Raw genomic sequence first — 110,344 nt, 5'->3', positions numbered from 1 at the left:
TACTCTCTTGAATCTCAGCATGGTTTGATCTTCTCAGCCCGGATGACTGTGGCACAGAGAGATCATCCATTTAAGGCACAATGGATTGAAAGAATCACATTTTCTGAGTACTTGTGTCCTGTTTAATACATGATTGATTTATTGTTGGTCTACAATAGTTTAGATCAGTGGTTCTTAAGTGTTGTTCTTTCAAGACCAAGATCAAGATCTATTACGTTGAACATCAAGTGGCAAATATTGACAAAAATTTGTTTTTTAGCAGCTTTACATTTGAAATGCACACTGGGGCAAATACCAGATGTACTATAGTACCAGATAAACATAAATCATATCAGCAAGTTAATTTTTTTCCCCAAAATTCTTGATAAACTTTTACAATTACAATAGCCTACACAACATAACCATAAATAATGTTACCAGTCATGTTCAATTGAGAACCACTGGTCTAGATGTTAATATCTCATGTTTTTTAAACTGTGTTTACTCTTTAACAAAAAGACTGTGATTGGTGGTTATACCTTAGACCAGGTCTCTTCTCTGCCGACATCTGTGAGGTCTACACAGCTTTCATACCTGGAAAAAATAGTCAACTTAAGACAAAGACTTCAAGAGTTCATTTATGATACTGCGGAGGAGTCGGCTTACTTTTGAACAAGCTGAGACACAGATGTCCTCTTGTCCCGCAACAGAATCTCTGATGTGGACCATGAACTATGACCTCCAGAAAGAGTCTTTAGAGACTGACTTCTTCTCAAGGCAAAGCTCATCCTAATGGTCATAATACATAAGCAATTCATTTAATGATTTAGCAGATTTTTTATAACATGCATAAATATTTTAAACGACTATGATAAAAATATATAGCCTATATGCAATATTTCTTGCTGCACTGACTCATAATTTTAAACACAAAAAAAAACAAGAAACTGTAAAATGGAGAAACAGTATATTCATAAAAAGCAAAGGCTAAAAGATCAAACCAAATCACATGATCAAAAGACACTCAAAAGTTAATCTTTACTAAATTCAAGTTCAATAAATCCCTCACTTGTAATCTTCTGATTACAACAGGATAATTCTTATCGACAATTAGTGCCAAACATGTTATTTTTAGTACATACAGCATTTTAGTAAATAAAAGGCCACAAACAAATAAAGAAGTCTTGTAATATACAAAAAAAATACTAAATGAAAATAATTGACAGTCCAGCTAACACTTCAGCACTTCAATGACTGTGGCCACATGATTCTTCTGCTTGTCAGCCCTTTTCTCATCTGACTCAGTTAATATGTATCATTCCTCTGCTCATTTACATTACACATTGAAAGCTTTGCTGTATCATGTAATTTTCACAAAATATGTGCAAATAGCAAAAAGTAGACATCTTTAAAAATAAAAATGAAAATAATAATTATGTGCACACTGGAAATTAAGATAAAAGGTCAAGGATGTCATAGCCAGTCCACATAAAAACCACACATGATTAATGAGTCATTACTAAATGTGAATATTTACCCTTAATATGCATGCTTGAATTAATGGCTCAAAATATTTTGTTGCAGAGTTACCTTAAGCGATCTGGCCAGTCTTCCTCATTTCCTTCTGTTACGCTGTGCAGTGTGAACTGGAGCATCACCTACAAGACACTTCTGGTCACACTGGCCAAAGTCCTGTTCTTTACAGCCAGACCGGAAGGTTTCCGGAAAAGACTTCTCACCTAGTCCTCCTAGGCAAGTGCTGAATTAAAGATCAAATATGTTCTTAAAAAACGGCATAATATGCCGAATTGATCATGGTGCTTGTAACCCAGTAAAGCATTTAAGGAAAATTTCTCAGAAGGTATAAAATTATAGTTTGTTAGATATCCGGACAAAACACTTGAGGAATGTACAGGCTAGCAAGCACTCAATATTGTCGTGCAGCAGCTCTGGGCATCATCTTAGACATTTTTTTCTGCCTGTTTCCTTGATGCATTGCAAAGTAATCTGCCCTAATGCGCATGGTTAGTCTTTTACTGGCTTTCATTCTATTGCTTGTTTTTTCCCACGAAACCTCAAGTCTCTGAGAACTTCAAAATAAAATAATCGGAATAGTATTACATAGTTTTATGTGTTTTATTTTATTCAACTCTTCTGTGCATCCTCTTTAATTCACCACAAGATGGCGCTTTTTTGACTATAAATGTGAAATCGTCTGCGTTCAAGCAAACGTGAACTATAACCTACTGGTGACATTGCACACGTTAATGGTTCGAAAAAAGCTTGATAAAACGTGTCAATATTTAAAGATGTTTCGCCCAAAAGATGAAAATTATATCATTTTTGCTCAACCCATTTGTCAACAACATAATACAGTAGCAACAACCACACTGCAACTAAATAAATAAATGAATGCTCAGTCTGTGTTTTTCATGAATCCACAGTTAAAAGCATTTTTTTAAAGTAAACTTTAATTATATCACTTTTTTCACTTTTCCTCTCAGGTCAGGGGGCCTGTCAGAGCCTCACTGACCCTTAAGCTTATTCCTCTGTGGGCCATTTTCTGTATTACCAATGTAATGATTAAGTGCATCTGTAATCAAACAGGCACTTGTGAAACATGACATTGGTAATGTGACTCATTCTTTTTATAAAAATGTAGATGTTTTTTGCATCTGGTGCTTAGTCATTTTTAAAATCGCATGCACATGCTGCTTTTTCATCCAGCCCTATTGGATGATGTGTTCTCAAGCTTCAGGTCACTGTTCCCATGGTGACGTCAAAGCAGCGTCATAGGAAGAGTGTGTTAATTTGTCATTCTGTGTAGTCAGTGATGTGGGGGTTTGGTTAATAGTGAATAATAGTGGTGTTTCAAAGTGCTGGATGTTTTACATTTTTTGTACTGCTTTTAGGACTCACTATTGCAATACAATAATTGCTGATTAAATTATAATAATTAAGAATTTGACTACTGTAAGCTACATTTGAATAAATAGGGTGATGTTTCTTTAATAATTGAATTATCTTTACATAGGGTATACATTTGGAATTAACCACAATGAATCAAGTGAGGGAGGTGATTAAACTATATTTAATCAATGTATAGGGCAGGATGGCTATACAGTACCTAAAACCAGGATGACCCCAGGAGAATCCTGCACGATGGGATTTTTCAAAGTAGAGGTGTGTGAGAAGGATCAAAACAAATCAAATAGTTTCTTTTAATGAAAATCAATAAAGTATCACTTCATTTTCTCCAGTGAAAGTTGGATCCAAAGAAAATGTTCTGCAGTAAAACTGACATAATACAACCGCCTAAATTATGTAAAAAGACATCATTATACCCCAGTGTTTCTACTGTTCACCTTCAGTTTAAGCAAAAGATTTCAGTCTGTCTTTTCATAAACAGGTGCACATTTATGGATCAACGGAAGAAGTTCATAGCTGTTGCTGTTAGAATGCCCCAGCACAAAGGCACTGCATTAGATTTGCATCTTGGATTTGCATTTTGCATTAGAATCTTCATCTAGATCCAACCTGTATTTATCAGTGATTTGATTAAAAGTCTACTCTTGCCTCGAGTCATAAACAAAAAATATCTATTACATCTTGATTTAGAGATGTTATGCCACATGCAGCTTACACGAAAAGATACACACAGAAACACAACAATACATTATAAAGAATGTCCACTCCCATCACTGCAGCAGAAGAACGGATGAGACTGAAATCAGTGAAGGTTGATAAATTAGGCCAGCCGTTTTTGTGCCTACAGCTTTGTGAAGTTTGTCAGAATCTCCTTGAATGTAGGCCATTTCTTGACAAAAAGTGGGCCACAAGTGCTAGTGGCAGCAACCTGAGAGCGAGGGGGGAAATGTAGGTTAACTTCATATTACACAACAGCCTGATTGCTTCAGCGAAGGGGGAGAGGTTCACTTGTGTGCTGAATATCAACATATGTTGACACAGTTTGAATAGAGAGAGAAAAAGAATTTGTGACAGATGGTTATGAAGTGAATCAGTATATAACGATGATGACCAATTCAGAGGGTTTGAAAGTGCCTTGCTACATCAGTCTTTCTAAGACCCTTAAAATGCCCCTCCATCCTTTTTACTCTGCATATGAGTTTATGGTTCATGCTTTCAGTGATTTTTCTTATGTTGTGCAATGTCTATTGTATGCACTAAAAATACGTTTTGCAGACACTTCAGTCCACTTGCATTCACTAAACATACAATACACTTGCGGACATTGTCTGAATATCTGAAGGGGCGATCATGGAGGTGCTTTAAGCTTATTCCCCAGTGTATTGTAGACATGTTTTAACGCTCTAGACCTCCGTGGTCTTATTGTATGTCTATCTTGCCACTAGCTAAAGGGATGGGGGTAATGGGGTGATATGTGCCCTGTGGTTTCATTACCAAACAGATGGGAAATCATTGAGGTGATACAGTCAGTGTGTGTGAGAGAGAGATGCACAATGATGTTACCATCTGGCTATGAAACAATGATGCCTGAGTAGTCTCCTGTGATGGATGTTTCACAGTGTCATTGCCATGGAGAGGCTCTTTGGTATCCAGGGAGCGTTTCTCTAGTGATTGGCTGAGTGGCTGGAACAGCAGTCTTGTGTTTTTTTAACCTTCTTGCCTTTTGCTGACCCCCTATCACTGCCTTGATTTTCTTCCTCAAAGTGGAACAGACTTCTTAATGAAAAAGAAAGCAATGCTGTATTAGTAATGCACTACATACTTGTGAATGGTGAACCATGTATATGAAGAAAACCATTCAGAATTAAATTGCAATGTAATGTATAAATAAACTGTTATTTGCCTTTTGCAGATTGTTGGTTCCCAAAATAAGCTCACATTGTCCATGACATTTCATTCAGAGCTTACCACAAAACATGACATCATTGTTTTTGTACTGTTCATGGTGAGCATACAAAAGACTTGACTCATGATATACAGTATATACATTTTAACGTTGCTGAATGAACAACAAGACTCTGTACTTTGAGCTCTATGGCTTTGTTTAGTACTACACCAACCAAAGTTAGAAGTTGGGTTGTTCATTTTTCACTAAAGAGCACACATTACGGGAACAGAGCGTTCAACTACAGTTTATCGTCACGTCCGTCGCTTGTTACCCTGATAAATATGACTCACTCGCTCTGTCTGTATGTGACTTTTTTGTCCTCATATTACTGTTTACGTCAGGAGCTGTGGGGGGAGTTTTCCACTGACGAACACGCAACTAAACAGCAGCTGATCGCAACGAAAGCTTCATGAGTAGCCTATCGAGGATCAAGAAGGAGGACGCGCGTGATATCGTGATAACTTTTCAAGCATCATATGGTTGTCTCGTCCGCTCATGACATACGGGTGAGTCTTTATTCAGGTCGCTTTATTAGCGTTTAACATCTCGGTAACGTTAGCCCTTTAACACATAATGTATTTTAGAAAACGACTACAGGGCACACTCAGTACATGTTGTTTACAATAAAACGAATATGTTATATGATTCAGTGATGAAATGATATTGTGGGTCTTACTGTACTGTATGTTCACGCGCATTGTTTGGCCATACTGATCCCGAAATAAAGCTCGCGTGAAACTCAGTTGCGGAAGTTCAGTACGATTAAAGCGTGAGAAACAAAACAACAACAAACAAACAAACAAACAAACAAACAAACAAAACAACAACAAACAAACAAACAAACAAACAAACAAACGTAACGATGTCTAAACAGCTTCTCTGCTATCATATACAAGCATAACGAAGCTAAATTTATAAAGTGTATTTTTAGAACTGACATAAATTGGAAATATTCATGTAATGTGTTTGTGTATCTGTGATGTTTGAAAATAAATAATACTAAGTGAAATTGACTTGAGTTATATTAACATTTGATAGTAACAGTACGGGTTTTATGACGGGCGGTGATTGGCTGACAGAAATTTAAATGCACCTGCACGTGTCCCACGTGTACAGTCAACAGTTCTAATGTAAAGATGCTTATACAAAACGCTACGAGAAAGTGAGGTGGGGCTACTATTTTAAAAGCAATTTTGCAGTTATAATAGTCCTCTAAGTTTGCTGTAAGAGAAAGGTGAAAAAAACATCAGTTTGTTTTTGTCTGCGTTAGGCCAGGGTAATAACCTACTTTTGCCACCTGGCAGCTGTCTGTTTCCCTGCCCACAATCCACAAACCCCTCCTTGTGTCTACAAGTAAAGAAAACGTTCATACATTCACATCATGTGCTGTTCGATAGTTGTCGTCTGGGCAGATGTCATTGTGTCACACAACGAGAAGTTCTCTTTTAATGGAAAGTTGTGTCTTTTGTTTGTTCTCTTGATTTGATTGTTATATAATCTTATAACCACATAAACAAATATTCGAATGCATATGATAACATGAATGTTCTTAAAGCTACTGTCTGTTGAGTCTAGCTTTTAGGAGATCTTTATCACCTTACCACAGTTAGAGGAAGCTGTAAAGCACATGTGTTGAATATGCATTTCTTTTGAGAATATGTTGTGCAATTATTTGCTATGCAACAGTTAAAGTGAAACAGATGCTCTATCTCTGATCTTGCTCGCATGTAAAAACAACACTGCTATTTAATTATGTGCACTGTTACTTTGAGTGGTATTTACCTCGCAGAGAGTTGTGATTGCTCTAACCTTTCACATAGTGAGAGTTTGCACAGTGTTTGTGGGATCTGGAATTACAGTGTGGCTGTTTACATAACACAATCCAAAGAAAGCCAGACCTGTGTGAAAAGAGGTGAGAGAGCGTTCACGTTGTCCAGGATACAGGCAGTCTGCACAGGGCACATAGCGTTCTTGGCACACCAGACCTTTGTGTGGGTTGGGCCTGACTAGATGCACTTGGAACAAGAACCAGGTGATCTGTGATGCAGATTGCGCCATCCTGTGGTGTGAGGTTGTGCTGTTCTGTCATTCGAGGTACAGAGAGTTCTCTGTATGTGTGAGCCTGCATTTTTTCCCACCGCTCACCCACTCAAGCAGAACGACATCAGTAGTAATGCAAAATGTGTGTTTTCACTTTTGTTCCTGTTTGCAAACTGAGTGCTTATTTGAGCTTTGAAATGAAGCTTAGTAAGTGCTGTGAAAAGTGATTCTGAAATAAAAACAAGAATCAAGTTATAGATTTCGTCATTTGGTTTAGCCCATTTGGGATGTTAGGCTGAGCCAAATGTCTTTCACATTTTGTTCTTGAAGAACTCGAACCATCTCTGGAATCTTAATTACTCAAAGGGGAGGTAGAAGAAACCATTGATTCGCTTCTGCCATACCATACCATGCTCACTTTTGTACACTGTATAATATGATTTATGTGAGGGGTTGTTTCACTGCAAAAGCAGATCTTCTAATGATTCAGTGGTTTATGTAAATTTTGTCTTGGTGGGAACTGGGAAGTTAGACCTGTTTAACAGGCTTTCACCGAGAGCAAAGATGTGAATTTTCAGTATTGGCCTCAACAGAAAATAGGTGTCCAGGACTTGTCTATTCCAGGCCAGATTTCCACCAGCAATGCTGCAATATCTCATTTCAAATAATTAATACCCAACTAATCTTAGTTTGTGTTTGGACAGATCACCATGGCTGAATTGCAGAGTGGGAGTTTAAAGAGAAAATACGAAGAGGATGCTGTTTACTCCTCCTCCTCACCTTCATCACACTCCGAGTGGGATTCTGATGAAGAAAGCCCCCAAAGTGATACCGTGGACTTTGAGCCCATTGTCCCTTTCTCTTCAAGCCATCACTTGCCAAGTAAGTTTGTTCTCTAATTCAGTGCTTTAGTTCACTACACTATTAGATATTATATTTATTTTAATTTATTTAAATATTATAAATAGATATATTAAGCCAATTGAAAATGACCAGCTGGTATAAGCACAACGTCAACTAATGCCAACAGGGGTTTCACACTGATCCGGCAAATACATTTGTTGGTTTTTGTTAGCATTGGTTAGATCAATGTGAATTAGTCATGTGTAGTTGGCTGTGCATCTTTTAAAATCATGCAGACCAGCTGTTGGCACCACCAGATAAGAGACATGCATTGTAAGGAGGGGCTCTTTATCTGATACAGCATTAAAGTGCAGTGCAACTGACAAGATGAGAAAACGGTCAACAGAAGGTTGTTACTCTTTTGTTTGACAGTTTTATAGTGTTTTATAGTTACATGTTATGTATATTAAAATAAGGAGTCAGTCCAATCATTGTTTGTAAAGAGAATGGTCCTCTAAATGTGCACAGTTGTCATTTTACACCCATAAATTTCAAACTCAATGTAAACACAAGTATCATCAAGCTATAATCAGGTTTATTTGTGTTGTTTTCTGTGTTGTTCTTTGCTCTTACTGTAGTACTATGACATCATGCTCTATATTTATGTTTCTGTGCTAAGACCTGCCATGAATCATCATGTGTTTTTACTTTGTGGATAGACCATGATGCCAAGAATCAATATTTTAGTTACATAACATGATTATTTTGGGCAAAAAGGTTGATTGACCACCTTTCAGAACAAATGAACCGTAACAGCTAATGCACACATAATTATTTCAATTTGACCAAAATGTACAACTCTATAAAGATGAGGATATACTTTTGAGAAATAAAAAAGTGAATGAAGAGCAATATTTCGCAGGTTTGAACACTGTTTATTAAAGGACTGCTTTGCCTCGAACATCTGATGTCCAGCTTTTCATCCAATTAATTTCTATTAATACATGGAAAGCAACTTCACCACTGCATATGTAAAATTGCCATTGAATCAATGATCAGTGTATTTGAAAATAACTAACATCTTCATTCTTTCCTTTCAGTTTTACCCATCCTGAAGAAGACAACAGATGCTCAGTTTAACGGCAGTGTTCAGTTTGGCCTGGTTACAGTGTTTCTCTTCCAGCGGTGTCAAGGGTTTAGCAGTGTGCCCAGTCATGGTGGCTGCACGCTGAGCATGGTCAGACGGCACACTGCCTGCCAGCAGTTCACCCTGGCAGAACATGCGGTGGAGCAGCAGCGCTTGCGAATGGAGAGAATCCGCGAGCAGCATCAAGAGAAGCAGCTGGAAGCCATAAGACAGAAAGTGAGTTATATAAACAATACTGTATGTAACTATATGCTTTTAATATAGGCATGGTGGGAATGATGTTCCTGCAACCCCTTCAGCCATGATAATAATCCACAGCTTTTAGCAATTAGTATCAAGGACACTGATCATTTTTGTTTACGCTGGATAAAGAGTCTTCACGTTTTTTTTCTGTAGCTGATCAGCAGTGGCACTCTCACTGTGGCAGAAGCAGCCAGCTTGACAGTAAGCGATGTCACGGATGAGGATGTTGATCTCACCATCACAAAGCCAAAAGACGGTGGACCGCTTCGTCCCTACTCCTCCAAACGCAGACGTGCACTGTTGAGATCTGCCGGTATGGTACGAATCGACCGGGAAGAAAAGAGGCAGCTGCAGGAACTACGGCAATGGCGGAAAGATTGCGGCTGTCACTGCAAGGGCTTCTGTGAGCCGGAGACATGCGCCTGCAGCCAGGCTGGCATCAAGTGCCAAGTAAAGATACTATTCATCTTTATGTAAAAATTGTCACGTTGATCTTGATAATCATCCTAAGTTTGATTGCTTATATGAAAATTATTGTTAGCTATAAAAACGTATGAGAAATGTTCATTTTTAAATCGCTCACTTTTACATTGAAAGCACATTCTGCGAATGAAAGCACATTTTGTGAAACTATAGGATCTCAGACTATAGGATCTTTTTTTCAAAAGGAATACAAATCAGAGCAGAAGACTGCAGCTGTAATTGTATAATTTATGAATGATGGCATTGCGTATTGGTTGTTTGTTGATACATATCACCTCTTAACATTAACAGATGGACCGTGGCAACTTTCCCTGCGGCTGTTCAAAGGAAGGCTGTGGGAATCCCATGGGTCGAGTTGAGTTCAACTCCAGTCATGTGAGGAGCCACTACATCCACACCCACATGAAACTAGAGCTGGAAAAAAGACTGCTGGATGAGAAGAGGATAATCGTCACTGAGCCCCCAACAAGAGAGAGGAACACACCCCTTACATTTCCTATGGAAAACAACCCCTCTTCTTTCACTTCCTTGTCGCCGGGTCCAGTTTTCCATCTGAGCTCTGAGGAGGAAAACAGCAGGGACATGATGGATACCTCCTGCTCTTCTTCTGTGAGTCTGGACTCTGAGGCCACTGGACGCCCTTCATCAGAGCGAGCCGCACTGGATGTGGGCGACAAAGGGCTGGCTCACATTCTCAGCTTTGATGATTCTGATGAGGATGGATGCCCATACATCAAAGAGTATGAGCGCATAAATATGCACCAGCCATTGAACCACGATCTGTCCACAGAAGCTGCTGACAGTCTGGTGGGCCTGTCCACAAAAGATAATATGGAAAGCAACACCAGTACATCTCAATCAGAGTATGTGGATGAAAATGCTAATCAGGCCATTTTGGAATGTGTGAATGATCCCTTTGATATTCCTAATACACCTTCCCCATCTTCTGATCATAACTGTTACATGGACCTCAGTCTGTCCTCGGACTCTGACCTGGTCTTTTTCGACAGTTTTCATGAGTGTTGTCCAAGTTTAAGTTACAATCATTTTAGAGTAAATACACATATGGACTACATCTCACATCTTCAGTTTCCCGGCTGTCCCAGATCTCCTCAAATAGAGGACTCAGGTGTAAGTCTTCTGGAATCTCTAGTAGGGATTTCTTAATGTCAGTCAGAGCTGTTCAATATTAATTTGTACTGGTATTTTGAAGACACCACAAATGTTTCATTTGCAGCCAGTTTATATGAAATGAATATGAACATATATTTTTTTCTGTGAAAAGGGATATATTTTATTACAATAATTTAAGGATATTCCTTAGATACGTATGTATAATTTAGGATGTAAATTCTTTTCAAAACCCTCAGTGTGAAGTATCATTTCAAGGATACATTTTGTTGGCCTTTTAGTGTTTGTTTATGAGTTCAGGTCCATATTTATATATTAAACTAAATGCTTTCAAGAATGACTTGTAATATATAGGCTACATTTGCTTTGGTAATATTTTATTTTATCAGTGGTATGCCCTCCTTATGTATGTATACTGCATGTCTATGAATGTTTTGGCATTTCAGATATTTTGACATTTCAGTGTCATTTTCCATCTCAATAAAATGTGTTTTGCAAACCTAATGAGAAATGCTGATATACATAAATAAGACTAGAAAAAATGTCAAGATTTTTCATCAAGATAAATAAATAAAATTATTTCAGTGGATAATTAAAAGTCCATTGTTAAGCTCTTACAAAAATTAAGAATGATTTTACAACCATAGTTTAATTTTGGTATTTGTAGTAAACATACTACAAATATATAAAAGCGGAGATTAATTTGACCCCAATCACTACCAATCATTTGTGTGAACAGTAATCTGGGGAAGACTTTCTGTAGTATCCTGAATACTCGAATTCAAGCATTCCTTACCAAACACAATGTCTTCAGTAAAAGTCAGATTGGATTTCTAACCATCGCACCACCGACCACATCTACACAAGTACAGACATTAGTCAATCAGCACGTCCATCATAAAAACAAAGGAATTTTTTTGCATGTTTTGTTGAATGAAAAAAAGCGGAGTGGAAACACTACAAGAAAATACACTTTACACTACGATTATCTCGGCCTAAAAATCAGAGTGTCAGGAGGTTTTGGTCTGGCAGTGAATGCACTGAAAGAGAAAGCTAGACAAGCGTTTTACTCCATCAAAGGCAGATTCACCCAAATAGATATTCCATTTCCAGTCTGGTGTCAAATCTTTGATAGCGATATTATGCCCATAGCTCTTTATGGCTGTGAGGTTTGGGGTCTACAGTGTCTGACAGATTACTCCAAATGGGATAAACACCCCATAGAATCCCTGCATGTTGAATTCTGTAGAAACATCTTAAGAGTTCAGAGAAGAACACCAACTAATGCATGCAGGGCTGAATTAGGCAGATACCCCTGATACTACACATCCAAAAACGTTCTCTCAAATTCTGGACACACCTTATTCAAGTCCTCCTAACACACTTCAATATGAAGCACTTAAAACCCAAGAGCTGAGACCTAAAACCAGTCCCATCTGCCAGCTAGCTTTGAAACTTCAGACCAGCACAACTGAACAAAACCAAATCAAATCAAATCAAATCAAATCTCTTTATTGTCACACATCATGTACACAAGTGTACTGATGGTGAAATTCCTAGGTACAAGACTCTTGGCCATGGCAGTACAAGCAACAAGATATGGAAAATGTACAATATACATAAACAACAATATACACACTTTACACAATATACATACATTTACACAATATACAATAAATAATAGACAATTGTACACAATATACAGTACACACATTTCCATAATATACACATAGTACACGGTATTGTCAAGAGAATTATGGATGTACTGTATGTATAGCTTTATATATAACTTCCAGTGATGTATACTGTTAGTGTTTGCTGTGTTGTTAGTGCAGAAGAGAAGATGGAGCTGCATGTGTTTGAAGCTATGCAGTGACATGCTACAGCGCTGTCAGAGTCAGTGTGCCGGTGTGTAGATGGAATCCAGCGTGAGGGGGTAGGTGGGTGAGCATCGTTTGCTGTCTGGAGTTCAGCAGTCTGATGGCCTGTGAGAAGAAGCTGTCTCGCGTTCTGCTGGTTCGGGTCCTGATGCTGCGATACCGTCTGCCTGATGGTAGCAGCGAGAAGAGTTCATGGCTCGGGTGGCAGGAGTCTCTGATGTGCTTTCCTCACACATCGCTGGGTGTACATGTCCTACCAAATTATCAAAGAAAGTAAAAAGTCATATTTAGTCCATTGGGAAAAGTAAAGTAAAAACCAAAGTAAACTAATGTTATCAGACCCTAAACAGAAAATACAATTCGGCAGATTATCTCTACACTGTTCGACAGAGACGGATCCTGACCAAATACAGACTCAGTGATCACAGTCTGGCCATAGAGAGAGGCAGACACAGACAAACATGGCTTCCAAAGGAAGAACGAGTCTGTGCACACTGTGACACTGGTGAGGTCAAGACAGAGACACACTTTCTCCTTCATTGTGATCAATTTAATGAGGTGAGAGAGAAACACTTTCACAAAATGTCAAAGCTCATGCCACAGTTTCATAGCTCTTCAGAAACAGAGCAAATGCAGATGTTACTGGGTGTTACGCCCCCATGGCTCGAAAAGGACGTAACAAAAACGGGGACACACAAGAAATGTATCAAGTTTATTTACATATATTTTATTTTATATTTCATTCTATATTTATGCCTTACTCAGCACCATTTTAATTTTACTCTAATGTTTGTACTTATTGTATGTCTTTTGTTATATGTTCAATGCTTTGGCAATATTGTAAGAACACGCAATCATGCCAATAAAGTACCTTGAAAATTTAATTGAAATTGAATTGAGATGGGAGGGAGACAGAGAGAGAGAGAGAGAGAGAGAGAGGGAAAGAAAGAAAGAGCGCGCGAGAGCGAGAGCGAGAGAGAGAGGGAAAGAAAGAAAGAGCGCGAGAGAGAGAGAGAGAGAGAGAGTGTGAGAGAGAGAGAGGGAAAGAAAGAAAGAGCGCGAGAGAGAGAGAGAGAGAGAGAGAGAGAGAGAGGGAAAGAAAGAAAGAGCGCGAGAGAGAGAGAGAGAGAGAGAGAGAGAGAGAGACTGATCAGTGGTATCGTGTTCGATTGCTCTCCCCTGTTAGCACGCGCAAAAAAAGACAACATGGCCACGATGTGATGAGTAATCTCTGTCAGTCTCGGTAGTTCATATAGCTAACCAAAATAACAAAACATCAAAGCATTTCAGAGCAATGGGTTTAACGCAAAGCAGTAGTGCACCCGAGGGTGGAGCGGAAGGTTATCATGTTCACGGGGTAAATAACTTTATTTTCCGTGGCTTTGGTTTTGACATCGAGCAGCTTTGCTCGCTAGCGATCCTTCCAGTGATAGCTTTATGTCCACTTCAGACAAATTTGCCTTAAGAAAATACAGAGGAGTAAAGAGGAGTGTGTGGATAAATGTTTTACTTTTTACATAGGTAAAAATGCCCTGCAATCAGCGGGTAACCAAAAGTAAACGTGCTAAAGGGATAGAAATAACGTTAGTGCTCGGAAAGGATCTGTCAGGAATTTTGCAGTTCGTTTTGTTATACGTTAAATCTGACCGCTCCGTATTGAGTATTTCTCGCTTAATGAACAAAATACATCATACGTTATAGAGTCTCTACTTGACTCTACTCTACTTTACTTTCTATTCTACTTAAAGTGTTTTTTTTTGCACTAGTTATTAGAGTGTGTTGTTGGTCAAATGTCACTTTTAGAGAAAATAAAGAAGCAGCGCCACGTCAGTCAAAAATGAGTCCGCAAAGACAGGAACATTGCGCAACTTTATACAATACTAGTAGATTCTAATTACTAAACACTGATCACACATTACTCCAAATGTCCAAAAACATTCCAGTGTGCACAAAACAAAGTATACATTTTACAACATTTGAAATAAATGTATCTTCGTGAATGAAAATAATTATTTTACAGATTCAAGAGAACTCACCTGCAGTGAAAGCTGGTTTGGAGCCCTTTTTTGATTTCATCATATCCATTGGCAACACTCGTCTTGTGAGTTTGTATTTATAAACATTTATTGCTAATTCCTTGTTATCTGTTTACTGTAATCCAGCTATTTAGCTTAATGTTTTAATAATAATCACAATGAAGTCAGTGTCATCATTGTTTCTTTGTGAAGGATTAATGACAGTGCTATAAATCAACAGAACCAAGAGAATGACATGCTCAAGGACCTTTTAAAGGCTAATGTGGAGAAACCAGTGAAGATGGAGGTGTATAGTACAAAGACCCTGAAGGTCCGAGAGCTTGAGGTGGTTCCCAGCAACATGTGGGGAGGTCAGGGACTTCTCGGAGCCAGCGTCCGCTTCTGCAGTTTTCAAGGAGCAAATGAAAATGTTTGGCATGTTCTAGTAAGTGATCTTTGCATTTGGAAGATGTAGTTTGTTTCAATGCTTTAGCTTTTATAAAAAGCAGACCGTCCTATTTATTGTATAGTTATTTGCCTTTTTTGTGTTTAGGATGTGGAGCCAAATTCACCAGCAGCAATGGCCCGACTCATCGAACATTCAGATTTCATCGTTGGAGCAGACCAAGTTCTGCAAGATGTAAGAAGTGAATTATATTTATGATATATGAGAAAAAAGAATGAGAAAAAACTCACGCTATGCAATGAATGTGCAGTACAATTTATGTTTCAATTTCTCAACAGTCAGAGGACTTCTTCTCCCTGATTGAATCTCATGAGGGCAAGCCGTTGAAGCTGCTCGTCTACAATGTGGAAACAGATGAATGCAGGGAGGTGGTTGTCACACCAAATGGTGCTTGGGGAGGAGAAGGCAGGTAATAACCCTGTTAATGATGTATCTCATAATACATTTCTGATCCGTCCACACTGTAATGTGACTTGAGTAATATTTCACATAACTACCTTCTCTGTAACACTACATAGATTTGTATAATGTTTTCTTCTCCACAGTCTTGGTTGTGGCATTGGTTACGGCTACTTGCACAGAATCCCGGCACGACATGACAGCCCAAAATCTGAAAAAGTATTTTCTCAGATTTCTCCCATGGCAGGGACTCCAGAGCCAGAATTGTCTCAAAGTGGATTCACAGAGGTAGTTTCGCTTTGTGTGTTTTTGTCTTCGTGTAATTGTCTTGCATCAGGGATAGTTAAACTAACTTGCCACATATAGAAACCTGTAACATAAATGGACTTGACTTAGACTGTTGACAAGACATTAAGAATTATGACTTGATTTGTGGGTAAATAACTGAAATTCATATCTAGGTGCCTCTGATGGCAGCATCTGGTCAGTCAGTGAGTGGTCTGGATCTTAACCCCCCACTGCCACCACCTATTCAGAGAGTCATGGATCCTGGTAAGGCATCAAATGCTCCATCTATTTATCTGAATGCTCTTTCTAATTTTATAGTGTTGGAGGTACATACAGGAATCTAAACTATGTGTTATATGTTAAACCCCTTCTGTTATACAATAAGCATAAAAAGAATTGTAATGTATCAGATCAATGTTGCTTTCAGGTTTCTCAGATCAGTCAGAAGTGGCTATGATGAATTCCGAGATGTCCGACATGGCAGACCGTCTGGACCTATCAGTTTCTTCTATTGACATGACAAACACATCTTTGGCTGTCCGAGAGGACATTGACATATCTGGTGTTGGTGAGACCGCTTGGCCAATTTTAGGTCTAGTTGATTGACAGGATTCTAAGTAGGGTTGGGCCCTGCGGCATTATAAAGTGAGGCACGTCTAGGCACGAGCTGCGCAGAAACACATATTTTTTATAAGCACAAGCTTCACAGAGTCTAATTCTTAGCTTGTCTTAACCCAACTGAGTGCATGAAATATGAAAAATGTCTCTGTGTTTGCAGAGGAGCTACAGCGCAGTGAGGTTCCTTGTGGAGACCCAGAAGAGCATATTACAGAAATATCTGCTGCAGATTTCATCTCTTCTGTTACAGCAGACCTTTCACTGCCACCTGCAGAAGTGTCTTCTCAGCCTTCTTTCTCACACCCTTACTTTTCAAATCTTCCACTTGATCATAACGTCCCAGACATGGCATCTTTGATGAGTTCTTCAATCCCATCTCTCGACTCCTCCGCACCTCCTATAGACATCTCTTCCCTGCTCATTGACCCAGCTGCCCTTCGTTTTGACCCATCTGCCCTGCCTGCAGAATACTCAGTACAACCCAGCGATCCATCATCTTTTCCCTCAGAAAATGGTGTCAGTCAGAGTTTTTCTGATGATCCACTGATTAGCTTTGGTGAGGGCAGAGTGGAGACTGTAACCTCTGACCTGTTGTCTTCTGAAAGTGCAGAAATCAAAGATGAAGCAGCTCTTCAGTAGCGTCATTATCAGGTTCTACCTTGTATCTTGTTTACGCAACTGCTCAACAATCATTGGGTGCGTGTTTTTAAATGGTATCGCTTTTGTTAGAATCAGGGGTTGCACTCTGCTGGAATATTGCGTCTTTTTTGGATATTTGTGTGCAATTTTATTTTACATTTAAAGTAGTTTGGATGATTGTGTAGGCTGTTGTAAAATGATTAGGTCATGGGTTTTGTAGATCTTAATGTAGAAGACCATATTTTATGGAACTAAGTTTAAAGTTGTTATATTTTTTAGGTTGATTAAAATGATTCTCTGTTGGTTTTATACAGCATAAGAGGTTGGAAGGTTAGAATTAAAATCAGCGGTTTGTAGTAAATATTTGTAGTTTTTATTAAGTTACTACATAATCACTGTTGTGTCAAAACACTAATGTACAACTTTGTACAACAATGATTTAATGTACAACAATGTTTGTGTTATATTGAGCTAAACCTTTACGTAGTCATTTAAAGAAAGGATTTATTGAACACTGTGATACAGAATAGATTCCCTATAGGCTAAATTTGTCTAGATGTTGTTTTTGCTTTGTTACATCAAACATTTTATCTTTTAGACGAACAGTTTCCTTTTTGGAAAACCAAAGTACAGATTTGTAATATTGGACAAGGGTTTTGTATTTGCTAGTGTGGCAAACCAAAATCTTTTTTGGCTGATTGAAATGATTTTAATGTGCTTTTTAGAATCTTTCCATCCCACATATTTAACTGAAATGTTGTTACATTGTCTGTTTGGAGGCGGTGTGCTTAATTTTGTAAAAGAGTATTCTTATATTTATGTGTAACATTTTGTTTGCCTCCTTAGGAAATCAGTATAAAATCATGAACAGTACACTAAATATAATATATTCTTTTGACACACTGACTTTTTTTGCTTTACATGTGGTTGGTCATTTATTGATCTATGCAAATATTGTAAAAATACCAATGGAATGTACAGTATGTGGTATAAAGATTGAGTGTATAATTTCATGCCACGTGAGAGTATACCGAAGGATTTATTATTAACATTTCTTTTGGTAAAAGGAAGAACTAAATGAAACAATACCTCATATATTTCTATTTTTTGTCAAAGAAATTCAGCTGCGAGATGACTTTACATCTTTATAAACACTACATCAATCCACAAAATACTGAAGTCAATTTGATCAAAATAATATTTGAATTGTACATCGGAAGTAAAAAACGGCCTATAGGATGCTTGGTCAAACCCCCCAAACTTTTTTTTACTTTTCTGAAAAATGATCATTGAAACAGCAATAAACCGTTTGAAATATGGGTCAATTTGTGTTTTATTAATTTATCTTTTAAATATATTTATTAATTAAATTATTTCATTGTTTAAAACATTTAATCAATAAACAATAATTAGACGGCAAATATTATGGGTTAGCCACACAAGTGCTTCTTTGTAAACTGAAGTCATGTGATTTCATCCTCCACACACAATGAAGTTTGGAGGATATCGTAAGCTGCATCGCAGTCCAAAGTGAATGACACATGCGCTACACAAGACTAACAATGCTCCAACCCAGAAAACGTGGATCAACAAACCAAATATGCGTTAACAAACAGCTTCAGTATCTTCCTCGTGTCTTGTGATCTGAAAGTTTTGATATCAGATTAAAAGGATCAGATCTGGAGCTGCACGTGAACTTGAAATACAGAATGCGCCAGTTACGATGCATCCTGCTTACAGTTTGTTTAATTGCTGAGGTGAGTAGAATTTCATTATGCAAAGTTTTATTATATTATTTATTTAAAAACCTGTTTACAGTTTTCAAAAATGTTACATGTGTGTTTGAATAAGTTTTTGGTGTAAATGTTTGAACCATAAATCTTTTGCCAATAGTTTTTTACCCTCAGTAGGACTGTCAGTATTACTCACAGACAAGTTTTCCATCTAGCACACAACACAACATTGTTTATTGTTCTTCACAGACAAGAAGGTCTTTGTAGTTTTTTTCATTAGCCATAATGTCAAATGCGGTGTTTTTAGCTCTGTTTTTGAATGACAACAGTAACACACTCGCAAATCCTCACTGACATTTTCTTTTACAATGTACAGGAGACAATATCAACAAGCAGCCTTTCATTTCCATTTAGCTTTAACCTATTTGCATGTTGTATTTGTAAAGAGCATTCACAATGTGTATCGTTACAGTGCAGTTTACAGAACTTTTTACAAGCTACAATAGCGTGAAACATGAAGGATGTTTATATACCTCTTGGTTTTTATTTCCGTGCTCATTTATTTTAAATTATACAAGAATTACAAATAAGCATAGTTGATGCTAAATTGATCTTGCTTCCTCTTTCAAAAAACATTTCAACTTGTGTTTTCAATTTGCACTTAAATGTCTTCTATTGCAGACAGTTGCCGAAAAAAAGTATTGTTGGTACTTTGAAGGAGGTTATCCTGTTTACTTTATGTAAGTATAACATCTAATACATTTAGTTGGTGAAATACTGAGGCAGACAGTTGTGAGTCAAGTAAACGAGAGGAATCGATGAAAACCACACTGCCTGGCAACACTTTCCACTGTATTCCCGAACAGTATAATCTACTCATCAAAAATAAGCAAACTGTACTCAGAACTGTGAAAAAGTTCATTTAACTTACAACTTTTAAGTGTGTTTAACTATTTTGATATTTTGAGTTCCAGGGACACAAAAATAATAAGTCACTTAACTAAATTATATCTTCCAATGACGTCAGAGCGATTCCCAGCATGCTTTGTGTGCACTGGATAATGGAAGTAAATCTCGAAATAAAGTGTTATTTTATGTATTTATATCAAAATTACAATTGGGAGAGGCTTATACATGTTTAGTATTCTGTTCTATTCTGTTATTTAAAGAGTTTTGTGACATTAGTGATTTTAATGAGGTAACCATTGTGCAGACGAATAGAGCATTTGCTTAGGAGGAAAACAGACTCATTTCAAATTATATCTAAAGGCATTACATTGATAATGCTACAGGCTGTTGTTTCTTCATGACAGCACTAATAAGTGAAAATGAAAAATGAATTTTATTCAAAATGAATTATTTTGAGTTTACTATACTTATGTGTTTAGTGTTCTTTACTCAAAATAATTGAGTTATCAACACAAGTTTTGTGGTAATAAATTACCACAAATGTTTTGAGTTATCTTAACTTATCGGGGTTTACAGTGTGATTCTTAAGTTGTATCGTTTTAACAGAGCTTGTAAAGGATTAATTCACATGCACACTGAGAACAATGAGATTTCATTAGAGAGAGAGGGAAACCTTCCTTCCTTTTACTTGTTTCAATAAGAGTCATTTATCACAAGTGCTCCTGTATTCCACCACTGACAAAAAGCCACAGGAGGTGAGGTACAAGCAGTTTAGTCTTCACACCACATGCACAGATTCATGTAGTTGCATCAGACAATACTCTTTGTGCATCTTCATTACATTTCGTTTAAGACATCAAGCATTTATCATCATATTTTGTGAAACAAATCGTGTGTTTCAAAGCTGTTAATGAATGTACATTTTTAGATCTGCCTGTTTCCAATATGTCACAGCATATTTTTTATTATGAATGTAGTGTAATGACTGAATCCATTTGTAAGAACCTCCAGCCATATTGAAGGGTTTGTGTTACAGATGCAAAACATATGAAGACTGTTGTGACACACAATGCTGTGTACGAGTCCTTTCCATCCAAAGGACATGGTATTTTGGGTAAGTCACTTGTTATTTTTGTTCATTCTTGGGAGATACTTTTTATTTAAATGCAATGCATGAATTACTATTCATACTAATGGCTGATAAATAAAGATTTTTAATGCCACCTTTCACACACTGTGCTATCAGATGTTAACATGGCAGCTATATGAAAGGTAAAGTTAAGTTTAAGGGCTGTTTTGTGTCCTGTAGGCTGTTGCTGGTGATTGCCATCGTGTGCTGTTGTGGTGCTGGGTATTTCATTCGCAGACGTGTTCACACTTACACTCTCCCTGATGGACCTGATTTCAATGTGACCTTCACCAGACACCCCATCCTATCACCAGGTGAACCAATATCCCATTATTCCACATTCCCTGCACGTACAACATTCAATGGTCACATGTCTCTTGATGCTCTCGGTGTATCCTTGATGGCTCCATGTGCCGACAGGACTGCGACAGGTCGGCTTTCAGAGTTACGGGGATGCCGAGACCACAGTCATTTCAACTGCCTACCCAGTGCGGACTCACCCCGCACAAGTGACAACTGTATACCCAGCCCTCCAACCCCATTACAGCCAACCTCCTCCTTCTTATGATCAAGCTATAAAGGACTCACAGAAGAAATAAAAAGAAAAAAGTATCACACAAAACTCAGGTGTGACTCAACAGATGAAAATAGAGTACGTGTTATAAAGTGTTGTAAAAGCATTCAAACTGGGATTGAGGCTTATAGTCTTGACGTAAAGTGCATGTGAAATGTTAAGACTGAAGTATGAGCTTGTTACAACATAACAAAAGTAACATGGTTGCCAACAAATGGCTTGTTATAATTTCAAAATATAGTGTTCAATATTTAAGATTTTATTTTCTGTAAAATATAGTGCTCTAAAATAGACTGATGATAACCGTTGCATTACATCCATTTTTAAATTGTATTTTTGTTCAAGTTTGTCATTCATTTTAAATGAATATATTAATTTTCATTAATATAAAAACAATACAAACTGTTCTAACATGGTTCAGATATTTAGTATTTTTTATTAAATATAAGGTAGCCAAATTTGTTTGATATATTTTAAAACCGTATTTTCTATAACATTTTTTAAATTTGCTAATGTCATCATATTGATAATAACACCTAAATATTTTGCTAAGTTTATCATTGTTAGCGGTTATTACCACCACAAGGTGGCGCTGCAGTGTCACAAGCTCACCCGCTAAGGTATGAAGCCGACCACACGTTCTCCAACATCAGTTTATAAAGAGGTTGCGTTATTATTCCCCTGAATGTAGCCTTCTGATTCTGTAGCCATTTTTAAGAACCGTCTGAAAACACATCTCTTCCGTCAACACCTGAATGATCAGTTCTGACTTCTATCTCTTTTCTACAAAAAAAAAACATTTCTTTATCTCTGTACACTGTGATAGGCTATATGAGACCAATTTTCTTTTTTTTGCACTTATGCTTTTTGTTGTCCTTATGTTGTTCCAATTGCTTCCATTGTTTCCCTCATCTGCAAGTCGCTTTGGATAAAAGCGTCTGCTAAATGACTAAATGTAAATGAATGACTATTTAATTAAAGTACCGACATTTATTAAGATGTGCATTTTCTTAAAAAAGGACTTTATTCAAAGTAATGAATTTTGTGAAAAGCTTCAAAGGTGAAACAGCAGATTGGCAATTGTGTTTGATTCAGGGCTATGTCACAATAGCACTACACTATTGGTGAAATTATGCTTAAAAATGAATTCCTGCGATCCGTCCCCAAATCCGTTAGAAGCAGTGAATGCATGGTTTCTGAGGGAAGGTCAGATCAAGCATGGCAGTCCATTCAGAAGACGTTCAAAATGAAAGCTATTCAAACAAGTATCATTCAATTTAATCCAGTAATGTGGAATGTTATTTTGAACACTGACTTTCAAAGGTTCAGATAGTTTTGCACTGGGGGGAGAGAGAAAATGCTAATGAAACCGAGATGGCAGGTGCCCCAAGTAACTTTTCCTGTGCGCCGTGTGACAGCCACAAGACAAGCTTTGCTTGACCTTCACCTCCTTTCACCCATTTATAATGCAGACTTTATTCAAGTTTGAGCACATCTGAGCACACGCACGACTGGACCAAAATGTGGATGAGCAAAATTTTTCTTTTTAAAACACGTACAGCTCAGAATATAAACAGAGCTCTGAGAACACCACATATTTTCTTCTAGATAAAAGGTGTTCAGTGCATTTTTTGTCAATCATTTATCATCATTAATTTAAAATAATAAACTGCTAAACAATACACCAGATCACAAACAGTACACTTGGAAATCTCCAAACCAGCTTCAGCGGGTGCAAACAAACGCTCTGAATCGTGAACATAAGGCAGTATCATAGACCGCATGACACTCACAGACTAAGCAGACTATGTTAACAGTAAATTGCCTATGTTCCTCTTACTGTTTGAAGGCATCACGTTTAAGAGGATCTTGAACGACTGACTCACTTGTGCCTGTGAGTCAACATTTTTTTCCACCTGTGAGTCAACAGTTCCACATGAAGCTTTTGACATTCTTGGGAATGTCTCGTATTGACAATAGAGGAATAGTCAATAGAGGAAGCTTGTGAAAGAGCAAATGAGCCTATGTAACCCAGAGACTTGTCGATATTCAAGACAAGAATGTGGAGATTAACGAGTAGTCATGTAAATACCAGGAAGATCGCATGAACAGGAAATTAAATGTGCAGCATCTGCTACAGTTCTACAGTGTACTTTTCAAGTCAATTAATCCTGTTTTTGTTAACATTTTACACAGCTTGAAATACATAAATTCATCAAACAGAATTCTCTATGATGTGCTATACTGCAACAGAAATGAGAACTATTGAACTGTAGACAACATGACAAACACCGAGACGATCAACAAAAGTGCAGACAAAACCAAAAGGGTAATTTAAGGTACATATTTATTAACACAGAATTAAATGTACAAGATTTGTAACCAACCAAAAACAAAAGCAAACAAAATATATCCTCAAACAATTCTTTAAGCTTTCCTATTTTTATACAGTAACACAATGTGATTCATGTCAGTGTGACTGCACTGATGTCACAGACAGACTTCTCATTCAGACCTGTGCTGAAGCTAACAACCAAAGACACAAAGGAAAGAATCCTCATTTACAAGGACAGACATGTGATTTAAACATTAAGAAGAATACAAGAACGTTATCCTTGAATACAGCTCCCCCCACAGAAACAGATAAAATAAAGATACAACCACGCAGCAAAAGTGCATTTTTGACGTGATTTCTTTGTACAAATAAAATGTCAAATCTAGGAAATAAAAACCTTTATATACACTGAGGTAAATGATCGAGCATTGGTCAATAGAGAGGTATTATGCTTGGACATGATTTTTTTTCAAATTGTTTTGTTGTTTAACAAACAAACCAAAAGATTTACATTTACTGTACACCAGCTGTCGAGTAGGCACTGAATATGAAAAGGCTTTATTTCAGCATATGGAATGACTTGCGCACACACACTAAAAAAACTAAACAACAGACCCTGTCACAAGACTGGAATAAACAGAACAATGTAACAAGAACTTCCTTTAAATATGAGGAAAACATTCCAGTACTTCATTTTGGGGTTTGAGAAAACCAATAGAACACATACATCTTTATAAAATAGAGGCACTTATATTGCATCATGCACTGAAGGGCACAGTGAGTTTGAAATCCAGCTCTCAAATCACAGCATAAGTATTCCTGGCTGTATCTTTGGGTTCACCAGTCCGGAGCTTCCCATGTTCACCTCACCAGAGCACTCATTCATTGAGTAAATGCTAATGTGGCTTTAGTGACAGCATTGAGCTGTGATGCTACAGCACTGTGACACCTGTCAATACTGTGTGTTCAAAATGATACCCGAGTGACAACATATGTATAAACCAAACGTCGATGAGGTTGTGGATATTTACATCTGATAGAAAAGACAAATGGACTGAAACCAACTGAAGGCTGCATGTGGAGACTGAATGGTGGCGGCTGTTCAAATCACAATATTTGGCTGTTCAAGTAAACAATAATTTCTCAAAATTATCCACAGAAATGATTATACAGCCACTCGTCTTCACGTAACTTTCCTTGTTAATTAAATTAAAGACTTAAAGTGCATTCATTCACTCTCAGATATGACAACAATATGAAGAGCGGTTATTGCAGTCACTTACACTTGACCTCAAGTGTGATGCCACATTATACGAACAAACAAAAAGCAACCTAGCCTATCTGAACACCGCATTTAAAAAAATGGATGTACAGCACTAATAGCCTACTTAAAAATCCATTCAGCAGTAACTACCTTGAAACGTCTACAGCATTCAACATACACCGCATAGTCCTCGTCTTAAGGTACTTAGAAGAAAAGTTCAGCATCTTTTCATTTACTCTGAATGGGGCTACATCAGTTTACCTATCAAATACGTAAACAATACAGTCCTTTCTGCTTCAACTTGAAAATGCACTATTGCCATTTTGAGCTGTATTCAAATTGCCATTTCTTTGCTTTCCTAGTCAACCCACATCTCTTTTTTGAGCCTATGCAGCATTCTATACTAAACTCGTCTTTGAATGCACCAGGCTTCACTTTACTTCGTGTTTAGTTGCTGTCTGGTATGATGAAGTTCAGTCAGCCACATTACAAAAGCATTCCCAAACAATCACCCCCAAGTCCCTGGAGTTTTCATATGCGAACGATAGCTTGTGACGAAAGTAATCCAAAAATGTAAATAGGCATAGTGACTTCAACTCAAAAGACAATTTTTACCAAATATGGCAAACATGACACGTTTAGAGCAATGGCACTTCCTGTGACAAACACTGAGACGGAAAACAAACGTGACACGTATATGTACACCTATATACAAATAAGTTCTTTCAGATATGTTCATCTATAAACAACATGCTATATACAGAATAATGACCATACACCCATCCAAATATCAATATTCCAATGTCCATCTCGGGTTAGTTGTGAGGTCAGCTACCATTCAGCAGTATGACAGACTGTCATCCTAGAGGATGTACAGCTTTGAGCACTGTTTTGTGAAATTGTGTGTTAAAAGTTCCTCGAGGTGGTCCTCAATGATGGGTAGAATTCTCAGTTCTCAGTATATACCAAATAATACCGATCCCTCAAAATCCCCTCATGATGTTACATGAATCTCCTGAAGTGACCCTCCATGCTGTGTTAAATCAGTGGAGGGGTAGAGAGGCAGTACACATGGACAATGAAAGCAGTTTCTTTATATCTTGATGCCCTCTTGTTGGCTGAGCTGTGACAGAGATTTCTTCACACGCAGTGCGGTGAGACGAGCCGCTCCATTGGCATACCAGCATTCCTTCATGATCTTCGCCATCACACGCAGGGCCTGCGGGCAGAGGAACGCGGATGCCATCACAGAAGTACTAAGTTATACACTATTTATCTGGCCGCATTTGGATGACTTGTACATTCGTGATTTCATCAGACATATATATATGCCTTTTGCCACTTTTGTCATTCTTACATTTGCAATCAATGAAAAAGCATTCAGTTGCTTATGCAAGCAACTTTTAGGTCGATTATTAAAGCTCATCGCTGTGAAAAGCGAGGTGTGCTATGATTGGCCAGTTAACCAGTGCGTAGTGATTGGGCAAATACTGCAAGCGTGTGACGTAAATGAAACGTAAATGTATAGAGAGCATAATGCCTGTGACCTTCTTTCCCTCTTTTCATTGGAGTTCACAGTCTAGACAGAGTCGTTCTATTAAACGCAACACAACGCTGACATAAACACCATCTTCCAACTTTATAACTCAGGTGAAGCCTTGTCTAGTATTTCAAACAAACTTTATGCGAAGTGAAAAGTATATGCAAATAAAAGAGAACGACGTGAAGGTTTTTGGGACATCAGAATATTATGGGTAAATGAAAAGTGTGTCAGAAATGGGCCACGGTTACAGTGTTGTGATTGGTCGATTTTTGGTGGCACCTTTCGGTCCAAATTTTACCACAGAAAATTTTGGCAAAACCATACAACACTCTGGACAGAATAAGATGGCAAAATCTTACTTTGTGGGAGGAGAGAAAAATGCTAAATAGAGTAAAACTACATAGAGCGCAAGGGTAAGGTTTTCAGCTTTAGCACTCGACAGATAACTTTGTCAAATAAACTGACCAAAATCCCCATGCTTAATATTTAATTCAACATTTCAGATCAGGCTTCATATAATACGATTGTTCTCATCTATTGTTTCCCCAAAGAATCATTTAAAATGGGTGAAAAAAATCAGAGAACAGCCATTTAATATTGAACAGCACTGCCATAAAACGTCTCTTTTACTTTGGCAGGCCGTGGATGTTCTGCACCCACATAGTTAGATTAGGGGCTTTTTATGAGCGCACATTTCGCGTAATCTAATTCTTTCCTTCCACGGCGGTGAAAGCAAATCAAGATGGATGGAGGACATAGTGACGCTTCAGCTTATGCTGATCGAGCTGAACGACTGAATAAAGAAATGAGAAAGAAAGCGAATAGAAGGAATAGAATGGCCATCAAGACGATGAAAAATGAACGGTTCTGAGGGATTTCATCATCTGCAAACAAAGACATCTAGGAGTGCATACTGTACCTCACAGCTCTGCCACCTGTTTGGAATGTTGGCACGGAGTTTTTGGTCACAAACTAGCCGCTTCATGTCCTCCACTGAAGGGTCAGATGGGACGAGGTCATAGTAAGGGAGCTGGTAGTCCTCATGGATGCCTGAGCACAGAATTTCATCACTTTATATTTTATACATACATTGCTTTTATATACAAGACTGTGTTTTTCCATATAAACATTTCATTCTGCACTATTTTTGGGTCAGCAGTATTATGAGCAATTATGAGATAACGACCATGTTATCAAATGTTTCCTTTCAAAACATCCTAACCCTTTAAATAGAGGAAAATCATAGATTGCAAATGTACAATCTGATTGGCTATCAGGAATGTTGTTCCAGGACTAGTCTCAGCCTCAGACGTCACGCCCACGGACCGTTGGCTAAACATCTGATGCATATGACACACTTTTCTGGAAACACTTCAGCATGTTCGAAGTCATCATCTGATTGGTTGAATTTCACAGGATTTCCGCGAGACGTGCGTGTCGCATTCTCTAACTGTCCGCCAGGAAACAACACGAAGCCGTCTGATCTAAGAAGTAAGCTGTCGTGTTTACAAAAGTTGCTATAAGAATTCATCACGATCGACTAAACGCTTAATTCTTTAAAGTATGCGAGGTTCACGGCGTAAACGTACAATTATTTTGTTGCTGTTAACTTTTGACACGTTCGTGAATGTCCACCGGTCTGCTACTGCGGGGACATTTCCACGCCTCTAAACATGACGCGGCACAACACGAAACGTGATCGGTTCCTTTACCTGTCAGTATGGTCTCTTGAGCGGGCCTCGTCTAAAGAAAGCACCGATAAGTTCGGCTACGCGACACTGTTCCAGGACCAACACGGATGTTTACACAGTAAGATATGAAACTAGATTTCCAACATTCACCTGTTGACGGCTAACCGCATCTTACCTCCGATCGAGCACCTGCGAGCAATCTCCCAGAACACCAGACCCAAAGCGTAGATGTCTGCCCTTTTAAAAGACTCGAAATGCCTCATGTTAATGGAGTCATCTAGGACTTCAGGGGCCATGTACCTGTCAACACAAGATACCTTTTGGTGACCTGCAGTGGTGGCTGATGTAGACAGCTGACTTGTGTATTGGGCTTCTGTAAACAGAGAAAGTGAAGCAAGCCAAACTCGCTCCAGAGAGCTGGAGGGGAAGCACTTTGACACTCAGAAGTCACATTTGGTTATCATCACAGCAGGGGTAGGCGGGTTCTCTACACTCCGGTGTATGAGTGTCAGTGTGTGGGTGTCACAGTCCGTCACCGTGCCAGCCAAGAGCAGTGAGGGAACAAGTATGTGTGTGTGGTGTCCAACGTACAGAGAGAAGTATGCGCACCACTGAGAATCTCTAACAGAGATTAGATGTGACACTCCACTACTGTGAGTGGCGACCCTGTTGTGCACACACTGCTGACAGGTCATATAACATACCACTTATTTCCTCAACCATAAAGCCCCCACTGACCTGTCTGGTCACTGTCAGATAAATGGGATAAATGTAGGCAAAATCCCTCCGTTAACTTTCTTAGTATCTTTTATGTTACATTTAATAGATTTAATCAACATTTAAAGTCCCCCTAATCCGGAAAATGCACTTTAACATGTGATTATAACCTAAATTTGAGTCGCCAGCGTGTGTGCAGAACCACCCTGTAATTATACAAATCCATCCATTCTGTTTTCCGTAATCTCATATACACCACAACAGCCACAATGAACAGGCTATTGGCGATCTCCTAGAAAAGTGATGTCACTCTGATAACGCCCGGCCCATGACCGCTCACAGACTCCGCCTTATGAGCATAGATTCCACCTTCCGCCCGAGACACTCTGTCTGCCATTTTCACGCAAGAGCAGTTGTAGCCAGTGACAAGAATGTCTCCGAAACAACTAAGGTATGCAGTTGTCGGATGTAAAAACGAACATCGAAGTCTTCATTTACTCCCGACATCTGAGCCTCTGAAGACACTGTGGATTAGTTTTATTTCTCAACGGAATGTGCAAAAGACATCAGGTGAAGTCACTTTACACCGGGATGCTTCACAAACGAATGTTAGTAAAATGCTGGATTCATAATGGGTCACGTTTTCGGTTTTCATAGATATGATGCGTTTATCATGTTAACTGTCGCTCATAAGAGCAATGTGCTGGATTTAAAGACGTAACGCGTTTATGCATTTACTTAGAAAACAGCGTGCTCAGTTTTTAAACAAATAACGCGTTTGTCTTATGTACTCTCACTTATACAAAACAATGTATTTGGTTTTTAAAGATGAGACAGTGTTTCTCATTCGTTTAATGGCCATTCTCTTCAGTTTTGCTGTTGGAAGCACCGTCTCGCAGAGCCATGCGCTTTCTGCTGGAAAGGGGGCGGAGACCAGAAGCTCATTTGCATTTAAAGAGACACACACCAAAACAGCCTGTTTTTCCTCACAGGCAAAAATAGACTTGTAGGGCACAGTATAATAAAAGATCTGTTGTATTTTGAGCTGAAACGTCAGAGACACATTCTGTGGACTCCGAAGATTTATATTACATGCTGTAAAAGGGCTACATTAGAGGGCCTTTAATATTTTGTTGGAGGTCCACAGTATCTAGGTTTAATGCATCTGCAGACACTGTATAGTGACCCAACTAGTAACTATCAGATTTCTGTATCTGCTATCTCAGAGGCTAACACAAGGACCTGCCAATTAAATAAAATATTTTCTAGCAATGCATCTACTGCTTTGATATCTTGCACATTAAGGCAGTCGCACACCAGCTGAGCAGCACAGCGCTGTGCCACATCTAATGGGGATCACACCAAACACAAATTAAGTGATTTGCGCGAGTAAATTACATACAAAGTCAATGCAAAGACGCGAATAGATGCGAAGCGAATGCTGCGAATCGGATGGCGCGATTGCTGCGAACGCATGTCAATCTAGTCTTCCACGCAAGTTGAAAATATTGCCAAATTAACTTTTCCCGCGAGTAATAAAGAGCAAGGAACGCGATTGTTCGCTTTCCTGTAGCTCAGTGGTTAGAGCATGGCGCTAGCAATCCCAATCGTCATGGGTTCAATCCCAGGGGATTGCACATACTCAGATACAATGTATAGTATAATGCAATGTATGTCGCTTTGGATAAAAGCGTCTGCCAAATGCATAAATGTTTGGTGTGAATACAGCATAAGACAACTCACAGGTATCGCGCATACAGAATATACAAATGTTTGAATTTTAATGGCGTGTTGTGGAAAATTATTATAGTTTACTAAAACTATTATTCCGTTTGCTGAAGTTCAAGCTGAGGCACTAAAATAATTAACTAAAAAGATAAATAAAATAAAAAATAAAAAAATCTACTTATATAGCAACATAAAAAAACTGATATTAAAATGACAAAAGCGCATAGCTAAATTGCTAATAATAATTAATAATACAAATATGAAAGTTAATTCAAAATATTAATAAAATACCATAAAACTGAAGAAAAAACTATAATAACTATGGCGACGTGATGCAACACAGCTCTGTACTTCTCGTCTGGTATGTGACCCCTTTACAGATTCTTTTATGTTGATTAAATCTTAATTGTTTATTCAGTATTTGTATTACTGTAATACATGTATGTATTCGTATTAGGTGAACTATCTCTTTTCACGTAAAAAAAACTTGAATACTATCTTTGCAAGCCCTGCTTTCTCAACAAAGCATGTTGAATTTCACATCATCAGTGTGGTCTACAGCAGCTTCCATCTGGCTCATATTTGTAACGGGTGAGTGATCAGAAAGCGCTTGTTATGTCACATGTAAATTACAACAATCACCCAGTAAGTGGCATCTCACAAAATGGCCCTCGTTCACGTCCGACTCCTGCAGCATCATTCTGATCACTCATCTCATCGAAAGCTTCAAATCGATGGGAGTGTCGCAACACTACTATTAACAGGCATGCGCTGCATTCAGTTCAGACAAATGCTCAATCTGGAAAATCCTTCATTGTAAATGGTGCAGAGGGATGAATTAAGAACCTTTTGGTGCCCACTCTGTGGTTGGGTGCGATATCGATGGTGTCTGTAGCAGAATCGTGGCGCACTGCCAGGCCAAGGTCAGCGATGCACGATGTTCCATTTTTCTTCACTAAAATGTTTTTGGATTTCAGATCACGATGGGCAATTGCAGGCTTACCTGACAGAAGATAACACATGAACACATATCATTCAGACATCTTATTTCTTTGAAGACACAGAGAAAACATCTTTCATTGCGTCTAAACGTGACAAAGCGATTAATTGTATCTTATTCTGTGTTTTGTCCTAACCAGAGATAAGCGGCAAAACAAAAAAATCTCACACTAACTTCACATGTATATTAAAAACTATAAACACCAAATATACAGCCACAGAGAAAATTAAGAGATCATTCCAAATGTTCATTTAAGCAACATTTCTAAATGAATTGTGGTCATTCCAGTCCAGTGTCTGTTACATGTCAACAAAATCAAACCTCAGTGACAAAGTCATCTAACAGCAAAATTGTGAAAGACTGACAGCATGGCAAGACACATAAAAACTGTGATAAATGTCAAGGTTATCACATAAAAAATGTTTTTTTTTTTCCTTTTCCTTTATTAATAAATATTACTGTTGTATTGCTTAAAGGTGAATATGAAATTGTTCTTTGCAGTATTTGAGGTCTAAAAAATACAGAGCATCTTTTCTGTTTTTGACCTGTTTTTATTTTCTGCAAATAAACGCAAATAGAAACAATATCTTAATTTGGAATTTGGGAGGAGTAGTTTACAGAATAAAACAAAAATGAACATTTTACCCAAACGCATACCTATACATAGTAAATTCAGAAAAACGGAAAATAATTTTGAAATTGTCTCTTAATTTTCCACATCTGTTTATTCAGATTTCCAGCTGGGATTTTATAGCATTGTGGATTTGCATTCAAATGCAGGGTGTTTCTAATATTTCTGCAAAAATGTTATACTGTGACTTACCCTGAGTACCCACAATCTCCATATGCAGATGAGCCAGACCACTGGCGATGGAAAGCGAGAGCTTGATCATACCCTCCACTGTGACCGTGTACCTGTTCAGGTAGTCAAAGAGCGAGCCGTGCTCATGGTAATCTGAAACCAGCCACAGCTGAGTCCATGTGCCGTTATCTGAGAAGCATAGAGAGAATCCACTGAATGCCGTGTGCTTTAATGAATAACAGCCATTGAATGCCAAGATTCTTTTCAATCAAGGATTCGCTTAAAAGTTTAAAATATAAACCACCCAGCTTTTCACCTTCTTCAATGCCAAAAAGTCATGCATTTTGCCAAATGATTTTTATTGAGATTAACACTGATACGTAGAGAAAACTGGGACAAATTTAAGACATACAAAATCAAATTTATTGACTTTGCTCTCAGACCTTTATTGTCTGCAGCGATAAAACCAAGGATGTTCTCATGACGAAGCATGACAGTCTGGTAGATCTCTGCTTCACGGAACCAAGAGCGCTCCTCTCTGGAGGAGAAGATCTTTACTGCCACCTCCTCTCCGCGCCAGCGGCCCCTCCACACCTCCCCGAAACGGCCCTTTCCTATGCTCTCCTGCAGAATGATGGTCCTGGCGATGGTCCTTTGAACTAGCAATGGTAAACCTACAGAGGACAAGTGTAGTTAGATTATGGACAGATCTGGAATAATGCTGTGTTAACAGCAAACGGTTAGCATAGCGTTCCTCGCTCTTTATTACTCGTGGGAGTAGTTCGTTATTTTCGCATGACGCAAAAAACACTGGCCGACGGGGAGTGTCTTCATGGGTCCAGACGTATCAAACAGTAGGTGTCAATGAGTTCTTTGTGCGAATTTCTCGTTCGAGTTGAAAAATATGCAAACGTTTTCAAAGGTGGTGTGGACATAGCCTAATGCTGCCTTCACATCAAATGCGATTTGCGAATAGATGCGAACTCACGTCGGGTGACACGAATGACGCCAATCGGGTGGCGCAATAGCCGGAGTTCGCGTCTATTCGCGATACATACTTTATATGTAAATTACTCAAGCAAATCACATTTGGTGTGAACGCAGCATTACGATATGGCCACACTAATGTGTTTTGCTTGAAAATGCATATTTTTCTCTCGCGTTTTTAAAAAGCTGTTTCCCTTGACAAAGTAGATCAATTTGAAAACGCCGTTTTCGTGTTGTAGTGTGGATGAGGAAAACGGAGACGTTCAAAGACGATGACGCATTTTTCATCATTTGACTTAGTCATGTGACAGAGTGCCGAAGCTTCTTACATTTCACGCATGCACTATACAGTGACATCAGCGTTTTTAGACTTTTCAGTGTGGGCGGCCATCGTTTGGAAAACACTAATGTGGACGAAGAGCGTTTTGAAAATGAAAACGCATTAGTGTGGACATAGCCTTAGAACAGGAACAAAAGAAACATATCCATGCCATCTGATGCATTTCTTGGCTTTGGCAAAACAATGCCATCATGACAGTGTTTCTAAAGCTCTTTAATGAAGACAAATGATTCTAGCTTAAAGCAAAGCTTGTTAGAAGTTGTAAACTTTTTCTTTACATCCCTAACTGTTGAATGTGTGAAGAGGGAAAACAATGTCATTTGGAGATTAAAGCAATTTTGCACGAGTGACAAAGTCTGCTGGAAAATTATAGTATAATACAAACTCTTTACAGCTGGTATTGACATCTGACACATGATAATCTAATCACAACTGGTCAGCATCAGGGTGAGTAAATTATGGCTTCAATTTTATTTTTGGGTGAACTATTCCTTACGTCACTACCAGATACAAACAGGACCAATGACTAAAGCAGTAACATAATCTGGAAAACATGTCATTCTTACCTGAGCCTGATCCAGATGTGGTCATGTCATAGATGAGGTCTTTGATGGTGGTGCCGTCAGCGAGGAAGGGGTGGTCCATAGTGGGGTCTTCCTCGCTTGGCACCCGATGGTGGATGATAGAGTGATTGCGGCACATGTACAAAAGCAGAACCAGCATGACAATCAACACAGAGATGGGCACAGCTATCAATACGGTCAGGGCCACCGGACTTAAAGAACGGGGTTCTGTTCGGTTCACTGGAACACACAAAGAAAACCAAAAGCTTTAAAGAAAATGACCTTCACATAAGAGAAAATGCATTCACCATCTGTGATAGAGACTTTGCAGTGCTAAGAATGATTTTCTAACGTGGGCTTTCACACAAACTTACTAAACAAAGAGAAAATGACCTTCTCGTGTCACTGAGTTTGTACTCTGAGTGAGTTTCAATTGAAGAGATTGATGGAGAAGAAACCAAGAAATTTTGAGAGATTGATCTGAGAGAAACTAAACTGCACACATTTTTTTTTACTTTCAGATTACTGCAGTACAAGCTGGATGGCATGGGACTTGTGTCCTGATACAGTATGTGTTTACTTTCCTCATGACTGTCTGTTCGCAATTATGCTAATGCTAAGTCATTATTTTAAAGGTCCAGTGTGTAATTTTTTGGAGGATCTACTGACAAAAGTACAATATAATATACATAACTATGTCTTAATGGTTTACAAAGACCTTACATAATGAAGTGTTATGTTTTTATTACATTATAATGAGCTATTTTTATCTACATAAACCGCGGGTCCCCTTTTTGTATTATTGCTCCTGTATGACATATCGCTTTATTGCTCCCTGAACTCTCTGTAAGTCGCTTTGGATAAAAGTGTCTGCTAAATGACTAAAAGTAAATGTAAATGTAGATGTTGTGTGTGCGTATATGTTGTGTGTGATGCATCTACGCGATCACGTTAACAGCCAAAACTTATTAAACTCTGTATCATCTGGTCATCATTAGGGATGCACCGATACCATTTTTTAAAGACCGAGTACGAGTACCGATATTTTTTTCTGGTACTCTCCGATACCGATACCTATAACCGATGCCTGTATAATGTACAATAATTCTAATAAACCATTATCTTACTGGTACATTTTCTATTTTTCTTTTGTTTTTAGGTCTACTTAAATTTAAGTACTATTTTTTATGATAAGTAGCACAATTTTACTAGCACATTTACTTCAGTTTACTAAAGTAAACAATATACTCTGTGGTCGAATTATAAAAATTTTAAGGGGTAAAATGTGAGTGTATTATAACTTGTTCAAGTTAACCGTACTTTTATTTTGACGGGTCGCCGCAAATGGTGTTTCTTTATGTGTTTGTGTCCTCGTGCAGTGAAACGCTGGCGCTGAAAGCTCCACAAGCACAATGCGTTCAGTACACGCAACCGCACCACACTTTCACACACGGTAACGCAAAACAAGCAGAATACATATTTAAACAGTATCTGAATATTTGTTAGCTGTTACGTTAGCTGTTCAGCGCTAATTTCTTGTTAGGAAATGCCTGGATTCCTCGATTCCGTCCGCGTTTTCCGCATTGCGGAAATCATAGGGCTCTATGTATGTCACGTGAGGTATCGGTCTTTGGTATCGGTGTGTCATTACGAGTACGAGTAGGAGTACATGAGCTTGGTATCGGGCCGATACTGATACTGGTATTGGTGCATCCCTAGTCATCATACAGTCACGTATGATATCATTCGATGCTGTAAAGGATTTACATTTATTTGCATAGATCCACGATAACCACAAAACATCGTGCTTTTTCAAAATAAAGAAAGCCAAAAGGATGCACTTTCTGCCGTCTGTGAACTGTTTCTCTCCGTTCGCAGAAGCGCTTCATATGACGTTCTGTGAGTCATGTTATGACGTTCTGTGAGTCATGTTGTGCCGTTTATGCTGCCATTTACGGTATTTTCAATGCATCAGACAATATAATCCCTGAACCTCCTAAAGAGCAACAATCTGTGGTGCTTTTAAGTGGTCAGAATGGACTTACAAAACGTATTTTGGATTTAACACCAGTTATAAACTCAGAGATGTGGATGTCACCGATCTGACAAATGACGAGTCAAAGAGTTGAATTTATAATGTTGGGAATGACATCTGACAATACCTAAGCCTTGTCGCGCCCCCCTTGTAATGACCTCGCGCCCCCTCTAGGGGTCCCACCCCCCAGTTTGGGAACCACTGTTCTAATGCAAGAGATATGGATAAATCAACAGCCTTTGCTGAAACTTTTCAACAAAACTTTACTACTCGTGTCATATAAAATTTTCCGTTTTAAGGTACATATGTACCCGAAGTGGCAACTAGAGAGGTTCTTCTCAGAAAAGAGCAAAAATGAGAAGCTGTTTACGTTTTTGAGGATTAAAAGTCTGGGAGAATTTTTTTTAAGCCAATAGCAATACGATAAAGGACACTGGCATCCGATTCAATTATTATTTACTAATACATTACTGCAAACCACATCAAAGAAAATTTCAATTCATTTCTTTTACCCAGAATATTTGGCTCAACCTAATGAAAAATTAAAGAACAAGTCTTCAAATCATCCTTCTATGTCCCTACGATCGTTGTGAGATGCAGATCATGAGAAATATATATATTTGTCATATCATTTTTTGTCATCTTTGAAGTTCAAGGCTTCACTCCAAGGCTTTGGGACTTCCGTAAGACACGGTTACCTTTAATATAAATTAAGAGACAAGGAAAATATGGACACAGACTTTTTTTGTGCCTGTGCTGAAGGTCGACAAGAAAATGACTCAATAAATATGAAGTACAGCCCAAGGGAATACATGATTTGAATGTCTGCCTCGCACAATACGTGATTGAACCAGTAATCAGAACTATGGAAAGATTTCAAAGCACTCATCACAGATGCCTAAGAATACCAAAAATACAAATCCATACCACATAAACATGCAGTATATTCATACTTTCCTAAGTATGCAGTGTGTCAAATGGGTAGAATGTATGAAAACAGTACTACACAACTGCAGTCCTGCATACACCCACTCAACAGTCACCATAATGAGAATGAGAATAATAATGAATGCAAATAGAAAACAAAACATAGTTTAAAATCTGATCCAAAAATGCTTCACCTGGGAAGTCGACTTTGGGGTTCTTGTTGCACATGTGGGTGTTGCAGCAATGCGGGTGCTCGCGGTTGTTGAAGGGGGCGCACTGGAAGGGTCTCTCCCTTGGATACAGATCGTCTTTCTCGAGGCACTGACCACCATGTGTCACAATCTGTCCAGCAGACTTGGTAACAAACACAAAGCACAGGCCAGTTGTGTTGCATGTCTGATTTGCACATCGCTCACAAAAGCACAGTAATCCTGAAACAGAAGAAAATAGAGAGGGAGATTCTGGGTAAGGATTCTCTCTGACAAGAGTCTAATAATCATTTTTAGGGGTGCAGTGAGAGAAACTCAGATGAATTGATTTTGGCCAATGATAAAGCGGCTTAATGTCAAACAGATGCAGAGCAAGCGTTCTCTGCTGATTCATTTATTACTAATGACTATGAGGTGCCATGAGCATCTGCAGTTGTTGGAACTTACAATGTCAAGGGTTTGCTTCTGTACGAAAAACACGGAAAACAAAACAAATAAAAATGCTAACAATGATTCCCACTTTGTGCAACTAGCCCATACTTAGTTCATGACTAGTTGCCAAACAATATTAAAGGAGTCATATTGCACGGCTAAAACGAATATTATCGTTTGTTTTAGATGTAACGCAATGTGTATACACCATTTAAAGTTTAAAAACGTTGTATTTTCCACATACCGTGCATGTTTGTATCTCCTCTTTGCCCCGCCTCTCTGAAACGCGCTGATTTTTTACAAAGCTCATCGCTCTGAAAAGAGAGGTGTGCTTTGATTGGCCAGTTCACCAGTGCGTAGTGATTGGTCAAATACTGCAAGCATTTCACGGAAATGTAACGCCTCTTACCATATTCGGAACATCAGGTTCCAAAGCAATTGTACTAACAGACGATACAATGAGATTTACAATTACGCCCACCTTAACTACGTGTAGATTTGGGCGGTCTTAGTCAAATCATGTTACGAAGTTACGTAGATTCGCCTGGGTGTGGTTACACGAGTCGTTTCAGGCATGTCTGGTTGAGCATTCGCTTTTAGATAGAATGCATCTTTTGTTCCCACACTTTCATTTGTGCAATTTTACGTGTCTAATACATGCATGGGCAACTTATAACACACCAGAAAAACACGTACTTCCGCCATATGACCCCTTTAAGTATTTAATTTAAACTATTTATTCCAGGACCTAAACTCAACAGTTCAAATTCCAATGCGTTTATGATAAGCAACGATATTACAAACACATACTGTACTATCTGGAAAAGATGATTTTTTTTAAATGAAGCACTCAGTGACACCTACAAAGACAATGTGCAGTATATGCACTGTGTCGACTAAGAAAAGTCTAAAGACTGAGATGCATGAACGGGCTAATGTGGGAATTCAAGATGTCTAGACAACTCTTAACCACAATAAAACCTTACAGATGCAGTAAACCTGTTCCTCAGGGGAAACAACTAACATTCTTTCAGGGTGTAGAAAATTATGGATTACACAGAGAGTGCGTGACAACCAAATCTTTCATAGCTCAATACAAAACATTAGGCGTTGCCTGCATCATGCGTTATTAAGATTTAAGTGTAATCGGCCCTATAAATGCATCTACTCTACATTTACAGAATGACTTTAAACAATCACATCTGCCCCTTCCCGTACACACTTAACTCAACAAAGTATTGGTCTTATCTAGTGGCTTTTCTCCCGCTGCAATTCTTTGGTGCAAGATTCCAATTTAACAGAGTAATAAAGATCATGCAGATAAAACTCAAGCTAGCATTGTATAAGAAAAAAATAACTAGAGACAAACACTGTAGAATAAATGGCCCATGAGTCTTTGCACAAGCTTTACATTTTCTTCTGAGTTACAGTAAATAAACAACTAGTGCAGTCTTGGACTTCAGCTGCTGTCCTAGATGAGAGAATGTAATAATTGTTCTTTGGTTTATTCCTCAGAGAGTTCGACGACAGTATGATAAACCTGTGTTTTTCCTTAATGAGATGCCTACAGAGTCAGTATTTTAAGGCTGCATTCCAAAATGCAGGTGCTTAATTTTCCTGCTCGAGATCTCAAATTTAACTACGTCCTGAGGCAGCATCACAGTCCCAGAACACACTGCAAAAAGTTCATTCAAAACATTATTAAATCATTACAAGTAAACTTTTATATAGTTACAGTACATGCACTGTTATGTGTTATCTACTTCATTTTTTATCATCACTTAAAACAAGAGAATTAATGAAAAGCACTGCACAACTGATAAAAGGACACATATTTTTGTTCTTTTAAAACAGAATATGCACCAAACAACATCGGACATTTCACCCAAACATGAAAATTCTGTCATGAATTACTCACCCTCTTGTTGTTTCAAACCTGTATATTTTTTTTTGTTCTGATATACACAAAGAGAAATATTTGTAGAAATGTTAGCAACAGACATTTCTGAGTATTGACTACCATAGTAGAAAAAAATAGTCAAAGGTGCCCCAGAACTTTCCTAAATTACTCAAAATATTTTCAGTTGTGCTGAACAGAACAAAAACAATGTTTCTTACTATGGTAGTCCCAGAAATGTCAGTTGCTAACATTCTTCCAAATATCATTCTTTGTGTTCAACAGAACAAAGACATTTATACAGCAGGGCTCTAGACTAACATTTGAGAGAGGCGGCAAAGGGTGCTACAAAGTTATTCAGTTGGTGGCACCAGCCCTTAATTTGGTAGCACCAGAGTCATGGGGTGAGGTAAGAAAAAAGAATCACTAAAACTTCATTAAAATGTGTTTAATACATTAATAAATCAATTAGAAATTAATACAAATCATCATTTTTGGTTTCATTATTATTATTTTTATTGTATATGTAAACTCTCTTTCAACACTTTACCATATTTAAAGCACATCTTAAAGCTACTTTCTTCCTTTGTTTGTTGTGATCAACTCATGTAAGAGAACACAATTCCTTTAACATCAGTGAGTGTTTTTGGGCCCGTCCTTTGTTGTTTGATGAACATTATAAACAGAGATCTTGATCATGCTGCTGCCCCTTTAAGCAGTGGCGGATCTAGAGTTTTATATATGAGGTGTATGGTGTCAGATTTATATCACCAGGTCACCGAATTTATTACCTCGTATTTTATTGTCTTTAATTTTAAATCTTTTAAAATCTTTTTCTATGAATTCACAGTCCTAAAATTCGGGTTGTGAAATTCAGGTTTTTATTATTCAAGTTCACGCTCTCAGGTTGTAAAATTCAGGTTTCAGCATTCAGGACACTAATTTCGACTTGAAAATTTAATTTGGCTTTAACCAAGCGTAACATCGGGGAATTCAAGGAAGAGCAATCGACCATAGACAAAGAGTATAGAACGAAACTCTGATGGTTTTTTGGTAACAGCCACTAGGTGGCGATTCGGTCGCTCCGCTGCCATTTAGCGCACCTACAGTGTTGTAATCGTAATTACACATTTGATGTAGTTTTAGCCTACTTTATTGAGCATTTATATTTTACGCAACTTTACACTTTTCCTATTACTATTATTAGTTATTTTTAATGTTTTCATGTGGCCTACCACAAAAAACTGCATATTCTAGTGAAGATAAGATACTAATAAATATAATTTATTTGTAATTGGTAGGCCACATGAATATTAAAATGCACAATATATATTTCAGACCTAGTGGATTAATAATTTATAATAGTAAAAGGAAATGTGTAAAGTTGCATAAAATAGAAATGCTAAATGTAGTAGGCTAAAACTACATCAAATGCGTAATTAAAATTACAACACTGTAGGTGCGCTAAATGGCAGCTGCGCTACCGAAGCGCCACCTAGTGGCTGTCACACACTTTGATGCTATATAGAATGCTGTGTAAAGTATTACAAATTAAATATATTTATTATAATCTTAACTTCACTAGAATATGCAGAAAACAAGGTCATATTCAGGTTATACAGTAAAGAGTCTGACTACTCTAATGAATCTCTTTCTTACATCGTATCTGTACGGCGGTTGTTAATGATAAACTTTGTGAGCATGGCGCACTTCAGCACAGCTCTTCTTCAATGGTGAATCATTTAAACGCCTCTGACTGGCCAGTATATTCATACCATGAACTTGACTGGCTGTAATGCTCAAAGCTGTAGCAGAGCAAAAACGCTGTCATCCACATTCACCTAATCTTATTTAGATTGCGACTGTCGTAGCTAGTTTTTTATTATGCAGGGACTGTTTTTCCTCTTTTATCTTTAATTTGGAGAGCAGGACAGCCAGATGGCATGTTTAAATAACAGGATTATTTAGTTATATGGACTCAATAGACTAAAACTAAGTAAAATAACGGTGCACCATTGATTAACATCACACAGAAACAAGCACAACGACAAATGCACTTCACACAAACAAGCGGCTCTGTTTAATGCACCTGCCAAACTGTATTGCATGCGTGCTACACTGGTAAATACGTATATGCCGCACTGTAGAGCCCTGTTAGGCACATGTGTTTAAACAGCCACAAAGACCGCTTTCAGCCTTTGGACACAACACGTACTGTAAACATTATGAGACGCGCGCTAGTCAGACAGGATAAACATTGCGCCTGCACACACGCACGCACACACAGTGTTTGTCACAGTCTCGCGATTGTCGGAGCAGAAATGAAAACCTCTGCCGCCCTCTGTATATTTTTCTGTAATGTATTCTGCAGCGTCTTCTGTGTTTACATAACATGTCCAGAGTTTAGCAGGCTGTGCGTCAGTAATAATGGTCCGTGGGGAAACGCAGTGCTCTGTGGAGGGGCGTAGCACAGAATCTCGGGCCCTGTGCAAAGGCTATGTGTGGGGCCTCTCCATGCTATACATCAATTAAATCGTTGTATTTATTTATAATACAGCACTGAATCTCATTATTGTATGAATTGTGATATACTTTCTAGGGCTGCAGCTATCGATTATATTGGTAATGGACTATTCTACTGATTTTCCATCGATTAATCGGGTATTCGGATAACAAATACTTTTTCTTTATTAAAGAGCATTACTAAATATACAAGAGAAAATAAGACAGGTCTCTTAAAATGAACCACTAATTTGTTTCCTTTTTAGAACAAAAATATTATTTTTTTGCATACATTAATATCTGTGAAAAGTTAACCCATTTAATACATTCCATTGCCATATTACATTCAAAATGCAATATAATACAAATGTATAAATAAGAAACATTAATAAAATAGAAATAATAATTTCAAAGGTAAACAACTAACTTCGGCTTATGCATGATGCATTTAGTTTATCTAAATAAGTTTTAGTTTTTTTTTCCCAATTAAATAGTAATATATTTGTCCACATAAAATACAGAGTTAACCGGACTTTTATTTTGGCAGGTTGTCGGAAGACGCTTATTTTTTAGTATGTCTGTTTCTTCACTCAAACAATAAAATGTTTGTGAAATAAACTCTCAAAGCAACTCTGGAGATGAAGTTCATGTGTTCATGTCCTAATAAAGCGCAGACAAATCCATGAGCATCACGCTTGTAGCACGTTAAACTGTGCAGTTAATTCACTCAGACACGCAGAACAGCCAGATGACATGTGTAAATAACAGGATTTGGCATCCACTAGTTTTATGGACTCAATGCAGCCGGAAAACAAGTTTCACTCGCAAAATAGACTAAAACTAAGTAAAATAGCAGTTCACCATTTCAATAAGCTATCACTTATTTATCAGCATGAGAAATACGTGTGAGCGTGTGAACAGACTAAAATGCGTGTGTCTCACGGTGAATGCGTGAGACTTGAGAGCCCTGTAACATGAATAGAGTTTAGCGGGCTGTGCGTCAGTAAAAACGGTCCGTGGGGAAACGCAGTGCTCCGTGTGTACTGTAGTTAAATGGATTAAACAATGCTTCGAGGCAACAAAAATTGCCTCAATGATTTTTTGTATTCGAATTACTCGAGTAACTCGAGGAATCGTTTCAGCCCTAATACTTTCACAAGTATCAGGAACTTCAAGGCCCCTCACATGCCAGGGCCCTGTGTACTCAGTCACCCTTTTCCCCCCACTTGTTGCGACGGCCCTGGCTCCGTGTGTACTGTAGTTAAATGGATTAAACGAAAAAATTTGCCTCAATGATTTTTTGAAATCAGATGTCAATCAACATAAGTAGCGAATCAAATTTTGGGGTGGCACCCAGGGTTGCCACTTGGATGCCAAGGGTGTTCAGTGCCACCTTGGACACCTCTGGCTCCGCCACTGCCTTTAAGAGCTAGCAACACTGGAACACACGTGCGCTTTATTTCCCAACTGTTTGTTCAAGAAACGGACTACCTTTACAAGGATTCTTGTTAATATGAGAATTTTTACGTAATTTTGTGTTTATATGTCCATTTCGGAGTAAGAAGGCATGAAAGAGAACTCAGTTTAGAAAGTTATTTTGCGCTCTGACTCTCTGGGTGCGCACATATCTCAAACAACCTGCGAGACCTGAATGCTTTTAGTGATTATTCTTCATGAAAGCTGCATTGATACACGTTTGGCTTTTATCAATAGCGACTCACAAATAAACAGTAATGTATAACGTTAACATTTTGTATGCTTTACAGTATTGTTAGAGAGCTTTATACAATAGTATAGTGCTTAAAGTTTAAACACATGTTTCCTGCATTAGCTTCACATGCATACAAATACACCTAACACATTTCGTTATCTTTGCTGTTTTGTACCTTAGCCGGGGAAATTCTTGCATTCTGCAGGCGGCAAAACTTCAGTCGCAAGATTGAGCACTTCACTCGTTTACTCTGTCAGTCCTTCTGCTTCATTCCAGTCTGTCAGATTCAGAACCAATACAGTATATTCTTTACACCGCAAGCTTTATTGAAGTTTGATCTCTTACAAATCTATTTGTGGACTAATTACTAGGCAATTTTTTTATTTGTATAATGACGTCAAATAAAAAATGAAGACAGGCTACAAATATTGTAAAAGCAGATAACAGAATGTGTTTAAAAAAGAAATTAGGTCTTTTTCTCTGTGAAGTCAGAGAGTGCCAGTGTGTATAAGAATGATTCACGTGTTCGCCTCACAGATAATAAGTTGGGACGGATAGTATGCGTATTTGGCATGCTGTCCCGGGGCGAGGGCTCCGAGCTCGGTGATTCTGCCCGAACTCGGAGCACCTGCCCCTTGGCCTGGGAGAGGGCCCCGGGCCCGGTGTGTGCCCGAAACCCGGAGCATACCCTCCCCGGTGCTGAGGTCAAACGTGCTCGTGGTGTGGAGTCGGGATGTTGCGAGAGATTCGGGAGAATGGAGGCAAGACAGCTTGACTATTTATAGGGCTGATAGGATGATTGCTGTGATTGCCAGCCCTGTTAACTGATTGCTGTGATTTGTAATCGAAAGCCAGCCGAGTTAGTTATCGGTACAGAACAAGAGTGAATTCAAAGACTCAAGGAAATGTCTTTCGAACAAAAAAAACAATTGTATACTTACGGACAAAAAATATTTAAAAAATACAGATGTACTGAACAGTTTTATTTAATTCAAATGACATGTGACTAGCAGGTCTCGTGTCTGAATCTGGCTGTTACAGAAAAAAGTTAAGAACCACTGGACTAAAGTCTCTGTACACAGAGGTTGTGCTAGACTTTTTAATATCCGTAATTTTTATGGACAGGCTTTAAAAAATCTGTCATAATCTATTATTACCCGGCACTAAGGTGGCATTACGTGGTATTTAGCATGTTCGTGACTTCATCACGTTGTACTTGCGTTTACTCTCTGAACTTGCTTTTTTTTAATACAACTAAATACCCAAATAAAGCCGTTGTTGTTTATATTCATTTATATATTTAATGTTTCTCTTGTCAGACATAAAATAATAATTACAGACAAATGTTTATATTCACATGTCTAGTCAGTTACAATGACAGGTGCTTGTAAATGGAAAAACAGACGAGAACTGCATTCTGAAAATATCATATATATATGCAAAATTTGTATTGGTATATTACATTTTACTATACTTTTGTCATTTTAAGATTTGTCACATATGCTTAAGCTAATAACTGTCAGTCACCTGCTTTGATAATAATAATAATAATTCAAACATACTGAAGGACACAGCACAAAATAAAGAAACCATGTTGTGGCCTGGTGCATTCTTGCACACTGCAAAAGGATCAGAAATTCAGACAAGTTCAACAAGTGAAAAGGATGTCGGTCTGTCTAGACAGTGTGATTGAAATGTAGTCACACCAGTGTAATGAGTAATAACTGAGCATGCTTAGACTAGCATTTGTACTTATCTACATGCATGCAGTTTTCTGTCCTGGGTGTCTTGAAAATTTTTTGTAAAAGCATATAACACTAAATATAATAAAGCATAGACTCTCAAAAAGGATGTTTATAATTAACACAGTGTTTGTCTTATGCTTTTTAATACATTGTGTCATTTTAACACATTTTGTGTTTATTTTGTATTTAAAGAGTACATAACATGAGATCATGAAAATTTCATTTCATGCCGTGTGTAATGTTGCCGTGTTTGAAAGTAAGCAGTCTGCCAAGTTGTAAATCGGAAGGTGAATGAATAACAAAGTTATTGGCTTGGAAAAAAGTGAGTCAACTCTGAATCACGCAAACGAGTCGTCCCTTGTCCGATTTGCGAACCGCCGCGGATTTACGTCACTACATATAGTTCCCGCCTACGTTTTGCTAGGACATCCCACGAAAACTTCACTCTTCTCCCCCAAACACTGTATCTCCTGAGACCAATCACAGCAGACTAGGCGGAAAGGAGGGGATTAGACAGATGAATCACGGAACGAATCATTTGAGAGTCAGTCAAGAAGTAAGGTAAGAATAACTGCCTATTATTACGAAATAATAGTGTTTTTACACCTTCTATGTACATAAACTTGTTGTTGGACACTCCATAAACCAAAGTAGGACCTTAAAAATCCCTAGTTATGTACTCTTTAAGAAAAAGTGACCCTAAACCACAAAACCAATTTTTTGGAAATTGAGATTTATACATCATCTGAAAGCAGAATAATTAAGCTTGTTCGGATAGGATAATATTTGGCCGAGATACCACGAAATCTGAATCTGAGGGTGCAAAAATCAAAATATTGAGAAAATCGCCTTTAAATTTGTCCTCTCAGAGGCGCTGTAGCAGGCCATTGCTAAGAAGAAACAGGTTTGTTTTAAAGGGGTGGTGCAACGGTGTGTCATGCATTCTGACTTCTTTACAATGTTAAACGTGCTGTCTTCTCAAGCTTAACATGGTCAACTTGTCAAAAAACGAGTTGGGCGTATTACGTAGTATTTCTGTGCTCAATACACTCCCCCAGCAATCGTACAGGTTTCGGAGAGTTTTTTTCGAACATATAAAACTGTTTCGTAACAATTTTTCTTAGTCCCTTATTGGACAATTCTCCCGGAAAAGCACGCGGCACACGCACGCGGCAGCAAGGAGAGCAGGAGAAGGAGCATGCGCAGACGTCACTTTCACTTGTGTGCAGGAGAGAGAGAGCATACGTTCGCGAAGTTCAGGTGTTTGTTTGTTCACTGCATTTGGGTGATGAATGTTATATAAACGGTGGATATAACGCTAGATTTGGAGATCGTTTGAAAATGAAATATGGAGCCGTCCCAGCGCTAAAAGATGCCGGACATGAACCGCATGCGGTGAGTGAAACTGATGTCTGTGTTTTGTTGGCAATGGATGCGCACCGTATGCACCGACCGTATGCTTTCGTAAATAATCGTACAGCTGTATCTATCTTTTATAAATGTGATCAAACTAAATACTCTTCGAAGATACTACTCTATAGGTACTCAAGATTAATATGAGATTGGCAGAAACCGCATTTGTTAGGGCCGCTTTAATGCTCTCTATTGGCTTTCCGATTTAATGATGAATCCGAAATCGGGCAGCAGCGAGCAATGTTTGTAGGCTTGTTTCAGGCCATTTTTGTTCTCAGTTTTGCTGCATCCACTCACAAAAATCTAGTTTTTATATATCTATGGTAGGAAATGTACAAAATATCTTCATGGTAGAGGTGGGAGGAATGGCCAAAAATCTATTTCACGGAATGAGTAATTTTATTTCACGATAAAGATATATTTCACGGTAACAATCTCCCATTAATTCTATATTTTAAACCTCATTTTTCTTAGATTGATTTCCTTTTATTTATTACAGTTCATTTAAATGCTCACCATATTCTTTTTTTTTTTGCTTAATAGGACTAGGGATGCAACGATTATAGATTTTGTTGGTACGATTATTGTCTCAGTCAGGAATAATCATGGTTGCATGATTATGGCAATTATTATGCATTCATTAATTTTTAATTTTTTTCTGGCCCTGCCTAAATTTAAACTTGTCCTACCACAAAAAAGTAATAAATAATATTGTCTAGTTATTTGTTTGATTTTATATCTGTTTTCTTAACAAATAAGGTTATAATACCCTAAGACTATTAGCCTAACTCACAGGCATTTCATATAGTCAAAAACAGTGAATCAGTAAGTATTAAAAATAGCACAAATTATCAAATAATAAGCAATAGCACAAATAAATTTAATAAAGCAAACACACAAATTAAATTAAATTAACAGTGTTTTTCATGTGTTTCAAGTTGGTCTAACTATGGTTATCAGGTACAGAAACTGAATAAAGGAGTCAAATGTAAAACACTTCATATTCTTAACAGTATAAATGAAATATATATTAAAGTTATTAAAGTTAATCAGTCAGGAGTGGTGAGTGTGTTTTGTCTTCGTTTTTTGTTGTTTGATGAGCATTAAAACAGATATGTTTATTATGATGCTGTCCCTTTAAGAGCTAGCGCGTACAGATCACATGTTTTGGTATCCCCACTGATTGCGTTCGTAACAAACCATAATGGATTCAATTTATCAACGTGATATAGAGCCCATTCGCTAAATAACGTTTAAACACCACATATATCATTAATAAAAATAACATAAGCATAAGTTAAATTGGTTCAAAATGCGTCAGGAGTAGACTTTGAATTTGAGCTTGCGCATACAGAATGTACGCATCCTATGAGCCGTCCTCGATGCGACGCTTCCCATCCGACTCATCTTCTCTGTGCGACTCCATTAACTAACATGCCGCTTTGTTTGTTTACCTTGCACTGAAAGCTCAACAGGGATGGGAGATATGGCCCTAAAACTCTATCACGATAATTCCTGGTATTTGTTGCGATAACGATAAAAATGACGCTATATCCATAACGCAATCCACCGCTGTTTTTTGCGTCAAGTGATAGTAGCTACATGTAGTCTAGACCCTCAGAAAAACAAATATTATCAAAAAGTAAAACTTATCCCAAATCAAACAGCTCCTAAAATATACCTATAGTATTTTTGTAAATATAAAATATAATAGTGAGATTCGACTTCAAAAGGTTGTAGTAAAGAAAAGTTAAATGAACTAAAGCTCAATAAACACATCATGTCATACCTAAAACTGTATATATTCTATTGTTGGGTGGAAGCGATCGATCGCATCAAGCTGTCAATCACTCTCTCTTGAACTGTGTGAACCTTCTCTTCTCACAGCAATATACACTGAATCTGTCTATGACTCGCGCTACAGAAAGAGAACGGAAAAATGCGGATGAAAGAAATCTAATTAAATAATCCATGCTTTTATACGCTCATAAACGTATTTAAAATAACGCATTGTACTGTATGTATACAGGCAGCAGTGCTGTGCACGCTGTGTCGCTATGAAAGCACATGCGGGCGCGAGCTGCGCACTGGACGCTCCGTTCATCCTGTATATAGGCAAGAAACCGTATTAAACAATTTGAGCACGCGTGCAATACTTTTAGCCAAAATAAATGTTGTGGTGTAACGTATTATGACTATCAACGAATACTTAACAAACAAATTAAATAAAACGAAAGTGAAACTAAACATTAACTCGGATGCATCTACAGTGCCAACCTAAACGAGATTTGGAGCTTTTAGTGCAAACTCTTTCTCAGCTTCACGTCCACCCTCCGCTATACCCGTTTTCGCTTCACACATTGGCTTCTTCTTTCTGCACCACTTGTCAGTTCTTGATTATCCTCCACTGGACCTGACCTCTGAGAGTGACCTATTTGTCAGCTGTGGTGACCTCTGCATTTAACCCGTCCAGTGAGTAGTGAACTCACGCACTGCAAGTCGTGAACACGTATACCAAAAGCAGTGGGCAGCTATTACTGCAGCTCAAAGGCACCACAGTCATTAGCCGCCGGCCCTGAGAATCGAACAGGCAACCTTCTGGTCACGAGTCCGACTCTCTAATCTACGCAACCATACGCACCAACCTGTTGGCTAAGGCTGTTATAGCCCTACTGGCTCTGTTAATGCAAGCTCAGTGCCCCTGGTCCCGTAAGGCATAACATTACAAATATTACCAAAAATCTACGCAACCATACGTGCCAAACCGTTGGCTAAGGCTGTTATAGCTCCACTGGCTCCGTTAATGCAAGCTCAATGCCCCCAGTCCCATATGGCATAACAATACAACACGCACACCATTTTATTACGTGGTCACTTGGCAGCCCATATTATATAGTTTTATATAGTTAAAATGTAGGCAAGTTATGAAAATGTATTGAAGATATCAGATTAAGTTCTGATAATGAGATTTATCATTTATTTATCTTCTGGCCATATCATATGTATACAGTAGGAAGATCGACAACATGTATAACTAGGGCTGTCACGATTATGAAATTTGATTGACGATTAATTGTCTAATAAATCATTGCGATTATGGCGATTAATTGTCTGTTTTAGGGCTTTGGCGATTATGACGATTAATTGTCTGTTTTTGAGCTTTGACATTTAATTCTCATTCATTTTTGATTCAGCGATTGAAATGACCATATTGTTCTGAATACAAGACTATGTTTTTTTCTTGGAAATACATCGGAAAAAATTGGGTCATCATATATTTAAGGTTTAGGCTTTTACCTGTCAATAATACAACCGCCAAATACTTGTAAATTAAGTAAATTGATCAGGAGTGAATTGAAGCCACCATTAAAATGCTATCAGTCATAGAAAAGCTTCTAGTCTGTTTTTTTCTCACTTGCAAGACTACAGTAAAATTTTACTCGTGTGTTAATGAAATTTTGGTAGACTGGTTTTCACACTGAGATTTGCTTAAATAATATTAAATTGTACTGCAGGTAATTTGTATATGTTTTAGTTTTTTTTAAGTGATTGTGTTGTGGTGGTACATTTGACAAGTATTACCATGCTTTAGTAACAATATATACAATAAAATATGCAATATGCAGATTCACTACAGCTCCCCCTAGTGTCTTCTATAGAGATGTGCGATAATTGCGATGATCCGAAATCATCGCGATGAGGTCAAACAATCGCGATGAGACGATTATTTAATAATCGTGACAGCCCAATGTATAACAATGAAGTCTGAATATATGCACAAACAATGAGAGTACAGTATATGACTGGTGTTATAAACTGGTGTTCACGGGGTCTGTACTGTAGGTCTTTATCGCTCTTCACTCTCTATTAGATGAGCATTTTTAGTGTGTTGCGACACTTTGTCTTTAGGTTTGTCTTTGCACTACGAGTCTCTGGTGACTCCACAAGCTTCTCCCAAAACGGGGGAAAGTGGCTCGTCACGTCAAAGCGCTCACGCGGCGAGCATCATCGCGCGTTTCAACGCAAGTTTCACCTTGACTCACCTGAAGTTAAACTTTATTAAAACTATTAACAGCTTCACAAAGCAATCTGACTTCTGAAATACGTGGTGAGAATGAGCATTTTTATATGCTCACGCAGACCCCTGCACGTGCACTGCGGGTGAGAGAGAAAGCGCCGGACTGGAGCGAATCACAAAACTACAGACTGAAAGAAGGTCAAAAGAATATTCGATACGTTAATTTGTTATGGGTGGATTAATTCACTTGTTTTTTCACAATAACACCCAACTTGCAGATCACTGAGTAACCACGTCTACTTATTTACATTCCGCAGAATACACGGAATAGAAAAATCTCTTAAGGTTCACATTTTATTCTGCGGTAACGGAATATTCCGTCATACCGCCCAGCCCTTCTTCATGAAACATAATCTTTACTTAAAGGAGAGGTTTCTTTCTACTTTTACACAAATGTAATATAAGTCTTAGGGGTCCACAGAATGTGTCTGTGAAGTTTCACCTCAAAATACACCGCAGATCTCTTATTATACCATGCCCTAATTGCCCAGTTTTGCATGTGAGGAGAAACACGCTGTTTTGGTGTGTGTCTCTTTAAGTGCAAATGAGCTGCTAGTCTCCGCCCCCTTTTCACAGAAAACTCAGCCAGGGCTCACTGTGAGCCTGTGCTTCTATCGACAAAAGAAGGGTCACATAAAGCAAATGAGAAACGCTGTTTCCGTCTTTAAACACCAAACACATTGTTTTCTAAAAGCGAACACACTCCTAACAAAGGCGTCATATTTTCTACATGCGAAATTACACATGACAAACCGGTCGCGTGTTTACAGACCATACACACTGCTTTCTATAAGTGAAGATACTCAAGACAAACGCATCGCGTTTTCTCTAAGTGAAAGTAACGTTACACAGGACAATCCCATTGCGTGTTTACAAGCCATACACATTACTTTCTTTGCGTGAATGGACAAACGTTTCACAATGACGTTTTACCTACTTTTAAATTGCCACAGGTCCCTGAGGTCTTACTTAAAAAATAACGGTACTTACAATGTCTTTATTTGCAGCTTTGCCTCGTTCAGTCTGGTGGATTTCCATTGAAAACAAAATAAATCCATTGCTCTCCTGTCAGGCTGGGAACAGTGTTCTGTGCTGCTCTGTGCAGCCAACAACAGAACACTTAGCATGCTTTGCTTACTTTTGCCATGGTGTCGGAACTAATTCACATATGTCGCTTGTGAAAACAAAAATGGTGGCAGCGCCATGGGTGGACACGTTCAGAAAAGGGGGCGGTAATATTATAATAAGAACGACTACCTACGTCAGAAAGTGAGCGAAATCCGAACGGCTCGTTTTCTCACAGGCTTGCAGAGATAGGCTCACGTAAACAAAGTTACTGGATTGTAATTTTTCATGTTTTCTGAGTTGGTAGATGCACCAGACACCCGATTATAGCACTTAAACATTGAAAAAGTCAGATTTTCATGAAATGTCCCCTTTAAAGGGGTGGCGCAACAGTGTTTCATGCATTCTGACTTCTTTACAATGTCAAACGTGCTGTCGAACGAGTTGGACGTATTACGTAGCATTTCTGTGCTCAATACACTCCCCAAGGTTCGTATAGGTTTCGGAAAGTGTTTTTCGAACATGAAAAACCGTTACGTAACAACTTTTCTTGGTCCCTTTATTGGGCGATTCTCCCGGAAAAGCACACCCACGGTAGAGCTGAAGATCTTTGCCTGAACCCGACGGACCCGACGTGACCCGACGGTTTCGGTCGGGTTCGGGCTTAATTTCTATCATTTTACACGGGCTCGGGCCAGGCTCGGGCTTGCACGGTAAATGAGCGGTCATGTGATGCATTCCGGTTAGCACGAGAAAGATGCGAAAATGGATGCTGAGGAGGTGAAACGGAGGCTTGCCTCTGGCGATTACGTTTTGGTTGCACCAGCAACTAAAGCAAAGTCTGAGGTGAGGAAAAGTTTTGACCATTTGCATAATGAGAATAATGAGCCAGTGGGATATGTGATATGTTACGATGTTACAGAGGACTTATTTTATTTCTTTGTTCCAACTTCCAAGTGGCCTATAGCTTACGTTAGTCATTAATAAATTATGTTAAAACGTATAAATTACGCATTCTTGACAAAAGCTGTGTGCGTGCGCACATTTGAATAGCCTAATGTTGGGCTGTAAACGGGTTCGGGCTTTTAAAAAGCTGTCAATCAAAATGTACTTGTCGGGCTCGGGCCGAATTCTGTCGGGCTCGGACCTTGTCGGGCCTAACTTTTAAGGCCCGATTACAGCTCTAACCCACGGCAAGGCGAAAGAAATAGCCCGCCCACACGTCAACCAAAGAGCGATAGGAAGACCTGCCTACCATCAAGATTGGCTGCGCTGTGGGCCTGCAGCTGCAGCTCATTATTCATTATTCGATAGTGGGAGAAGTCGAGTTGTGTTTGTGGATGGATGTAAACGGTGGATATAACGCTGGATTTGGAGATCATTTGATCTGATAGATGGAGCGGTCCCAGGCTAGCACTAAAAGATGCTGCACATGAACCGCACGCGGTAAGTGAAATTGAGTCATATGTATGTGTTTTTTTGGCAATGAGTGCACACGTGCTTTAGTTCCGCCCTCCCGTAATCGTACAGCTGTATCTCTCTTTTATAAATGTGATCAAACTAAAGACTCTACGGATATTTGAAGGGTACGATACTATAATTCTGTAAGTACTCAAGATTAACATCAGAAACTGTCTGAGTTGCGGCCACTTTAATATCCTAATGATTTTTGGCATAAAAGAAAAATCGATAACTTTGACCCATACAATGTATTGTTGGCAGTTGCTAGTATTGTACAAATATCACAGTTCAGTTAAAAGTAACAAAATGTGTTGTCCCAGAAATAACACAAAGATGTGTTCAGTTAACACTCAGATATCAGGGATGTTAAACTGGGTCATAAAAGTGCATATCTGTAGTAGTGATGCACCGAATGTTCAGCAACTGAAAATATTTGGTCGAAAATTGCAAAAAAAGCATGTTCGGTCGAATAAGTGAAATGACGTGTGATATGATCAAGCAGCAACCAGCGCAGAGAGAGAGATTGAGAGAGAGCGAGAGAGAGAGCGAGAGAGCAAGAGAGAGCGAGAGAGAGCGAGAGAGAGCGAGCGACGCCCACGCTTTATTAATGCAGCAAACATGTCGGCTGTGTGCGGAGCATTTTAAAGTGTCAGAGAAAGACACAGCACAGAACTTGCCACACGGGAGTAAATTTCTGAATGAAAGCGTCTTTACCGGTCGGTAATTTATGTACTTCAGACTGGAGCGGGCAGTCAACATCCTTTGACTTCATACAGTGGTCGCGAGCACACAGTTCCCTGTACTAAACTGAGAGAACAGTGACAGTCAGCTTTTGCGGGCGGAGTTTGGAGGAGAGACGTAAACTTAAATGGTCAGTCAGAATTGCTTGCATGAATGTTTTTTTTCTTCTTTAAATCATTTTGCAGTGTAGCCTATAATAATCCAACAGTTTTCATTTATTCATACTTTTTTATTGAATAACACTTTTTAATGAGGTGTTTTTTTGTAGGGGTACAGACTACAGAGTACAGTACATTCTTTCAGCAGTCAGTCATAGGCCTAATATAGGCTATTCAATGAGGGAGAGGGCTCAATTTTTTGTTTTAATTTGTAAAATAAAAAAATATATTTGAAGTTATATTGTATTATATTGAAAAGCAAGACAAAATATAAAAAGCACATTTTGACCATTCAGTTTATGCAATAGTGAAAAAAATTGACTAAATAAATAGAAGAAATTTGAAAAGCCATGTTCGGTGTTCGGTCTTCGGCCATGTGTTGCATTTTTATTCGTTTATTCGTATTTATTTTATTCTAATCTGTAGCAGATACGAAAATACCTCAACTATTTTGAACGGTTTACTTAAAATTCTCATTTTTTACATATCGTCCTCAATAATAAGCACATAGATAGTCATGATCTTCTCACAGTTCATTAGGACCAAAATGGAAATAAGTTGTTGCAAATTTTTTGTGTTATCCTTGACAAAAGTGTGATGCTGATTTATTGCTACTTTGATTTATTGCTACTTTGTAGTGCCTTTTTCACCCCTAAAGAAACCAATGTAAATTACTCTGGCTCTAGATACAGTGCTGTGAAAAAGTATTTGTCCCCTTCTGGATTTTTTGTTTTTTTGCATATTTGTCATGCTTAAATGATTCAGATCATCAAACAAATTTTAATATTACTCAAAGAAAACCAGAGTAAATACAAAATGCAGTTTTTAAATGATGGTTTTATTTATTAAGGGAAAAAACAATCCAAACATTTCTGACCCTATGTGAAAAAGTAAATCAAATCGTGGCCCCCCCTTGGTAAATCATGAATTAACTGTGATGAATTGAATAACTGAGTTAAATTTCACTAGCCACACCCAAGCCTCAAGAAATCACTTAAGTAGAACCTGTCTGACAAACGGAAGTAGTCTAAAAGATCTCAAATAGCAACACATCATGCCGCATCAAGAAATTCAAGAACAGATGAGAATCAAAGTAATTGAAATGTATCAGTCTAGAAAGGGTTACAAAGCAATTTCTAAGGCTTTGGGACTCCAGCGAACCACAGTGAGAGCCATTATCCACAAATGGAGAAAGCATGGAACAGTGGTAAACCGTCCCAGGAGTGGCCGGCCTACCAAAATTACTCCAAGAGCACAACAACGACTCGTCCAGGAGGTCATAAAAGATCCCAGAACAACATCTAAAGAACTGCAGGCCTCTCGTGCTTCAGTTAAGGTCAGTGTTCATGATTCTACAATAAGAAAGAGACTGTGCAAAAATGGCATCCATGGGAGAGTTCCAAGGCGAAAACCACTGCTGACCAAAAAGAACACAAAGGCTCGTCTCACATTTGCTAAAAAACATCTTGATGATCCCCAAAACTGTTGGGCAAATATTCTGTGGACTGATGAGACAAAGGTTGAACTTTTTGGAAGGTGTGTGTCCCGTTACATCTGGCGTAAAACTAACACAGCATTTCAGAAAAAGAACATCATACCAACAGTCAAACATGGTGGAGGTAGTGTGGTGATCTGGGGCTGCTTTGCAGCTTCAGGACCGGGCCGACTGGCCATAATTGATGGAACCATGAATTCTGCGCTCTACCAGAAAATCCTAAAAGAGAATGTCCGGCCATCGGTTTGTGACCTCAAGCTTAAACGCACTTGGGTTATGCAGCAGGACAATGATCCAAAACACACCAGCAAGTCTCTGAATGGCTAAAAAAAAGGTTTTGGAGTGGCCTAGTCAAAGTCTGGAATTAAATCCAAATGCTGTGGCATGACCTTAAAAAGGCTGTTCATGCTCTTAGACCCTCCAATGTGGCTGAATTAAAACAATTCTGCAAAGAAGAGTGGGCCAAAATTCCTCCACAGCGATGTGAAATACTCATTGCGAGCTGTGGCACAACTAGTTATTAGGTTTAGGGGGCAATTACTTTTTCACATAGGGTCAGAAATGTTTGGATTGTTTTTTCCCTTAAGAAATAAAACCATCATTTAAAAACTGCATTTTGTATTTACTCTGGTTTTCTTTGTGTAATATTAAAATTTGTTTGATGATCTGGATAATTTAAGCATGACAAATATGCAAAAAAACAAAAAATCAGGAAGGGGGCAAATACTTTTTCACAGCACTGTACATTTTCTTAGTCAAACATATCTTCAATTTGTCTGGAGTAAAGAGCCAGACATCCTAAGCTGCCAAGTTTGCAGAACATTACATCAAGGTTCCGATTCTGAATCAGTCGCCTGCTGTGTGAGTCACACTCAAGAAAACACTGTGGCCAAAACAGCAGTACTACTCCACCCATTTAATCCAGATTACCAAAACAAACAGACACTTTTAATCCTTAATCACATGAAAAAGACTGAAGATACATTTTTTCAATTCAAGACACACTAATGTCAGTTTGCTAAGTAGCACTTTACTTCAACAAACACCATCTGTCTGGAATATGTCACATCACAATTCTGGTTTTGGAAGACAGAAAAAAAGTCTGTCATCATTATTCACCCACATGTCGCTCCAAACAGAGAAGTTCCTAAACTATAATGTCATGAGGTGAACAGCTTGCACAATTTTACTGTGAAACTGCATGAATATTATTTTTCTCGTAGAAAATGATTTGCGTAGAACACACATGTGGTTACTTCTCCAATCAGTGTAACACCAGTCTGACAAGTCATATTTGCTGACAGACTTGACTGAATTGCTTTCTGAGAAGTGAATTTCAACTTATTTGCTACACCGGTCAATAACCTGCACTGTAAACATTCATGTTGACACATCGCTATTTCCACATGTCAGAATAAACTCAGACATGCACACATTTCTCTGTTTCTACCTCCTCTCTATGGACCTCTCTTAGCAAAGGTTCATATGTGCTCATCGGTGACAATGTTAAAGTTTCATGCATCAATCTCTGGTTATTATCATGTTTAGCCCATAGACCGTATAAAAGATGGACGACGTGTCCCAATTTACTTCCAGTGAAGCCAAAATGTCCGAGATATGGCCGCAGACATATTTCCAGAGTCTGCTCCGTAGTGAGCACGAGGTGGAGCTGTGGTATCAATGTCCTGCCCATATTCCCTGATAACTCAATCGTAAAGATAAAAAAGGGCAATTCCAACGTTATGGACGTGACATTTTGCGTTATGGACGTGACATAAAAATGCTCAGAGAATGAATTTGTTACAAATATATTGAACCATCTGTTTATATTTTACTAAACCCTTGTTGATAGAGTCTAAACATAAAAAAATGTCAGTCTATGAACAAATTTTCTATTTTAAAAAAGGGAAATAAACATGCGTTATGGATGTGACAAAAAAAGGATGTGTTTTTTGGGAGACGATAAACTTTGTAGGATTTCTGTGAAATAAAATGCACAATCCTGAAGCAATAATACCCAATTAATGGAGAAGGGATGCCTCTTTATAGAACATAAAATAGTTATTTTATTTTAATTTTCATGTGTCCATTTATGAGGAATATGGGTTATGGATGTGACAATCCTGAAAATGGCACTTACCTGACTATGAAAAATCATGCACTAAAAATAAAACAAATGCTTTACAAATTTGAAGAGAGATCTCACATGGGTATTTGAACACCAAATGTTAAAATCTGTGCTGTTACCATAGTAAAAACTGTTGGTAAAAACTTTATTTTTTCATGGTAAGGTTGATATTTTCACAGAATTGCCCAAAACTAACTAAAAAAATGACAGAAACCATATTTGGCAAAAAATATTTGAAGTGCAGTTGAATTCTTTAGTTTGCCGTGATTCTGTTCATTTACATGGAGAGGGCAGGGTTTAATATCTATACTGTGCAACATGCCTGGTTTAGCCCAGGAAAGAACATATAATTCAAGGGGAAGAGCTTGAATAAATAGAAAAACGTGATTCATCAAAGTTCAGAACCCCTCCATGTTGTGCTACTGGTAGAAAGCTATTTAGCAGAACTAATATGAATCAGATTCTTACTAAAAGAGAACACAATCTAATCTATAAATTAAATTTTAAATGTAGATTCAAAAGGACCCTGATCATTAGCTCCTGTCAATCACCTCTAGATCATATGAACAGGAGGAGGCTTCTTAATGCTACGGACAATTCTTCTGGCATCCCTCTTCTCTGATTTCTTTTGCCAGATTATGCAGGTCTTGTGGTTTACCATTATATCTGTCTAGACTGGATGGGTAGGTAAACTCATGAAATGGCCAATAAAAAAAATGTCCTCTTGTTTTGTAGTCTATTTGCTGGCTGACAGCAAGTCACATTTTCACAATAGTTTATTTAGTATCAGGTGGGGAACTAGGGCTGTCACGATTATGAAATTTGGCTGACGATTAATTGTCTAATAAATCATTGCGATTATGACGATTAATTGTCTGTTTTAGAGCTTTGACTTTTAATTCTCATACATCTTTTATTCAGCTTTGAAACGACCATATTGTTCTGAATATAAAGACTATGTTCTTTTTCTTGGAAATACATAGGAAAAAATTGGGTCATCATACTCAACAATACAACTGCCAAATACTTGTAAATTAAGTAAATTGATCAGGAGTGAATTGAAGCCACCGTTAAAATGCTATCAGTCATAGAAAAGCTTCTAGTCTGTTTTTTTCTCGCTTGCAAGACTACAATAAAAGTTTACTTCTATGTTAATGAGATTTTGGTAGACTGTTTTTCACACTGAAATAATATTAAATTGTACTGCAGGTTATTTTTATGGTATATGCTTTAGTTTTTTTTAAGTGATTGTGTTGTGGTGGTACATTTTACAAGTATTATCATGCTTTAGTTACTAGGGCTGTGTATTGGCAAGTGCCTCCCGATACGATACATATCACAATAGATGTGTCTATGTATTTCGATACGATACACATCTGCGATATACTGCAATACTTTAAATAGAAAATGTAAAAAGTAGAGCTAGAAATACAACATGCTGTGCACCACCGGGGGATTTCTGTAAGGATAAGTGTAAAAACATCCCTTACCTCTGCAGAGTGGCCATGATGTGTTATGCATGGACCTTTAGATCAGAGGTTTGGGTTCTCAAACTGTGGATTGCGCCCCTCAAGTGGGTAGCACAGGGGAATAAGGTGGCTCACGCAAGTCACTTGGCTGTTGTGGTGCATTACAGTTAAAACACTGAACATGGGCAGTATTAAACCTCTGGTTCATCCGTGCTGTAAATGTGCTGGTGTCACATCCGTGAAAGCACAATAAATGTCATTGTTACTTTTCTTAATAAACTTTTTGTCTAATGCACTGGTGACTTGTGTCATGACTTGCGAAGCCTACAAACAGCATCATTTTATATAACTCATTACTCCATTACTTATTTTGAAAACCAAAGCACACCCACACATCAGCTCTGAGAGCTCCAAGCGTTCTTATATTTTTCGCCATGCTCGCTTCCACTTACTTTTGGCCGTATGTATATGACATGATTTTTAAAAATATATATCGATAGTAGAGGTATCACTATCGATACACTATCGAAAAAAAAAATATTGCGATAGTTACATGTATCGATATTTTTGCACAGCCCTATTAGTTACAATATATATAATAAAATATGCAATATGCAGATGCACTACAGCTCCCCCTAGTGTCTTCTATAGAGATGTGCAATAATTGCGATGATCTGAAACAATCGCGATGAGACGATTATTTAATAATCGTGAGAGCCCTATGGGGAGCAGTACTGTTTTAACTGCAATGTTTTGATTTAGATCATTTTCTTGAAAAACTACACAATCACAATTTCTTCGCAATTAAAACAATTTGACAAAAGTAAAAAGTACAAACAAACAGTAACTCAAAGTCACATTTTACACAATTCTGTGAACAAAAACAACAAACTCTTGATTAGGGATGGGCATTTTTCAAAAATTTCATACTCGAATATTTGAGCTCATAAAAAACGAATATTCGAATATTCGTTTATTTAAATTAAGTTAATAATGACGTAATTTGTTGCGTTTTTATTCAGTCACAATTTCACATCAAGCTTATAATTATCATTAAATATTCATAACGCATTACTATTATATCCTGTATATAGGTTTTTAATGTTGAAAAACGGACAAAACGTAACGTATATTGACAGTCTGTGATATATGGTTATCTTGTATACGGCTTTGATCATCACAGTGAACGTCTACAGGTAACAAACATTAACAGAAAATTCACAATCTAAGCATGTATGGTTTACTAACTACATAACTGTGTGATGCTAAACACGTTTGCTTGCGGAAAGGAATGCCATTCTGACACATCCACATTCCACACAAAAGCAACCAAATCAAATAATGCGTAAACATGCCATGTTATCTTGGGCCAGATCCCAAAACCATTTGATTGGGCCACAAAAACATTGTAAAATAGCTCTTGTGAATTACAGGAGAAAACCCCTCTCATTTCGCTTCCGTCAACAATCTGTTGGTTCCATTAATATTCAGACACAATATTCAATTCACTTAACCAAAGATAATGGATGCAAGAGAGTTATCTTAGTGCTGGTATTTTGTGTAGTTTGTTAAGAATAGCCTATTTGCAATGTACAGAAATAGTCCGATCTGTTGTTACAACTCGCGTAAACGTGAAACTGGTTTCCTGTCAGTTCACATAACTTGACAGAATAACATCTTACAGACACAACGACCTTAATGCCTTTGATCTCACTTGTGTGGAACCGAAAATACAAAAGATCAGTATGATCTTCGTCCTGAATATATTAAGACGAATGAAAGACTCGGGATGTTATGACAGGAAGAGTATTAAAAGTCAAATTATGAAAACAAAAATGCCCATCATCACCACACAACACGTGCCTTTATAAAACAGGCATAAAACGTGAGCCGATAAAATGTAACGTTAAGTTAAAGACGCGTGTAAAAACAACGCTCGTTCACAGTTTTAGATAACTGATCATTTGATTATTATAAATTAACAGGAGCTTCGAAGTAACGTTATTATAAATACATAATCGGTCGCGGTATCCAGACCTCGCGCGGTTGCTCAGATCGCACGCGCGGCTAGCTCCATATTTCTGTCCGAAAACACACACTCTCCCGAACTGTTGTACATGTGACCGATAAGAGGAGGAAAATATTAAACACCCATTTCGGCGAGGCTTCCTGCGCCATGTTTGAACACCCCTATGTAGAGTTCTGAAAAAGAGCAAACGGATAAAACTTAAGAGAGGTAGAAACTAAGAGGAGTCACTATCCCTTACCTTGCGGCTCACTTGTTATCGTACATAAGAGAAAAGCCAACAGTAAAGAGCGACAAAGTAACGTCCTCGCGTCCATCGCGGTGGAGATTATTCTTTAGAACTGGTCAGTTTTTTCTCTCACATTCAACTTGTCGGGTCTTTGCCTCGAGAAAAGGGAAGTTCTGGTTGGCCAGCACGGAGAAAGCGCCCCACCCACATTAGTCTCTACTCCACCTTCTGGCCGCAGTAGCGGGTGAGGAAAGTCGCTCCTTTAACCAATACTGCAAATTATGCGAAGTTCACCTATGTATTTATCTAGTTATCAGGTTCGTGCTTTCAATATACAATCTAGTTCTAGAATAAGACAGAAAGTGGCTTCACCTCGTGACTGAAAGGAAAGCGTAATACAGGCCAGTTGACAGGACTGTATGTGCTGAGGAAAAAGAAGCCGATGAGTATCTGTTATCTGAAGTTGGTGCACTCATCTTCCCTGTTGGTCAGGACAGAAATACACCTTTGTAATAAACTTGACAGGACATGTTTGTTTGATTCAGAGCCGATCCGATAAACACCAGCTGGAGTAAATTTACCGGATTCACGCGATGTGACTGAACAAGGATACATCACAGTGGTTTGTGTGGTTAACGTTAATATATTGTTAAAATAAATACTTTGGATAAAACGAAATGCTCGATCAAAGGCTGGTATCGGTGATGGGTGATGGGGTATGCGCGGAGAAGCAAACAACAACTTTAGTTTTGACTCAACAATACCCCCCACCCAGATTTATATACGCGTCTCTGCTCTGCCCCCTTGCGACGTGATGTATTGTCCATACGCTAGAACTGCTGTTTGGCGATAGACGTTTCGTTTACTCATGCTAAATTTAATAAAATGTATCTTTCTTTGTAATGGTAAACGGTGTCTTGTTTCTAAATTTGCCACACCTTGTAGACAGATAAACAATAGGTATAAATTATCAAACAACACGTTTATTCACCGAGCACCATTTAAATAGCCTATGAAAGTCACACACTCATATCTAATTTCTAAGAGTGAAAACAGTGAAACCTCATTTAAAATGTCCTTTTTAAATATGTAGAACAAATCTAACAGAGTCGGTTATAATATGGTTGTGACCAGCTGTCTGCATTTGAAATTAATGCAATTTAAATTTTGAAGTTGGATTTAATTTTTTTGTGCTTAAAGAGTAACTCTGGTCAAAAATGAGAATTCTGCAATTACTCACCCTCAAGTAGTTTAACATCTTTATGACCTCCATTTTTTCCCCAAAAATGCAAATTAAGGTAGTTTTGGAAGCTTTCTGACTCCTCAGATTGCAACGCAACCAAACACAGGAGCCACATGACAGTGCATCTGGTGTCAGCATGGCTCTATCGAGCGATGCGGACACCGGATGCAGTATCGTGTGGCTCTCGGGAACGCGCGCTGTAAACTAACACTCAAATCAGGACGTTTTTGAATATAGTGGTTAGTTTTGTTTGATTGCGCACAAAAAGTATCCTCGCTGCATTATGTTAATTTATACTGAACCACCGGAGTCGTGTGGACAGTTTTACGATGTCTTTAGGCACTTTTAGCGCTTTGAAGATTGGTTGCGTTGCAATCTCAGGAGGAGTCAGAAAGCTTCCAAAACTACCTTAATTTGCATTTTTGGGAAAAATGGAGGTCATACAGATGTTAAACTACTTGAGGGTGAGTAATTGCAGAATTTTCATTTTTGGCCGGAGTTACCCTTTAAGTATTTCAAAAATGAGACCTTAGTAATGCTAAGAGGTTAACATTATAAAGTAGACAAAACATACTGCCACTTTCATTTTTTTATAGGATGTTCACAGAGCTTTCACTGGCAAGGAAAAACATCTATTTAATACAGTGCATTTACGTTTTAACTTTCAGCCCAATGGGCAAAAGAAAAATCCCCTGTCTGAAAAATGGTCTTGTAACTATTGCCTTGTAATTTAAAATTTGTAAAAGCATTCACACACACACAAAAAAAACTATTAGTCATCGATTAAGGACAGAGTGATGTGGTGCATTTGTATTAATAGTATGTACTCCTGCTCGTTGATGTCTGGCTGAGGTATTCTAACCATTGAATGAAAATCTGTGGGTTCCAGATTGGACAATGTCATTAAGTGATTTATACATATTTACATCATTCTCAGAATACAAGTGAAGTGAACCGTGATTGCTTTACCATTTTCTCACAAGACCTCTTTTTCTAAAAAGCAGATTGGATATTCCTCCCAACAGTCCAGCAATTGCTGCTTCCTACATCTGCAGTTTATAAGAGGAACATTAGTATAAAAGTGTACATGACGTTAGTCCAACTGTCTAGTGCCTTCCGGAGTCCTGCATGTAGCTATTCTCAACGCAAAGGACAATGAAGTGGTTCGAACAGCTACGTGTGTGTTGCCCGAGCAGTCTGCCGGTCTGCAGAAGAGATGCCTGTCCGGTCACTGCCATGTCTCCTGTCCGCCATGCTTCGCAGTAGTTTGTCGTCAAGCGGATGCCCACTGTGCTCGAGCCGTGCCATACCAGCTTCTGAGGCCTTGAATCAATAATATGTGCAGTTAGTCAGAGACTTAGTAAAAGCTGAGTACATTTGCTACAGGTACACAGGCATTTAATTAACAGAAGCAAATGGATTTGAGTTTGCAAAATGAAAAAGAAAAACGGTTTACCAAGCCTGATCTGTCATGACATTTCGTCCATCAAAAGAGTAAATCGAAATAAGTGGATCAAAAACAGCCCCATTCCCAGAAAACACAGCCATCCAGCTGCTGAAAAGCACTTCTCCCTAGGGAGGACACACGTGAAGCTACATTTAAACAGGCTGTATTGAAGTTTCATAAAAAAACTGAAATTCCAATCTATGCTGCAAGCACGCTCTGTGCGTCAACTGGCACATGATTAATTGGATAATCTTACTTTGAGGTTCACCACTGGCAAGCTAAAGCGGTCTCCCTTCCTGACGATGGTCGAGAGGTCTTGCAGGTGAGAGGACAGGAATGCTCTGTAAGTAGATGTCAGGCCCCTGGCACGGGCTTGTTGGTAACATTGATAATCTGCCCCACGGATTCCACGCATGTCCCCTGAGAATGGGGCATTCAGTGCCACCAGGTGCAACTTAGAAGGTCAAAGGTTATATATGTCAACATGTACCATTTCATAGTAATAATTAAAGGTGCAACAAGGTTTGAGCAATTCTTACCCCTGGCATTGAGTGTGCAGTGTGTGGAAGAATATTGTAGCTTGGCAAATCATTCTTTAACTCCTGCTAAAGGCAGGGATTAGATGTTTAGGCATTAGTTACTTGATTAATATAGTAAACCGTACTGTATGTATGATGCACCTGGCCGTTTACTCTGGGTACACTACGGTCGCTGGGTCTGCTGAGGCCTTGTGTCAAAGCCGATGAGGGATTGCTTTCAGGAACTGGGATCAGCTCTCCCAACTAAAATACAGTTACATATAAATATCTCTGATAAGAGAGATTAAGTTCTTTTAGGATTTGTTATAAAGAGAAACAAGAAAATAAGATACCTGCACTCTCCTCCAGCCTTGTGAAACTCTGATGTACAATTCACTGCTGTCTAAAACATATCCCATATGTCCTACAGCAACTTGATGGTTCCCCCTCATCAATTCCTGAGTGTTTTTATGTGTGCTCACCTGGACCAGGAAAAGTTAGAAGTCAGACACAAAGTACGTACACCAAAAACTCATATTTAATCTTTTATGAGCTTGTTCATGTAGAATTAGGTTTGTGCAATCTGACTTACTAAAGCACCAGGTGGCCCTGGAGGTCCAGGAAGGCTCACGGCTGTAACCGAATCAAGAAAAGCAAAAGTTGAATGCTGTAGTAAGTTGAAGTTTTTTTGCCTTTAGTTGAGAGATATGTCATTGAAAACTGAGCATTACTGAATGCTCCCAGGCTAGACATCTAAAGTTTTTTAGAAGTTTACTATTTGCTGTCATGATAAAGAACTTTATTGTTTTTACCTGAGCCAAACACTGACGGGGTACCTGGTAGCCCAGGGGGTCCTGGTGGTCCTTGCGGGCCTGGACTGCTATAGCCAGGTTGTCCTGGCACGCCTCGGGCCCCAGGCTCACCAGAAGGACCAACAATAGAATCACCTTTAGGTCCCTGAAATGCAAAAACATAGTGCTATATTAACGCCCCGTTCAGACCGCCAGTCAATGGTAGCCTAGCGACATCCAGCGATACCAGTGACCGTTGGCGACAGGAAGTGGACATGTCTAGTGACTCGACAAAGCTGAGATTTGCTCAACTTTATGCAAATGATGAGCGACTACCAATAGGAGTAAAGCAGCGGAGCTCATATCAGCAGTCTCTTGTCTGTTACTACAGGGTTTATTTATAAACGTTTCTAGGACAACCAAAGCTAGAAACGCCTTCTAGCGACCTCGTATCGTAAAATTTATAATTTTACATTTTGTCCACACTGGATGTAGTGCGATGCGCCGCGTCCGGTTTAGACACAGTGTAAGGCTGCTTGTTCCCAGACTGTCACAATCAGCGGGTGGACAAGAGGGAGAACCCAGATGCAGGCAGCAGTTAAGGGGTTAATAAACAAGACTTTAATAAATAGACCAAAACAAAAACCCACGATGGGGTAACAAGGACAGGACTAAATAATAAGACAGAACAAAACACTACCCACGTGGGGGCAAAAACAGGAGAACAAGAAACTAAATAAACTTAACACGACTGGGACAAAACTAAATAAACACGGCAACAAGACAGGGTAATTAAGAGGAATACTTCACCAGGTTGTTGCACACGGCAAGACAGACAAGGCGTAGAAACAAAACGTACAAGCACAGGACAGCAGACACAAGGGCATTAAATAAGGGAACTAACAAAGAAGATAACAATGGGCAGGTGCGGGTAATGAGACACAGGCGGGAAGCTAAACGAGGAAACGAGAGGGGCGGGGGCAAAGACGAGACCGGAGAGAACGCATATTATGTCGTGACCGACAATAATATGTTTCTCTCCACACAAAACATGAGAAATTCTTTCATCATTTACTATCATGTCATTCCAAACCTGTACAAAAACCTGTATCGTCTCCATAGACTTTCATTGTTCTTTACAAAGCCATAAAATAACCAATCAATTAACATCCTGAATTCATTTCTGTTTCACAAACGGTTCTATGTAGTGAAAAACAGTTCTTTAGATTATAAAAAGTAAGAAAGAAGCTCTCTGATACACCCAGACTTTAAGTAATAGAGCTATTTGAAATATTCTCAGTTTATGTGAAATTTAGTCAAGTAAAGGATCTTGTTTTAATCCCATTTCATGTCTTGTTTCAAAAATATACTCTTCATGTGTAGTTATTTTCGTCTCGATTAGACTAGTCTTCGTCTCTGTAGACTTACCACAAGGCCTGCTCTTCCTGGTGGTCCTGGAGGGCCACGAAGACCTGGATCTCCCTTTTGTCCTTTGTAGCCAGTATCACCTTTAGCACCCTAGACAGAGACACACTCAACATCAACAGCAGCATTCATTACAAGGTCAATAGTATTATTATACGATTTGCCTTCACATGTGGCAAAGTGTCTGGTATTTTTTAACTGTATCAATGTGAACACTTTCCATAAAGCTACTTTAAATGCTTTCAGCACCACGAACTGGAAATACTCCCCCTGTCTAGATTGTTCAGGTAACAAACTCGCGCTAACTGCATAAAGGGTGCAAGTTTTCTTATTATCATTTCAGTTTAACATGAATGATCAATAGTTGTTTAAAGACTCCTGTGTTATTAAAGTGATAGTTCACCCAAAAATGCACATTTGGTCATCATTTACTCACCCTCAAGTTGTTCCAAACCTGGGTAAATTTCAGTGTTCTGCTAAACACAAAGATATTTCAAAGAATGTTTGTAACCAAACAGTTATAGGGCACTTTTGACTGCCATTATAAAACTATTATAGTAGTCAGTAGTGACACAGAACAGTTTGGTTTTCCACATTCTTCAAAGTATCTTCTTTTGTGCTCAACAAAACATTTATACAGGTTTTAAACAACTTGGGGGCAAATAAATTATGACAGAATTTTTGTTTTGGGGTAAACCATTTCTTTAAAGCAAGGTGTTATTTCTGCTTTTCTACCGATTTCAGTGGTATCTGTCAGGTAGTACAGATACATACAGTATGCATATATAGATCATATAAAAATGCGTATTATCAATTTATCTAGATGTATGAGATACTGAGAAAGTATACTCACCACAAAACCATTAGGAAACATAGACACTGTGGAGAGAAAGATCATATGGATAAATATAACAGGCTGACAGGGTTACTGTCACAGAGACCAATCTATAAGTATTTTGATGTCACTATATTAATTTGACTGTCCAACTATACAAAAACTGCCTGGTTAATTTTTTACTATACCCAGAGCTTCTGGTAGCACTGGATATCCCACATCATCCTTTCCCCCTTTTACACCTAATGACTCTCCTTCATCTGTTTTAATAGAGAAAATGTATGTAATTTTGATGCATCTCTTTATTTGATTTTAACCGTTAACCGTAAAGAATTAATATGGCAGTTACAAGGAATTGCTGTTAATACAAACGGACCCTATGCATATTATACATAACCTAAATAAACGCTATATAGCCATATCACATTGGCAGAGGATGAAGTTTCAGGAGCAGAATGTTTTTAATTTTAAAACGTGTCAAAATAAGTCACAAGCAGATTACAGTTATGTAAAATTTTGTAGATATACCTTGTTGTGAAGTGCTGTTGTTGATCTGCAAAAAAAAGATTTTTTCGTATAAAATTAGACGAAGCTTTGGACAGAATAAAATGAGGACAAAGCTCTTGTATATGAAATCTTAAAATGATGCCTGCTAATGTCAGTATACTGATACTGTTAGTGTGACATTACACAGCACACCAGATTCCATGATACCATTAATTCACTGCTGAGCCCAGTGGTTAGAGCTCATGCAACATGCTTGTGGGAGATGACGTATGTTAAAAGACCATGACCACTTTCCAGAGTTTGTGAATGGCAGCATAAGGCAATTATTTAAAAACAGTTTAAATTAGGCCTGCTCTATGCTGTTTTAAAGACCCAGGCGTAAATCAAAGGAACCTAAAGACAGTAAAGGAGGCGAGGCTAGTGTATTAAAAAGAGGAGCTGAGCCAGAATGCCATGCGTCACACCCGAGCCAAACCACCAATCAGAGAACTTCACTCATTCACTTACAGGTTTTTTGCAGTGCGGTCTAGGAGGAACTGGCAAAACTGTCTTCAAAGCAGAATGATGTCGTGATGTAAAAATTACACTTTGTAAGCTCAGAAAAGCCACACTTTGCTCACTTTATTTCAGTACTGTAAATCTTTTAAAAAATCATACTTACTCCTTTGAGGCCAATTATTCGACCTGGAGGTCCAGGTGGACCCGGTGGACCCTAAAACACAGTTATATGTTAATTAATAAAGACAAGGAAAGCATAGTGGCACAAACAACACTGAGGGGGATTTACTAAGAATGAATTGTGACCACTGCATTGTTTATCTGCAAGGTGTTACTATAGCACTTGGGTCACTGTAGGATTGATGCATATCATAGGTTATGAATAGCGTAAAATAGGGAGCACAATGGGTTATATGCACATGGAGCGATGACGTATTTCCGCTAAAATCTCAGCCGCTCTGTTACATCCAGTGCACTTAGTGTCAGGAACAATGGCGTTTTCACTTGGCCGCTTCAAGATGCACATAGGTCAACGATGTGAGTCAAAATAATGTGCATATACTTGATTCCCCATCTAATAAATGAATATGTATCTACCACTGTATGTTGTGGAGGATGCATCTGGCAAATTTGTCATCATTCACCATCACAACTAGCATCTTTAAAATGCTAACACTACATATGGTGCATTGCTGTCACAATTCATTGAAAATGCACAAAAACATCTCGTAAGTTGCTTTCACCAGGCGGTAATTGCACACTTAAAATTGCACCAGCCAACCAATGCTGATATTGTGAAAAGCACATTTTTTAATAAGCCGAATTGTCATGAAAAGCAGGTGGGGTTGCACTGTAAAAATGACAATTTCATCATTTGAAAATGCTGGGGGCAAGACAATAATAGAGAAGCACATGGTTAAACTGGATTGTGGGTGATTAGTGAATAAGATGCTGGATTCCGTACTAAATTATAGCCGTGCGAAAGTTCTGCCGGTGAATTTTACCCACAGTAAATTACTCACAGGGGGACCACTAGCATCTCCCTTGTCCCCCTTCCTTCCAATCAGTCCAGGCCGAGCCTAAAAAAGAAATTCCAGGGTGCAATAAGAAAGTGGAAATAATAAAACATTTATGAGATGAAAGTTATTTATACGTATAATACATAAATAAATCTAACCGGCCGACCAGGAATCCCATATTCTCCTTTTTGTCCTGGTGGTCCAACTGGGCCCTGAAGGTCAAAGAAAAATATTGTATAATTTGCCTGTATGCATGATCTTTGTATGTGTGTGGGGTAAAGGACAGTGTGCGTCTCACTATAATCCCAAGTTCTCCAGGTGGCCCTCGGTCTCCCTGTAAAAAAAGGTAATATTAATGTCAGACCACTGAAAAAAAATGAATATTTTCAAGTTTTTTCAAGTAAATAGTCTTTTACCTTCCTTCCTTTTGGTCCTCGTGGTCCTCTCAGCCCTGTTATTAAAGAGCCATCAGCAGCTATGGATACACCTGGGTCCCCCTTTTCTCCCTTTATGGAGTGATATATAATAAATTATTGTACTGTACGTAATTCAAATGTTTTCAATTAATTGTGAACATGAACATGTACAAATACAAGGTTCTTTTATTCGTGTTGAAAAGTCTTCATGGGCTTGCCCCAGTGTACATCTCAGATCTTCTACAGTATCATTGTGCTGCGAGACCCCTAAGATCTTCTCTCAAAGTCTCCAAAGTTCCAAAGTCTCGGTTCAAATCTAAGGGAGATCGTGCTTTTGTGGTGGCTGCACTGCGTCTCTGGAACAGCCTTGCTCTACATGTTAAACGCTGCGATTCCATCGAGCTTTTTAAATCTTTGTTAAAGACTCATCTTTTCACTGATGCTTTTATCCATTAGTAGCTATGTGGGCGTGTTTGTTTATTGTTTTATGTCGTGTTTTTATGTTTTAATTGCAATTCTGGGTCTGTAAAGCAATTTGGCCAATGTGTGTTGTTTTTAAATGTGCTATACAAATTAAATGACTGTTTGATGTAAATTTCATTAAATATGCTGGAATTCATTTCAAGTGCTAATTTAGACCGCGGCCATTATTTCAACCACACGTTCTCTGTGCAAAACTCTGCTTTTCCAGAACACGTGAAATATGTCTACTGTTCTGATATAAATAAAAGAATTGGTTCTGTGTTCCGAGGTATGAGTTCTTAGTATCTACTGTAGCAGGTACTGTAAAATGTTAGTTTATGGCACTTTAAAGCATCCATACAGGATGATCATTAGATTGCAATAAGCGGCTGCTCTGATGTAGCAATCCATAAAAATACAAAGCCTCATTAGAAAATAATATGAAAATATATAATCTTCATAATGGCAGAATAGAATTGGGAATGCTGTATTAACATCATGTTGTAATTAATGGTTTTTGACTTGTTAAATCATTCATGTAATTACAAATGAGAACTCAAAATGATTATATCATAACTACTGTCACTTGACCGTAATGGCATAAAAGGGGCAACAGCATTTAGTTTGGATCTAGTCATATATCTATATTTAATATGCCATTTTAACATAGCCACTTACCTTGTGCGGTTTTTATATAAAGTACAAACATAAATAAATCAATATAGTGATATACTGTACGGATATGTGCTATATAAAAGTCATTTTGTTCTTATCAGTGTTTCTATAGAAACTGTTTATTGTTTGGTCGGAAGATGTGAACATCTCAAAGTGGAATCTCTGAGTTGCCTTTGTGTAATTACTGTACAGTACTTCTGGCATAATGTTAAAGCAGCATTATTGATATTATGTAGCTTTTGATCACTTTTGTAACCCGCACCTTCAATCCTGGAGGTCCTTGAATACCAGGAAACCCGATTTCACCTTTTGGTCCTCTTGGGCCCTGTTCATTAAAATATGTGATTTTCAACAGAACGTTTCATTTGCAGATTTACAACCCAAAATGAGCAGAATTTAATAACTTCATTAAAAATATCTATACAAAACCAAAATTGTAACAACCACGAAATTATGAACATTTTAGGACATTGCAAGTTAAACAAAGTATCAAAATGTTGCAAGACTGAAACTAGTAAAAACATGTTCATTTAAACAAGGGTACGTAAATCATTGTATTTCTAAGGTAAGTGTTTTTGCATCATTTGTGTATATCATCTTAAAGTATAGGGCAAAGATGGAGGATATTCGTACACGGAATCCTGCTCTGCCAGGTAAGCCGTCAGGGCCCTGCAACACACACAGCAAACAAAAAAGCATCAACATATTTTTGTTAAAAATGACATTTTCTCAAAACAGATTGAAAGCCAATGGAGGTGGCTTGACTAAGACTTAGATCTCCCCACTAATCCTAATTAATATGAGAAGTCTATTAGTACATAAAGAGTTGGAGGAATAGGATATGAAAACAGAGAGCAGCTTTACATACCGCAGGGCCTGGTTGTCCTCGGACCTTAGGATCATTATTAAGAAGCTGAGAAATAAAGTCATATTTTAGAACCTCAAACTAAATATCTATACAAGGTTAATTTGGGAAAATAACAGGCAAGCATGTTAAGCCTTAATATGTACATGCTGGATGTCTTGTATTGGTCCAGGTGGTCCAGGAGGCCCGGGTGGCCCTGTGATGTTCAGTCCATCACGACCTCGTTCACCCTGTGTAAGATTTTACAGTATTACGATAGAGTAAAACATCAAAACTAAGCACCATACAAGACTTAAGTGAAACTAACACTCATTCTAATGTGAAGTATGACAGTGTCATCACAAATTTAAAGCATGACATATGTTAGATAATTGTTCCAAAACCTACTAATAGTATAGCTAGAAAGTTAGAGAACAATATCCAAAGTACAGTATCTCATTTGCTATCATCAAACCATATAATTATATTATAGATCATAATTATATTTTAAAATATATGTCTGCATTAAATCCGTAGCTGAAAGGAATTCTGGAGAAATTTGATTCTGAAAAAGGTTAAGTTTCTATTCAGTCTATCAGAGCTTGAGGCAGTTCAGTGAATAATGGCAGGAATGGGAGTTAGGCCTCAAATAAATGAATAATTAAACAAACAAACAAATAAATAACTCTAACTTAAATTTCCCTGCGGCTTTTCTAGAAGTTAAGTGCAGTGTGTTACTGTTACAGTACATCAAGATTAGTGATAAACCAGTATACTGGCAGATATTTGGCCCACTTGGCTAATTTTCTTAATTTGCTAATTGTTTTAATTGATAATTATTTACTAATGTATAATGAGAAATGTATGATGTATGTATTTTTTCAATGTATATGAATACAGCTTACTTGATATGATTACATCCTATATGGACCTTTTTCACAAGTGTTCAACGGTCATCAGCATCGTAAATCCTCCCAAGTTTTTTACATTTACATGTTAAAAAATGTATGACTGTACAACACTATACTTTGTATTATATTACCTTTACATCAAATTACAAAAAATAGTTAACGCTAACGCTAACGTGAGGGTGTTTCTTATACAGCATCTATGGAAGTCGCAGTAAATTTAACATCATTCTCTTTTGACTGTCGTTATCAGACTCTCTATTTTTTCATTTTGTTGAAAGTAGTGAAAACACTATTGTTGAGTTTTTCTTTTGCTATTTGACCAAAAGAGAGTGCAAAAAATATATTTGTGGTAGTCTCCCATTCACCGCTATAGAAGTTTACCCAACTATGACGACTTCCGCTTCTGAGAAACCCGGAAACGTGAAAAAGGTCCATTAGCCCGCAGATCACACAAGTATCGATATTAACCACTAAAACACGATTTACCACTGGACATAACTACTCATAATATAAGCCTCATATGATATTTTCAGACAAACAATGAAGGCCTCATACCTTCTGTCCGGGACTGCCCTTTTCTCCTTTCGGTCCCTGTTCACAGCAAGAGGTACAAAACAGCATTTTATTGTGCCACAACTACTACAGTCTCAGAGGACAACTAACATTTTTTCATAATATAACTCTGACCTATTATTACTGTTATTTCTAATCAATTCAATGTACTTGTACATATCATATCAGTATTGACTATTGTTTGACCTCTTAACAAATATAGAAATATAGAAATTACTGTATATAATAGAATTGTTTTCTTCTTGTGTTGCTTGGATGAAATACACAGAATAAGGAAAGAAAACAAGAACACTGACCCTGGCTCCAGGTAACCCGTCTAATCCTGGTACTCCATCAGGTGCTGGGGCTCCACGCTCACCCTGAATAATTAAACAGAAATCATACAGAAAACTAAACAAGACATTGTGAACCTAAACAAAACTGTTTTTTTAGAGTTTTAGCATAATTACGTTCAGCTATACATCTTATGATTCTCCTGTAGTTTAACAGACCTTTATAGTCAAACCAGGTGCTCCAACACCAGAACGTCCCTACAAGAAAGAAGTAGAATAGACATTTCAATACATAATAAATAAGTGGAGATCTCTCTTACACCCACATGCACACTTTGTTAAATTAGCTAAAATTCTTTTGTTTTTATATAAAGCTGATTGCAAATTTCAATAGAAACATTTTTGAATATACAAGTACAAATTATGACATCCTAAAAGTCCCCAAGAGAAATTTTAATCAGATTTATCTTACTATTGTGGATCATTTTTAAGTAGGGTTAGGGTTATGCATGCACAAACACACACACATGCACACAAATATTAGTTACATTTACTATAGTTTCATTTGTTAAATTGTACTTGGTTAACTTGTCGTTTGAGTTAAAGTAAGATAAAGTCATATAGAACATCATATGATTTATTTCAAAACCAACCGGAGGTCCTGGTGGGCCAGGAAGCCCAGGAATTCCCTTAAAAATAAAAAGAGAATATACAAACATAAAGGTAGAAAGGTTATACTCCGACTAGGCGATAGAACTGCTGCTAGTGTTTCATAACTTGCTGAATCAACCTTGATGTGTGAATAGAATTTGAAAATGGTTTTGATGGTCTTGTAAATTTACCTGGTGGCCTTTCGAAATTCTTGCCCCAAGAAATAATGAGCTTTCACCGGATCCCTCCAAGTCCTGTTGGTTAACGCATCTTTCATTAGACTAGCTTTATAAACACCAATTCAAAAGCCTCATTTCACAAAACCTAAAAAGGCTTAAAGAAAATAGTTGTGTGCTTAATCTGAAAAGTGACATTTAAAGAGTTTCTGAAGACCTGGCATTACCTCTAAATCAATACAGCTCTATTAAGGGTTTGAAATTCAGCAATTGGTTTGAGAAGGAAAAAGGTTTTTATTGGTTTATTTCAATACAGATGTAAATATATCCAATAAAAAGAAAAGTTGGACTTTATGTGAGGTTAAATAGTACTATTTAGTACTGGGATTGGATTTTGATTTACTGTAACATTTTAGGGTTGTTGGGTTAGATTAATTTAATATCATATTTTGCTGTGTGAGTGACTCACTAAATCAAACAAAGTCTTTGATGTGGAACATCATGTGGTTATCCAAAACATGTACCAGCTACATGACCCACATGGGCTCAATGATCATTTAAACTGTTCATTCAACAGATTACAATTTGCTTTTTTTTTTAAGTCAAAGTGTTTACCATAAAGCTGTTGCCTGGTGGACCAGGAGGGCCAGGTGGTCCAGGTACACCCCTAGGTCCTATAGGCGCCATTGGGCCAGGAAGCCCTCTCAATCCAGGGTCACCATTTCCCCCCTGTTCATAGAAAAAAATATTTTTAACAATGTAAAACAGGCATTTTTAGCTTTATTTCCTGTTTATGTTACTATTTGATTTTGAATCCTAGATTTTCCAAGTAAACCTCACTGTATGTGCTTTATGCTGTATATGTTCTCACGTACCCACATGAGTCCAAACATCAAACGAATTGTATGTATTGTGAATAAAACATTTTCAATGTATTGTGCATAACAATAATATACCTTTGGTCCAGGGGGTCCTCTTATTCCCTGTTCCCCCTATGAAAGAAAGTCATCAGAAGTTGAATTTGAAACAGTTTTATAGGGAGTTTTTTTCTTCAAGATGTAATCATTTTCATACCTTTTCTCCCTTTGTTCCTTGTGGTCCAAGAGTTCCTTCCTGACCAGGAACACCCTTTAAAGATGAAATAGATCAAAACAGCTGCTTATGATGTGACTAAATACTGTGAAGTCTTTGAAGTCAGCGTTCAAGCAGCTATATGTCTGACTATATGTCTTCCATTTATTCTGTATAAAATTGCACTATATTGCATTTGATTACGCAGCACAAAAAATTAAAAAAGAACATATTCATATATCACTACATATCACACATACCACTGTGTCAACGTTGCCAAAACCGTAAAGCAGACAATTTAAAAAGACAGATTTTTTCCAACATTTTGAAAATTCAGTACAGCATCAGTTTTGCAGCTCCACGATATTCTGAAGTATATCAGAATATACTTTTAAACTGCATAGCAGTGGGTACAAAATATTACATGAAAAATTAATGTTTTACTAAGGACTAATATTTTTTGTGTTAGCGTGCCTCATTCTTACAAATTAAAATGAAATACATGGGTACTGTATACTCCCTACATTAAAACATGCAATGTATACTGTAGTATAACACTTCTAGAATAGTAGATATATACAGCAGCCCCATGTCACAAATTTGTGTGAAGATTAGGTTTTGGTTAGTAGTTGGTTGAAGACTTCATAAAGGAGAAAGTTCAAGCACACATCACATATATTCACAGACGAACGCATAAATATAGCATTATAACATTACTCAAATCTCGCATTCAGGCAAAAGAGAAACAAGTGGCATTATTGGAGAGAAAATGCTGTCTTTTTCAACTGGTTCACGAACGAACAAGGGCAATGCCTGTTCATTACCAAATCCTGAGCCAAACCCAGAGATAGCACAAGACCCACTAAACCAGTCCTCAAATAGATGACACAGGGTTTGGGAAATTGCAGAGAGAAGGAAAGAAGAATGAATTATTGACTGTGGTGAAACCATCATTTAACAGCACTGGGAGTTCTTGAGGAGCCCTAATAAGGAATGAATAATTGATCAGCTGGTCTAATCATTTTCATGGTGCTTCATTTTCCATTGTCTGTGTGCATTAAACATTGGATGTGAATGTGAGATGACAGGACCAACAGGACGAGTAGATTAAAGAGGAATTCTAATAAAATGTGAAATGAGCTTTTCTGTGGCAACTGCTTTTAAACACCATTTTGAGCCAGAAGAAAACATACTCACAGGAAGTCCAGGTTTCCCGATAAGCCCATCTCGTCCATCTTTGCCAGGAACACCTGGTGAGCCAGGGGGTCCAGGGACTATTCCTCCTGAGGCGTTGTTAGGAGGTCCAGGTCTTCCTGGAGGCCCTGGAGGACCAGGAGGACCCTAGAATATCAGATTTGTATCATAGAGATAAATCTGCATTGTTTATTCTACTTGAATGCACACCATGCATTTATGTACTTTAAATACAGCATGTGGCAAAAGCAATTTTACTCACTCTAAGAAGTTCAGAATCAATGTCGACTTCTCCAAATCCAGAACTGAGAGCATCAAATCCATACTGACAATAAGAGTGGAAAAAAACTTTACTAAACTTTTTTTTTTCATTAAACGTTTTGAGTTTTATATAAGAAAAACAGAAAATAGATTGAAAAGAGAAAAATTGATCTGCAGCAGTCTAAGACATCGTTCTAAGAAATAATAACGTTACAAATCACATGCTTGGCAACAAGTGGCAGTAATATAACACAATTTCAACGCAGCGACTAAACCCACATGTTTTGTGCAGTATACTCACTGGAACTTTAATTGGTTTGGATTGCCCTGGTGGTCCGGGAAGTCCTGGTAGACCAGGTGGTCCAGGCTGACCTACTCCAGAATCACCCTTAAAGAAGGACAAAGTAGCAGCTTACTAACATTGCATTTCAAGGCTTTAACAACACTCTGTATGTTGTAAAGGATCACATGCAATACATTTGGAAGCATCACATTTGTATTTTCCCTCACTTTTCCCCCTTTGATTCCAGATTCTCCAGATAGTCCTGGACTTCCTGGTGGTCCTCTCTGACCCTCTTCACCTTTGCTTCCCTGTAAAACATAGGCCAGACATTAGAAAAACAGTTGAGGTGTACAGTAATGTATTGTGTTTATAGCTAAATGTTAAGAGATCTAAGCATTTCCCACAGGTTCACAAAAATTGTAGAGAAATGTTGATTAGTTCATACTCAACAATAATGAAAACCTACAGGTTGCCCATCTTTTCCTGGCCTGCCTGGTTGTCCCGGTGCGCCCATTGGACCTTGTGGGCCTCTCTGTCCAGGCTGACCTGCATGTCTGGGTGGGGAGGAAGGTCCAGGTCGTCCAGGAGGACCTGGAGGTCCAGGTTCTCCACGCTCCCCTTTATGCCCCCGGCCAGAACCCTAGAAAAGTGGAAAACATGTACTTGAAAATTCAAGATGATTGCATTTTATTCGTTATATAAGGGCATCACACATGAATATATTGACAATGCTAACTGCAAACAGTTCATGCTACTTACATCCCTGCTCTCCCTCGTTACTTCTGTTTTGTAGGTCCCTGCAAGGTAAGAATTAATAAACAATGCATAATATAATCATATTAAGACCATGTTAAAATTACCGTTCATCTTTTTTAAGTTTAGCTAGTAATCAGTATGAAGATACAGTACACAAAACAGCCATTTACCGTAAGTATTTCAAAAATCAATGTCATTGACCAATGCTATTAGTTCTTTCACTCTTACCTCTAAACAGCCTTTCATCTACAGGGGTCACATGTCCTGAGAAGTCACCTTCATCCACTTCAGGTGACAGAGTAGGTGGAGCTTGTACTGGAGAGGTGGGCCCATGTGGCTGCATGCAATATACAATAACACACCAACAGAAACAATTAGAACTGATCTAAATAAATTGCCTTTGAAATTGTGTGTCTAATCCTACATTTTATTTAATATTATTTGTTTCTCTTGAGCAAGTTGAGAGCTAGGGATTAAAACTGGGGCATTGTTGATGTATAATGACAGAGAAAAACTGTTGTCAAGAGTTGGGAGAGAAAGAGGAATCTAAACTCTTTTGATGCCTCTGATAACAAAAATGAAAATTCTTCCAACATTTACTCAACCTTATGGCATTCCAACCCTGTATTGGTTTATTTCTTCTGTAGAAGAGATATTTTGAGTAAAGTTGGTAAAAAACATCATTGTGTTCTATTGACCTCCATTGTATGAACACAAAACCACTGCCATTTCTCAAAAGATCTTCTTTTGTGTTCCACAGAAATATACAGTCATATACTGAATGAATGAATGAATGAATGAATGAATGAAGCATTTATATAGTGCTTTTCTGTGTATTGCTGTACACCCAAAGTGCTTTACAATCATATGGGGGGGGTCTCTCCTCAACCACCACCAGTGTGCAGCATCCACCTGGATGATGCGAAGGCAGCCACAGTACATCGGCGCCAGTGCGTTCACCACACACCAGCTATAGGCGGAGAGGAGAGAGAGATAGAGCCAATTCAGAGGGTGGGGATTATTAGGAGGCCATGATTGACAAGGGCCAGTGGAGGGGATCTGGCTAGGACACTGGGGTCACACCCCTACTCTTTACCAGAAGTGCCATGGGATCTTTAATGACCACAGGGAGTCAGGACCTCGGTTTAAAGTCTCATCCAAAGGACGGTGCTTTTACAGTATAGTGTCCCCTCACTAACCTGGGGCATTAGGACCCATACAGACCACAGGGTGAGCACCCCCTGCTGGTCTCCCTAACACCTCTTCCAGTGTCTTTTTTTGATACTGGTTTTGAATTACATTTGGGTAAATAAATGATGACAGAATTTTAATTTTCAAGTCACCTATCCTCTTAATGAGTAATGGGTGTTTTTTGGGCGGAGCCAGTTGCGCTCGCGCCATGGCGGATTCGCTACTTACACGGCGGAATTTGCAAGAGCAAAGACTGGACGCTTCTCTAGAGAGGAGACACATCTGCTCGTGCGTGAGGTTAAAGCGCGCGAGCAGATCATCTACATGACAAGCTGGATTTTTATCATTATGTACACAATAATAATCTTTTACATTGTAATCCATTTCTTTTTTATATTTGGCATGTTTGTGTGCTGCTGTAATAAGTAAAGTGAACGCGCAATGTACGTGGACCCGCACAGAGGCGCATTTTCTACTAATGCGCTCTTTTTTAAAACAAAAAATATATATTAATTTAGACTTTAGACCAGGTTTGAGTTGGTCTATGGCACAGTATATTTTCAGTTCCTCAAAATAGCAACGCGCCAACAATGCGCCTGAGTACACCACTTTTTTAGACCAACACGCCCATGGGTGCACAAATGAGCGCAAATGCATTTGCTATTTAAACAACGCAGCGCAGGACGGGAAAATGAGAACTGCGTCGGGCGGAAACTAGCAAAAACACTTGCGCTGCGCCTTGCCCCGCGTTGCGCCTGGTGTACAATAGTGCCCGATGTGTGTAAGCAGAAGCTTTTAAACCTTTTCTTTATTTTCTTTCTTGTTTGTCCCACCAAAGATGTCCTCATGTCTGCCTTGTTGTTGTTCTTCTTCGTCATCACCATCACCACTTCTGTCCCCTGAGGCCTGCAACCACAAGCATAGTGAAACTGTTGTTATGTACCTCAGAGATGACTCTACCACAAGAGGGCGTATCAGCTCAACAAGAGTTACACCCAATGGGTCCAATGTCGTGTGGTTACCAACATTCATCAAAATCTCTTCTTTTGTGTTCTACAGAAGTAACAAACTCAGATTTTGAATGACAAGAGGGTGAATACTAAACGATAAAAGAATTTCATTTTTGGGTGAACTGAACTAAGTAATGTTTTTCCTTCAATGTACTGTAATAGGAAAAAATAAGTCAGTATTATATGTATACTATACACTGTAGATAAGATCATTTCTGTCCCCACTGTCACTTTCTGAGCTTCCTTATTTCTTTCACAGGGCCTAAGGCCAAGCAATTTATTTGGTCCACCATTTACTTTTGGAACTATATGGCCAGTTAGGAAATGAAGTGGGGTCAATTACTAATGCTGAGATTATACAGTGTGTGCTGTTAGTGTAAGCATCACTAAAGCACATACTAATATACAGTATATCAATACTGATCTGTGAGCATGCTTTGGTGCCTGAGTTCTGTAGTGTCTTCCGCAGTGAAGTTATCCCGTTTGGAACACCGGGTATAGATATTAGCAGTTCTATTACCATGTGTAATGATCCAATATGCCCGCTCTAGCAAAGGAAGTCCCACTTATAGTAAAAAGAGCCAATCATCAATCATAAATACTTTTTAAAGACTACTATATTACGATTCTCTTTATTAGAATTATAAGAGTCTATCTGACATTTTTTGTCAAAACTGAGTTATTGACATATTTATATTCTGTGACTTATTTAAAATGTGTTGTGTACATTTGGGGACTTTTTTAGGAAACGAACTAACCTTGTATATACGTTTGTATATAAGGTTCTATTTGTGAGTGATCAGAAATTTGACTATTTCGATTTCTCACACCATTGGCCCGGATTGACAAGATGACAGCCCTGGTTCAAACTGGCTGACAGTGGTAAAGCAGCTAATGTAAGGCTTCTCTAATGTGTATTAATCCCTGTTCACACTACCAGTGATTAACAGCAACAAAGCGACAGAAAGTCATTCATTTATAATGCCATCAGACTTGAGTATCCACTACCAGCTCAGAGACTATAGCGATTCAAAGATAGCAATGTGAATGCTGCACTGTGATCTGTTTCAGTGAAAAACTTTATGAAGAAAGTAGTACTCAGGGTAATAAGAATGTACTTACACCAGGGTCATCTTCTTCACACTGCTCTTCGGCTGCCCTGGGGTCTGGTTTTATTACCAACTGTTGGATGGACCCCTGAGAAAAAGAGAACACGGAAGAAAAAGGGCATACGAGTTAGACGTAAAAACATAAAAATGTAATAGTTATTTGTGTAAAAAGATGGCACTGTATATTTTTAGAATGCCAAGTGGATTAATGATATTGCAATCATGTTCTTAAATACACGTTGCCTGGAGCTTTAAGCTCCTGTGTATGCAGGCAGTGATGTGTTTTGCTCTTATTTTCATTCTAACAGCAGATAGCTTTTAGAATACAACAGCACAGATATATCCAGGGGTCTGTGATGTGCCAGCCGTGCTTAAGGGAAGGTAATACATTTTTTTTACTTTCAGATGAACTCCCCCCTGCTGTACTCATTAGTATTTAATGGGTTCTTGTAGCCACACTTTTATCACAACAGAGATTTATGATCGCCATCAGCTACTTTCATTATTAAAGGCATTATGAAATGTCAACTAAAACAGTGACAGGTGAAATTTAATTTAAAACTCTTACAGATAATGTGTAATAACACAACAACTTCAATGATGTTATTGAAACTGGAGAGGTGGAATAAAAATAGAAACTCAACAACAAAAACTTAAGTCTGCTCATTCAGACCTGAATTCCCCCATTGAAAAAGTAATTGCACTTTTGTTTGTACAAGTAGCTCCTCAATGACTGCTCCATGCCTCACTGACTAACAATTAAATTCTCTTTCATTTCTTATGGTATGCTGTACTTAGTACAGCAACAACAACCGTTTTGTAACCCATGAATAAATGCTTTACCAAATAAATGCTGTAGACGTGGTGATAGGATTCTACCTTCTTCAAGTCATTCCAATGACAACAGACCCCCCCACCACCACTACCAAATACAATATAAGGGGACCAAGGGAGCAAAGTTGTCTTTTCAGCCTAATTATTAATTTAGTCAACTAATGTTTCTGTTCAAAAGAGAATAAGATAAAAAATGCAAAACGTCAATACATGAAAAATAATAAGCATTGATATTTAATACATTTTATATTTTGATATTCAAGTTGGTTTATGATTATGATTATTCTAACTTGTGATGACAGCACATTGGCTTTTACTTACTTGTGCTTAGTCATCTCTTAAGTTTCTACAGGTGGAAAAACCTTGACCAACTCTTACGCGAAGAAAATACAGCCACGAAAAAAAATTAAGATACCATATACAGTCCAGAGTCTGTTGAATTTCAACAAAGTCAAACCTCAGGAGTGACAAAGTCATCCAACTGCACTGTGAAAGACTGACAGCATGACAAGACACATGAAAACTGTGATTAAATTAAGGTTATTACATAAAACATATTTTATAATATATAACTTTTCCTAAATCGATGCACATACAGTATATGACTGTTTTGTTGCTTAAAAATTAATATGAACTTTTTTCCTTGCAGTATATGAGGTCTGAAAAAATACAGAGCATCTTTTCTGTTATTTTGACCTTTCTTTTCTGCAAATAAATGCAAATAGAAACAATACTTTTATTTGAAATTTAGGATAAATATTGTAAGTAGTTTACAGAATGAAACAAAAATGATCATTTTACTTAAACACATTTCCTATAAATGTGACCCTGGATGACAAAACCAGTCTTAAAGGTCAATTTTTCGAAATTGAGATTTTTACACCACCTGAAAGCAGAAGAAATAAGCTTTCTATTGATATATGGTTTGTTAGGATAGGACACTATCTGGCGGACCAACAACTATTTACAAAGCTGGAATCTGCGGGTGCAAAAAAATCATAATACTGAGAAAATCGCCTTTGAAGTTGTTAATCTGAGGCACTGTAGCAGGCCATCCACTCACAAAAATAAAGTTTTTATACATATACATTAGGAAATTTATTAAATATCTTCATGGAACATGATCTTTACTTAATATCCTAATGATTTTTGGCAAAAAGAAAAATCCTAAATTTTTACCCATACCATGTATTTTTGCTGATTACTAAAAATGTTCCCGTGCTATTTAAGACTGGTTTTGTTGTCCAGGGTCACAAATAGTACATTCAGAAAAACTGAAAATGGTCTTTGAAATGGTCTCTTAACTTTTCCTGTGGCTGCATATTTTCCTATATATTAACTGTCAATATATTAAATCATTCAACATGTATTTGAAAATATGTAGAAACATATTATAATATTACTGTATATTGAATAATAATAAGGAATTGTCATGTCATTTTTTTATACAGTTTATTAATCACTTGGTTCCAGTATATAGAAATGTACCTATTATTTAAAATAATGCATTATATTTTCCAGTATATTCTCATGTAAGTTTTATGAGGGCAAAGCTAATGATCATTTTTTAAAACTGTGAAGTAGCCAGTTTTTACCCTACAGATTTCCAGTCACACACATCAAGACTTGACAATAAATTCAAAAGATTTAAAACAGGCAAATGATAAGATAACTATAAATAACATGTGTATTCTTGTATAAAGCACTGTAGTGATCTGCACATAATAAAAAAATGTCTACATAATTGACATTGTGGTCCAGTAACTGTTCAGTGGTATTTTTAGCATGGTGGTTAAACGAGGGAAAACATCAAGAGATAGTTTCTGATTCTGCGGAAATGTAAAATAGCAACCTACCACAAATCTCTCCAGACCAGTACTGCCCGCATTCGCCACAAAGATGCCCGAGCTGGGTTCAAAGCTGAGTGGGTTCTGGCTTCTCTTCAAGGGGGCGCTGTGGTACTCCTCACAGTCCATATAAAGCCGGACCTCCTCCTGCTCTACTGTCAACGTGAAGCGGTTCCACTGCTGTGTCATGTCAGGTACTTTAAAGGAAGCCACCTGCTGGGTTTCAGCAGCCCCTGGCTCAGTGTAATACAGTAAGATCCTCTGGGTTTTATCCTCCACAGGCGTCAAGGCCAACCCAAGATGAACAATTTTCTGGGAAGCATCGGTGATGGCGAATAGTACCCCTCCCCGAGAGCTGGAGGGCCTGAGGGTGACAATCATGGCAAAGTCCCTGAAGAAGGGCTCAGGCACGAAGATCTGGGTCAGTCTACCAACATTTGCTTCAGGCCCAAAGTTGTAGGCGGGGAGACCTTCATAGCCAGTGATGAAGGACACAGAGGGAGGAAGAGGAACACCGACTAGCTCTGTGAGGACCAGGTGACCCTTAGATCCTCGCTCTGAAATAAAATGTAAAGGAAGTGGTTATAGCAACAAATTATTGCTACTGAAATCACATATTACATGAAAGTATAGTTTACATAAAATGACTGTTTAAACTCTATTTGAAGGTTCATTTCAGTAAAGGAACAACTGATACTTCATCCAAAAATAAAAATGTTGTAAATAATTTAAATAGTAAATAATGAGTAAATAATGACATAATTTTTATTTTTGGTTGAACTTTCCCCTTTAGACCAAGAGCGATTAAGCAACGAGAACGATTCGGCGCGATGGTGGAAAAGTGCTCAAAGACTAGAAATTAGGTCCTTCATTATTTTATGTTGTTTAAACCTTTTGTTACTTTATGTTGTTACTTCTTCCATGGAACATAAAAAATGAGTTTTGAAAAAGGTTAGGGAATGAATCATTCCCTTTAAAGGCGCAGTTTTTGATTTACAGGGGCCACTAGCGATGTATTATAGATTTGCAACGGATCGCTCAGTCCAAACATGACGGTGGCCACCACAGTACAAAAAGATGTCGTTCTTATGTTGACACAGGGAAGAGATCATGTGGGCATTAGAAAGACTGTAGAATGAGCAATGTCTGTAGTGCATCTGCATATTTTATTGTATATATTGTAACTAAAGCATGGTAATACTTGTAAAATGTACAACCAAAACACAATCACTTAAAAAAAACTAAAGCATATACCATAAAAAATAACCTGCAGTACAATTTAATATTATTTCAGTGTGAAAACCAGTCTGCCAAAATCTCATTAACATAGAAGTAAACTTTTATTGTAGTCTTGCAAGTGACAAAAAAACAGACTAGAAGCTTTTCTATGACTGATAGCATTTTAATGGTGGCTTCAATTCACTCCTGATCAATTTACTTAATTTACAAGTATTTGGCAGTTGTATTATTGACAGGTAAAAGCTTAAACCTTAAGTATGATGACCAAATTTTTTCCTATGTATTACCAAGAAAAATAACATAGTCTTTATATTCAGAACAATATGGTCGTTTCAAAGCTGAATAAAAAATTTATGAGAATTAAAAGTCAAAGCTCTAAAACAGACAATTAATCGTCATAATCACAATGATTTATTAGACAATTAATCGTCAGCCAAATTTCATAATCGTGACAGCCCTATATGCAGGTACTTTCCAGCAGAGAGTTGTTGGAGAGAAAGATCGTCTTAAAATCACCCCCGATGAGGTTGCTTTGATTCGGATAAGTATGTGAGTAACATTGGTTTTTCTGTTTGTTAGAATCAAGATATGTTGTTGTTTTTGTTCTAATATTAGCTGTGTGACGGAGCAGTTTTGAGCGTCATTGTTTATCTGGTACCGCTTTAATATTGTACTCATCCAGATACTGGAGAGAGAGAGAGAGCGAGAGCATGTTGGCGCTACAACTGTAGAGAGCGTGCGTTTTACTCTTTTACTCAATGATGAATAAACTTACATTTAATCCGCGGGTCACATGCATCCGAACCGTAGAGTACGATCCGTACGGATCATCCGCGATCCATTTCACCACTATACCGAAGGGGAGAGGAAACGCGCGTTGTAGAGTTGTTTGTCCGTTTAGGGCTGCTTTACAAAACATGGCGGCGAATTCAATGTATGTAGGGCCGCTCTGTATGTAGATATAAACAGCTTATTCTAAGGTATTACAAACTTAACGGTTCATTATGTAAGGTCTTTATACACCTCTGAAGAAATAGTTTTGTATATTATGTTGAATTTCTGTCAATAGATCCTCCTAAAAACCCAGTATTGTTCCTTTAAAATCCACTGAAACTATAAAATATTGTCCAAAGAATATGTATTGTGATTTTTATTAAAGAAGGTGTTATCGCATCAGTTGATTACCTCAAATCACACATATTCTGACTAAAAAAGGAAACCAAAATTGAAACAATTATCCTTTTCCTCATTTTGTCTGCAAGCCCTCTTCTTAAAACTCTTTGGAGACAGTAAAACCCTCTCATGACCACCCAACTGGAAACATCAAGAAAGCATTACTGTTACAAAATGATATTTAGTCTAATAATAATGTTAAGGAAAAATGTCAGATGAACTGCTGCTTCCAACAAACTCTATCTATCTGACAGCAATAAGACGAAATGCTAAGCCGCCCCTGCACCAGAGGAAGACAGAGCAAGCTCTTTATATTGATTTAATTGCAGTTTACAGTCTGCTCCCAAAACACTAGCAATGCATTAGTACAAGTCATAGCTGAAGACCAACCTTCTTAAATTGTATTACAAAAAATAGCGCAACGTATCACAACATATACATTAATTTTTATAAACAGAGACAGTGTTGCTTTAATAGCTGCACACTTCATTCAGATGAACCAGACATTAATGAAAGAAAATGTCTGTACCCCAGGGGTCATTTTACCCTGTTTCTTTCTACCTAAAATCAGCAGGTGGCCCAGCGACGACTCTCCATCAAGCGACCCCAATTTCCTTCCAGTCCAGAAACCCCCTGCGCCTAATCCTATTATCATAATATCATGTGATGGGGGATCCGAGGAAAGCGGACTCGCCGTACACCAGGCTGATCTCTCACACACACGGTGTGGCACAATTCGAAACCTTTTGAGTTAAGCTGCTCTTTAATATCTGATAAACTCTCTGGTTAAACTTACTCTCGGTAATGATCTAACTGCACATCTTAACTCCAAATGACATTTGGATAAGCCACCACCAACAAATACGCTAAGGACACACAATAATGCAAATCCCTCCTGTCGGTTCATTACCCAAAGCAGATGAATGAAATCCTCAAGGAAAGTAAATACATTTACAGTCAATGAAGATAAAAACTAAATGTGTCTAAATGCATAGATGCTCATATGCTCCAGCATCAGTTTCATCTCCTATTCCACACTCACCACCTTTGTACATTCTGAGAGGCTTCTTGGCTCTGCTGGCTCCCGTGGGTGGAGGAGAGGAGGTCGGGAGGACGGGAACTGTGTTCTCCTCTGGTGCTGCTGTGGTGGGTACAGGTGCAGTGACAGCTGAAGCAGGTGGGGTCTTCTCTCGGCCCCACAGAAGCCTGAACCACTGGGTTTGAGACGAATCAGTGACCAGGCTCAGAAGCACCAGACAGGTCAGCTGCAGCAACAGGCCAGCCATGTTGCTCGGCCGAGCGAGGTAGAAAATGGCGCAGCCACCGTCGTAACAGTGGCTACTGCAAGAACCCGTTCCCGTTTTGCTCCTCCTGCACCACTCCGCTCTGTTCAGAGAGGCCCTAGAGGAGACCCCACATGAGCCCCTCAGTACCCAACAGCGCCATGCAGGCTTTGGTATTTAGCAGGGCGGCCAAATGTCTGATTCTCTATTTCACAGAGTCCATCATAATGGGATTGTTAAGCACACAGTTTGACACCCCATCCCCTTCCCCCCAAAACTCCACACCTCTTACTACCTTTATCAAAGATTCAACGCAGCACTGGAGTTTAATCTACACAAGCAAATGGGTAGATTTCACAACAATGACCGGCTTATGAGAGTTTCTGAGCTGAACTTTTCCAGCTTTTAAGAACATACAATGTATGAAAAGCCACACTGACCACAGAGAGGGACACACTAAGAGGATGTGAGGATGCTGATTAACTGCCGCTCTGAAAAAAATAGTGTGGATAAGAAAATTATATTTAATACTGGGATAGTCTCATGGGAAATACAGACTATAAATCTAAAATGTTCAGTGTTTTTTTTTTTTCAGTTTTGTTGTTCTTTAAGTACCCGAAAAAGCTCCACAACACCTATTTAAGTAAGGAAATTATAACTAAAATAACTAATAACTGTAACTAAATGTATACATATTTTGTTCAAAAGTCACATATACAATGCACTATACGGTTTCAGCGGCAACAACATAAACAAACGTTCAACTTAACTTCCAGTAGACCTCCGCAAAGAATCTGTTGAGTAGTTTTATTATCATTTACAATAAAATATTAATATAAATTAAATATAAAATAAATTGTTATATTATAACCAAACACAGTTCGGATGTTAACTTTTGGGCCATGCACGTGTATCCAATGAAACAGTCTATAAAAGGCTTCAAAAAGAACAGACAATGATGCTCAAGGAGGCAACACATGTCTGTAAACATCTGGGCCCGTATTCTTAAAGCTTCTAAGAATCCTCTAAGAAAGCTCTTAATTTAGCTTAAAAACTTCTACGTAGGAGTCTTAGCTTAAAAGTGATTCAGGATCAATCTGAGAGCAACTCTGAGCAAGGAAAAGACAAAAACTTTTATCTTAGTGAGGAGGCGGGGCTGACCCCGTTGCTATGTCTTTTGAAGACTGTGATTGGTTGGTTGGCCAAGAAGGAAGAAGAGCGCTTTTAAGTATAGGCTTGAAATTGCATGTCATTTTTTTCTGCGTTACCATACTCACGCACACACACACACACACACACACACACACACACACACACATACACACACATATATTCTTTATTTTTTTATTTACCATGCTGTTAATGTCAACGTATTTGATAGAAAATGAACAGTGACACAATAAGTCTCTGTAAGTGCTGTAATTATTTGTGTGATCACTATAGAAGAAATCATTTCTGCTGCATAGCTGCATTTCTCCAGTTGCTAAATATTTTAATGTAGTGATTTCTGGCGCTATGGCATTTCTGCGCTGTTTTGGAGATGTTAGCGTGTCTCTAATAGGATCGGTCACAAACATCTAATGTGTTGTGTCTTATTAACTCACTGTCATTCAATTCAATGTCATTTTATTTTATAGCGCTTTTACAATTTGCATTGCATCAAAGCAGCTATACAAGAAAACCAAAACCAAGGTAAACAAAAGTTGAACACACAAAAAAACTATAAAAATAAAAAAACTGATAAACCTTAAAAGTAATATGGAAATTGTCATGCATTGCAACACATTTCTTCTCACTTTTCGTGTTTCGTCCATTTTCTCTGCTGCTAAAGAAACTCTTAAGTCTCTTAAAAGTCCTCCTCGCTACTCCTAAAATTTTGGACCTTAAGAGCTCTTTTAAGGGTTAAGATGCTTTATGAATTACTTTCTTCTTTACTAGGATCTTTTCTGTAATTCTAAGGGGAAACGCCCACATTTCTAAGAATTTTCTTAGAATTTTGTCACTAGGAGCAACTCTTTGCGATAGGATTTTTCATGAATATGGGCCCTGGACAGGGTCATTTTGTGTCAATCGTTATTTAGTCTTATAACGTTTTTCCTGCATAGAGAAATTGTAGGCGGCCTCCTCCGCCAAATGTCGTTCCGCCTCAGGCTCTCCCCAAAACTATGTTGTGAGTCTTCACAAGAAATGCTGCGTGCGTTTAACAGCCTGTCATTTATAACTGCAGTTGCGACATTACGCCACAGTGGAGGCGCTGTTTCGTTATCCGCACACTGAGGCGCTAAAAAGAGTTGCAGAACAAGAGTCAGCCTGTGTTTCACGGCTGTTTGTTTTGCATCCAACTACGTTTAATTTCTTGAAATTTATTAAATTAACATGACGTACATCATTGTAATGTCTTTAGCTGTGCAGTTGGATCGTTGAATCAGCGTATACTGTACACAGCGAGTTCGCCAGTATGAACGCACATTGCGTTCAGAACGACTCGCACACGAATGACTCATTTGAACCGATTCATTTAAACTATTGAACTTTTCAGTCACTAGCGAATATAAGAGATCCTTGAATCATTTAAAGTGAACCACAGACAACGCAAGATGTGAATGAGCTTTGCTCATTTAGAAAGACTGGTTAATTCAGTTGGATATTGTGGGCTGAAAAGTTAGTTGAAATGATAAAAAACATTTCTGTTTGGTTTAATAAAATTATGTTTTATATAAAAAATGACAATTATTAAGTATCTAATTTTATTAGAACTTTTAATATGTCAAAGTCACTTTGGTTAAGCCACTTAAAGGTACGGTAGGCCTACGTGTGTGTGTGTGTGTGTGTGTGCGTGTGTGTGCGTGCGTGTGTGTGTGTGTGTGTGTGTGTGTGTGTACAAGATCAGGATGGCACCACTTCCGCCTCATTTTGAGCCAGGAAAAACCCTGCCTGTATGTAAATATATGTAACCTCAAATAATATAGTTTTTTAACATTCTAGGCAAATTATATGACTGTATTCAGTACTGTTTTATTTATATTAGCCTATTGTGTGAGGGATAGTCATACGGTCCCCACATCCAGTAATATGGGAAAACTCTGATTTGCACTCCACAAGCATGGAAATGAGGGCACATAAGTACCGAGCCAAAATCATCAGCCAACTTTTCACATATCAGTGATCAGAACACATCAATACTGTGACAAAGACAAGCCTGTTCTCATCCATGGGTGAGTGTATTCAATTTGATTGCATACGTTTCTAGAGTCTTATTTTTGAGTGTGTACGAGTCTATTTGTCAAAGCAGAAATACACAAAGACTGAAAGGTTTTTAAAAAATATTCCAACATCGAACATGGCCAAACAATTCACTTGTAACTGAAGGATAAGCTGCCCTTCTGCCCTCACTAAACATATCCTGCATCTGCATCATTTACCAATCTGATGTACTGTATCTAAATTCCCTTTCACCCCAGAAAGTCTCAAACATCCTGCTGAGTATATGTACAGGTAATTGTGAGAGTCACATTTTTGAGAATAAATGTGTATCATGTGGCCTTTAGATACACTGAGTTCAGGAGCTCTTTGCATCTATGAAGGTTAAGCAGGAGAAACAATATTCCCCCTCCGGTACCTCAGCACTGCCCACTTAAACATCCAGTAATTGGTTTATTGTCAAAAGCCATCAGCTGTGCAATCCTGTGAACTTCTAGTCTATAGAACAGTCTCAATTAGAAGTCGTAGCCTTCATGCGAATGCATTATGCCTAATAGAGCAATTAGACAGGACTGTCCTCCAAATGCCAGATCTACAATTAAGAGCTATAAACAGAATTAAGTGCTAGACGTAATTATATTCCTTACAATTCTGTTGCTTCTAAAAAAGCCAGAACTATTACAGGGAAAACATATTTTGTCTGCTTTCAACCTCACAACGCCCATATTGTGACACTGGGGCACAGCAGTCAAATATGAACTGTAAAAATTGATCAACTTAAAAAAAAATGAGTCCAAATGGTCCAAATTGGTCCAACTTAAAATTCCCAGCTGACAAGACTGTAAAAAGTGATCCGTTGGATCAACTTAAAACATGACTTCAATTGGTAACACTTAAAAAAATTAAGTTGGTCCAAGTCACCATCATGGTGATCAGTGTTTCCTTGAGTTGGACTCTTGACCCTGGACTATAAGTACATTTTATTGCTGTGGTGTAACTGTGTGCTTTTACAGTACATTTGTTATGATAATGCCAATGGGAATCATAACAAGTGTTGTTGGCTGTTGAAATTGGCATCATTGTGTAGATTGATTCACTGCTCGTCTAGATTGTGTGCTGTGCTGCTGAAAGAATATGAAGGTATTTCGGTAGCAAAACTTGAGAGCTTGTACATCTTAAATTGAAAACTTGTAAATTAAGTATTTGTACTTGTATGCTAAAATGTACACTTGCAGCCCCAATGTGAAAACCCGTAAAGTAAATATCTGAAGTTGAATGTCGAGATTTGCACCCGTAAACAATAATCACAAACCTGTGTTCTGAGTTTAAAGCTGCAGACAAATAGACCCAAATGTATAAAATGGCATTTGCAAAAATAAATCGACAGGCACAAATCTTACTCATAGATTCAGATTCGCTGTGCAACCACAAATAGGCATCTACAACTTCTCAAATCTGTCACTGCAGTTTCAAATCTTCCCGCCTTGACTTTTGCTACTACTTTCGCGATAAACCCGTTGCAAAACTAACTTGTGCACTTGAAAGCTCAGAGGCGAGAGAAAGAACGGCATTTGATGACGTCATGTGGCTGAGCTACACCGCCCCCTAATGGCTGGAAAAATCACAATGAAAGGATCTAGCAAATAATAGTTTAAATAATGTTTAAATAAAACAGTTTTCAACTAAAGCGAAACCATCACACTTATGTATACTATCATGTATAACTATTCCATGACTTATATACTATCTTGTATATATATCATTTCGTAATGTATTTTAATGATATCATTCTGTATACTATCGATAATCCGTTGTGTACTATTGTTTGTTTTAAAATATAACGACAGGCTGACTACATTTTCCGTTATGTATACTATAATGTTCATTGATATACTATATAAAAATGTACATTTACACAGTTCAACATGATTCTATAGCCTAACCCTTGAGAATTATTATTTCTTTTAGTTATAATGTATTATTGACCATCATACCACGGGGCTGTTGAATGCTTCATTCTGATTGGCTGACGAACGTTCGACGGGTGTGCATTATTTTTCAGTTAAACGCACACCTATGAAGGTGTTCCAGGTCTGCTGACCGCGTTACAGTTCCATATCACTTCGCCAAGTTTAGCCTACTGTCCACCAGTGAATATGTATTTAACAAGACAAAGTGACAGGCAAATTCCATTGTCTGAGAAGAAATAACTATTAATATTTATGGACAGCATGAACATTTGAACAACAATGGCGAGAGCACTGTACAGGACTGTTCAGACGAAAAACTAAAGCGTGTATCAAAGGTAACGGCAAACTACATGACACAATCAGCGGGTTAAAGATAAAACACGAAGCACAAAAATAACAACAACAACAACAACATGTTAAATTCGTCTGTGGAATGGGTAAACGGGACTTAAAACACACAGCAGAAAGCTTTCTAAGCCACTGCGAGAACCGCAGCTGGCGCAGAAACCTCCATGTCACTTTTTTCTCTTAATACTTTTCTTATACGACAGGGGTGTTAAATACGAAGAAAACAAATCAAATATAGATACTTGTCTTTACACCCTCAGTGAAGCAAACGCGTGTGCACGTGCACTGTCTGTCTTCCTCTCGTTCTCGGAAAACTGCATATGCAGCTCAAGAAACGCCTTCAGATGAGATGCGTAAGAAATTAGTCCTACCAGCAAGTGCATTCCGGGACAAATACCATACAAATGTCTTGAGATAAAACATCGTAACAACGTCTTGTGGTATCGGAACAACGTCTTGTGGTGTTGTGACCGTGGTATAAGCGGAATAATTGACTCCGGTCCTTTCAATTATCGAAAGTTAATGCACACCCGAGGGGCCCGTCGTCAATTATTCCTTACTTATTGCACTTTTAAGCTATTTCTACTTTTTTATATTTTTTGTTATTTTCAATATGTAAAGACATTGAAAATGAACAGAAATTGTATGCAGGACTGTGCAATGCCACCATATAGCCTACAGTATTGGGGTTGTGGGTTTACCTGGAAGTTTTTTTTCTCATGGAAGGTTTGGATTTTTAACAGATGAGCTTAAACATATTTAATCAATATTTAGTGTACAATTATTTTCTCATGTGATAATTACTAGCCGCAGGATAATGCATCCAGTCGGTTGTTATTGCCGAATAAACCTCTTCAGTGTTATACAAGAACTGATTCTGATATAGGAGCCTTACACAATGACAGGCTGACTGTACATTTTCTGTTTTTAATTTTGCTCATTATCATCAGCGAAATTGCTTCAGCTAAGTTAGGTTGTTAATTAGGTTGCTAATTTATACACCACCCTTATCAGATTCAATATCTTTATTGTCATTCAGTAGCCTATGTACCTGTAAAAAAAATATATTTTGCAGATGGGGTAGAAAAGCAATAAATATATAATAAAGGACAAACATAGAACAAAGATATACTGCAGTAAATAGAAAAGAGAATAAAATAGAAAAGTTAATTTAAAGTCAAAAAGAGGCCGTAAGTAGTATTTTTGTTACGGAAAATGTATTTATTGATTTAGAGTTTCATCTTAAATTAAGTACTGTATTAGTGATTTAAAAAACTCCTTTCATTGTGATTTTCCCAACCATTAGGGGGCGGTGTGGCTCAGCTACAGACGTCATCAAATGCCGTTCTTTCTCTCGCCTCTGAGCTTTCAAGTGCACAAGTTAGTTTTGCAACGGGTTTATCGTATGGAGGACTAAACCTGCAAAAATTATAAATAAATAAATGTATAAATAAATAAATATATAAACGAATAAATGTAATAATATGAAAATAAATAAAGGAATGAATGGTTTGATAAAACAAAATAATTCGTTTTAGCTATTATTGATCTTAGCTTTAACTTTTCTTTTCATTTTTTAAATTGATTTATTATTTTTTGTGTCCATTTTTAATTATTTTTAATTATTATTATTTTTTATTTTTAGATTATTTTATTTATCATTTCCTTTTATTTTTACATTTATTTATTTATACGTTTATTTATTTTTATATTTATTTATTATCGCATGTATTTATTTCCACTTTTATTTATTTATTCTTGTATTTATTCTTACTTTTCTGTGTCTTGTATGATAATTAGATGGGTTGGTCTTGCCTACTATTGGTTCAGCGTAGATTGAAGCGTTTGATCGATTACTCTTGACTTGTTTTGGACTAACGTCACGTCACTCACTGATCGTTTGCTTCGTGTATAACGTTAAGTAACTATGGCGGGCGCACAATTAGCTAGAGAGTTACAGCATTTAGCCAATGAAGTCGATAACCATGCATCAAATGACTGTGTGTCATTCAGATTAGATGCACTTATTGATGATTTATTACAGATTGACGGCGAGATAAATGACAAAGTTCTCCCTCGGTTGTTAGCCTCTTTGCAGCACATTCAAAGTCTGTGCGAGTCAGAGGGTGCTATGCTATGGTGGCGTTACAGTTCAACTGGTGAAAATCATAAAGCACAAAATGTAATAAGGTTTAACTACACAGATGAGCTTGTAAACCGAAGTCGCAAGCTAACGCTTTGTCAAAGTGATAGTTATAAGCAGCCTTTCGGTTAGAAAAAGCGTAAAGATTTAATGTAACATGATGTAACATAATGTAAATGAATTGAGACATAGTGAACTTAAGTCACAAGTTAACACGGTAGTAATGAGCATCGTTCTTTCACTACAGGGGCCATCAAATGGAAACCATTCCTTCTAAAAAGACGTGGTTACTAAACGGTACTCGTAAACTACATTCCATAAGAGATAAATAACACAGAGGTCACAAGTTAAAACGGGCATATTCCCTTGATTCATCCAGCTGCATATTGTTGTGTGACATCTTGATATTATTGCAAAGATCCGCAGCAGCTAGCATTGCGAAATAGCTTAGTGTGATTGTTACCGTAGTGACACGCTGCCTCGCTTTATTGTATGGGTACGAATCCCGTGTCAAATCGCTTTATTTATTTTTTCACCTCGCTTCAGCCGTTACGGGCGATCATACCAATAATTTGCAATCTTAACAAGAATGTCAAAATCATGTAACAAGAAAGTCTGTGTTTATTAGACATCTTAATATCAAGTCGTCTTGTGCTTTCAGAATCGACGAATCTGCTGAGGTCGTTCATGCACCTCTTTGGCAGAGGACCTGTAACCGGAACTTGGTCACCACCTTAGCACCCCTGACTCGCACAGATTTTGAAGAACTTTGTCATTTATCTCGCCGTCAATCTGTAATAAATCATCAATAACGCACCTAATCTAAATGACACACAGTCATTTGATGCATGGTTATCGACTTCATTGGCTAAATGCTGTAACTCTCTAGCTAATTGTGCGCCCGCCATAGTTACTTAACGTTATACACGAAGCAAACGATCAGTGAGTGACGTGACGTTAGTCCAAAACAAGTCAAGAGTAATCGATCAAACGCTTCAATCTAGCTGAACCAATAGTAGGCAAGACCAACCCATCTAATTATCATACAAGACACAGAAAAGTAAGAATAAATTCAAGAATAAATAAATAAAAGTGGAAATAAATACATGCGATAATAAATAAATATAAAAATAAATAAACGTATAAATAAATAAATGTAAAAATAAAAGGAAATGATAAATAAAATAATCTAAAAATAAAAAATAATAATAATTAAAAATAATTAAAAAATGGACACAAAAAATAATAAATCAATTTAAAAAATGAAAAGAAAAGTTAAAGCTAAGATCAATAATAGCTAAAACGAATTATTTTGTTTTATCAAACCATTCATTCCTTTATTTATTTTCATATTATTACATTTATTCGTTTATATATTTATTTATTTATACATTTATTTATTTATAATTTTTGCAGGTTTAGTCCTCCATATTACTGCGAAAGTAGTAGCAAAAGTCAAGGCGGGAAGATTTGAAACTGCAGTGACAGTTTGAGAGGTTGTAGATGCCTATTTGTGGTTGCACTGCGAATCTGAATCTATGAGTAAGTACAAATGTGCACTACACATTTGTGCCTGTCGATTTATTTTTGCAAATGCCATTTTATACATTTGGGTCTATTTGTCTGCAGCTTTAAACTCAGAACACAGGTTTGTGATTATTGTTTACGGGTGCAAATCTACATTCAACTTCAGATATTTACTTTACGGGTTTTCACATTGGGGCTGCGAGTGTACATTTTAGCATACAAGTACAAATACTTAATTTACAAGTTTTCAATTTAAGATGTACAAGCTCTCAAGTTTTGCTACTGAAATACCTTCATAGAAAAAATATAGTGTAGTATATCATCATTGACTCCACACACCCAGCACACAAACTTTTTGATCTGCTGCCCTCTGGCCGGCGCTTTAGAGCACCAAACACCAGGACTTCCAGACACAGAAGCAGCTTCTTCCCCCAGGCAATCTCCCTCCTAAACAGATAACTGCTCCTTAAGAGCAATATTCCACTTCCACTACTCCTATAGTGTGCACTACTGTGCCTTATTATATCTACATCTTATGTATACATGTATATAACACTACCTCTACTTACTAAATTATCCATTTGCACAAGTGTACATACAATCTGTTAATATGTTTATTCTACTATATACTACCCTGTACAATGTCTCTTATATGTTATTATCCCCCATTTTCTGTAAAATAGTCTTTATTTTATATATGCACAATTTAGAATCTTTTAGACTGTAAATCGAATTATATTGTATTGTCATTGTGTTGAATGTCTGTACTAGAAGCTTCCAACACCAAAGAAAATTCCTTGTGTGTGCAAGCACACTTGGCAATAAAGCTCTTCTGATTCTGATTCTGATTCTGATAGTTTGATTGCATTCTGATGTCTAAAAATATCCGTGAAAAGTGAAACTGGACGCAAATAAAGCTGTAAACTACAGCAGCGTTTAGACACACACAGACATCAAGAATCTGTGTATAAATCTCAACAATGGTGACAACCATCAAAATAATTCAGATTAACAGATCAACCGCAATGCATGCTGGGAATCATGAATGAGTTTTGTACTATGATGTTACCCAGCATGCATTGCAGCATGAAGCTTTCTTTTGTTGATTGTCACCATTGTTGAGATTCATACACTAATAGATGTGACTGTGTGATTCTAAACTCTACTACAGTTAAAGGTTTTATTTGCATTCTGTTTTCACAAATCATTTTAGACATTAAAATACAATCAAATATAATGTCCTAATGATCTAAAATGTTCATTGTAATACAGTTCAAAATAGGGAAGGAAGGAGGCGGGAACCGGCGAACATTCACAAACTTTAATCAAAATAAACAAACAATAACACGGAAGTAAAAGGGCCGACAGCCACCTCATGGTAGACTGCCGGCCACACAAACATAAATAAAACTTAACATGTCCGGGCCCGGTCCTCTCTCGTCCGTAGTCCTGTCACTCGTCCTCTTATGCTCCTGATCTCCTCCGTGAGACATGCGGGACCGGTGTGCGCACAGCTGATTCCCACTATCACTCACGCCACCAGCCCCGCCTCACGGCTCTCGTCCCGCCTCCCTCATCACTTTCATATTCAAAATATGATGGTGATTTCAATGACCAAGAATCAACACTATTTGATCCATTTCTCGTTTTATTGCCATAACAAATGTACTTTAAAAGCACACAGTTACAGCACAGCAAATAATCAACATATAAAAGTCAAGAGCCCAACTCAAGGAAACACGATCACCATGATGGTGACTTTTGATAGTTAGGAAATTTAAGTGGGACCAACTTAATTTTTTAAGTGTTACCAATTCAAGTACCTTTTTTAAGTTGATCCAACTGTTCATTTTTTACAGTGTACATTGACATTTTGAGAACACCTAAAATGTATTTATTTTATAATTTAATCAGTTTTCCATATTAGTTAGCATTGGCAGAAATAACCTACATAGTGTGAAGGTACAATTTTGTTTCAAGGGGAACAAAACATATAACTGTACCCTAACACCGTGTACACTGGATGCGACCAGCGCATCGCGTCGCATCCAGTGTGGACAATATTTTCAATTATAGTGGGTTTGGTTTCTTTTGTCTTGTCGCGTTCCGCCTCGTCCGGTGTAGATGCGGTGTAAAGGTACACAACAGGTCCTTAGGGCTGTACCCAAAAAGGTACATCATTTTATCTTTTGTACCATTAGAGGTACAAAAAGGATACCTTAAAGTGATAATTCACCCAAAAATGAAAATTCTGTCATCATTTACTCACCCTCAAGTCATTTCAACCTGTATGACTCTTTCTTCTGCAGAACACAAAAGAAGACAATTCTGAAAAACGGTGGTAACCAAAAAAAACGCGGTACCCATTTTTACCCATTCTATTCCACCAACACAAAATCAGTTCAAGTCAATGTTCGTTTACCAACATTCTTCAAAATATCTTCTTTTGTGTTCTGCGGAAATGACAAGATTACCAAATTACAACATTTTAATTTTTGGGTGAACTATCCCTTTATAAATACCACCCCTATGACAGCAATTGTACTTCAAAAAGTGAAGTTTTGTACCTTTTTTCTGAATGTTCAAGTTCATGAACCCATGTGCAGAACAGAACGAGCAGAATGTGATCCTTCAGCTCTCTCTAGTGGTCAGTAACAGAACATGCCGTTTAAGACCTGCTTCTTCATTCAAGCCGAGCCTCTAAAACCACACAACAAAAAGTTTCATATAATTGTGAAAACAAATGAAGACTACAGCTCTTAAAAGAATGGGATCCTTGCACTGGGTTTGGCAGCAGTTTGAAGGTGCGTCGTGTCCACTGATGGATTATTGAGGGATTATCATCAGAGCAAGCGGAATAACAGAAACTGACAGAAACCGGGGTTCACTAATCAATTAGCAAAATTAAGGAGGCTTTGTGGGTGAACAAAAACAGTGCTTAGCCACATTAAATCAAAATCACACTCCAAAGGCTTTTTAGTCTGGTTTTGCTGCGACATAAGGACGACTGCGTACTTGATGTCAGATTGTGTTTTCTGGCCTTTTGTCTTACTAATTGTTTCCATTCTTTACCTTCCTTCATTTAAGAGCAGCATCCATCCAATTACCATCCAGCTTTCCTGTGGCTCAGTGGTTATGGCGCTAGCAACGCAAAGGTCTCGGGTTCAATCCCAAGGGATTGCACATAGTCAGAAACAAAAATGTATAGTACAATGCGATGTAAGTCACTTTGGATAAATAAAAGCGTCTGCCAAATGCATAAATGTTAAATTACGGTCCAACAAACTGTACAACTGTCTGTAACTGGTATTGCTAATAATTATAGGATGTATACATCAGTGGAGGATATACAAAATACACTGTAATGCAGATTGTCAAATGCTAAACTAACAGTGAATATTGACTAATATATTAAGGTATATTTTATAAGGTATTAAGAAAACGACACTTGTGAGTGCAACACTTGGTACCATGACCTAGGCAGTGGATGACATCACACACAGTTTATTGAGCCAATCAGGTTAAGTTGTTAGTTGGGTGGGAGGAGCTATGTTGGAGCAGACAGTGGCCTACTGTTCTTCACTCTGACTCAGGTCATTATAACATTTCAGAGATCTGCCCTTCATATACACCTAAGTGCAGAGAGTGAGCTCAAACTCAATGCTGCTTCTGTGTAAAATGTGTTTTCATTTCAGAATCTGCCCCCACCCCATCTTTACATGTTGCAGATATTTAAGTCAACTTTTTGCAACGTGTTGCGAGTGGGAAAGGTTTGGTTTAATGTTTGTTTACACTTCCAGTCAGTCTATTCCTCTTATATTTTACTGCTGAATTTCCCTATCTTTTTACTACCATTATTAAACTTTTTAGTAATTTATTTTTGGTTCATCTGTTTTTCCAATATTAAGATACAGCCTTAAAAACCAACTTCCTAACAAAAATATAAATCAAATCTATGAAGAAATCAAACTTTTTAAGACATAGTTGACCCTAAATGTAATAATACACCCTCATGTTGTTCCAAACGTGTAACTTTCTTGCTTCTATTGAACACAAAGGGTGAATTGAGAAATATCCTGGCCACTAACATGATCAAGCATGGGGGCAGCCAAGCCCCAAAATTACAAAAAGGAGTCTAAACAACTCATGCGCTATATTCCTTTTAACTTGAATTTGATCTGTTCTTAACACAGGCCTTTGCACGGCTAAAAATGATTACAGTATACAAAAGACTCTTGAAATACTCTTTTTTACTAAACAGTTTTGTTAAAACTACTCTGATGACAGAACCAACGTTACACATTTTCCGTATTTACAAGTATGTGGAGGAACTTAACTAATTTCTACCAGAGAATATATATCCTAAATCTGATGACAGCTTGCTCTTGTGAGTACCGGTGATGTTGCAGCTATACGTGTTCGTGTGTTGAGGAAATCTACCCTAATTGTAATATAGAGTGAGGGTTGTTATTAAGCCTGACTGCTGGGCAGAGATTCATAGGAATGTTTAGGACAAGCATCCCACCCAATACTCTGTTCAACCTCAATCACTCAGTCACCGCACCTTGAGGTCACAGCTGACCAACAACAGCAAAGGAGACTCCTCAAGTGATTAAAAAAGTGTACAATTAATTTAGAATGGACAAAGAATCCATAGAAGAGGTAGGGTTTAATGTAGGGTTGGGTTTTTGGGGTCATCAGCTTAATTAAAACCTCTTAAAAATAATAAAGAAATCACTGTTTTTGCAGTATAGTAATTAATTAGATTATTATGAATTAAATAAATTACAAAGACAGATTACTTTATTTTCTTGATGTATTTGTTGTATTATTCTTGTCATTCTTGTCTTTTAGGATTGCTCTGTGGGAACCCTTTGATGTCATGTTTTCCATTCTGAAAAACAGATTTAAACCCCACAATGCAGCAAGTAATACACATTGTAAAGGTTTTCCATTAAAGAAAAAGTTACAGGATTGAAAAGAGTAAATTAAGAAACAAGTAATTTTTTGGTGAACTATCCCTTTAAGGCTCAAGAAGCACACCATTACCCTTCAACAAGACACTCAACCTGAGGTTGCTCCAGTGGCATTGTCCCGGTTATAATGGTTCTGTTCCAATGAATAACAATTCAGTTCCCCAGTGTGATTTCACACACAATTTTAACTCACACATTTTAACTACACAGACATGCCTGTCTTTATTAACAAAAACAAATGAAGATCTCAACTCAATCTGACCCAGACTTCTGGGCAGAGGGTGGGTTTACATGAGGTGGTGTGCACGGGGGTGATGCACTTTTTCCACATTGTCTATTAATGAATAACAGATCACTGTAAGGGCTTAATGACTGTATTGTATGTCAGATGGAAACTTGTGAATCAGTGATGTCATTGAGCATGTTCAGTGTTTTACAGTAATGTACCGTAACATGGCCTAGGAAACAGCATGGACAACAATAATGCTCACAAATCTGTGGTATACTGCAAATAAACAATGCTACAAATATTGTTACATTTACAGTAACATGTTGATTATTTTTACGGTAAAATCTGACTAAAATGTACCTTTTAGATAACAGCATAAATTTAGAGGCCAGGCACTATCTTAACGGGAAAGAGCTCTACATCGGAAGCGACGTGATGCGGCACGACATAACAAAATACAATAGAACCCATTAGAATCCATTATAATTTAAAGAAATTCTCCACACCGGATGCGCCACTAGTATCTGGTGTAGACAGGGTGTAAGTTATTGCACTATTCTATGCAATTGAATAAGTGGACATTTACAGTAGCTGCTGGTTTTAGTGAGTACCTTTCCTCTCAATGTTAATTTCCATTGCTTAATCAGAAACACATTTTAAAAGTTATTACATTTAAATAAAATTAAACTGAATAAAATAAACAAATGAAACAAACTGTCATTCTGCACCTGCTCATTCCAGACCTTACAGAAAGTGACCACAATACTAATGGCTTCATATCCACTGACAAATGACCACAATTACTACTCATATAATGCATGCACTACCACCAAAAACAAACATCTTTCCAGAGATGACAAATACAGTGGTGATAAATGGCTAACAAACATGTTGCCATTAATTGTGCCAACAAATTCATTTCAAACAGCCACTGTAATACAAATGAGCATCTTCACACAACATGAGATAAGTGCAAATTAATCTGGCAGCAGGTATGGACCTGTCAGCAGGCCACAAGGTATAGAAAGTTGTTCATATGTACAACACTGTATATTTAATACATTAAATTAAAATAGCTGTAAACATAAGATATGAATGAATTGCGTGCATTTTTACACTCTAAATGTTAATCGATTTTTGTGTAAACCACAGTATTAAAGCCACATATTGTCAAACTGTATAATGTTTACACTTTGTTTTACTGAGTTGCAGACCTTTTTGGCCTACAAAACAAATATTTCTGTATGATCTACAATGTGGCACGATTACCACAAATAAAAATCTGGAGAAATATCTGGATCTCAAATCACATGAACATCTCTTTGCTAAATTAAGCTATTCATCTGCAAGGCATGTTTCTATCATAAGATCATACTGTCATATAATGTGAAAACTTTGTTTCAGGGTTTATTACTTAACATGAGGATTTTAGAAATAGGAGAAATAAGAGTCATTTCGGGTCAGTGGAGAGCAGATGAAGTTATGTGGATGTCATGTTGTTTGGATGATTGCCTTTTGAAGACAGAGGGTCTATTAACTAACCTGCATAAAGAGGATTTGAGGGATTTACTTGATTCTGACAGTTTATCCCTTAATTTGACCACTTCTGATGTCTGAGCAAAATATTGTGTTGAAATATGTAGGCCGGGAATCCATGCCAAGTTTTGGACAGTGCTGGAAACATACACAACTAACATGGCAATAAAAGAGGCCACCTGCCTCTACAGAACCGCTTCATCTGTTCACACCACTTGACTTATCCGACAAGACAACACATGGTTTACGACATGCCACCTAATCCAGAATCACCACAGACAGCCCCATCACACCTGATGTCAACCAGAAACACACACGTTTTTGGCCTACAGGTGTCAGTTTTGACCTAATATTTTGTCAAGGCATGCATGTAGACTGTTCAAAACAAAATGTAAATTTTTTCCGTGCATCCCAGTGGTCTAAAGTATAACACTGTTACAGTAAAAGCAATGATTGAATAAAGTTAATTAAGCGTTTCTCTCTATATAAAATTAAGAACTTACCTTCCATCACATGAAGAGCTGATGAGAGATAACTCAAGGCGAGATGTGAACCAACAAGCCAAAACACGACACTAAATGAACACAATCATGTTAATTACCAACATAATACAATATATGAATTAAATTAAATCAAATTCAATTCAATTCAATCGACTTACCCAAATTTCATTTTCATTAAATCCCAACATGCACGTTTTACACTAAAACGCATTTCCACACTGGCAGAGTGCTGTGACGCGTGCTTTCTCTCCACCCAGACTTCTCTCCTCCAAACTGACTCTCTTAGACTCTCACTTTAGACTGACTGAAGTAGCACACAGAACAAAGACTGCCTCAGTCTCAGCACTATACAGCACTGCTGAAATCTGACCCTGAAAAATCTCTGAGAAGCGACGCTCTCCACTCTTTCAAATCCGTTTTAGTGCAGTGACCCCAAACAGCTTATCTGTTCAAACTCTCAACAAATATGTCTTTTTAATCACTCTTGGCTGTGAGTTATAACATCCACCCGTCCTGTCCGAAACCTTTCTTCATGATGCACAGTTAGGCTATATTGATATGAAACAATAATATACATGTTTGTGTTTTATAAGATAAATGACCAGGCCTAGTTTATTCGTGAATTTGTTTTGGAGTAGATGATGAAATTACTGAATTTAGAATTGAAAATGTTTAATTTAGGAAACCAAAATGTCACAATAATGATAATATTCTACTTTTTGTATTAATCATAGGTAATCATACATGTTTAGACAATGTTAAGCTGCAGGCTGTAAACGAATAAATAAATAAAATGTAATAAATATTTTTTAGAAAATATCCTAACCTCACGTTTTGAAGCTACAGATGTGAATGTATAGTTGTTTTCTATTTACACACAGAAACAAACATATATTGTCAACTATTTTGGCATTTACATTCACTACACTTTTAAGCGAACCTTATTTCCCTCAGTTTTTAAGACAACTGTACAGGCCTAAGGACAAAAAACTGCTAAATGAAGGATTTGTACCATACTGAGCAACCCCCCGAGAGACCTGCACAAAGGACTGAAGATAACATCCGTGAAGGACCACCTGGGAGGCAAGAGCCTTGTTATACTTTCACCGGTGGGCTTTTAAACCCCTGCTGTCCCCCAGAGGCTTGCAAAGACACCTTAAGGCACTCATACCTCTACCTGAAACAATGCAAGAAATCAGGAGCACAGATCCACACAAAACATCTCTGTTCTTTGGTCCTGAACAAAAGATCTTGCTCTACAAACTTCTTCCTGTTCTCCTCAGAGGAGTCTTGATCTCCGTCCATTTAAAAGATTATATTTCAGTCTAGATGATAACCCATTTTTGTTAAGGTGATTAATTAATGGGTGACTCTTGTCAACCTGTAATTAACTGGTTTATTCATGATAATGGTTTTGTGGGAAAGTCTTTGAAGTGATGGAGAAAGCAGACATGCCTGACATGTCACAGCATTAAATGAAGAACAAATAAGTCCATATAAAATAGACCATATTTTAGGATTGTGTGGTTGAATTTTTGCCAGACGCTGCAAAGATTCAAGAGACCATCATGCATACTTGATGGAAAGGAAATGAATAGTTGTCAAGTGGTGATAAATCATAATTTGTGAGATAATTGCTATTAGCATCATGCATTGTTGACTGACTAAATTTAATACAATTCTACTGACATATATCAGTGTTTCCAGCGCTTTTTACCAGTCAATGAGTTAAAGGGACAGTTCACCCAAAAATGAAAATTCTGTCATCATTTACTTATCCTCAGATTGTTCCAAACCTGTCTATATGTGTTTGTTTGGTTAAACACCGTGGAAGATATTTGGAATAATAGCCAAGTAGCCAAACAGATCTCATCCCCCATTGACTCCCATAGTATTTATTTTCCCTACTATGGCAGTCAGGGGGATGAGATTTATTTGGTTACTGACATTCTTGAAAATGTCTTCCTTTGTGTTTAGCAGAACAAAGAAATTCATAGAGGTTTGGAACAATCTGAGGGTGAGTAAATGATGACAGAATTTTCATTTTTGGGTGAACTGTCCATTTAAGCACTGTGGCAACAACTTCATGCGATGTTGACAAGGTTAGATGTCCGCTAACCTCACCAATGGGTTTAAGTACATAGACGGCAAATTTAGACGGGGTTACTCGGTGTAACCTCTGGTGCACCTAACTTCCACACGAGTTGGATAAGACTGGAGTACTGGATGCCACCCATCGACGAAACCAGAAACTTTGACATATGACATCATACTATTTTTCTGATCAGTTCAGTTTATGCACAAAACTGAAATCCGTAGCACTGTAAATTCACTAACATAAACACTTATTTGGAGAACAAAATCTCAAAGACCAGTCAATCCCTGAATTTATTGCAGTGGTGTCATTAATATGTAAATAAACAAGCACAAGTTTTCCCAGCATTTGACTCAGTATGTCAGATCAGACTATCAAAGATTGTTGAAACTTGTTTGATGTTGTTAAAATGTCCACATCTTCAAAGCCAATGTCATTATCTCTGATCTGATGGGAAACGACTTTTTTCCATAACTCAAGTTTTTATTAACCGAGTTCTGTTGAAAACCAACAAAGATTAATCATACAGTGCATCTTTCACAATATATCTTTTAACTGCAATAGACTTATTGTTTTGACCAAGTTTTACAAATTCTAAACCAGATTCTATCCCAAAATGTTTTAAGCCGTTTTCATGTAGCATTATACTATATAGGTTTAGCATAATGTTTAAGCTGAAATTTAGTTGGGCGTCTAGCTTGCCCTTTATACACAAAGCCCATCAGAGGCTTATTCTAACGGACTCTAATGGAAATATGATGTCATTTCCCTTATTTCATTTTCATGAATAAAATGGAGTGGAAAAGCAGCTCCAGTCCAACTGTACATTTAGAATGTCAAAGAAACCTTCATACAGACGCAATACATAAGGAATAGGGTTCAGTGTCCCACGCAGCCATCTGTGCACAAAAGTCAATGGTTGCTGAATGCATAAACTGAGTATCTTCACACCATACTTTACCCATACTGTACATTCGACCCTGTAGCTCAATACAGCAAGGTCATGGATTTGATTCCCAGAGAACACACCACTGATAACTGTAGACAGAATTGTAAAATTCTTTATAAGTATAACGTGTCTACCAAACACATATAACATGTAGGCTAAATGTCTGTGGCTTTGGACAATGAGCCTACTTTTCTTTTTTCCAGCAGGGGATTTAAGACATGGCATGCTGTTTACCTCTATAGTGTTTACTGCTATAGTAACCAAACTAATATCATACATCCAGAGGAGGGAACAGAGTCTGCTTTCAGAAGGATGGAAGCACTGACAGAGTGACTCGAGAGGAATTTGAATTCGTGGGATGCAAGGAACTGCATGAGGGCTGCGTAGGGAAACACTACGGTGAAGACGTCATGGGTAAAATACTGAGCACGCATCACCTATTACAACAATCAAGCCCATAATACACTCTGTTTAGAGAAAGCCTTGTTTTACACTGACTATACATACATCTGCCATAAGCATTATGCTTTATCTGCTGTTGAATTTTAACGATAAAATCAGAGCTATTGATAAGAGAGGCACAGTGCACTAGAGATAAACTCTTTTCATTTTCATGAGGTCTCTACTATATCTAAATATTTATTGCATGTACAGTTTGAAATGTATTTCCAAATATTCATATGCATTCTTCCTGTATTTATATTTAACATAAATTATTTAAATCTAGTTCTTAGCAAAGAACCTTCCTATCATGACTTATCTTTTGCTATGTCTCTTCAAAGCAATATATTTTTTAAACTGCAACAATATACCGTTTTGTTTCAGCATATTGTTTTCTGGGCTCCTAGATGGTTTCTGAGGGATTCCAAATAAAAAGTTCTTTGTGAGACTTGAAAAGGTTCTCCTATGGCAACAGGCAGTAAATCCTTGCTGGCTTTATGTTTCAAACTTTTATTTTTAATAGCGTATTCCACCTACTTTTCCTCTTCAGCCTGAGAGAGATGAATTGTCACGATGTGGGAACTCTATATTTATGCCAGTTAGTGGCTTGACCCTGGTTAAAGCTTTAGGATCTCCTAGTGTGACATTCAGCTGACAGCTATACAATATCTTTGCTCCTTCTCAAGAGGATCAAAGAAAAATGGGAAACAGATGGAATGTGTGACTATTTAAAGAGAAAATAATTTTCCTTTCTTTCTTGTTGCCATTCAAGATATAACAATTTTTTTATCACATTTCACATAATATTTGGTCATAAACCGACTAAAACTTATAACTGGTTAAGATTGTTAAAGACAGTAGCCTTATATCCTGTACACTGAAAAAATAACTTGTAGAATTTACTTAGTAATATCCTCGTAACAATTGGCACGAACATTTTTGAAGTAAAATTTGTTGCTATAATTCAAGTGCAATTTACTAACCAGAATAAAGTAATTATTACTTATTAAATACATTTAGTTTTTGTTAAACTATCAAGTGTTACTTAAAGTAAACAATACTAAATTATGATGAACAAAAACGTGTCTAATTCAAACTTCACGGATCACTTACTTTCACATTGAAATATGCATTTTTTTTTACAACATCATAAGAAGAGACTGGTGGTCTCTGTACTGGCATTAGCAGTTACTCAATAAGTGACTTCATGACTAATATTGTGCCTCCCTCAGCCTAGGCACAAGCACCGCTCTTCTGAACAACAGTAACAACTTAAAAAACCCAAGTTTAAAAATAATATCAAAACTATAAATCAAAAGATAAATCAACAAAAAACACGAACAAGTCTTTCTTTTTACTGAAAAACACTTAAAATTACAGTTAATCTGGAAAATTAATCTCCTAATGCAGTCAGACACAAAGTATGCTGGGAACTACAGATCAACTGCCAAGGTAGTTATGTAGTCTCAACACAAAATAAAGAAGTAAACTTAATTTGACCAATTTAAATGGGTTTAACATAATACAATTTAGTTGGATTTACTTAATAATTTGTTCAACTGAAATTACTCAAACAAAATCATTAAAATCTCAACAACCAAAATTAGTCGATTTTATTCCCAACATTTTTACGTTATTTTAACTCTTACGGATTTTTTGTTGCTGTTAAAAACAGGAACATAATTGTATTAAGTATATTTTAATAATTTATTTTCATAAAATCTACTAAGGCACATATTCATTTTTTCAGTCTACACAGAAAAAAATTATACTTTAAAGAACTTAATTAAATTATGGACAGTGGTTCCACACAACAGAAATATGTTATC

At 37.7% G+C, this 110,344-nt stretch overlaps 5 protein-coding genes across 12 annotated transcripts; 3 read left to right on the top strand and 2 right to left on the bottom strand.

The window, feature by feature from the left end:
• The first annotated feature begins 5,182 nt into the window (after positions 1 to 5,182).
• csrnp1a (cysteine-serine-rich nuclear protein 1a) lies at positions 5,183 to 11,272 on the top strand. Its single transcript, XM_057334848.1, has 5 exons — positions 5,183 to 5,361; positions 7,600 to 7,777; positions 8,839 to 9,101; positions 9,282 to 9,578; positions 9,903 to 11,272. Exons 1-5 carry the CDS (start codon positions 5,332 to 5,334, stop codon positions 10,776 to 10,778), a joined length of 1,644 nt encoding a protein of 547 aa, XP_057190831.1. The 5' UTR covers positions 5,183 to 5,331; the 3' UTR covers positions 10,779 to 11,272.
• A 2,306-nt stretch (positions 11,273 to 13,578) lies between these two features.
• gorasp1a (golgi reassembly stacking protein 1a) lies at positions 13,579 to 18,367 on the top strand. Its single transcript, XM_057334088.1, has 9 exons — positions 13,579 to 13,979; positions 14,643 to 14,723; positions 14,879 to 15,082; positions 15,191 to 15,277; positions 15,382 to 15,512; positions 15,649 to 15,790; positions 15,964 to 16,054; positions 16,218 to 16,358; positions 16,569 to 18,367. Exons 1-9 carry the CDS (start codon positions 13,917 to 13,919, stop codon positions 17,045 to 17,047), a joined length of 1,419 nt encoding a protein of 472 aa, XP_057190071.1. The 5' UTR covers positions 13,579 to 13,916; the 3' UTR covers positions 17,048 to 18,367.
• A 187-nt stretch (positions 18,368 to 18,554) lies between these two features.
• vopp1a (VOPP1 WW domain binding protein a) lies at positions 18,555 to 22,379 on the top strand. Its single transcript, XM_057334479.1, has 5 exons — positions 18,555 to 18,804; positions 19,462 to 19,520; positions 20,726 to 20,803; positions 20,999 to 21,132; positions 21,239 to 22,379. The coding sequence occupies exons 1-5, from the start codon at positions 18,757 to 18,759 to the stop codon at positions 21,415 to 21,417; spliced, it is 498 nt and encodes a 165-aa protein (XP_057190462.1). The 5' UTR covers positions 18,555 to 18,756; the 3' UTR covers positions 21,418 to 22,379.
• Positions 22,380 to 23,730: 1,351 nt separating this feature from the next.
• tgfbr1a (transforming growth factor, beta receptor 1 a) lies at positions 23,731 to 62,233 on the bottom strand. 3 transcript variants are annotated; one of them, XM_057334093.1, is made up of 9 exons: positions 62,096 to 62,233; positions 37,519 to 37,755; positions 34,366 to 34,602; positions 32,916 to 33,146; positions 32,494 to 32,661; positions 31,517 to 31,673; positions 28,401 to 28,525; positions 27,454 to 27,584; positions 23,731 to 26,210 (listed from the first exon to the last, which is right to left on the bottom strand). In XM_057334093.1, the coding sequence occupies exons 1-9, from the start codon at positions 62,169 to 62,171 to the stop codon at positions 26,085 to 26,087; spliced, it is 1,488 nt and encodes a 495-aa protein (XP_057190076.1). In that variant the 5' UTR covers positions 62,172 to 62,233; the 3' UTR covers positions 23,731 to 26,084. The 3 variants fall into 3 exon arrangements, with proteins under 3 accessions (XP_057190076.1, XP_057190077.1, XP_057190078.1); XM_057334094.1 differs by having other exon boundaries at positions 34,366 to 34,460; positions 37,519 to 37,678; XM_057334095.1 differs by having other exon boundaries at positions 34,366 to 34,460; positions 62,096 to 62,209.
• A 1,591-nt stretch (positions 62,234 to 63,824) lies between these two features.
• Positions 63,825 to 105,298, bottom strand: col15a1b (collagen, type XV, alpha 1b). 6 transcript variants are annotated; one of them, XM_057334895.1, is made up of 42 exons: positions 105,189 to 105,298; positions 105,031 to 105,101; positions 84,912 to 85,459; positions 82,235 to 82,309; positions 80,904 to 81,008; positions 79,140 to 79,248; positions 78,915 to 78,952; positions 78,622 to 78,795; positions 78,383 to 78,463; positions 78,174 to 78,260; positions 77,874 to 77,936; positions 77,615 to 77,758; positions 76,421 to 76,474; positions 76,303 to 76,338; positions 75,962 to 76,075; positions 75,362 to 75,424; positions 75,173 to 75,208; positions 74,739 to 74,777; positions 74,544 to 74,606; positions 74,230 to 74,265; positions 72,931 to 73,014; positions 72,788 to 72,832; positions 72,553 to 72,588; positions 72,182 to 72,244; positions 70,783 to 70,872; positions 70,665 to 70,700; positions 70,525 to 70,578; positions 70,370 to 70,426; positions 69,511 to 69,561; positions 69,357 to 69,398; positions 68,871 to 68,895; positions 68,531 to 68,602; positions 68,361 to 68,386; positions 67,511 to 67,600; positions 66,104 to 66,248; positions 65,884 to 65,924; positions 65,645 to 65,773; positions 65,454 to 65,555; positions 65,313 to 65,378; positions 65,030 to 65,227; positions 64,783 to 64,898; positions 63,825 to 64,649 (listed from the first exon to the last, which is right to left on the bottom strand). In XM_057334895.1, exons 1-42 carry the CDS (start codon positions 105,239 to 105,241, stop codon positions 64,433 to 64,435), a joined length of 3,774 nt encoding a protein of 1,257 aa, XP_057190878.1. In that variant the 5' UTR covers positions 105,242 to 105,298; the 3' UTR covers positions 63,825 to 64,432. The 6 variants fall into 6 exon arrangements, with proteins under 6 accessions (XP_057190878.1, XP_057190873.1, XP_057190874.1 ...); XM_057334890.1 differs by lacking the exons at positions 105,031 to 105,101; positions 105,189 to 105,298 and adding an exon at positions 88,357 to 88,610; XM_057334891.1 differs by lacking the exons at positions 105,031 to 105,101; positions 105,189 to 105,298 and adding an exon at positions 88,357 to 88,610 and having other exon boundaries at positions 65,313 to 65,375.
• Between the last annotated feature and the right edge of the window lie 5,046 nt (positions 105,299 to 110,344).

Source organism: Triplophysa rosa, linkage group LG5 (assembly GCF_024868665.1).
Source record: "Triplophysa rosa linkage group LG5, Trosa_1v2, whole genome shotgun sequence".
In the NCBI taxonomy this organism is placed as follows: domain Eukaryota; kingdom Metazoa; phylum Chordata; class Actinopteri; order Cypriniformes; family Nemacheilidae; genus Triplophysa; species Triplophysa rosa.
This window is presented reverse-complemented; position numbering and strand designations above follow the sequence as displayed.

Excerpts from the sequence above, each read along its gene's own strand:
- csrnp1a (XM_057334848.1), top strand. The coding sequence starts at position 5,332 with ATGGTTGTCTCGTCCGCTCATGACATACGG. Across the intron at positions 7,778-8,838 it reads TTCAAGCCATCACTTGCCAA|TTTTACCCATCCTGAAGAAG; the intron begins GTAAGTTTGTTC and ends CTTTCCTTTCAG. Across the intron at positions 9,102-9,281 it reads TGGAAGCCATAAGACAGAAA|CTGATCAGCAGTGGCACTCT; the intron begins GTGAGTTATATA and ends TTTTTTCTGTAG.
- tgfbr1a (XM_057334093.1), bottom strand. The coding sequence starts at position 62,171 with ATGGACGCGAGGACGTTACTTTGTCGCTCTTTACTGTTGGCTTTTCTC. Across the intron at positions 34,603-37,518 it reads CCCCAAAGTCGACTTCCCAG|TGAACCGAACAGAACCCCGT; the intron begins GTGAAGCATTTT and ends TGTGTGTTCCAG. Across the intron at positions 33,147-34,365 it reads CACATCTGGATCAGGCTCAG|GTTTACCATTGCTAGTTCAA; the intron begins GTAAGAATGACA and ends TGTCCTCTGTAG.
- gorasp1a (XM_057334088.1), top strand. The coding sequence starts at position 13,917 with ATGGGTTTAACGCAAAGCAGTAGTGCACCCGAGGGTGGAGCGGAAGGT. Across the intron at positions 13,980-14,642 it reads AAGGTTATCATGTTCACGGG|ATTCAAGAGAACTCACCTGC; the intron begins GTAAATAACTTT and ends ATTATTTTACAG. Across the intron at positions 15,791-15,963 it reads CTCAAAGTGGATTCACAGAG|GTGCCTCTGATGGCAGCATC; the intron begins GTAGTTTCGCTT and ends ATTCATATCTAG.
- col15a1b (XM_057334890.1), bottom strand. The coding sequence starts at position 88,600 with ATGGCTGGCCTGTTGCTGCAGCTGACCTGTCTGGTGCTTCTGAGCCTG. Across the intron at positions 77,937-78,173 it reads CCAAACCAATTAAAGTTCCA|TATGGATTTGATGCTCTCAG; the intron begins GTGAGTATACTG and ends TCTTATTGTCAG. Across the intron at positions 75,425-75,961 it reads CACCAGGCAACAGCTTTATG|GACTTGGAGGGATCCGGTGA; the intron begins GTAAACACTTTG and ends GTTAACCAACAG.
- vopp1a (XM_057334479.1), top strand. The coding sequence starts at position 18,757 with ATGCGCCAGTTACGATGCATCCTGCTTACAGTTTGTTTAATTGCTGAG. Across the intron at positions 18,805-19,461 it reads CAGTTTGTTTAATTGCTGAG|ACAGTTGCCGAAAAAAAGTA; the intron begins GTGAGTAGAATT and ends CTTCTATTGCAG. Across the intron at positions 19,521-20,725 it reads GGTTATCCTGTTTACTTTAT|ATGCAAAACATATGAAGACT; the intron begins GTAAGTATAACA and ends TTTGTGTTACAG.